This window comes from Chenopodium album, chromosome 6 (genome assembly GCF_948465745.1).
Source record: "Chenopodium album chromosome 6, dcCheAlbu1.1, whole genome shotgun sequence".
NCBI classification, from domain to species: Eukaryota; Viridiplantae; Streptophyta; class Magnoliopsida; order Caryophyllales; family Amaranthaceae; genus Chenopodium; species Chenopodium album.
Window position 1 is genome coordinate 16,773,119 of NC_137839.1, and position 144,179 is coordinate 16,917,297.

Here is a 144,179-nt window from a genome sequence, read left to right on the forward strand (position 1 = left end):
ACAAAATTCAACAAAAGTTAAACTAATATTTCTATTGTTTAACCTGAAAAATAAATTAGGTCCATTTCTACTACTAACAACATGAAAAGTGGACAAAAATTCACATGTAAGTTCTCGGTATGTAGGATAATGCATGTCAACGAATTTTCTCATGCCAATATCATTCAAAAATCTTTAACATAATCAAACAAACCATATGATTCTAAAGTAGGGCGGTGTAACCACCGAGAAGGGATTACCTCACGACTGACCAAATGCTCCAATCGTTCCTTCTGTTCCCGGCTCACGATCCGGATCGTCGGCCAATACGGGAGCTATAAGTCTGGGTCGTACTCCTCCCTCGAGCTGGAGTTCCTACCAAAAATTGATCTTGCCCTCTTTGAAGCCATGTAGAGAAATGGGTCGAAATTATTTTGAATTAAAACTGAAAAAATTTTATATGAGAGTGAAGAGGATGAAGAGAGGATTACAAATATATAAAAAGTTTTGAATTTGGATTGGTAATGGAGGAGAAATCTTAGAGAGAAGTCAGAGAAAATTTGAGTTTTAGAGAGAGAAAGTAATGGAGGAAAGAAGAAATGAAGAAAGAAAGAAGAAAGAAAGAAGAAGAGACGCGTATATAGCTCGCGCCCGGTCGGGCGGTGGCTCGCCCGATCGGGCGATCTGATCAAATTTCCAGCTATTTCTCGCGCCCGGTCGGGCGATCTGACTATGTAAAATTCCGTAGTGGCTCGCGCCCGGTCGGGCGCCATTCGCCCGATCGGGCGATCTGACTACCTGATTTCCACCTTGCTCTCGCGCCCGATCGGGCGAGGCTTGCCCGATCGGGCGGACAAATTAGTCCGTAAACGTCAAAATTCGCGCCCGGTCGGGCGGCTCTCGCCCGGTCGGGCGAAATTTCCTATTTTTAAAACACTGCTCTCGCGCCCGATCGGGCGAGCTTCGCCCGGTCGGGCCCGAGACTAATTCGGGGAGAGCTAATTTCCCTCTGTTCTCAAAAAGTTGTCTAACTCTTTTCCTTCAAACCTGTACAAATACTCATAAAACTAATTAAATTCCCTCAGCTCTCCTCACCTAAGAAAACGAAAATAAAAAATGGTCTAAAAAACATTAAAAATACGGGTTGCCTCCCGCAAAGCGCTGGTTTATCTAGGTCCCGCACGACCTTCTTACCAAGTACAATTCCTAAGACCCTTGGCCCAACGCTTGATCGGGTGGTTTCTCACCCGGTCTAGCGATGTTTAAGCTGCGATGCGGCTTCCTGACATATCCTGTGGGACGCCAAGTCGCCTTATCTGGTGGATCCTCCATGACTTGGACTGGGGGATCTTCAATGCTACGCACTAAAAACCCTTCGTCGATCGAATGTTGCGTCAAATTGTCATTGTGTTCAACACTTGCAACTCGATTTGGCGGAACACTTACCGTAGGCTCGATTCGCACAACTTGCTCTATCGGTTCCACTTGTTCATCCTCGAAACCAAGACCAACATTGTAGAATGCTCTTTCTATTGCATCGACTTCCTTCTGCCATTTGTCTATCTCATCTGAAAGGGATGCAACACAAGATACCGCCACCAAGGGATCTTTTTCAAGAGCTTGGGGCTTATTAGAATAATTTACAACCACATTAACACTGAAACATTTCTCCTCAGTCATGGAGCTTTTGAGGGTATTATTCAGATTAAAAACCACTTTATCGTCCCTTACAGATAGTGTTAGCTTACCACTTCTAACATCTATGATTGCTCCTGCAGTGTTAAGGAATGGTCTACCCAAAATAATTGGGGTTTGCATATCCTCAGCCATATCAAGAACAACAAAGTCTACAGGTATATAAAATTTACCTACTCTAACGGGGACGTCCTCTAAAACACCTAGGGGGTATTTGAAAGAACGGTCGACCATTTGCAGAGTTATATTTGTAGCTTTTAATTTACCCATATTTAACTTAGAACACACAGATAATGGCATAACGCTAACACTAGCACCCAAATCACATAATGCATTATCAATCAGAAGATAACCAATATGACAAGGGATAGAAAAACTACCCGGATCTTTCAATTTAGGTGGAGACTTATTTTGAAGTACGGCACTACACTCCGCAGTGAAAGCTACTGTCTCTACCTCACTAATAGACCTTTTTCTCGTCAAAATTTCTTTCATAAATTTTGCATATGAGGGGATTTGTGTGATCAATTCAGTAAAGGGAACTGTTACCTTCAAATCCTTAACCACCTCCAGGAACTTACCAAACTGCTTATCCAAGTTTGTCTTCAATTGACGATTGGGGAAAGGAAGTTTGATAATTGGCTTTTGAGCATTCTTCTCTTTGTCTGGAGTAGCCACCTTCTCCGGAGTTTTACCCTGCAATGTAGGATTAGATGTGTTAGTATTATCTTCTAGCACTGTAGGGCTAGCAACTACATTGTTTGGTTTAATGGAATCAAGATTAGCATTATTTAATAAAATAGGTTCATCAACTCTGGGCATAGAGGGCCCTTCATAGTTTGAACCACTCCTTAGAGTAATTGCAAATGCTTGATCCGTAGGCCTAGTCGGCTGTGCCGGCAGGGCTCCCTGTTGGCGTGCTTGTAGAGTGGCGGAGAGTTGCGCAATTTGATTATCTACAATTTTGTTGTGCGCTAGAATTTGATCAATTGTCGCATCTCTGCTCTCCATGTGCTTTTGCATATTGACCAACATTGCTCTAATTTCCCCCAAAGAAGGGTCTGAAGATGAGGGGGGTTGTTGTGGTTGATTCTTCTGGCTAGCATTGGGATGATAGTATTTCTGCTGCTGTTGCTGTGGCACCTGTGGTTCTTGTGGTGGATTTTGAACATTAGTGCTCCGGTAGGAAAGGTATGGATGATTCCGATACCCAGGATTGTAAGTGTTGGAGTATGGGTTATTCTGCCTATAAGCTTGGAAGGCATTAACTTGCTCCACGGAACTCCTGCAATCCTGCTCCCAATGACCTACAATACCACAATTTTCACAGAAAGCCTCATTAGAATTATTATTAATCGCAGAAACATTAGCTACGTTAGCAGTGCTCAGATTATCTAATTTTTGACAAATAGAGGTCAGTTGAGCTTGCAAAAAGGATACAGAGTCGACGCTATGTTTCCCCTTGTTAGCAAATCCTCTGTGATTCCCATATTGGGAATTGTGTATCGCCATATCTTCAATAACCTGACCTGCGTCATCAACATTAAGATTCATAAATCTCCCACTAGCTGCAGAGTCTAAAATTATTCTAGAAGAATTTCCAATGCCGTTATAAAAGGCTTGGATTAACTGCCATTGTGCTAAATTGTGGTGGGGGCATTCTCTTTGTAAGTCCTTGAACCTCTCTCAAGCCTCATATAAAGACTCATCGGCTTCTTGGGCGAAGTTCTGAATCGCACTCCGTAGTACTGCTGTTCTCTCTGCAGGATAATATTTGTTATAAAAATTCAAAACAAGAGTTTCCCAGTCAGTTATACCAAGCGTAGTTCTATTTAAACCATTAACCACAATTTAGCTTTTCCAGTTAAAGAAAAGGGAAAGAGAATCTCCCTGATTTGGTCTTGAGTGACCCCGGCTTGCCTTATGGTGTTGCAATATTGACAATAGTCGGCAATGTGAAGATTCGGGTCTTCACCCTTGGCTCCACTGAATTGCTTCCTCTCTATCATCGTTATAAATTGGGGTTTGATTTCGAATTGAACCCCATCAAGAGCCGGAGTAGGGGTGAGATGTGGAAAATCCGTAAGCTTTGGTTGTGAATAATCACTAAGTTTCTTTGGAACCGCCATCTCTGATTCTGTGTCTGATGATGCCTCTGAATTGCTAGAACCAGTTGGAGAATCTCGGTGATTATTGTTATTATCACCAGAATCCGCCAGGATTTGCTTGTAGAAGTTTTTCAGTCTATGGAAGGAACGTTCGATCTCAGGATCGAATGGGATGTAACCTGATCTGGAACACCTGGGCATAAACAAAAACTAGAAGCAAATATGAGATTTGTCTCAGAGAACTAACGCTCTCTGAGACAAAAAGGGAAATAATCTAGACTACAAAAATAATCAGAAATAAAAATAAAACCGTTTCCCCGGCAACGGCGCCAAATTTTGACAGGGTAAAGTCGTATCCCCTAATCAAAAATAATTACCTAATTCACTAACTAAAGTAGATAGGGAAGTAGGGTCGATCTCCACAGGGAAACAAGTCTTTTTACTCCTAATTAAATATTATAATCTAAATTATTTAAGTAACCAATATTAAAAGTTGAATATGAAACTAAACTAAAAAGAGTAGGAAAAAGGAGAAAATAATATATAAAGGATCTAGGGCATAGGTTCACCAATAAATAATACTCCTGGGTAAAATAGGGTAATCAATCATTGACATTGCATAAATAACATGATTAACAGGCTCTCGCAATTTATTAACCAACATAGACCTAACAGGCTCTCACAATTTACTAGATCTAAGTTCTTATTGAAAATAGCCTTTAATATCAAATTAACATCTGCTCGATTCATCAATTTAATATTGCTATACTTTTACAAGCCGCAATTGTAAAACATTAAAACAATCCAATAAGAAATCATCATGCAATACCAACAATCAATAATAGTCAATCATCAATGCATCAATTAATCAGATTGTAAAGGGCTCTCGCTACTTATTACAATCACACAATTAATTTATCGGTATTAAATCTCATCTCTCGAATCTTGACTTAACCATTTATAAATTAACTTGCCTATTGAAACTAGACTTAAACATTAATTCTCATCTCTCGATTCTTGAATCAATATTGTCAAACTCATGCATAAAAGATAGGCCTAATCTAGTCACAGAACATTAAATCAATCAATAGGAAATCAATCTAGCATTAATAATCAACAACAATAATTTACCCCTTCATATTATTTATTAGATCCCCATAAACCCTAGAAATTAAACTACTCACACATAATTAAATATAAACTAAGCAAAGCAATAAAATAAATCATGATCAAAGGAATAAAATAAATAACTAAGATTAAGGGAAGAGAAATCGTCACCAAAATAAATCTGGAATTAATCAAAGAAATAAGAACAAAAGTTTAGAGAGAGATTAAGAAAGAGAAAACTAAGTAGAGAGAGAAAGTCTAAGAGAAAAGATTAAGAGAAGAAGAAGTGGTTCTAAAATCGTATTACGGAGGAGTATTTATACTCCGTACAAAAAATCCTAAACTAAAACAAATTAATACGACTCTAATTGTCTCCTAAATAAACACGCGCCCGATCGGGTGCGCCTTTTTTCACCTCTCATAACAATCTCGCGCCCGGCCGGGCACGTCACCGGGCGCCTCCCGCCCGGCCGGGCGCGCATCCGGGCGCCAGCCTTTTTGGCCGGGCGGATCATTTGGGCCACTATTTGGACTTCGATTGGGCTCCAATTCTTCGGGCCAATCTGGGTTTCCTCTTTGGGTCTTGAATACTCGGTCCAAACGCCCCGGTATCACCTCTACCGAGCCCTTAATCACCGGTTCGATGTCTCTAACCGGCCCTGGGCTATAAAATCTGGTCATGCTTCTCCAGTGCTCGTGATTGCTCCAAAATATCTCGGGAAAAATACTCCAAAAGCATAAATCCCTGTAAAAGTCAACCAAATCTACGAAAACACTAGAAAACACCAATTAGTAATAAAAGTGGCTCTAAAGAGCCAAAAACACTACTAATTATGACCAAGGGACGGGGGTAAAATATTATATAAAATGGATACATCACCCTGCCAGCCCTAGTCTTGCCCAAATTAGTTCCCTAGTTATGAAAGAAGTTGATACCGAAGGAGAACCAAAACCTGCTCATCTTCCACACGTCTTTGAAATTTACCCTTTCAAGTGTGAGTTCCACATTTTTTTGAGGTGGTGCCTTGGGACTTTTCCTGACTCTGTCGCACCCAGTTGCTTGAGGCCCTCTTTGCATTTACTTGACCCCAAGCCTTACATAAACGTTGATGATCCGGTTTGGGAACTAAACCTAGTCCCCCTTACTCTGTGTATGGGGACATTCACTGATGCTTACCAAGTTGTTAAACTTCCCCCTTACCCACACATCCTTCATGTAGTTGTGTCTTTTGACACGGATGCCCAATTCGTACCCGGCTATCACAAAGTCCGTCTCACTCATTATAAGGGTGAGCGAGCTAAATACCTTGTCAACCCCCCATGTGTCCCTATACCCATTGACACAAATATTGTCTGTTGGAATGTGAGAGGTATTTCTAGGCCATCCCTTATTCAGAACTTTGCTCGGATCTATGAGAAACAACAACCTGGTATAGTTGTGCTACTTGAAACTAGGCATAGCTTAGGAACAACAACACAGCTTATATCCGAGTTACCCGGCGAGTACAAGTTTTACTTTAGTCACCCAGATGAAGGAATTTGTGGTGGGATTGTGGTAATGTGGAAATAACACATGCTAAACGTGGAGGAGCAGCGTATACACTCACATTTTATCAAGGGTGATATGTTTTGTAAGGTGTTGACATAATTAGAGAAGCTATTTATTTAAAGTAATACTAACTGTTTCTTTTGGTAATAGATGTTGTTATGCTTACAAATTTGTTGTTTACAGGGTCATCCGGAAGCAAGGCGTAAACTGTTCGAGGTTTGACAGTCAACGGTGTAAGAGTATGACCCACTTTTGGTTGGTTATCGAGCTGAAGAAGTCATGGTTGTTGTTGTTGTTTTAATTGAAATTAGTTTTCCAAGTTTAGGACTTGATGTTAGTTTCCCTTGTTTGACAGTGGTTATTATTCAACTTAAGTGTAGCCAAGTTAACTTTGTTCTGTAACGTTGCCGTTGTTGTTTGAATAAACAAATGTCTCCTTTTCCTTTAGGTTAAATGTATTGTCACACTCCTTACAACCACCTATGGTAATAAGGGCAAAGAAAAGTACATCTCCACCACACATCACTCATGCAATATGGAATTAGGATAAATTTCACAATAATACAATAAAATGACTAATACCCCTAAATTAAACGTGAGCTTCAGTAGACAAAATAAATGAAAACATCTAAAATATTTTAAGGATCATTACATACCATTTCGACATTGGGTAGAAGCACACATGCTTTGATTATTATTTCGGTAAATTGTTATGAAGTGGAAGATTTGTTTTGAATTTATATAACAAGTGCTAACCTACTGGATCATCATGGTTGTGACACAAGCTTTTGGATGGTACTTGGACAAAATAAAGTAGCATCAAAATTCACTAGAGTTTTAAAACCGCTATTATTTTATCAACCTCTACAGTAATGTACACATATTAGTCTATAACATTTGGTCGATGAAGCAATTATAACAATAATATAGCTTTAAAAACACTATTATTTTATCTTTGTGATAATAGATGATTGTGATAATAGATGACATAATTATTAAATAAAGTGAGAGTTGAAATACCTTATACACTTGTTACGATAATGGTTATTAAAATAAAACACATGGTTTGATTATTATTTCGGTAAATTACTTATCTTAAAAAAATATAAGTACAATCTGGAAAATAAAAAAACTCACCAACATTGTTCCATGCAACAATAACAGTACTTACACTAATTACTCAAATAATGACAAAAATAATAATCATCATAACAAAATTGGTATTGAGCAAATTATACGGTAATAAAAATGAGTAATTAATCATGTAAAAAAATTAATTATAAATATAAATAAAAATGGCCGGTTGATTGAAGTACACAAATTTCAGCACTCTAGTGAGACATGGTGACTTCCAAGCAATATTACAATAAAAATATAAGTTCAAAAGTCAATCAGTCGCAAATCGACTATTAATATATCCTTAAACCTGAAAATGAACTTGAGAATTTGGTTTCAAATTTATTTGACTATCAAAAGAAAAATTAAAGCCATATTTAATTGTCAATCAACGCTTTGTATTATGTAAACTAGATGAAGGGTTGAGAGTTACTCTACTATATTGGGCAAAATTTTTTATCGTAGTCATTTCTAAAGTAAAGTTAATTTCTCATATCGTCAATGCCATTACTCAAGTAGATGTATCTTTATTTTTTTATAAAATCAACATAATTTACGAGAAAATTGTTATAAAAAGGTAATATTCTATTTATTTTAAAAAAAGTATATATATATATATATATATATATATATATATATATAAACTTAAAACAAATTGAATATGAGTACATGTATAAGATTATTATATTTAACACAAGACACGATTTAAATCAAGGACTTTGATTTGTAACAATTTTATTACAGTTGTAGACACCCATTTGTGTCTCCCCAAAATCAAACCAGTGATGAGTACCTTTCGCGTCGAATCATAATCGAATAAAGCGAAAGTGTGGAAAGTCTAGTGTTGCGGATAGTTTTAATTTCTTTTCTCTTCTCTCTGTTTTTGAAAACTTATTTTAAGAAAACATCCAATCCAGTTTGGTTGGTCCATGATATGGGTCCAATAGTAGTGTAGTTGGATGGGGCTTGACAAGAGCTTTCCAACGGTATATTATAAGCCCAATTCTAATGAATATTGAGGAAATTATTGCTCATTTACTAAACTGGGCCCGGTTTGAGCCTTATGTACGGCCAATGATCTAGGGGAGGGCCTAAAATGATTTATCATTCCTAATGCAATTAGGAATGTTTTTAGTCTTCTAAATTCTTCTAGAAGGTTATTTTCAGTCCTAATTCAATTAGCATTGATAAATTGACTTTTGTTGACTTTTCAGAGTTTTAATTAAAATCAAAGAACATTTTTGAGGAAAAGATACGATTTTATCCTCCAGTACGGCCAAATTTATCTGATTTTAGAAAACGCGTCAAAAACAGCATTGGCGCCTGGCGCCAATGGCTGTCGCCAATCTCGTTTTGCGTGCGTCAGACTCTGTTTTGTTTATTTTATCTTTTTGGCTGATTTTCTCTATAAATTACGTATTAAAAACTCCGTTTTGATTCACCAATTCTCATCAACATTCATCTACATTCACCTACAACCAGTTTTCAATTCTCTCATTCTCTTTAATCATTCGCTAATTCTCATCAAAATTCTCTTTAATCATTCATCCTTCTCTCTCTTTTTTCTAACTAGCTTTTTATATACAAAATTCCGCATTCACAAGATCTAGAAACACCTAGCCATATTCGAAGTTGCCTTCGCCCTAGACGTGAAAGGTTTAATTTCTGAGGGTTTGGTCCCAAATCTCTCTTTCAATTATTTAATTTAATTATTTTGTTTATTATTTTCCTTGAAGTTACTAACGTGTGTATTTTGTTATTAGAAAGAGGTACGAAGCATCAAAGTAAGTGCTTTAATGGTTTTAATTGATATTATGATGTAGAAATCATGTTTAAATCGTTATGATATTCCTAGTCATGTCTAGGGTAAATTTAATATTAAATATGATTGTTATGATGCCTTTTATTCTCTTCCTAATATTTATGATTGTTAGTATCATGTTAGGGCTAAAGATTTGATTTTTATTGCATAGTGACATGCTAGGGTTTGTTATTAATCTTGTTAGTATTATGCCTAGGATCTTGCTGTTATTATTACGCTTTAATATTAACATGAACATGATTATGATTATAATTATTATTATGACTATTATAATGATTGATTATGATTATTTATCATGTTGCTTGATGATTTTTTATTGCTTGATCACGCCTTTATTGCATGTTTAAAGGGAATTTGTACTTGTAATCACGCTTAATGAGATAATTAATAATCTTGTTTAGGGTTAATGTGATTATAATTTCAAGTGATCGCCAATAATAGTTTATTTGTGCATTATATTCAACCAACATAGATAAACATGTTTAGGTTAATCAGAAAGCGCACATGAATACGATCAGAATAAAGTAGAGGCCTATTATTAGGGCAAGTTCAATCTCTTTTAGGTTGGATTTGTACCTTCATCCCCGAACCCTTATTTGGTTCAAGACCTTATGGAGTTGACGATCTCTTGGATCATTAAGGGGTGTAACCTTCACCCTGTGAATGGTTTACAAGTTCCTAAAACTTGTTGGCGACTCTTTTGCTTTATCTTCTTCCCTTTTGGACGCCACCGTACTTTAGTGTATGATCACAGTGGGGTTCAAGCTAGGGGTTAACGCTTGAAATTTATTCCCTACAACAGTGGTACGTAATAAGCCTAATAACGAGGAGTATTTATTACATGAGAACCATTTGTAGCATTTTCATGGTGTGGTATACTTATTTACCAATTGAAATTTAAGTCAATTTGAGACCTATGTTAAGATATGTACTGCGCCAAATTTCCAGAAGATCTTTTATGAATTCATAGGCTTCACTGGGACCATCCAGTGCAGGTTATTCAGATCAAATTCAGGGAAATAAGGGGGTTTTGTGGGACTCCATCCTGATTCTAGTTCGTAGGGTATAAGTCATAGTAAAGTCAATATTATTAGTCCTCCACTTGTTCTTAGTTTCTGAATTCTTAGGACAAATTGCAACTACTTTGACTGTGGGTATCTAAAAGATAGATTTAGTTACAGACATTATTTGCCCTCAGGTGAGTAAAGTTTTTCTCTGTCCACACCATGAATTATGTGTGATGTTATTTTTTGTTTTTTACTCTATAATAAGTATTATATATTTACGCATAAGTCGAACAATTTTAATAATGTTGTGGCTGGATTAAGTGTATTATGGAAGATATAATTCGAAAAGTAAATTGCGAAACATACATATATGTTATTAACAGTGGCGGAATAAGACTAAAATTAAACAATACTTTAGATGACCAATAATTTCTTTAACATCCCCTTATATATAAAGGTAAGAAAAATGGGATTTAGTCCTACTTACTTTGGTTTCCAATTAAATTTAAAGTTATTTTTCATTTTCAAAAAGCAATTGAAATTGAATGAAATGCCTAACCAATACGTGGGGTGAAGTCATCTTGATAGGATAATAATCTAAAAATGTTAGGGACGGTGTGAGATATTAGGATTGTCAGCTACTCAAATTTTTAGTCAACTTTGTAGTAGTAGAAATTGATTTCTAATTTGTATGGACATCTTGTGAGAAACAACATCTAAACCATTTATTTTTATTAAGAAATTACCGTATAGAAAAAAATGGTGTCAAAAAGTATCTTATAATTACCATAATTTGTAACATACTACCCTTGGTAGGAAATTAAGAGTCGACTTATTTATTCCAGGACCTAGTCATGTGCCGGTCATGTGACGTATTATTCATCTTTCCTCAATATTTCCTCGCTCCAAGCCTATCCCTACAATACCGAAGATGAATTAAATGTCCTTTTTCCGCCACATGACTTGGACAACACAGTATAAATTTAAGTCAACTCTCACTTTCCAAACAAAGGTAACATCTTACAACATATTGCATTTACAAGGTACTTTATTACAAATTTTAATTTATAAGGTAGGTTCTCGTAAAAAAATTGTTTTAAATTATAGTACGGTGTCTCAGATATTTCGATTTAGAAAAGTTTTAATCTACAAAATGAATAAAGTATTCCCTTAATTATGCTAAGCACATATAATATAATACTCTCATCTCTCAACCCAAATTTAAAAGTGAGTCCCTTTAAAAAGTTACCTAAACTTTGAATTCCTCAAGTAACATAAAATAGCTAAAATTTTGTTATATTAAATCTCATTATTTATCAAATATAACCACAAAGGGGTAATCAATCATTTAAAAACCTCAATTCCACTCACTTTTGGTTTATAACATAAATAGAAATCCTATCATAGCATTTATTAAAAATTTAATATTCCTAATGAACGACATGTCAGTTACTTAAATTTTTTTTTTTAAAGTGCCCCAACTATCCTAAACGTGATTACTCAACTTTAATAATTAATGAAGTAACAAGCATATGAATATTCTTCGTATATAATGTCCTTCTAACTAATTAAAACTTTGTATTGATAGAATAATACGTTATATGTGTGATAAATGTTTTTAATATATTGTACAGGATAACTGTTGTCCACATTTTGAGCCCCTCTAATCTAGTTCCATCTAATAGCCATTTTGAGTCCTTTATTTAATGTTGATATTGCTCAGATTATCTCAATTTATTGAAGATAAATTTAGCTAATATTCAGATAAATTTGGTGAACATATTTTTTGGGTACAACATGTTTTCGGCTATATTTGATTAGTTTCCTAATTCTATCCTGTGGGGGTAATCTTGTATTATAATTTGGCCATGAGAGCCATCACTGACAATCAACTTTCGAGGTACATATAATTTATGACATTTTACTACAATCTTTGAAGCTTACAAAATTTTGAAGAGCATATCAACATCCCAATAAATTAGCTAATGTACTGTACTCCTTGTTGGAGATCCATTTTTTGATAATTAACAATATCATTACTTGTATCAAAATTTTCAACATTAATCATCAAAGTCATTAATAATTGTTATGTAATTACCTGGTAGTCCGTTGATTAGATAGGTTTTTGTCTAAATTAATTCCATAGGGTTAAAAGGAGATTAAATGCTTTGCTTGTAGGAATAGCTTTTGCCACCCCTCATTGATTACTTTTTCTGTCCATTGAGTAATGGTGTACTCAAATTTTCTGAAAAGCTGAATAATTTAGTTGAGTCTTGTTGTACACTCCTTTATAAATGTGCTGCCAGACTACATATAATGAGATGCGAAATCTAATAGCATAATTAAAAATAAAAATGCTTTATCACAAAATTACCTTAAACCAATTGGTTTTTTAGATTTTTCGTTAAGTGCAAGGTAATTCCACCCTTTACCATGATGCAAAGTATATTAAGAGAAGTAAAGAGCATTGACCGTGGTAGAGAATGGTAAATCTTTTTAGATTACATAATCAGTAAAAAAAATTAATTTGGCAAAGGGATTTCACTTATGGTACAATACAGGATGATGATTGATAAGTCCATCACAAACATATTGATTTGCATAACAGATGAGTAGTAGTCCTTACCCAATATACCAAAAAAGTAACCATTCTTGTAACCAAAATGTTAGCATAATAATTATCACTGGAATGAACAATGGGTACAAAGGAATTTTGACATTTATCTATGAACCCAACAAAGAAAAAAGATGATTGTAGTATTAAATGGGCGGCCCTATTTTCAGGTATTATCAGATTGTAGAAATATGTCAATTCATAGCCGTCATTTGTAAAGCTTTCATTCACTGGGTAAAAATTGAATGTTGCCAAAATGGGGGAAAGCATGGAGTGGGACACACAATACTGACTTAGTCCAGGTCTCCCTAGAATGGTCAATGTGCACAAAATTGTTGTGGTAAATTCATGCCCCTGTCACATTCCATAAAACTGTGCAACGACATTCCTAAATAACTAAATCATAAACTGGTAAAATAAGTGATATGAGCCTAGATGAATAGAAAACTAATTGGTTTTATTTTACAAAACCATTTACTCGTGATTACTTTAATCTAACACTTGTGATCAGTGGATGACTTAATACATCACATAATTATAATGGATATAAAATTAAATCTAATAACTGAAACCACAAGTTGGTTATTTTGGGTTAATAACATAATTTTAATATCACTAATCCGTATTCGATAGGAACAATATTCACCAAATATCTATTACTCCACTAATTCTGAATGTACAGGGGTTTACTCTCGAACAATTTGTCCCAAAAATAGGTTCGCACCTAAACCAAACAATACGATACATACCTTATAATATCATTGCACAAGGGTTCGTAATCTAAGTACGATAGGGGAATAGGATTCAAGGGGAACAATAACATGTAATTAATTAATTAATTTTATACGTGGACCTATAGTAAACCTTAAAAATCTATTTAAATTTTTTAAAATATGCATAACCTCTTAATTAGAGACTTCAAATCTATATCCCATGTTACATTAAATTGAACATAAATAAATTGGATAATATAAATTAAATTTTATCCTTAACTATCCACATATTATATACATCATGTACACACCTCAAATTATGGGAATTACTGATATTCAGGGAGTGTTGGCCAGATAAAGGAAGAACAAATAATATGGAGCCAATAGCAACACAAATTAATGGAATTTGTAGTCGATATATACATACATACATACATATATATATATATATATATATATATATATATATACATATATATATATATATATATATATATATATATATATATATATATATATATATATATATATATATATACTTATTGTGTTACTCATAATTAAAGTTATAAGTAAAAAGGTTATATTGCTAAGCAAAATAAAATTCTACTATTTTTAAATATTAAAATGATACAAAAATAAGATTAGTGTTTCTTAATCAATAGTTTACATTCAAGTAGTTCTTGGATGTCAATACCACTAAAGGTATTCTAACTGAAATATTTCCCAATTTGCCTATTTATATATTTGAACTAACCAAAGCAGGATTAAAGTTTGACTTGGAAGATAATTATGAGAGACTGAACTTTATTTTGTATATAGCCTATGACATTTCCACCCAAAAATGCCAAAATGAAATTATAAACCAATAATGGAAAATAAGAAGCGTTGAATAAGAGTAGGAAACCAGTTTTATGGAAAATAAGAAAAAAAAATTTTTGTTAAGGTCATCATTATAGCGATTTTGGGAATAAAATTTTCCATCTTGTCGTTTTAGTAATTTAATTTATCAAATTTGCCATATTGGTAAATAATCCTAATTATTGAAAACCTCTCTCAATAATATTAATTCGGCTAGGGTGTGTTTGTCTTCAGTAACGATTACTCAAAATGACCTTATTTGCTTGAGTTTATACCAAAATTGTCCAAATAAATGTACTACATTATTTGATTGTGTTTATAACAAATGTGACATTGTTAAAAATAAACCAACTACCTTACTCAAGATGACCATTGAATTAAAAATACGTGTGTAATCGCGTAATGTGAACATACTAAGCAATATCAAGAAACCACCTTGTAATGGCCTAATGTCAATAATGATTACTTAATCACATTAAAATGCACATCTCAAGCCTCAAGTCAAGTAGCTTGAGTACGATTGACAGTCAAATAGAATCAATGGTTTGCACCCAAATTAAATGAGAAATTTCAAGTATAATTACCGTGGCCGAAGTAAATGAATAGTTGCTATCGAATAAGGGTAAATTATGGTCGAGCCCATAATAACCCTTCTACCTGCCTATAAATAGCATACATACTAATCAAGAAATTAAAAGTTTCACCTCTCATAATTATCCTATTTATTACCACCGGTCAACCAACCATAATTTAAACATGACCTCACCACCGCCGTCCAGTGATCCGGGTTTCTTACCCGGAGTGTCTTCATCCTTTGTAACTGTCCGCCGTCATCGAATCGGTAGAGGAAATCCCCCGCCACCACGTCAAAGAAGAGGGTTGAATGATATTTTGGACAATTTCCGACAAGTCCCTCGCAGTGCTGCTGCTGGCGGTTCTCCTCCGGATGGAGAGGTGATAACTGTCGAACGCCCTGAAAATTCCGCATCAGCTTCGAAACCGGCCAGGGAAGCCATTCCCGAGCACAAAACACCAGGGACTGGTCCGGTTCAGTCAGTTCCTTTGCCGGTTCAAGCTACATCAATTACGGTTCAAGCTTTATCCACTCCAGGTCCACAAATCCAGGTACCTGTTTGTACTTACATCAATCCGGTTCCACCAAGTAACATACCACCCATGTCACTGAGTCACCAAATTCAGGCTGAATGTCACCAAGTCATCCCCTTATCCCAACTAATTCCTCATCCCATCCTTCAGCACCCTTTTACGACCCCAACTACCCATGAAATACCCCAAATGCCGGAGGGGGGTTATGATTTTTTAGGTGTTTGTCAAACCAAAATGAAAAAGCAACCTTTCATTAGTAACACAATTGTCATTTCGACCAGTAGATCTGACCCACTACGGATAACCTACCTAGGCTGTTGTGGTGGAGAGAGTTCGGATCAGGGTGGTCGTTCGTCTGGCCCTAACCACCCCCCAATCCCGATTCCAAGGCCCCCTTTTGGAGACCAACTAGCAAGGCCTTATTATGGCTACGAAACACTACCCCTGGCACCACCACGCCCATCAAGTGCTGAGGGAGTTGAGCACCCTAGTCCCTTTCGAGTAGTTGTGTTCATAGTCCGTCTTCGAAGCTACAATCATGATGATTCTGGGATCTTGTACAACATTAGGCAAGATGAGTCTTTCGAGCACATGTTCCCAAATAATCATTTTATTAATGCATGTATTTATTGTTAAATGTTGTACAAGATCAACATTTTATTTACCCAACGATCAGCATTTTAATAACAATAAATACAACAATAAATACAACATTAGGCAAGATGAGTCTTTTGAGCACATGTACAACAATTAATAAAATGCATGTATTTATTGTTAAATGTGTAATTTCATATAAGTATGCACTCTAAGCCTAATAACTGGGTGTTAGAATATATGATAATATATTCTGATTTTATTGATAAATATATTGTAAATATATCAGTTGGTCAATGGAGATAATTCTCATAATTATCCTCCTTGTTGTTAGCCCTTATTATACGTGTACTGTATAGTTGGTTTCCTAGATTATAGGCTAGGATTATGCTAAGTAAATATTGTAATCTTTGTATATATATTCGGTGAAGAGGAATAACAAAGTCAAGCAATTACATTCCATTCTGCTTCACTGGGTTACGGTTTTTTTGACATATTATTAGTATAATAACAAAAATTAACTTCCCCTTATTATTGTTTAATTAGTTTGGAAACACGTGGTTGTTTGATTAAATACATTTTCGTAACTGTGCAATTCTATATGTTGTGCACAGTGATAGGCCCACAACAAATGAAACTAGTTTGTTTTTGTAATTCTCGTGATAGTACATTTGCACCAGTGAATGAGGATACTTCTTGGAATTTAAAATGGTTAACCTTGAAATTTTGGTAAATAATGAAGTGCACAAAGTCAACTGTTGACCTTTGTTCAAGTTACTTTCATAAAAGAATATTCTAAGTTAAGTGTGCTAACCCACACCCATTGTGATCATTTTGTGCACCTGAGCAGAACCCTGACCACAATGTTGATGCTCGATTCAAGCGCTTCTTCCTCCGTGATTGCGTGACTTTCCCAGTCAAGGTGCCTGTAGTAGGTCGTCCTGATCAGCGTCTATGGGAAATATAAGAGGACTGGGCTAGCAAGCGCAACCTTAGTCGGTACCAGATTGTGCCAATTTATGAGAACAAATGGTTGACTTCGTTGGACACCGTTAAGGCGGCTGGCATTAGGAACCATTACGAACTTCTGTTAATGCCAAACCGTTATGGGTTTTGCCTTGAGTATAATTTAAGGGTGGTGGAAGGTGTTAATGGTATGGTTATGATATAAATAATCAGTGGGTAATGTATGCTCTACCTAAGTGTGCTGTTTGTAATATAAGGTTATGCCACTTCGCTTTTTATGTCGTCACCTAGATTAAGGTAACCATACAACTTGGTTAATATTTTGTATTTTAAATATGGGGGTATGCCCTAAGTGACGATGGTGTTTCTGGGAAATTTACACACACTTGTGTGTGTCAGTAAGATGTGGTAGGTGTATCTAAATTAGGGACTAGTAAGACTATATATGATTAGAGGTGGCCAGTGGGCCGGGTTGGACCCAGCCCACCCTGACCCGCACGACTTGTGGGTCAAATGGGCCCAACCCGGATCCGACCCGGCACAACCCGGCACACCCCGTCTGCAAAGGGGGTTGTGTCGTGGGTCTAAAAATTGTAGCCCAACCCACTTTGACCCAGCCCATTTCGACCCACGTGATTCGGCCCAACTCGTTCAACCCACTTCGACCCACATGATTCGACCCACCCAACCCACGAACCCACCCAATTCGACCCATCAAACACGACCCACCCAACCCACCAACCCGCACAACCCACAAGCCCACCCAACCCACCAACCCGCATAACCCACCAGCCCACCCGACCCACCAACCCGCATAACCCGCCCAACCTGCCAACCCAACCCACCTAATTTGTTTCTAACGGCTAATTTGTTTTTTTGTGTAAGAATTCAAATATGGCAAGTTGGCAACTTTTATAAATCTAACGGTAACTTATATATATGTACTGGCTAGTTTTTTGGTTTTTTTGTTTTTGTTTTTTTTTTTTTTTAAAAAAAAGGCTAGTATTTTTTCCTATAAATACCAATTCCTTTTCACTCAATTTTCCACACAACTCAAGCTTTCTTTCTCTCTTACTTAAAATTAATTGTTTTCAAAATCTCAAGTGTTATATAGTGTTTATTTTTGTTAAAAAAAAATCTCCTTAATATTATTATTATATTCTTAAAAAAAATTTCTTAAAAAAAAAAAAAAAAAAAAAAAAAAAAAATCTTCTCCATATTATAGTTAGTAATCATATAAAAAAAAAATGGGTTCAAGAGGAGGAATGGGAAGGAATCAAAGTGGTGGTAGAAGTGGTGGCCAAAGGAGTGGTGGTGCAAATTTTTCGTATGAAATTAATACGGAAAATTTAAACCAATTTGTCAATGAATATGGAGATTATGGTTTAGGAGATGGGCAAAATATTCAAACATCTCCACCACAACATTTCTCCCACCAATCATCAAGTTCAACTATGCCACCTCCATCGCAACCAACATCTCAACCTTCATCCCAAGGTAATTTCTAATTTAATTTTTATTGTTATGATTATAAACTACTATTAATTTTTATTAGTCTAATTTAGTTTAATTTAATAGTAGTTTAATTATAGTTTAGTGTCCTAAAAAAAAAATTTATTTTAGTTTCCAATTTTCTATAATTTACAATCACCATGAAAAATGCATTTAAATTACTATAATTAAAATATTTTAAATTTAAAAGTGTATTTTCATAAATAGCGTTAAAAATTAATTTCAATAATTTGATTTATGAAAGGTGGTGGCGGTGAAAGTAAAGGTCGAGGACAAACTTCTTGGGTGTGGAAACATTTTGAACGAGTGGAAGTTACACCCTCGGGATGGCAACCCGGTCAACCAAAGAGGTTCACGTGTACATGCCTAGTTTGCAAGGCGCTAGGTGCAAATGTCAAGTCATATAATTGGAAAACGGGAGATGGAACCGGAACCTTGACTCGGCATTTGCAAAATAAACACGAGTTGTTCGAAAATGGCCCCCGTACTTCGGGGGGTGGAATGCCCGTCCAAACACAATTGGGTGGATACATGAGCCATCTACCAGGCGGAGGTACACCTTTCCATTATAATAAAGATAGAATGATTGATGAAATGAGTACTTTAGTTATTGCTAATGAATACCCTTTTAGTTATGGTGAAAATGCAAATGTTGAGCATTTTAATAAAGTTGCATTACAACCTGCATTTACTCGTGTCCCCCGAAACACCCTAAGACGTTATACACAAACTTCTTATTATAAATATAGGAGTGGTTTGATTGAATTATTTCGTACTTTTGATGGTCGTGTTAGTTTTACAAGTGATACATGGACTTCTAGTATGGGCGAACCTTTTCTTTGCATTACTGCTCATTGGGTGGATGATGATTGGTTTATTCAAAAACGTATACTATGTTTTCAAGCTATGGAAGAAAGGCATACCGGTTTTAACATCAAAGTTCGTATTTTGGATTGTTTAGAAGAATTTCACTTGAATAATAAAGTTTTTTCTTTGTCTCTTGATAATGCAACTGCAAACACAAAGTGTATTGACTATTTGAAAAATGACTCCGAGTTGCATTTGTTGTTGGGTGGTAGTCTCTTGCATGTTAGATGTTGTGCTCATATTTTGAATTTGTCTGTTCAAGAGGGTCTCGCTGAGTTGCAACCATTGCTAAACCCAATTAGAACAGTTATAAAATGGATTAGGATAACTCAGTCAGTTAGACGAAAGTACATAGCTATGTGTAAAGAAAGAGGTCTTAAGAAAAGACAATGGTCTATTGATACCCCTACCCGTTGGAATTCTACTTTCAATTTGTTGAATGATGCTATAAAGTATCGTGATATTTTGACCCAACTTTACAACGAGACTCGTGTTGATCCTACTGAGTTATTAACCGAAAGTCAATGGACTAATGCTTCTTTTGTTCGTGATGTTTTAAATGCTTTTGATAGTGCAACTCATATTTTCTCTTATATCTATGAGCATAACATTCATTTAGTCGTAATTGAGTGTGTTAAAGTTGTTCACACCATCGAAGAGCATATGAAGATTGATGAACTTCGTCCCGTTCTTGATAGCATGAAACGTAAGTGGCATACTTATTTTAGTGAATTTCCAATTATTTATGGAATTGCTGCTATTCTTGACCCCGGTGTCAAAGCTGAAGGTTTGGAAAATCTTTTAGAATTTTATTATACAAGTTTAGGAATCGATTATGATGTTAGTGAATATATTAACAAATGCAAATCTGTTTTGGGAGACCTTTATGATCATTATGCATCTATTTATGGTTTTGATTTAGCTACACCAACTAATACTAGTACTTCCGATTCTAGATTTGGTTTTCTTGATAAAGTTATGAAAAAAAAAACACAAAGCATCTACATCATTCTCATCATCATCTTCTTCAACACTTGCTATTAATGATTATTTGTCATATCAACATGAGATCAACAACAGCTTTCAAATTATAAAATGGTGGCAAGAACATCAAAAAAGTTTTCCTATATTAGCGAGAATTGCAAAAGATATACTTGCAGTTCCCGCTTCATCAGTTGCTTCCGAGTCTGCTTTTAGTGCAGGTAGAAGAGTGTTAGATGAAAAAAGATCTCGCTTAACTCCGGAAAGCATTCAAATTTGTGTTTGTAAGAAAGATTGGGATCAAGCTGAAAGAAGAACTCAAGGTTTAAAGCAAGACGAAGACGATGAAGATGATCCTGTGATGATATTGGAGTCGTCAACGGATGATGCAGCTTCCGGGGATGATGATGCAACAAACATGGGTGGCTAGAAAAGTCTTAATCAGGTACGCTAAGAACTACGTGGGCTTTGATTCTTTCGGGATACGTAGGCAACTTATTTTTCGAAAATTAGAATTTAATTGCAAAATTAAATTTTAATTTTCTAAAGATAGGTCCAAGCCCCCCCTCCTCCCCCAAATTCCAAAATAAGTACAATATAAGAACTACGTTGGCTTTGATTCCTTATTTTGTGATATAAGGATACGTAGGCATCTTAATTAAGAGCAAGCCATCAAATTGTTAATTTTGTAAAAATTAAAACATCACACACCCCATTTAGCCGTTTCACCCACCCGACCCTAACACACGAACCCACCCGACCCTAACACACTAACCCAACTCAACCCAAACCCACCCTTTGACCCACCCTAACCCATGAACCCACCTCGACCCACCCTAACCCACCTCGACCCACCCTTTGACCCACCCTAACCCACGAACCCACCTCGACCCACCCACGACCCGTCTAACCCACGAACCCAGCTCGACCCACCCACGACCCATCTAACCCACGAACCTAACCCTGGTGTGTCCAACTTCTCCGACCCAACCCACGACCCGGCCCACCCTACCTAACGTGTGTCGTGTCGTGTGTCATGAAACCCCAACCCGCGACCCACCTAACCCTAACCCAGCTCGCACGACTCGCACGGTGGACACCTCTGTATATGATCATGTAAGGACTCATTGGTGTGTATAATATATATGAATTAAGTATTTTTAAATATTGTGCTTCAATTGATAAGACTCGTCACATTTTGGCGATTTAAATTTATTTTCTCAAGAAGAAGCTTACATCACTAATGCTACTAGCTTGAACTCATTTGGAACTCATTTGGACCCATGAACAAGAGTACTAACTGTTGAGTAATATCCATACATTTATCTTAACTATAGTTTGGAGGTGCAATTCATTACTTGCTATAGAAGTGATGTATAACAAACTCATTTAATTAAACTTGTACGGTACTTAGTAGTATAGCTCCCTCATGAAACTCATCAAAAACTTCATCTCTCCTACGTAGTATTAACCCTTTTTTATTTCCTTAAGTTATAGCTCAAACACAAATTCACCATAGCCTCAAACCATTTGATGGATAGGTTGCTTATCACCAACCTGAGGCGATATGACCCCCTTATCCCTTGTTGTTCATTAGGACCAGCCAGAGGTCCTAATCCCACTTTAGGTGCAATTCTTGAGTTGGAATGTGGTTATGAAAGTGAAGATGAAAGTGAAAGTGTTTATCCAGATGGTGAACGGCTAATCACCAACTTTGAGGTTGAGCTAGGTTCACCACTTAGCTACTTGATGAATTTCTCACCCCTTTTTACTACTAATCCCTTCAGAAATCCACAAGACCCAATTAGTCCGTGGTCATCCATCAACGACTCACCTAAGAAAGATGCTGGTCGTATATCTATTAAGGAGGTGTTCGAAAATTTCTTAGGCTTGCAAAGCCAAGTAAGTGGGTGTACAAGTACTTTAGAATCTGCTTCAAACCAAAGTGCACAACAACTGCTTAATCTGTGAGGGCACATTTCTGAATATATGGTCCAGGCTTTCGTTTGGTATTTTAGAGTCTCTAGCTTGGATCAGGTACTAGTCAGTAATATTATGGGCATATAAGTCGTTTAGGTTGTAGGCGTAGTATGGTGTGATATGTTACATTTATCTCGATGTTAACATGGTCTAGGGTTGTTTATCTATGTTATAAAGTATGTAAGCATGGTCTTCTTAAGTCTAATGATTATATTGTGTTTTTATTGTTGTCAGTTTTAGTATATTGATCTTAAGAAAGTAGGCATAATATTATATTTTGATGCATGTTTAGTTTGCTTTAAAAGGCCCAAATAATGCAAATATATTTTCATTTTCAAATTGGGTCATTGATACAACTCATTTGAACTAATCCAGAGTAGATCTAATTTAATTACCAATAAAATTTTAAAAATATTAAAGAATTTTTCCAAATTACTACCTTTTTTTTATTAATTTTTTTAAGACACATAAATATATTACTTCTTATTCATGCACTAAAGGTTTAATAATGCTGCTAATGCAGCTACAACAGAGGCACCAAATAAAAAGATTTAACCACCTTACAGACATAGTATCAAAGCTACTGGCAAAATTATTACAATATTATCCATTGTTGGGTGATACGTAAGTGATGTATAAAAAGATAGAGGAAAAAAAATACTTCAACTACGTATTTAAATACTAGACTACATACTTACTCGACTACTAGAGTATTCTCTTTAATTTTTTTTATTTTTTTTATTTTTTTTTTTTAAAAAGAAGAGTATTCTCAATTTTGTAAATTCTAGAAAGACTAGAATCTACGGAGTAGAAAAATAAAAAGCAAAGTATAGCTACTACGTACGAGTACTTTATTTCCCAAATAAATTAAAGGATGTGTCTGACAAATAAATGAGAAATTCGCCAATACTCAGTTCTTTTAGTTATACGTGGGGTCAACAATTTTTTTTTTTGTTTTGTGGGAAACGTGAGATCTTACGGGAGAAAAGCTCTTAACTGTACGGAGTAGTAGTTAACTTAATCCACTTTCTTATACTCCCGTTTTATTGGGTGGGGCTAGCTTTAAGGCTTAAAGACTATTTTTTTGGGCTTTAACACGGACCAAGCCCTACTGGGCCCTTACTGAAGGTCCGGCCCAGTTGTTGGCATTGATGTGCTGAAGATCTCTTTCGTAAGCTAATTTTGCACATATTGGAATATCTTCGTGACTTATATTGCGTTCCTCCAAATGAAGAGCCAATCTTGCCAACTAATAGGCAGCTTCATTAGCTTCCTTTGGAGTATAGATGAATTCAAACTAGCACGCTACCTTCAGTAGATCGCTTATATAAATTATTACCTTATATCTCTTAATTGTTCCTATATAATGTGATTACCAAACCAAGAACTTGAATTTACATTATTTATTATAACTTTGACGTCGCTAAGTAATTAAGGTTAACATTTTAATAGTATAAAAGACCATAGTATTTATGTATACCTTAAATAGCTAAAGATAAATTTTTTGGGAAATATGCTACCCAATAGAAATATTTCATCAATCCCACAAGGAACATATTTACCATATCCAAATGTTGGGCTAACACTGAATGGACATTTTTTGGTTCAAGTTTAAAAAGCCCAACCCATCTAAGTTTTGGGCAAGTTTAGTTTTAAGTTCTGTGATTGGAAATATGTGACTTAATGGACCCACCAAATTTTACTAGTTCACAGTAGTCGAACATTGTGAAAGGGTCTATATATATTGGGTAACTGATTCAAAATGTAAAATGCCATTGCAAGTCCACACACAATGATTACACAATTTAGTTTTAAGTGCCATTGTTAAGTTATTGCAAGTCTCTAAGTTACATGTAAAAAAATAAAAAGTTGATTGTGGCGAATAACAAATAAATAACCATATAAAAGTTGTTCAATAGTATGGCTGGAACTGTTACTTGAAGCGGTTCAAAAAATCATTATAATACATTCGAGGAAATACAAACATGGTATTCGTAAATCAAGCCATGTTCAAAATAAGATTCATTCACTAAGTGTAGATTTTGAACCTGATCAACAGATGTGCCATATCAGTTCAATACCCCATTCAACATTCATCAGCAGTACAACCCACACCTACAGCACTAACAATCAAGATAACATGACTTGCGGCGCAAAGTCAATGGTCACAAAAGAGGTAACTCACATATTGATGTCCTTGTACATAATTCAAATAACAGCTGACAACCAAAGCTAAATTTGTTTTTTAAAATGGCCACAACACACAATTAAACCATCATTATAGTACGCAATCAATGTAAAGGGAATGCGTCAGAAACTTTGTGAGAAGATCGACTGAGAGTCCCACGTGCGGTTAAGAAGTATATCATCTTCAGGTATATGGTCCAAACCAACCCATGTGGAGGCAGCAGCAGCAACAGTCTTTTTCTTCCTTGAAGGCTTGCTCCGAGTCACCTGTCATACCATATGATTTTCGGATTAATGATAGCTAACATCAACAACATATATAAGGCAACAAAACACCCACACAGTTCGTGGTAGGAATACCCATTACTTACAGGTAGTTTATTATTTAGGTCCACCATTGACTCCATTGGAAAATCTGAAACATAATCCGCCGTTCCCTGCCAAGATCAGTTTCCAACAACATCCAAAGGAGTTATTATAAACATCAATACCACCTAATATTCTTGCAAAATGAAGCATCCAATCACATTACAAACTACAGCAAATACCTTTGATTTTCCCTTTTTCTTAGCCGGTATCTTATACCTAATTTCTTACAAAGTTTTATTGTGACTACCTTTTGGTCTTCCCTGACCCCTTTTTTTGGTCACTGGATCATCAATCCTTGCCTGGGGGGTTGTGTTTACCACATCATCACTCTCAATCTGTTCTGTATTTTGCTGTACTGATCCAGACGTACCTCCACCGTCAGAAACAATCTGCACCGTGGGGTTAGCCTCACCGGGGTAATTCATGCCAAAGGTCTGGTCTAACTTGAGCTGCCTCCGCTTCAATACTTTGGTTTCCAAGTCATGTAAACCCTTAACAACTACATCTACAGTGTCATCATCAACCATGGCAGCAACATCACATATGGGTTCAAAGACAGACATCAGCTTCTTGTGTCTTTTGACCTCCTCAGTCTCGGCCGGGTCATGGTATGCCACCTTAACTAGAATGTGTTTCCTTAGTATGTCCTTCCGCCACCTATTTAATATGTAGCGCAATGGTATATCATGAACATGATTGAGGTCTAACACCCTCATCATATGTTTACACATAATCCCATGGGTCTCAAATTTCCTACATTCACACAACACCTCGTTTTTTTCCCTGTTGAACGTAGCACAATAGTACCTCCTCCTATCGGTAATGATCTCTTCATTGGAACGCTCAGGCACAATCCATACACGATCCTCTAGAACTTATATACCTTTGTTTCTTCACGGGGGCAACAGTAATTCATCCTAATACACTCGGTCTGTACTTCTTAAAATTTCCGGTCCGCATACAGCTTCCGGAAGACCCTTTCAGCCTTGTATCCAGTTGCAAGCCGACGAAGATACTTTGAACAATTTGCCTCTGCATCCATCTCATCACTTACCCTTATTTTCATGGCCTTCGAATACTTCTCAGGAAACTCAAATAGCTTCGTATTACGGTTCAAAAAACCATCAAAAAAACTATTAATACTCTCCACCCTTTGTGTTGTCTTCATTCCAGCCCAAAAGTATTCCCTCATGAATGCAGGTACCCACATGTGAAGTTCCGCGTACAAGTCATTAAGCCTGTCATTTGATTCAAGTTTATAATGTCCAATAAAGGCAATCCAACGCTTCTCGAATTCAGGAACATTAAGGCTTTCATACACTATCGCCTTCAGCTCCTGCTTCAAATCTGCATACCTGTGGACCAACAACTCATAAGCATTTCACAACTTTAAGTGTAAAATATGTGAAAATCCAACAACAATATTAAAAAATATGAAATTACTTCACATAAAGTAAGTCACAAATAATGCAGCATAATTTGAATATCGTAAAAATGGGGAACATTAACAACCATTCTAAAACTCACATACCGCGCATATTTCCCAAGCTTCTCTGGTATTTTTTTTCATAATATGCCAAATGCACCATCGATGCCGAGTTGCAAGCATGATTTCCTCGAGAGGCTTCCTCATTGCAGCCGCCTGATCAGTAAGAATTGCTTGTGGTGCCCGGTTGTTCATGCAACACAACCATTCTTGGAATATCCAGGTTAACGTATCTGAATCCTCACGTAAAACAAGGCCGCATCCTAACAGAATTGAATGACCATGATGGTTCACCCCAACAAAGTTAACAAATGGAAGATCATACTAATTAGTGAGGTAAGTTGCGTCGAAGCACACCACATCACCAAACTCCTCAAAAGCAGCCCGACTACGAGCATCAACCCAAAATACATCCTTTAATCGTCCTAAATCGTTCAGACGCTGGACATGATAGAAGTTTTGGTTTTCAGCCTGCATTTTTTCAAAGTAAGCCATCATTGTTGTCGAGTCGCCCCCCACCATCCTAAGCTTCCTTGCCTTATAGACTTCATGTTGAAGGTCTTTCAACGTTAGTTTCAGGACATTTTCTCCATTATTATCCAGCCCCAAACAACCAATGATTTGGGTCACGGGTACCCCCTCATCAAAGTAATGCAATAATTTTCTCCTTACGTTTGATGTTAATTTCTTCATTCGGTACTCCTTAACAAGTTGTGCATCCTCAGGTTTTGGGGGATGGTTCAAATGTTTAAATACAACTTTCTTAATTACCCACTCACCTTCACAACTACGCCCGACATATATCATAGCCGTACACTCACACTTCTTAGACTTTCTCTTCCGCCTACTTAACTCATTTTCACACATTACTTCTCCAACTTTCCCAACTGAACCAGAAACTTCCATATCTTTAGCCCTCTTTTTGGCTTCCCTGACAACCCTCATATCGGGCCTCCCCCAACACTTACACCTCCAAGTACTCTGTAATACCCCCAAAATTCGAGTCTTTAAAAACAATAAGAGTCACCTTTAACTTTCAAAAACCCAACCATCGAACTCTGGAAGTGTTACTGCTACACTTATTTTCCGTAGAAAATAAATGCAAAGCAATATAACATAATATTTAAATAAACTAAGTGGTCTAAGTTGTGGCAAAATAAAATACTCATTACATCAAAACTGCAATTATTTGAAACCAATAATTGAGAGGAAATAATTAAATTCGGGAATTAACTAAATTGTCTTAGCTACGTGATTATTCTAACGTCTCCTCACACGTAACCGAGTACCCTTTTACCAACCTGCAAAATAAATCAGAACAAGAAAAGAGAGAAAACTCCCAAAAATCAGATAAACTGAGTAATTCCAACTCCATCCCGTAAAATAAATAATTTTAGTTCAAAACATTTTATACATAATATAGTCTCATAAATATTTTAATACTCAACCAAGTTCAATTAGTCACATAACATATTATTACTTTATTTAAGAAAGGGAAAGAGAACGCCAGTAAGCCGGGACTAGTCCCTGTCACCACCTACTTTACAGAGGATCGCGCGTAACCCCAATTGGCCATAAAATAAACAGAATGTCTCTAGTGTGAACACCCCTCACTAATACCCAGTGATTAGGAGGAAGACTAACAGCAATATACAATAATTTAAACCAACTAGTAACAACCATAACTACTAGTGGGCAACCTGTTCTTCACCCTTTCGGGTTTCATTTCCCTTCTTAAATTAAATTTCACTGTACATTTTATTATATTATATCATGCAATTAAACTGTACACAAGTATTGCACAAATCTATTTAATTTCAAGTAACAATACTTCAATTTCAATATTATTAGACCATAGTCATCCTACATGACATATAGACCATCAATCACGTATAATCAATCATCCAATACCCAAGATTATATTTTTAAAAAAACTCATACGATAACAAATAATCATATTTTTCGAAATTACATATACTAATACACAAAATAGAAAACTCATATATATATATGATTCCATAATATCATACGATAGCACACTCATCACATATGATTACATAAGCACGTATTTGACACATAATATTTCAAAACAATTTCCTAACGGGATTCTAAAGATGATGGACATTGAAAATTACCTTGATCGTGCGTATAATCTCAAGGTAAATAACCTCCGAGCGTTCACCTACAAGCCTTCGTCTACCAATAAACCAATAAACAGGTCCAAGTTAGTCTTACTATATTATTGATCGAAATAGTTAGTCATCAATTAGTAGTTCATAATACCAAGTGCTAGAATCCACTAAGTAACATTGTCAATAGACTACAATATAGGTGTATGCATGAATTTATTTAACTAATTAAAACAAAATTATTTTTTTCTATAAAATTCATTTGACTAAAAGCCTGCAACTCCATGACATTATTAGATAAAAAGGGTAGGCGGCATGGGCATGGAGAATACAACGAAATTGACGATCGGTTGCAATTCATGTTGGTGAACATAATTCTGCCAACTCGTATTGCAATTCTTTGAGTTTGTATACAATGGGTTGAGAAGGTAATATATATTGTAGAAGATTTCCTTTAGAATCATGGAAGGAAAGAGGAGAAGAAACATGATTTACCTTTATACCAAGACAACTGTGGTGATGGGTTTTAGCGAACAACGCAAGATAGAGTAGGAAAATGGCTTCTTGAGGGTTCAATAGTTTTCTCACGGCAATTGGGATGGAGTGGTGTATTTATACATAAGGTTTGGTTAGGTATTAATTATCTAGAAGACTCTTATGTAGGATAAGATTAAATTTAAGATGGATTTGTTTTCTTGTTTCAATCCGAAACAACAAGCTGATAAAAACAGTTTTTTATTATTATTTATTTTTTTTATTTTTTTTTTAAATCCAAAAGTGAAAATAAAAATAATAGTCATACAATTTGAAAATAATAATAATTAGTTTAAAAGTTTATTTTTGAAAAGAAATTGTTGACTAAAAAAAATACTCCAAAATTAATACTCTAAAATTTGGGGTATTACATACTCGTTGTCCTCTCTCTAACTCCACACTTTGAATACACTCCTGCAACCCTACTTACCCTAAACCCTTGTTGTTCTGCATACTCTTTGTAATAGTTCTCGACCTCTATCCAAGTCTTGAACACCATTCCCACCCTAGGTGCCTCCACTATCACTTCTTATCCAACATGATTACTACCAACTACAGTGTTCACAGGTTCCACTATTCTATCTGCATCCGGCATGCAAAATACATCGTCATTGCCATGTCCCTCTTCGTCACATAAATTTGGGCAATTTACATCAACCGAGGACTGCTCGTCCCCACTAAGCTCAACCCCTCTGCCATTATCAAGATTCCCTACAACACCATCAACTACTTCTAAACAACCTCTCTCCATAACCTATCAAAATAATCACAATACCTGCAAAAAACAATCATCACAATTTATTACCCACTTTTGAGCAGTCACAAAGATGATCACATATACCTTGTACACAACAACCGTGCTCTACACCAACAAACCCCTTAAAATCTTTCAAAAATTTAAGTAAATACTAGCCTATAAGATACAAATTACATATTCATTTGCTTTAGACTCAATACAGTACTTTAATATACCATACAAGCATAGCCAGATCGTCACACCAATAACACCATTTCCTTAGCAATATCAACATCTAATCATCTGCAAAGTCCGTTTAACTAATTAATTACACATTGCATACCGTTGACAAGGTCAAATAACTCTCATTTACTACCAATACGAATTATAATAAACGGAATTGTGTAAGATCCGATTAATTACTAGTCAATTACGCAGAATACAGCTACTTATTTGCCCTTATATTAAATAACCGTTTTTTAAATCCACAAATACTGTTAAATCAATTAATAAATCACAATTTTATGCCTACTAATACTACTTACACTACAACGATCATAACAAAATCCCATCCATTTATAAAGCATTAACATAATACTTTTTAAATAAATTACTCACATCATTATACATGTTACCAACCGTGAGGATTGCACTCACTAACAACAGAGCTGCAATTGGACATGCGCGCCTAAGATGAATCGAACCTCTCGCCTCAGCTCGCATTCCTTCACTTCGAGTTGGAGAATATCACCAACGACTTCAAATGGTGCCGACAAATTTTCCTTAACAACCAACTGCTACATTAATTCCAATAAAGTGTTAGTCAACGTTAGTTGACGGTGTTCAAAATTCCCGTTATAGTTCCAACCGACAAAGCCATCTGCTGTTTCTCTACGTGGAATCCACCGCACAACTAGTCTTACTAAGCCTCCTATGTCAGACAAATGCCATCTGCCATGTACACAATATAAACGGTAGTTGTTTATCAAAAATATAAACAGGGGTTTTCTCAATTAGTTTGTTCTTGTCAAAAAAAAAAAAAAAAAGTTTGTTTACCAATTACTCATCATTAAATTTTTTTATTCACAATATTATGAAAATTTTCAAACACAAAGTTTCATATGCGGCTGGCCGCACCGGACGGCCGCAATATAAATTTTTTTTTAATATTTTTTTTTCTCTCTCTTCATTATCTCCTATTCTCTTTCCTGTTTTCTTCTTCCCACCTAAACACACCCTTTCCCGAACACTCTTCTATCTCTGCTCTCTCCTCCCTCCTCTTTCTCTCTCCTCTTTCTCTCTCCTATTTTCATCTTCTGTAGTTAGCCCACTCAAATTAAACAAGTTAAATGGAGCAGCGATGGTAGGGAGTAAGGAGGCTCCTCGTACTTCGTCGCCGAAAAACAAGCTAGAGGTTTTAAGGCCAAATTCAGCTATGAAAACTCTAGATCTAGAGTTTTTATGGCTGAATTGACATTTTTAGCCATAATTCAAGTGGAATTTGAAGCCAATATTAATTTTGAGGTATTTGTTCGATTTAATTTTTTTTTTAACAATTTTAATTTATTTTATGGTTGTGGGTTCGGTTGAGAAAGGTTGGTGTTGGTGGTGGTTACGCTGGGTTTGGGTGTGGGTTAATGGTTACTAGGTCGGGGGTTACTAGGGGTTACTAAGTTGGTCAGGGGTTACTAGGGATTACTAGGTCGGTTAGGGGTTACTAGGTCTGTTAGGGATTACTTGGGGTTACTAGGGATTACTAGGTTAGGGGTTACTAGGTCGGTCAGGGGTTACTAGGTCGGGGGTTACTAGGTCAGTCAGGGAATACTTGGTCAGTCAGGAGTTACTTGATCAGGGGTTACTAAGTCAGCCAAGGGTTACTTGGTCAGGGGTTACTAAGTCAGCCAGGGGTTACTTTGTCTAGGGTTAACTAGCTGGGTTACTTAAGTGGGGTTACTTGAGGGGTTAATAGAGGGGTTACTGATATGGCACCTTGTCGTACCGTACGGCCAGAAACGCGCTGATTTTCAAATTCATTCTATGCAATAAGTCAATAAGAATGGAAAATTTTCATAAAGGTTTTTTCACAAGCAGCATATAAACCTCTTACACAATGTATCTATTAGTTTCTTTGTTTTTTGATACTTGGAACATAATCTTTTCACTCTTGCCGATGCATTATTTCAATCGTTAATATATTTAATTACCAATATGTAAAAAAAAAATATAAACCTATGATATTTAAATAGTATAAATCGAGAACAAATCTAACCAGATTCACATCACTATATTTTTATTTAACTATAAATCATCAAAGCTAGTCAAAATAGAGCTTATAAATAGTGTGAAAGTCAAATTGCTTTTAGTATAAAAAAACGAAGGAAGTATGAGTTAAGCATATTAATGGAATAATGGGAGTTAAGTACAAAACTGGGGTCTATCTTTTTCCTTTTTCCGCCTTTTGGGACCTTTATGTTTTTTTTTTTCACATTTTGGGACCTCAAGTTAGGAAACTGATGACTTAACCCAACGTAAGCCAACTGGAATAAAACACAGTCCCTTAGCTAATTAAATGAAGAAAAAACCCTTCATTGAATTTTCTGTAAAAAAAAACACAGTCCCTTCTTTATTACATGCATAACCAGCAAAAAAAAAGGTCCTTTAATATTTCCTTGCAAATACAGAGTACATAATTAAATCCAAAAACTAGTTGTTGCAATCAAAATGTTAAATAGAGTATCACCCATTCACAACAACTTCATATCTAAAAAAAAATAATTAACAACAACTTCAGTGATTCCCATTTCCATATCCAACCCCTGCAAGGAAAAAAATTGGCTATATTAAATAATTTTTCGCAGATGTAATAGGAGGGTGGCTAGAAGAATATCAAGAACAAGCAAGAATCCTTTTAGGGGATTCATTACATGCCAAAATTACAAGAACTATGATGGATGTGATTTCTGGGAATGGGTTAATGAAGATTATGAATGGGAGGTGAAGTATGAAATGATCAAAGTCATTCAAATTAATGAGATGCTGCATAAAATGGAAGAAAACAGGAAGATTACGGTTTCGTCTTATAAGATTGTTATCTTATGTCTACTTATAATTATATGTGTAATGTTTTTTTTACAAGTGAAAGGAGTTATGTAAAAATTTACCTTGTTAGTACATTTAAACTGTTGTAATAGTTGAACCAATGTTGAATTGTGACTAAGATGCTTGGGTTATATTAACATGCTGCAAAAATGATCAATAAAGATGAAATTTATTTAAAATTAATGTTGTTGTTTCAATATATAAAGCAAGTTAGGTAGGATTTCTTACCTAAGTTGTTCTCATGTAGCCCTTGGGGTAAGTGTACACTCCCACACCCCTCTGATGCATAGGCAGATTCACCCGACGTTGTTGGTTGCTTGGAGTGGCCTGATTAGGGGGTGTTCTGTTTGTTTCTTCTTGTTTGCCTCTGCCTGTGATGACTTTGGATTATGTGAGGGTTCTTTGGTTGACTTAGGTGGGGAAGACTCCTTCAATGACATAGGGCATTTCAGTTTGTTATGCCCTTGTTGTCCACAGTTGCTGCACTTGTGAGCTTGTCCTTTTTTGGACAATTTAGTTCCCTCAACCTCACCAAGTGAGGGTTTTCTTTTTGTAGTAGGCATATTCTGTATTTTCTTCACTGGTGATGCTTGAATTGAGTCATATGGTGACTCTGGCCACTATTGAGGACCTTTTAAGAGCTCTAATGGGAAGTCATAAACTTTTAGATAGGTTTCCTTGTTGAACCAGACACATAATGCTCATGATTCTCTACTGCCTTTCATATGGCTACAACAGCATGGTGGCATGGCACACCACTCAATTGCCATGCATTGGAGCTGCAAAGTCTTCTCTAACATGCTAACAACATACCTAGTTTGTGTTGCTCCCTCCCTAACTCCATAGCAGTAGTGTCCATCCCAAAATGCATACCACCCCCTTGCATCTATTTTGGATTTCTCTAATCTGGCCTTGATCCTAGGGCAGATGGTGATCTCTTTGTTGCCAATGTAGTCCTTTTTCTTGAGAAGCCTCTTCATTACGTTCTCTCTTATGTCCTCTAACATTGTGATAATAGGCTTATGCCTACTTGACAGAATGTAAGCATTGAACACTTCATTCATGTTATTGTCAATGCTGTCACATGTTGACTGTGATGTGAAGTATGCCCTCGCCCATTTCTTGTAGTTCCTCTTAAGAAAATCTTTCCCTACTTTAGCTGATTCCTTTGAAAATCTTTCCCATTTCTTGTAATTCCTAATTCCTTTGGAATCCGTTTTTCAGTTGTTAATTTTGCAATTCTCCAAAATCCAATTATGTACTCCAAACTTCCCCCAAAAACTTGTCTGAAATTGCAATACACATGCCTTGCACAGACCCTAGTCTCAGCACTATGCCATATGTCTGAGACAATCCTCAACAATCCTTTTTGTTGATCAAACATAATGGTGTATCCTTGGCCATTTGTAGTTCCCAAATCATCCCCCAAAATATCCAAAAACCAAGTATAAGTTTATGTGTTTTCTATCTTAACACAAGCCCAAGCTATTGGAAACATTTGGTTGTTTTCACCTACCAACAGCCATAAGAAATTGACCAACAAATGGGCCCTTCAAGAAGCATCCATCCATGCAAAAATAATGGCCTACACCCAGCTAAAAAACCTTTCTTCAAAGCAGCAAAGCACACATACACTCTCTTAAAGACATTGTTGTTCCGTTTGAACTTGATGGTGTTGTCTGGGTTAGATCTAAGGATTTCCTGAGCATACCTATGTAAGAGAGAGTATTGTTCCCCATAGTCACCCAAATCAGTTTTTTTTTCTAATCTCCTTGCTTTTAGAGCCATCCACAAAGTTATTTTAACACCCCACTCAGCCCACACAGTGTCAACAATTTCTTGGCACTTCAAATAAGGGTTTGCATTAAACTTAGGATGGTAATACTTAGCAACCTAGGAAGCTCTTATCTTTCTCATGTTAGCTACCCTCCCACATTTATGATCAGCATATAGTGTGTTTTAACAATCATAATCCCTTTACCCCCTTCAATTGATGCCCACAAATACCATTTGCAATCTTTACCTTTGCATCTTTCCCCGATTCGTTTTTTAATCATTTTTTTATGTAATGCACATCCCTGCCTATGCTAAACCCAATATAAATTAATTGCTGACCTAAGTGCGACTGCATTTTCAAATTCATATTCCAAGTAGAAAGGTGATTGAATTTCTACCCTTCCCCTAAGTGGCATATAATTATTCAAGTTGAATTTAAATCTAACTGGTTTACTTTTCTTAGACTCAGGTAATAAGTAACCACACTGTCATCCTCTATGTCAAATGGGGGTGGTGAATTTAGGTTACAATTTGACTCATCCTCCTCGTCACTATTTATTTCAAAAGGGCAATCACCTGACCTTACAACTAGCCTATTCAGGGACTCTATTTCTTGAGTAAATTGATGCTCATTATCTGCATCTTCCTTCAGTTTAGCCCTAGCATCCTTCAGTTCAACATCATCATTATCACTCCCCTCCTCACTATAGTTTATGTCATCCCTTAAACCCATATTCTCACCATTTAAAGTTAGAGGTGATTGTAGGGAATATTTCAAGCATTACCCCAAACTTGAACCCCACTGTGATCATACACTTAAGCATAGTGGCGTCCAAAGGGAAAGAAGATAGAGCAAAAGAGTCACCAACAAGTTTTAGGAACTTGTAAACCGTTCACGAGGTGAATGTTACACCCCTTAACGATCCAAGAGATCGTCAACCCACTAGGTCTAGAACCATGACTGGTAGTTCGGGGATAAAGGTGCAAATCCAACCTAAAAGAGATTGAACCTGCCCTAATAATAGGCCTCTACTTTATTCTGCTCGTATTCATGTGCGCTTTCTAACTAACATGCAATCAATAGGATTAACCCTAAACCTGTTTATCTATGTTGGTTGAATATTAATGCACAAATAAATCTATTATTGGCGATCACTTGAATTATAATCATATTAACCCTAAACAAGATTATTAATTATCTTATTAAGCGTGATTACAAGTACAAATTCCCTTTAAACATGCATAAAATGTGTGATCAAGCAATAACAATAAATATCAAGCAACATAATAATAATCAAAATAATCATCATATCATAATAATAATAATAATAATAATAATAATAATAATAATAATAATAATAATAATAATAATAATAATAATAATAATAATAATAATAATAATAATAATAATAATAATAATAATAATAATAATAATAATAATAATAATAATAATAATAATAATAATAATAATAATAATAATAAAAAAAAAAATCATAATCATGTTAAAGCATAATAATAATAGTAAGATCCTAGACATGATACTAACAGGATTAATAACAAACCTTAGCATGTCACTAAACAATAAAGATCAAAGCTTTAACCCTAACATGATACTAACATGAATATTAGGAAGAAAATAGGAAGCATCGCAGGAATCATAATTGATATAAGCAAATCACCCTAAATACGATACTAGGAAGATCAAAACACCCTAACATGACATTAGGAATCATAATAACAACCTAGACATGATTTCTAAATCATTATATCAATTAAACAATTAAAGCACTTACTTGGATGCCTCGTACCTCTTTCTAATAACAAAATACACGCGTTAGTAACTTCAAGGAAAATATAATCAAACAATTAAATCAAATAATTGAAAGAGAGATTTGGGACCAAACCCCCATAAATTAAAACCTTTCACGCCTAGGGCGAAGGCAACTTCGAACTTGGCTAGGTGTATCTAGTGCTAATGTATGAGGAATTGTGTTTGTAAAAGGGCTAAGCTTAGAAAGAGGGAGAGAATCAAGAAATTATTGGTGAGAGTTGGTGATTGAAAAAGGGGATATATGACCTCTATTTATAGAGAAAAAAAAAGAGAGTCGAAAAATAAAGAAAAGAATCCGAATTTGAATCGAAATAAAACTCGATGGACAGCAGTTTTTGTGGATTTTGTTTTTATAATATCTTTTTATCCAAAAGTCCAAATAAGGCATATAATATGTCGTTGGAAAGCTCTTGAAGTCTAATTTCCAACCCAATTATAATCATATTAAAATAATTTTTAGATAAAAAGATATGGCCGAAATAGTAGGACGGTGTCAGTTTTGGATAGAGTTTTGTATCTCATTCATATCTTTTTCGTTAGAGCTCGGATTTAATATTATAATATATCATTGGAAAGATAATTTCAAGATCTATCCAAACATATAAGATTTGGATAAAGAGAAAATAAAATATGACTGTCTTTGAAAATCTTTAAATTCGAATAGAATTAGAATTTAAGAAAAAGGAAAGTTTTAAAAAAGGAAAGTTTTTATTTAACTCAAATTCTTTAATCTTATCTTTTCAAAAAGGATAATTAAAATCTTTTATAAACTTATAGAAGCTTTTAATTAATCCTAATTAGTTTAGAAATAGGATTAAATCTTTGGACCCTCCACATGATCATTGGGTCGTAGGTAAAATCCGGTTTGGGCCCAGTTTAGTATTTTGGCCATAACTTCCTCATTATTCATCGGAATCGGGCTTATAATATATCGTTGGAAAGGTATTTTCAAGCCCCATCCAACTACACTATTATTGGACCCATATAATGGACTAAACTAAACTGGAATGCACGTTTTTCAAAAATAGGGTAAGAAAAGAAATATTTTCAAAAACAGAAAGAAGAGATATTTTAATAAAAACATCCTCATCACTAGACTTTTCACACTTTCGCTTTGTTCGATAATCAAATGACATGAAAGATATTCATCACTAGGTTTGGTTTTGGGGAGACACAAATGGGTGTCTACAGTGATTAATGGGCGGGTCGGAACGAGGTTAAAAAAATTTGGCCATTTCTCAGGTCGGGCCGGGTCGGGCCAAGCCCAAACTAGTCGGGCCATACGGGCTTTCGGGTCAGGCCAAAAAAATAACTAAAAATGCAAAAAATCCATTTCCCAAACCCGTCCAAACTTTTTTAAAAATCAGGCCAGGCCGGGCCCGACCCGATTTCGGGCCGGAAAATTCCGCCCAAAACCCGCCCAAAATTGGGTCGGGTCGGGTCGGGCTCAGTGTGATCAGCTCTATTTAAAGTGTAATTAGATTCACCAAAATTGACCAATAAGGGTTCAATATGTTCAACATGCTCTACTTCAGTGCCTTGCCTACTAGACACATAACCACTCCTCGACCCTATATATGTTAAACCTTGGCCTGATCTCATTATCATGTTCAATGAAAACATCAACAATTTTATATTCAAACAAGAGACTCTTGAACTTAGTGAATGTGCTATCACCATATGATAGGAACCTAACACCATTTGACAATTTTTTCAAAGGATCACAATAGTGCAATTTGATAACATTTGTATAACCTAATGAGTTGATTAAGGTTTTTAGACGTGTACCGTCAAAATCATCACCCAATTCATTGAAAACTTTCACTTAACCACCCCACATATGATGAAGTACTCTGCCATTGCCCATCATGATGAAGTATTATGCAAGGTGCAATATCACTAGCCATATCTACAAAGCATTGATTTGATTCATGTTATGAGCTACAATTCCAAAGATCAATACCAGTATACATCCAAGCCATTTTAAATATATTGAAAACAATTCAAGCAAATGTAGATGAACAATTGAGCATTGACAATATGTGCAACAACTGAATAATCAAACAAACTTAACCAATTTTCATTCCATTGATAATCATTGTTTGAACAAGTTGTCAATGATGTAGCAAGGTGTTACAAAAAGGAACAATCTCACGATGTCACCAAGCATTGACAACAAAAACATACAAATTCATCAGAAACAACTAAAAGCTTCAAGCAAAAAGAGGTACGACCCCATCTAAGTTAGCTTTACAAACCCAAAATGCTACTACTACCACCCCATCTACCCAAACCTACAACTTATCCTCCCTAAACAACCAAGGGAAGCCATCACATGAAGTAGGCTATCTAGTCACCAATCACGTGAGCCCAAAAGTCATGACCTCCATTGTTAACAAGGTCACCAGCAACCCAGTTAATGTAGGAGGTGAAGTTGTTATAATAATGGTATGCCACATTCCTATGCCTATGCACCATCCTATTCCATTCCATACAAACCCTCCCCGCAACAACTTGCTCTCCCCAAGTTAGTTTGGGAAACACATGGAGAACCATTATCTGCTCCATCCCAAGAACAGGGTTCGCCTCCTCCAGACCATAACGTATCATCTCCCTCCACCTCCTACATGTGTTCGAGGCCGCAGCTGTTGAAGTAGAGTCCAGTGTAACACCCTAGAAATTCCTTTCTTTTGAAATACCTGTTTTTCCCTGTATAAAACTTTAAATAGGAATATCTAAGACATTACCGCCACCGTGATAACAGCTAACACAATTATCAAAGACACAAAGCAAAAGACTAATTTCAAAACCTTTCAAAACAAGTCAACTTGAAAAGTCAATCAACGAAAATAAAGTCAAACGAAGTAAAATAAAATCAACCTACAACTTGGAACCATTATAGGCCCTTATTAAAACAAAACCAAACTCAAAACCCTTTTCGTTAGTCACACACAGTAATATTATCATAAATAGTTAAAGCGATAAACACATCATATACTTATGGAAACTAGCATAATACGCTCTTCACTCATGTCCATTCATGAATATGCTTCAACATCTGAAAAGCTTATCTCTACCTATTTCCACTACTCTCCATTAAAATTTGGTCATCATAGGGCTAAGATAAAGACAAGGTCAACAAACACGCAAAACACTCAATCAGCAAAGCTGAGTACATAAGTGCAATTAACACACTAGCATACAATCCTCTATCAACACACTACTTACCTTATTGCACCTGTTTTTCAAGCATACCACATTTGATAAAAATTCTCACTAGACACTAAATAATTTATTTAGCGTTGATTACACATCGAACGGGTTTCCCACTAACCTCCCCTAATAAATTAAGGTTATTGACACGGGAGCTAACCGTGCCAGCATAAAAAACCACAAATAGGTGGCGGAATTCTTGCGCATAATAATAATAAAAGGAATGTACATCGTCCTGTACTCCATTAGAAGTTATGGTTAAATATAAAACCCCATAACTCCCTCTATATGTTCATACTCGAGGTATATACGTTCCAAGAGTTTTGGTGCGTAATCTCTTTCACTTTACGTTATTTACAGATTATTAAACTCATTGATGACCCTCAAACCATAATCATTCAATCAACAATAATTATTCAAACAATCAAACACACCAATTTAATTCTTGAATAATTAGTGACCACATAATATTTAATGTTGAATCCTTTTTAATTCTACCTGCCACAAATCCTATCCCTCGGTGTTAAATACACCTTAAGTGCACTAAGGCACCAACATACAATTTATTCCTCATGTACATAGACACATATATAGCTCTTTCCTCATGCTTATAACATCAATAAAAATTATATTAACCATAATAAAATTCCTTTTCAATATTCCAAACCAAATTAAACATTTAGTTTAATTAAACATGCTCTCTAACATGCCATAAATAAATATGTGGCTCATAAATAATATTCCAAACTATTATTTTCCATTCAATAATCCATCACAGCTAAATCATGCTTCATAATCCAATCACCAATAACATCCAAATCATAATTTCCAAACCAAACCTAGCATGATACTACTTGTAATCAATCAAACACATTTAGCATGCTACTACATCAACATAATTATGCTAAGTACGCGAACGTACCTTGATTACGATCTTAATATCACCACAATTAATAGAAATCACTCACTTCAAAGTCTCCTACAATTTAAAATCATAAAAGAATATTAAAATCCACTCTACACAAATTTCCAGCAATATATACTATTATAAAACCCCTCATAATTTATTTAAAATAAGCTGAAATTATATTTAAAACATCATAATTCAATCCCAATTAATGGGTAATTAAAATTCCTTAAAAAACTTGATTTTTAATGCTTTACCAAAAATTCCAGCACTATATTTTAATTAAATCTTGCTGTAATTTAGTCTTAAAACACTTTAATCAAAGGTTTACACCATTATATATCATAATCCTTCAATAATTTATAAATCAAGAACCTAGGGTTTCAAAAATTGGGGCTTTTTAATTAAAAACATAATCTGAAAATTAATTAACATAATACTTATAATCAAACATCAAAAATCAAATCACAAAACCCATAATTAATATTTAGATCTATGATTAAATTGAATTTTAAAACAAAGATTAATTTTTTTTATTCAAAAAAGAGGGAGGAAGGGCAGCGGCAGCCACCACGCCGGCTGCCAGCGCCGGTGGCCGCCTACTGGCGGCGGCTGACGCTGCTGGCGGTGGCAGCCACCTGCTGCCGGTGGCTGGCAGTGGTGGTGGTGGTGGGTAGCCGAAAAAAGAGAAGGGGAAGGGGAAGAAGGAGAAAGAAAAAAAAGAAAGAAAATAAGGAAAAAGGAGAGAGAAGTTTACCTTGGGTTTTCTCCACTCTGGGCAAAGTTTGATTTGCCTCATATGTGGGATCCCTTCTCTAAAACCCTTCTCCCTAAACTTTCCCTTTTTAATTTTCCTAATCCCATTCCTAATAAAACTTTACTAAAATAAACTTTCCTAAATTAAACCCCAACTTAATTAAAATAATAAATTAAATAAACTTTCCTTTTATAAAATATTTCCAACTTATTAAAATAAATAACTAAAATACTTTAAACAAGACATTTCAATTCAATTAAATACTTCTTAAAATACTTATTTTAAATAAAATACGTATAAAAATACGAGGTATTTGATATGTCTATTTTATATAGTGTTTTACCCCCGTCCCGTGGTCATTATTAGTAGTGTTTTTGGCTCTTTCGGGCCACTTTAATTACTAATATGTGTTTTCTAGTGTTTTCGTAGTTTTGGTTGAGTTTTGCAGAGAATTGCACCTTTGGAGCAATTTCCCGGGATTTTTATGAAGCAACTACGAGCATTGGAAGAACACGACCACTTTTGGAGCCCAAGGCCGGTTAGAGCCATCGAGCCGGTGATTAAGGGCTCGGTTATTTGGATCACGAGGCAATTGGACCATGTATTCGAGACCCGAGAGGAAATATGGATTGGGCCGAGAAATCTAGCCCAATCGAAGTCCAAGCCTTGAAGATGAAGACCGGGCCCGATCGGGCAAGCATACGCCCGATCGGGCGGCTGCGCGCATGGGTGCTATAAAGGAAAGGCGCGCCCGATCGGGTGAGCGTAGGCTCGATCGGGCGCGGCAACTTAGAAGAAGCATTGGAGAAAAGGCGCGCCCGATCGGGCGGCCTCTAGCCCGATCGGGCGCGTGTTTCTGGAGAAGCATTTTTGTCGAGCAATTAGTTTCTAATTAGGAGTTGTTTTAGTTTTGTTTTAAATACGTTTTGTACGGAATAATTAACTACCTCTTCTCTTAGATCTTCTTCTACTACTTCTTCTCTTAATCTTCTTCCTTAGTCTCTCTCTCTACTTAGACTTCTCTCTCTAAACTCTCTCTCTAAACCTTTGTTCTTATTTCTTTGATTAATTCCAGATTATTTTGGTAACGATTTCTCTTCCTTTAATCTTATTTATCTTATTTCTTTGATCATGATTTATTCTATTGCTTTGTTTAGTTTATATTTAATTATGTGTGAGTAGTTTAATTTCTAGGGTTTATGGGGATCTAATAAATAATATGAAGGGGTAAATTATTGTTGTTGATTATCAATGCTAGATTAATTTCCTATTGATTGATTTAATGCTCTGTGACTAGATTAGGCCTATCTTTTATGCATGAGTTTGACAATATTGATTCAAGAATCGAGAGATGAGAATTAATGTTTAGGTCTAGTTTCAATAGGCAAGTTAATTTATAAATGGTTAAGTCAAGATTCGAGAGATGAGATTTAATACCGGTAAATTAATTGTGTGATTGTAATAAGTAGCGAGAGCCCTTTACAATCTGGTTAATTGATGCATTGATGATTGACTATTATTGATTGTTGGTATTGCATGATAATTTCTTATTGGATTGTTTTAATGTTTTACAATTGCGGCTTGTAAAAGTATAGCAATATTAAATTGATGAATCGAGCAGATGTTAATTTGATATTAAAGGCTATTTTCAATAAGAACTTAGATCTAGTAAATTGCGAGAGCCTGTTAGATCTATGTTGATTAATAAATTGCGAGAGCATGTTAATCATGTTATCTATGCCTTATCAATGATTGATTACCCTGTTTTACCCTGGAGTATTATTTATTGGTGAACCTATGCCCTAGATCCTTCATATATTATTTTCCCCCTATTCCTACTCTCTTTTAGTTTAGTTTCTTATTCGACTTTAAATATTGGTTACTTAAATAGTTTAGATTATATTAATAAGTTAGGAGTAAAAAGACTAGTTTCCCTGTGGAGATCGACCCTACGTCCCTATCTACCTTAGTTAGTGATTTAGGTAATTATTTTTTATTAGGGGATACGACTTTACCCTGTCAGTATTACATCCAGCCTTGTGAAAACATGAAACGAAGGACATCGAGGTGTAGCACAAGGTGAGCATACTTAAGTCCATCCATTTTACTCCTACAATCACCAAACCTAACAAATTTTTAATGTCTTACACTAACGCTTTGTTTTCTACAAAATCCTAACCACAACATATCTAATCAGCTAATGCGCCATAAATCAAACATTCACCAAACATATAAAACATTTTCTAACACACCCAACATCTAGTTTCAAGACATAGTCGCATAATTGAAGCAGACAGTTGAAACAAAAAAAAAAAAAATTGAAACCCTAAAACCTAAATATACCTATTCGAAAAAACTAAGAATTTCAAAAAAAAAAAAAAAAAAAAAAACTACAAGTTAAGGATGCATACCTCAGTAATCTTCAACAATGGCGTGCAAATTACCACTATTGGAAGCTCCTAAATGAGAAGAATATTCAAGGAAGCTGAGAGAATTTCAGAAGATGAACAGAGGAATAAATGAGAAAATGACGCCTAAATTAGAATAAATAAACCTCAGATATTCCAAACGCTGCGTTTCATTATTAGCCACTCATTTACGTAGCCTATAGAACAAGAAGCCACTCCCAAAGGAACACGTGTAACGATCCAGTGCGCCGCAATCAAATCAACAGTAGACGTCATTATGAGGGGATTGAGTTTTTTCGTTTCCAGAGTCTTTTTTTTTAAGGTCCCACATGTTAACTAAGGGACTCAATTTTTAACTGATCTTTGGTTACCTTTTGGGGAAAATGCCTTTGAGGTCCCAAAAGGTGAAAAAAAAAAAAACATAGAGGTCCCAAATAGTGAAAAATGGAAAAAGATGGACCCTACTTTTGTACTTAACTCGAATAATGGGGTTAACTTTTTTTTTGTTTTCACTTATTTTCACCACCTTTTGGGCCCTCGACCAATTTTTCCAGTCAACTAACCATATAATTCCCTTAAAAGTCTCCATATTCAAGACTAACATTACTGTTATTGTTATAAACGTCGTATCATTGGTTTACTGTCCGAATCCTATATTTGTTTAGATTGAAAGGTATCATCGTGAATTATGAATCACATGTGTTTGATGGAGGTGATGATGAATCTTTGAGGTATGTTTAGCTAGAAGTGTCAAACCCTACACTTTAAGGTTAACCATGTCCTTATCTCTCCCTTTGTAAGGCATTGTATGATGTGCTGGTGAAAGAAAAAGAAGGATCCACAATTATCGTTGAGGAGGATCTGCCATTATCATTGAAGAAAGAAGATAAGAAAGACGGGGCGAAAAAGAATGAAGAAGGACAACACGAACGAAGGTTAATTTTTTTAACGACTTGCTACAATTACTTGCATTCATAGTAATTAAGCAGAGTGACCATTTACAATTATGAGCTGAAAATTGAATATTGTTTTTCTTATTTACAATATGACCAATCGATTGACAACACTTTATCGATCTAATACATGAATCGAAGCTTGCTCACTTCGTATACTTCACCCACAAAAGCCACAATGAACATCGATTATTATGTTGACTAGATACACCACCAACACTCCACACCAAATGCACCATTTTATTTGCGCATTTCCAATCCTTATGGTTTATACACATATGAACCATTTTCAAAACTCACTCTAAAAACGAGGAGAAAGAAAACTCATATACACACCACCGTATATATATAGAATTATAGAGTCGTGTATCGCTTGCAACCGAAGCAGTAAACGAATATTGGGGGATTTGATTTGGTAGGCGTCAAAAAATGACAATGTGGAGGTCCTCTTCCACTCTACGTGCTTACGTCACTCGCAAACTTACATCTCCGGTCATACGCCGGCGCAATTCTCCGGCGCATTTTTCCGGCGTCGGTTTTCACTCTTATTCTCCTTTGATGTCGCCGGCTTTCTTCTCTCCAACTGCCGTGTTGTCGTCATCTAATAGCATTTTCCGACCCAACAATGGACTCAATTCTGATAAGGTTACCTCTTTCTCTTTCATTTGACTTCAATTTGAACTGGGGTTGTTTGAATTTGTTTATGTTTTGTTGAATTCTGGTTTTTTGAATAATGGGTGTTTCATGTTTGTTGAATTGATCAAAGTTGTGTTATTAGTGTTTGATGTTATGATTGGATGTGTTTAATCAAATTGATTAATTGTGTGTTGTGATTGTGGTTCTTTTGGAGTTGTTTGAGCTAAATTATACTGGGTTTGTTGAAAATCCTGGGTTTTGAAGAGAATCAAACAAAATCGGTGCAATTCGAAACGTTTAGTTCATGGGCTTTGATATTGTCTATTGAATGGTTTTAATCATGTGATGCAGAACCATAATGCTGACATTTTTGAATTGTAAGCTTCGACATTAGGTGTAGTATTTGGTTTCAGTTGAATGTAGACATGTTGTGTGAGGGTGGTACATAGCTGCTCTTTATTTATTTAACTTTGTCAAAAATTGGAATGTAGTGGGTTTTTTTTAAACCCTTCATTTGTGGTTGGAGACTTGGAGCAACCCTTTTTGGTTCAATATTAGTTAAGGAAAGGAAAAGAAAGAGAAGGGATTGTAAACCATAAAAATTCAAATCTGTAATACATAATTGAAGAGGTAGAAAAAACACGGAAACAATTATTTTTATTGATAGTTTGTGTGTTGTAACTCTCGTAGATCTCTTGATTCCTCTCTCCAAAGGGTTAGGGTTTTGTATTTGTTTGTAGTTTGGGGCCTTGTCGCCTTAATCTATACTATGTACCTACAATGTTTGGTAGTAGGTAGGAGATGGAATCTTTGTGACTTGTTCCATCTAAGCCTCCTTAAACCCTATAAACAACCCTCTTTATATAGAGATTCGTATAGTAGTTAACAAGATAATAATCAAATATTCTACGAGATCTTGAAGATAAATATCTTATACTTATTGATATATCTGACGCCTAATAATTAACAAAATTTCGGTGTCAACAAATGGCCCCCCATGTTGTGGAAATTTGACATCGGATGCAACTTGGTCTTGAAATTTTTCTGTAGAATTTGAAAGCAAATTTGGCATGCCCCTTTAAGTCTACGAGTTTTGAAATTTGGAGAGCTGAGATGAAGAGCGAAAATTGTCCCACCGAGCGTGCCAATTTGTAAACCATAAAAATTCAAACCTGCAATACATAATAAAAGAGGTAGAAAAAATACAGAAATAATTATTTATTGATAGTTTGTGTGTTGCAACTCTTTTAGATCTCTTGATTCCTCTCTCCAAAGGGTTAGGGTTTTGTATTTGTTTGTAGTATGGGGCCTTGTCAGCTTAATCCATACTATGTACCTACAATGTTTGGTAGTAGGGAGGAGATGGAGTCTTTGTGACTTGTTCCATCTGAGCGTCCTTAAACCCTATAAACGACCCTCTTTATATAGAGATTCGTATAGTAGTTAGCAAGATAATAATCAAATATTCTACGAGATCTTAAGATAAATATCTTTTATTTATTGATATTATCTCCTAATTTAGATATATCTGACACCTAATAATTAACAAAATTTCGGTGTTAACATGGATAGAGAAGATACTTTATTTTCCAGTATTTAGGCTCACCCACAAAGGAAATCGAAGGGAAGACAAAGAAATTAAGAAGCTTTTTTTATTTTTCTTTGTCCTCTCAAATTCCTCCAATTTGGGAGGAAAGAAAAGTGAAAGAAAATTATGTAGAGAGGCTTTCCTTCCACTTTTTTTCCTTTCATACCAATTTCCATATCTTATGTCATACCAAACATGGGTTACTAATAAGGATCATTTTCTTTTCTTGCCAAATCCCTTCAACCACTTGGGGATGGGTGGGGGGAGTGTTTGGAATAGTGGTAATAATCAGGATATATTAGGGATTTAGGGACAAATGATAGTTTTCTGCTACTGTGATTTGTAACTCTCTGTCTTATTCCTGTATTTATTTCATGTCTGGAATGTGTTCAGTGACATTGCAACTATATCCATTAAGCTATTTAGGAAAGCAAAACATCGGTATTACTTTATTTAGGAATAGTAACCACCATCATTATGTGTGAATTGGAGGCCAGGGTTGACAATGTGTTATGGTTATGGATACTTATTGTTGATTCAATTTCGTATCTTGCTTGCTTGTCTTTGATGTTTAAAAAGACACCAAAAGAGGAGTTGTGGTGCATTTTAATGTTTTTATGTATCTTAAGAGCTTTTTGTACGATAATTGTCCTTTTGTAGACTATTGGAGACTTTTACACCCCCCCCCCCCCCAAATAACACCACGTTTCTCAATTGATGGTTCTATCTCTGTTTGTGAGGCTTTAGCTAAAGTTAAATCAACGAAGAAAAGGAAATTATATGTCAATGTTGACTGTTTCTTCTTCTTTTTTTATTTTATTTTTATTTTTTTTAATTTTTTTTTAACAGTTTTTAGTTTCTAATTCAGAGTTTCATTGCAGAGGATAAACCTTAAGGGGTATGCATTATTGTCGACTTCACCCGGTGATGTAAATGGAGCTAAGCAGGTCATCAAGCAAAACATTAGCCGGGAAGCAAAAGTTGATCAAGTTCCAGATATGAAAATGTTAACCACCTTGGCTAAGTACTTATGGTCAAAGGATAACCTTGAATTTCGTTTCAGGGTCATAGCAGCCTTAGGATTTCTAGTTGGTGCTAAGGTGTGCTTCTATTTATTACTTTCTGTTCCAGCACCCAATCTCTTGTTATTTTACACTTAAGTGTGTTGGGCATATCAAGGCTAGAAAATCAGTGGGCTTGACAATTGTTTTTAATGGATGGCATGTGATACTTGAAATCTATAAAATATAATAGTTGGGCATGTCGCATGTGCCTTTTTTTTTTTTATAATTATTTTTTCCCTTTTTTAAATAAAGAAGCATCACCTGATATTTGTGTCGTCTATAAGGTATTCCTGGAATCGTGGGTGTTTTCACCAAAAAAAAAAAAGAAAAAAAAATTGTCATCCATGCTAAGGAAATGTACAATGAATCAAAGCCTTTCTAGTGAAAATTAAATTGACATTCGCTATAAGAGATTTTGGTTGCTTCTGTTTCTATTTCAGGTTTTGATGTTCAGGTGCCTTTCTTGTTTAAACTTGCGGTTGATTGGCTTACAACTGCTACTGGAAATGCCAACACTCTTGCTTCCTTCACAGCTGGCAATTCATATATGCTTGCTTTTTTTGTTAGTCCAGCTGCTGTTTTAATTGGTTATGGGATTGCACGTACTGGTGCTTCGGCATTTAATGGTACTTAATCATGCAATATTTTTGAGGCCTGTCAATTTCATAGCATATTAACATGTATCTTGGTCTAATGGTTTTTATTTTTCAATACAACTTAATCTTGAGGGTATATCTTAATACTTATAACTTGCATACGCAGAATTACGCACTGCTGTTTTTTCCAAGGTAGCTCTGCGGACTATTCGTTCCTTATCACGGAAGGTAACTTCTTTTTTCTTCACTTTACTACTTGGGCATTATTTGTGTTTGCTGTTAAGCTAATTGGAAAAGACATGTTTGCTAGTCCATTTCATTTTGGATCTGGCACAGTTACGGGATGAGTATGGCAATTTACACTTGGACTTAGTCACCCATTTTCACCGACATCTAAAGAGGGAAGAGGGGAGGTGGGGGAGGGAGATTAAGGTGATTATTGTTCTTTAAGATTTATGTAAAGTGCAAAAACTTGGAGGTTTTATAAACCTAGTGCACTAGGGTTTGGTGAGAATTTTTAAAGATTTGTCAGTTGAATATAAAATCCTCCATAAGTAACATGTAGACATTGGTGCTTTTGTCCGACGAGGAGCGATTAGTGGTGCATCTTTTCTGGTTCCAATATCCTGTTGTGGATTTTGATTGACAAGAATTATCAGATATTTGTCGTTACAATTGTGGTATGATTTTCCAGTTATTTCATTAGTAGAAAATAGAAATATTGTAGTTTATGGTGTTATACCTAATAGAATATAGTTAGCAAATGGTGAAAAGAGAAAGAAAAGATCACATAACAAAGTGTTGAACAATGCAAATCTATGTTACTCCGACATACATCTGAGCACTGTTACTCCGAGGTCTCTGACACCTTCCTTAGCCTCGTGTGGGACGCGCGACACAACCCTTGACACGGCTCTGGGAAAGTGTCGACTCAGGGATCAAAAAAGTGTCTGAAATAGGTGTCGATACGGCCGTGAGTCGGTAGAATTTTAGTGGTAAACTCCATTGTTTCTGGCGTGTAGCAGCTACATAATAGGGAAATAGAGAGAGAAAGAGGCAAATAAGCCAGAAAATGAAAGAGCATGTAGAATTATTAAGGGAAAAGATATTTCATTATTTGCATAAAAAAGGAGTACATAAAAGGCCTTTAAATATGCTTAATAAAAAACTAACTGAACATAAAAATAGGAGTACTGAAAGGAAGTGGGATACACCATGACTCCTTAACAAATGTACCTAGACAAAATATACTAATTTATTCATAAGACTAAGTAAACTACTTAGGTACTGCATCTAAGAAATTGGAATAAAACGTAACTACTTTGACTTAGTACTAGCTACTTTGAAGGACTGATTTCAACACTTTCCCTTCCTTCAAAGTTTGTCACTCCCATTTGTAACCTGAAATAGTCATGCTTAGCTTGCGGAAGCGGTTTTGTAAAGACATCGGCAACCTGCTTGTTTGTCCCACAATGCTTCAAGACAATAGTATCAGCAACAACCAAGTCTCGAATGAAATGATAACGAATATCGATATGCTTTGTTCTGTTGTGAAACGCTGGATTTTTTGTAGGGGTGAAAGTTCGGTTTTCGGTTTGATTTTTTGCCCAAATCGGAACCGAACCACTATATTTCGGTTTTTTGATTTTGCAAACCACACCGCACCACTTTAGGTTTGAAACCGAACCAAACCAAACAACCTAGGGTTCGTTTGACATTGCTGTGGTTTTCTGTTTTTTGGTTTTTTGTTTTCAAAAAGTAAATAATATGAGTCCCATAATGAATCAAAAATTATATAAACTTATTAAAATTATGATAATTTTGAAAACTGACAACAGAAAAGTGAAAACACCTTTTTCTTGTTTCCTGTTTTTGGTTTTGGTTTTCAAAAAAACAGGAAACTGAAAACCAAAACTGGTGCCAAACTAGCCCCTAAATTTCGGTTTTCTTAAAAAATCTAAACCGCACCGAATTTTCCTAAAGAGTAACATAAACATCAAAATTGGCAAAAAAAAAAAAAAAAAAAAAACGGAACAAAACCACACCAATCAAAACTGAACCAAACCACACCAATCAAAACCGAACCAAACAAAACCAAACCAAATAAATCCATAAAAACATAATTAAGCAAGTTTTAATCTTATTTCACCACCCCTAACCCAGATCCGCACCCACCACAACCCACCTTATTTCACCACCCTTCATCCCTTCCACCCAAACCCCAACCTTCTAATTATTACCAAAAATCGTTTCTACTTAGTGCTGCAATTATGCTATTTCAGCCACAAAAACTTACAGTTCCCTTTTTACAAGAATAATTTTAATCGAAGCCAAAAAGAAGAAAAGAGAAGATGACGGAAACTTACTACTCCAAGCACTATAGTTGGGCAATTAGTGATTAATAATGGGCAAGCTTTATATTTAGCCAAAACTACCAAATGAAAAGAAAGAAAAAAAGGACATACCTGACGTCCTCACATTCCACCAAAAAAACGTTGGCTTTGGGTTTAAAGGTCGAATTCGACCATAAAAATTGTAGATCTAGAGTTTTCATGTTCAAATTTGACATGAAAAACCTTTAGTTAATGGTGTTCGAAATTAAAACCTCAAAAAGGCGTTCGTTAACGGTGAAGCGGGCTAGTGGCGAGGAGAAAGACGAGAAAGAGGAAAAGAAAGAGGGGGTGGAACGAAGAAGAGATCGACGAGGAGAGAAAAAGGGCAAAGGAGAGAAGAGGAAAGGAGAGAAAGGGCGGAAAGAGAAGAGGAGAGAGAAAGCGGCTGAGAGGTGATTAGGGTTTATTTGCTTTATATACTATGTAGTGTTGGGCTAGGGTTTTTTGGGGTTGGGCTTAAAATTCGGTTCGGTTTCGGTTTTTTGGTTTTTCATTTTTCGAAACCGAACTATATAATTTCGGTTTCTTGATTTTGCAAACCGAAACTGAACCACTTAAGAAAAAACCGAACCATATTCCAAATTCGGTTTGGTTCGGTTTTAAACCAAATTTGTTTCACCCCTAATTTTTTGTCATGGCGATTGTTGCCTTGTTATCACAAAAAATTTCAGTTGCACCTTCTTGAATGTGGAAGAAATCAGTTAATAACCTCCGTAACCAAACACACTGACATGCTGTTGCAGTTACAGCCACATGTGATGATGACAAGGCTACCACATCTTGCTTCTTTGAACTCTATGACACAGGATATGTAATGTGCACAAATTCGTCCGTGGATTAATAATAAAACAATAATGAATACATATGAAATTACTCATAATAATACTGCATAATTAACGTAACAAAGTACAAAGCATTATGCGACTTAAATAAGCTAACCTTAACCATAACTAATCCCTACTATTAAGCCCCACTAACTAACATGATTCTCAAAGTGGAGAAACAAACTCCACGTACCACTACTATGACCATCAACATTGACTAAAACATTAAGCAACTAGTGGTAACTAACTAACTAAAAGATAGGAAACCATAATATCCCTAATAATTTGAAGCAATACACCAACACACCCCCTTGCTTCAAAGCCACCAACACCAATGACCATATTGCGACGACGGACTTCGACATGCATTAACTCACGACACTGAAGACACCACGACATAACCATGACACACGACTTTAAAAGAGCCTATTCTCTTCTTCTTCGACATTTTGAGCAAAATTGGTATGCATTTTCTTTTGCTCATCCCTTTGCTTATCCCAACACCTATCTTCCTTGTGACCATACCTCTTGCAATAGTAGCATTGGACTCTACTCATAGATGAACTTTGACCTTCAAATTGATCACCACTGCCATTTTCTTCACGACCACGACCACCTCAACCATAACCATAACCACGACCACGACTACCCTCATAATACCTTCCATTTGACATTTGTCCTTTAACTTGAAAGGCTTTTTCATCTCCTTCATTCTCATGAGACTTTGAAATTCTATCTTCATGAGCTAAAAGGGAACCCATTAAATCATGAAAATTATAATTAGACGTGTTTTTAGACTCTTCAATTGCCACAACAACATGATTGAAATTAAGTTTTAAACTCCTTAACACCTTACTCACAACAGTTTGATCACTAATATTTTCACCAAATGATTTCATTTGGTTAACAATATTTGATACTCTAGACAAATATTCTTGCACCGACTCTTTTTCTTCATTAATAGTGACTCAAAACTACGACGAAAGTTTTGTAACTTAACACATATTACCTTACTATCACCCTATAGTCTGTTTTTAGGATATCCCATGCCTGCTTGGATGTCTTTGTAGATGAAATTCTAGGGGAAATATCATCATCTACTCCCGATTGAATAAAAAATAATGCCTTTGCATCCCTTTTGCGATTTTCACGCAACTTTTGATTTGGCTCCGCCGGTGACTCTGTCGGTTCTACATACCCACACTCGACAATATCCCATAACTCTTGTGATCTGAACATTGTTTGCATTTTGATACTCCAAAGGTGATATTTTTCACCTTTGAAAATTGGAATTAAGGGTTGTGATGAATTTGAACCATTGCTTGCCACACTGACTCAAAAAAATACTACGACACACTAATGAATAACACGACGGATATTTTTTGTTTTAATCACAACTTAATATTTTTTTTTTTTTTTTGGTTTCACTCAAAAACAATCTCACGACATTAATTTTGGTTTAGGATTGGAACCTGGATTAGCTCTGAAACAATGTTAGTGCTGTTTGTGTAAATTAGAGAAGGAGAAAACAATAATGAAAACATATGAAGCTACTCATAATAATACTGAATAATTAACGTAACAAAGTACAATGCATTCTACGACTTAAATAAGCTAACCTTAACCACAACTAATCCCTACTATTAAGCCCCACTAACTAACATGATTCTCAAAGTGGAGAAATAAACTCTACGTACCACTACTATGACCATTAACATTGACTAAATAATAACTATTATTATTGACTCCTAACATTAAGCAACTAGTGCTAACTAACTAACTAACTAAAAGATAGGAAACCATAATCTCCCTAATAATTTGAAGCAATACACCAACAAGGTTGACCGATAATAACGAGGGTTTGGTGGAAATATGAGACAACTGTTATCAAATAAAGAAAGGTGGACAGCTGTCATCTTTATGTGGTGGAGTATTTCTTTTACTTTTGACTTCTCATTCTCATTCTCATCCTTTCTTTTCTACTTTATTTTTTATTTTTAATTAAAAGTTGTTTTTGTTAACGGTAACTTCTCCCTATTAACTTACTATACCTTTTTTAAACTTTTTTTTTTTTTAAATCTAATTACTTTATTATTGTTATTGTTATTGTTATTATTATTAAATTTTTTGGATACTTTATACAATAGCCATATCCTAAATATTAGTCAAGACACTCCCTTGACCGTGTCGAAGTGTCGACCAAAATTTAGGACTGAGGTATTGAACACTCCGACACCTTGTCGGACACAACACTTAGAGACAAGTCCGAGTAACATTGCATCTGAGTGTCCGGTGTGGTATCCTCCGACACTATGACGCCACAAGACACCAAATATATAGTGGCCTTTATGAAATTTTATAAAATCTAGAGTGTCGAAGGCGACACTGTGTCGGACATGACACCCAAATCCAAGTCTATGCAACATAGATGCAAATATTTATCAAACTTTAATAGTACTCACTTCATCCTTTAAATATCGTCCCATTGCCAAATTTTACTTTGTTAAGGCTTGGGTGTTAAAAAGGTGATATAAGCTCTAAGTAAATCCCTGCACAAGTCAACAAAGGGTGTTAAAAAGGTGATATAAGCTCTAAGTAAATATTGCTCTTAGATGCAAATTTGTAGCCTCGAAATCAATTGTGATAGATTTAGAATTTTCTCCAAAATAATTGACACCCAACGACTAGTTTATGTTCTTAGATCTAGGGTGTTTTCTCCCAAAGTCCTAAATTGTAGATATTTAACTTTTACCAAAGGATTTGAAAAATATAAGGAACAAAATGCAGTTGAGGAAAATTGAGTTATTATATTTTTACCGACATTCGTAACAATATCAAGTAGGTCTACACTGAATTATAACTCACAAAAATAAATGTGAAAGAGCTAGCTATTTCATTCGCAGGAAAGAAATGTGGAAAGTGGAAGTGTGGAGATAGGGTTTTTTGTTATTTGAAGAAGGAAAACAAGATAGATTGGTGAGAGAGTTAATGACAGTGAAATAATCTATTGAGAGAGATGGATATGAAAGAAGAGAGAAGGAGATCAGTGAATCAGAGGATTGGGTGGGTTCTAAATCAGAAGGCTAATGACAATTAAAGGTGTGATCTCTTTTTATTTTTTAAAAAAATTGGCCAAAGTTGCCTTTAAGTAAGTTGGACCTTCATTTAAAATAGGAATGAGGTAGTTGTTAAGGGACGGAGGGAGTATCATGTTTCTTGGAATCAAATTCTTGAGAAGCTGGAGCCTGGAGGCAAGAATTTATTAATGAAATGGGAATATACTTGAAGTTTTACTTCCCACGTGTGAACATGGTGTTTTGAATATGTCAATCATGCAGTGTAACAATTCTTAAGTTAATTATCTTTAAATGAATTTGTGCCTTTTTCTCAATTTTTTTTGTGTATAGCTCTTGCATTACAGCCAATAGCTGTTCAAATGGTAATTATTTCTTTATAAAAGAAACGATTGCGGCTATTGTTAATTTTTACTATTGTTGGTTTCTGCAGGTTTTCTCACATTTGCACGACCTTGATCTCCGATATCATCTGAGGTTCGTTCTTATATTCTGGTTGGCATGTTCAAACTTGTTTTATACTTTATGTAGGAAGTATGCTAACTTCTACTTTGATAAACACTATTCTGATTACTTGAATTGTTTGATGATGGCGCTTTCAAACAGTATATATACTCGGGTTTGACTGGCTATTATTCTTGACTTAGTTGATAGAGTGTATGTCTCACATTTCTTGTTTGCTGTACTACAGTCGAGAGACTGGTGGTCTGAATCGGATCATTGATCGTGGTAGTCGTGCCATAAACTTCATCCTCTCATCTATGGTGTTCAATATTGTACCCACTATTTTAGAGGTATATCTCTAAAGTTTATCCCATTATCCCCTCTTGAGGCTCATTTTTGTCATCTCCCAAAGAGTCATTGACATTTTTAACCTATACTTTTTTAGATATCTATGGTGTCAGGTATTTTGGCTTACAAATTTGGTGCGCCTTTTGCATGGATTACTTCCTTGTCAGTTGCTGCATACATTGCTTTCACGTTGACCGTGACGCAGGTAGAGTAACTCTGTTTACTATTACCAAAGAGTATAGAATTGGTGTCTAATAGTGGAATTTTTTTGAATGAGTAACAACTACTGGACAACTCAAATGTGCCGATATATTCTCATGCATACCTCTATTCTTGTTTCATCCAATGAACCCTGAATATCTGATGCATGAATATAGATTACAATGGATTATCATTGACACCTTTAAAATATATCTCCCACTAGGCAAAGCCAACTTGCCCACTTGGGTTAGAACTAAGGCAATTCATATGTAAAATTGTCATGGAATGAAGACTGGTACCCTTAAGGCGATAAAGCCTATTGACTTACACACTTAGGTTTCTCAAGCAACTTTGACAATCAGGTTGACTCTAGCGTGAATACTTGGTTTAGATATAAATCATATAATAGCTTTTGGTTAGATATTATTATTAAAAAGGTTATAGTCAACGCTTCAACAAAGTGGAGTCTGGAAATGACAGCATATTTGTTATATTAATGAAAGAGATGGCGAAAACACGTTCTAAGAAAGATTTTGGTTTCAAGAAAGGTAAGGGGAGAGAGCTGGCAATCATTGAGGAGATTAGAAAAAAGGGTTGATTAAATACTTAATGGCGGTGCTGTGGTGGTGGACTGGTTGGTGTGAGTGAGAGTCTGTGAGAGGACAAACAGAAGCATAGGATAAACTATTTAATAAGAAAAGAATGGCATTCATAAGCTTGAGCAGGGGTTAATATGGTCTGCTGATAAAATATCATTGATTGGTAAATAGCTCCCTGCTAAACAGCTTCTGTTTCTCACTCCGAAGAATCTATTTTGGGCTTCTGGAGAAATAGAAACAACCTTTTGTTTTACTTCCCTTTTGGCCTAGTTCTCTTTATCAAATGTCTTGTGAGATCTAAAAAACTTAGGATGTTTGCATCCTCATTTCGTAGACTTGTAGTGAAAGAATGTTCTAATATAGGATGAATGTTCTTAAAATGACCCTGAATCGATGTCTTTTAAGATTTTCTTGTTTGACCCTAAATTAATATATATATATAGGGTTGGAATCCAATAAGTATTCTTAAAAATGAGAAGGATAAATGTGCATTATATATAGGGTTGGAATCCAATAAGTATTCTTAAAAATGAGAAGGATAAATGTGCATTTTTTTTTTTATTGAATATTCATTTTTTTTTTCCTACTAAATGTGCAAATTTGATTTTTGAGCTAGTAAAAAAAAATTTGCACATGTAATTAAAAAATATGCATGTTCAGTTCAAAATTTATGCATATCAAATCATGCTCATTTTAAGGTCATTATTATGTGGAGAATTTCTTAATAAAATTTTAGTGCTTGTTATGGCAGTAAAATTGCTAGTTCTATTGAAAGGATTATATTTTTGAGATATTCTCAATAAGTGCTAAGCAATTAAGCATGGCAGTAAAATGTGTTTTCAGCTCTTCTCTCTTTAAGTTTTTACTTTAGGTGACATAGTTCAACTTATTTGTTTTGCTTTCATTACCTTCTCCCTCCCTTGCAGTCTAGACCCATCAGAATCCTGTTTATGCCTTATTCTGTTCCTCAATCCCATCATAGGAATAGAATTTGCTACCAAAACTGTATATTTTCTACCATTAACATATGCCTTCAATAAGGCTTCTACCTAAGGTAGGAATCAAATGTACATAACCCTACCCTTTCAGTTCCAGAGATGATGTTTCACTGAAACCTTGTTTTGAATGCAATTTTCAGGCATACCACTCAACATATTAAGCAGTTGACAACAATTTGGTGAGACATCTGCTTTAGTTCTTTGTGATCTAGAATCGAGAATATGCCCAATATTGGCATTATAGTTACCAAAATCACCTTTCTCCCACATAATCCAAATTAGGGTTTCATATAAGATTTTAAAGTTACTGCTAGGATTCTGCCTCGTGTGTGAGGCGGGTAATGCGGCATTATGTTGACTGAACACATCTTTTTATTAATTTTTGTTGTGTCTTTTGCAGTGGAGGACAAAGTTCAGGAAGGCCATGAATAAAGCTGATAATGATGCAAGTACAAGGGCTATCGATTCACTAATCAACTATGAGGTGTGTCCTCATATAGTCCACCTTTACACAATACAATGATTCTCAAACTCTAATTCATTATGCTATGTATTATTAGACTGTCAAATACTTCAACAACGAAACTTATGAAGCTGACAAATATGACGAGTTTTTGAAGAGTAAGTTTCCTAGTTAATCTGTTGCATGTTTTTTACTTTCATACTTGTAATAGATCTTTTCATTGTATGGTTGTTAATTTTTGTTGTTTTAGCTCACAAGTTACCCTCAAGTGGGTGTGTGGGTGTGTGGGTGAGATGTAGGATCAAAGATCACTGGTTGGAAATGGCAGAATTATAGTAGAGAGATAGAGAAAGATAGAGAGAAAAGATGAGATTTTATTAACTTTCTGAATGAATCTTACAAAGTGGGCTTAAAGCTCTTTATGTAGTTGTACAAACATTTTAATCACCAAAGCTTTAATGAAAAAGTAACTAACTAAACAACTAGCTGAATTCCTGAATTTCAGCTACTGTAAAACAGAATTCTAACAGAATAATAACATTCTGTTATCAACTACGGAATACTATTATTAACTCCCTTATCATAGAAGGTATTTCTTTTCAAAATCTTAAGCCTTTTCCCACGAAGCTTCACTATCTGAATATCCCACCCATTGAACCAATAGCCGTATTACAACATGATTCTGAAATTTTACTACCCTCCTACCAATTATAGCCTTGGGATGCTGTAATACAGTAGAATCATGTTGGTCATGAAATCTACTAGAAATATGAGTTGCCACTGGAAGTGTCCCTGGAAACTTCATTAATTGGTACACATGGAAAACATCATGTATTAAGGACTCTGATGGCAGCTTTAACTTGTAGTTTACCTTCCCTATTGTTGTTTGTACTTGGAATGGACCAAATTACTTATGTGAAAGGTTTATTTATTTATTTTTTTAATATTTATTATCCCTTATCTGCACTGAGGTTTGTCTATAAGGTTGCAAACCTAATCATTCTTTGCAAAGACAAGTTACAAAATGATGTCACCTTAAAAGTTGCTTATTAACTAAGGAGGTGTTGCCGTGTCTGGGACAAATATTTTTTAAAGTAATCTGATTGGTGCCCAGTGCTATAATCAGTGTGTCACATTTTTTCTTTACTCAATTAACCAAGTGAAAGATATGTTTAGCCTTGAATTTTCATAATTGAGTAAATGAGAAATATGTCAACCTGATCATACTGATGAAGTTTTAGGAAAGAGTTATTGCACCCACAAACTTCTATGAAAGATATTGATACTATCCATTTATCAAAAAGAATAATTTCATGGAGTTATTTTTACATCCAAATTTTTGTAAGTCAACTAATAAAACAAATTATTAACACAAAATTCTTATTTATCACTTAAACCAAATTGTAAAACTCAATAAATTTGTATGTTATTTTTTTATAAATATCAAAGTTAGCTAAATATTCAGCATCAAGAATTTATTGGTTTCTAAACTAATTTGTATTAATGGCTAATTTGTATTAATGGTACGATGAAATTATCCCTATTATATAAGCGTTGTGGTGTCCCCCTATGAAGACTAACATACCCCTCTTCCTTAAATATAGTGAAAAAGAGATAATTGAATAAAGTCAATCCATCAGCACAAAGAATAAGGAAACATCAATCAATCAACAATGAATTAAGGAAAACAAAGTCTTCAAAAAAAAAAAAAAAAAAAGGAAAACAAAAGGCAAAAAAGCAAAAATCAATTACTTGAATTACGTCAAAAAATAAATAAATTATATATTTTTAATTATGTCAATTAGTATAAACAATAAAAAAAACAAAAATATAAATTTTCAATTAATCACGTAATTCATACTCGTATAATCAAGATCGATCATCTTAATTGAATTCAATAGCTATTAATGGAAAGAAGTAAAAATGTCAATTTTCCATAACTTAGAGCAACTCCAATGGCAAGCTAATTGTCAAATTAACTTGTCATGCCACATAAGCTTTCAAGCTAATTATGTTTGTAACTAGTTTTATCCCCAATGGCTAGCTATTAGCTTATTATTTAAATTATCAATTTATTATATTTATCTTAATTACTAATTGACTTTTAACATTTTCTTTTTGGCAAGTTTTTTTCAAGCAAATTAGCTTGGCAAAGCTAATTTGCTTGACTAAGCTAATTACACATTTTTGCTCCAATGGTCAAGCTAGTAGCTAGAGACTATTTAAAATTGCAAGCAAGTTCCTAGCTACAACCATTGGAGTTGCTCTTATTAATTTAAATTATGATTAGTCAATATATTAATATTAATAGCACTGATACATTTTATATTGAGGTTCATAGTGTACGTCGACGTAGAAATTCAATTCTACTCTCTTTATTTGAAATTTAGTTACAAAAAAAGGATGAGATTCAAAACATGACCATTCGCTACCATTGTTAGTTAGGAGTACCATACCTTGGCAACTATATACCTTCACCTTTTCATATTTACGAATTTATTATATTTTATTTTTATTTAATATATTATTTTAAATATTTCTTCCTCATTGTATACAAGTATTAGATAGTTAAGATAAATAACTTATGAAATTATCGCACGCATCGCATGCGTATAATGCTAGTTCAATTAATAAAAGAATCCTATTTATTCATAAACATGGTCAATGAAAGGTTAAATTCCTTGACCCACTAATCAAATTAGAATACACAAATTGAAAGATATCCCTAATAACAGTTCCTCATAAAATTATTTAGAGTATTTATGGCTTCCTTAGTATGCAGTAAAGCGACTTAAGCCTATTCCATGGACCATGGTATCATGCAGTTTGGAGACATTATACACAATATCCTAACTTCTCAAAAATTGATTATATCTATTTCCATTTCATGCCTTTGTTGCAAATATTTGTTAATAAAAAAGCATTAGGTCCAATTTACACCAAATTATGTCTACCCTTGCATCGGTTAAATAGCATAATTCAATGAGCAAGAGAAAATAGTTTATTCTATTTACAAATGTAGGGAAAATAGTACTTTCATCATAATCAAGGTTCAACCTAACTACTCACTCATAATATAACAACAAATTAAATAAAATATAAAAGCCATAATGTGCAATAATATAAGAATAAGGGAAGGCAAAACCAAATACTTGGTTAAATTTAATTAAAGATGAAGTCTTGAACAACGCAAAGTAGAAAGTACGAGTAACGCAATAGAGTTTTGCTCCCAAAAAAACGTGAGAGGAAGAATAATGTGTGACTAACAAAGGCCTATTTATTTCTCAAAACATTAGGGAAATTTTTTTCCTCCTAATTTAAACTCCTAAATTATCTAAAAATAATACTCCCTCCGATTCTATATGATAGTCCCATATGAATCAATCACATAAAATAAGAAAAGAAGAATATTTGGAATCTAACATTATAGTATAAAAATAGTTCATAATTAGTTTGCTTTATTTAAATTTTTTGAATTTTTTTTGGAAAGCATCAACCATAATTGCATAATTCAAGGGAGGAATTTTCTTACATAGAGCTATGTCATTAATCAGCAATTAATAAATTTGACCAAATAGAATTTAATATGTATAAAATAGGAAATAAAAACTAAATTAAATATGAAATATATTCAATATGGGTAAATTTTTTTGAAACGCCTAAAATAGTATATGGGACTAACATTATGAAATATAGGGAGTAGTAGTTAAGGGCTTGTCATGTGTTGGCAACGGGCAGGCCAAGGCCACAGGACCACAAGAGGCAAGTTTGGCCCTGCCTGTGGTGTTTGCTAATATATCTGATGTTTCTCACTTGTACACGGAGACTAACCACTTTTTTGGCAAAGCTAGCTGCGCCAAGCCCTGATAAGGCAAAAGCTGTGAGTAAAGCTCTGAAAAGCTACCGTCAATCTTTTTCAAAGCTTATCACACAAGTTTCTATGCCAAATTTCATGGCCTGTGTACCTTCTTGTATGGAGAAAACACGACAAAACAGGAAAGATATAGCTAATTAAACATATATCATATTGCTCTATTGATTATCACCTTTATTACCTTTTATCATAGACCATTCTTGGGCATCTTTGTTATTCAAATTATCATGATATGGTTCTTTATTTTATTAAACCAGGGTATGAAGATGCTGCACTGAAGACTCAACGCAGTCTTGCTTTTCTCAATTTTGGCCAAAATGTGATATTTAGTACAGCTCTGTCAACTGCTATGGTTTTATGTTCAAACGGTATAATGGCTGGGCAGATGACAGTTGGTGATTTGGTATTACTATCCATCCTTGTTCCGGATTTCTAAATATTTTTGTTATCATAGACCAAAATTTCTGTGGAGTGCTTACTTAAACAATTAAAATGCAGGTTATGGTTAATGGTCTCCTCTTTCAGCTTTCACTTCCATTGAATTTTCTTGGTAGTGTATACCGGGAGACAATCCAGAGTCTTGTTGACATGAAATCAATGTTTCAGTTGCTAGAGGTATGCTTCAAGACCTATTACTTGGATCTCTGCTAAAGATTATAGTCTAACTATTTTTTGTGATGATTTGCCATTCTTTTTACATACGAAGTATATGTATAGTGAATATAGTACTCTGTGGCTTAACTTTTTCCTTTATGATATGAAGGAACTTTTTCACTTAGGCTGATTATTTTTTTTTTTTTTTTTTTTTTTTTTTTTTTTTTTTCAGCTTCTTGTCTGATATGTAGAATTTTTGGGAAATCCTTGGTGGTTTTGTAAAATACAAGATAAAATGAATTAAAAAAGAAAAATAAAATTTGACAGCGCTACACCATCATTCTGCTAAATTGGATTTATTGAATCTGTAATTACAAGATACCCTGTTTCCATGCAAATAATCCTGTCGTAAGTTTGTATGTGTCAATTTCTCCCAGAAAACCTTTTAACTTCATAATTGCTCAGATGTGTGTGAGTGTATTCACCTACTTCATGTGTGCTGTCTAGGCTTGGTTTTTTTTTTTGTTTTTTCCCCCCTCTTAATATTGCATGATTTTACTGTTGAAAAATCTGTGGAATCGTGTAATGTCTATTTGTGTAGTGACTCTTTTAGGGAGTGTTCTTTCTGCAGGTATGCAAGTTTTATTTAGAGGCTTCATTATATATACTTCATTGTTAACATTGCAGGAAAAGGCTGATATCAGTGACAAAGAAACTGCAAAACCTTTGATGTTGAAGGGGGGTAACATTCAATTTGAGAATGTACATTTCAGGTAGGAAGAGTAATTTCATACAGTAGCAGCTTTAGTGCCTTGACACATAGCTCTATCAGACGTGTATATGTAACATAGCCTTTTCATATGCTTCTCCGTTCTTTGCTTCTGTTTGGAAGGTTGGAAAGTTCTCCTTCATGTTAAGTTAATTGGGTCCCTACCTAACTACATGGTAGTGGTACAGGGAGCGTGCCTGAACTCTTTGCTCGCTCTTCTGTCATCTGAATTGCCTAACACAAAGGGGATATTATAGATTTATAGTTCCTTGAGCTTAGCATATGCTACCGCCAGTGTCAGATATTCTTCCATCTCTGAACATCAATTTGCCAAAGTGCAATATTGCTTTCTAATAAGATTAAGGTTAATTTGAATAAGAATTGATGTACCATTGGAAAAAGGGGCACCTGTGGGAACGTCTCTATTGAAGAACCATTTCAATAATACAGCTTCTGTTGTGCTTCCTTGTTGAGGCTCTGTTCACTGGCTGTCCAACAACCTATAACCCTAGTAACTACTCCCTTTGGGGGGTTCCAATGTGAACTTATAGTGACAAATGGGAAAATTATCTTAGCCTTGTGCCCTTAGGTTGACCTGCTCCCTTTTAGTCTTTTCATGTAAGCAGTCAAAGAGTTCACCTCCTAGTCTCCTACCCTAGGGAAGCCCTTTCGGAACAAACTTTGGAGCTTGAAGAGGTAAAAACTACATGCTTCTGTTGAGAACACACTTGAGATAAAAATTCAGCCCCTTCTGAAAGAAATGTGTTTAAGACATGGAGAGATGTCAGCTTTCCTAAAAATGAGTTCTGTGACAGCTTAGAGCCTTTTATTAGTTAAGGACCTTGTGTAGGATGCAGCATAGAGTATTATAATTCTAGCTTTTCTTAGATGTTTATTATTGAGGATGTATGTTCTTTTGGTGCCTCTTATATTTTGATAAGTTAAGTTTGTGCTTCTGGATTACAAGGTGACCTTATTCAATAGAGCTGGTGACAAGGAACAGTTGAGTGTAATTGAGACTTGGCAGTTGGCACACCTAATTAGTTATTGTCAGTTTTTTTTTTTTTTTTTTTTTTAAATATATATATATTTTTTATGGTGGTTGTAACGTTGTACCATGGATGGAGTAAAGAATCACTGCTAGATGAAGAAAAAGCTCACTAACTGATTGCAGGGGGTCTTCTAAAAACTAAGGTTTTGTTTGGTTCAATGGGAATTAGAACTTCCCATGAATTGAAAATTTATGGGAGTTAAATTCCTATAATCAAATTCATGGGAATTTCCTAAAATTGTTTGGTTAACAATGAAGGAAGTAATTTTCCATGGGAATTTCTACTTACCTAGGGGGGATTAGAGTAAATTTCTAAATTTTGTGGGAACTCAAAATTCCTAGGAACTCAAAATACATCCTCCACATCTTCTTGCACTACACATTTTCAGCTAATGTTTTCATTTTAGGGATTAATGTATGTAATGCAAGTTATAATCTTGTAGTCTCTCTACTATGATAGTTGTGCTTATTCTGACAGCTCTGTGGTAGTCAAAAATTATTTAGTATGTGGACTTCTTCAAAGATTTTAAAGTCTGTCTTGTGTATCTTTTTTGTGTATAAAGATTGTTTAAGTTGATATAGTCTCTTATAAATGGTTATGGACAATGACAGTTACCTGACTGAAAGAAAGATACTTGATGGGATATCATTTGTTGTACCAGCTGGACAAAGTGTGGCAATTGTTGGCACTAGTGGAAGTGGTATGCTAAATATGTATCCTCTATTTGATTATGCCTCTTTTCTCTTGTATGTGTTTCCTTCTTTTATTATATTAATGGAGGAAAAATTTGTAGCGAATTGAATAATCATCTTCAATGATATGTGAGTTCACTACTTCACTGTTTGTGTTTTTCTTGGTAGTAGTAATCATCTGGGATTAGATGTAACTTTACTCCCCCCCCCCCCCCCTTCCCCCGATAAGATCTCTATTTTGTTGTTAAATCTTAATTTTTCTTTGAAACATGTGCATCTTTGGCAAAACTGAATTTTGGATGGCTGTATTTTTGTCTTCTGTTGAATTTTAAAGTATGCTAGGCCTTGTTATTAGCTACCCTAAGATGAATCATAGTTAATGTTCTCTCTTTTCTTGACACTTTTAAATTTGAAAACTTTGCGATTAAAATATAATCTTTTATCGCTTGATTAATTTGTTTATTTATGTACGTTTCTGATTTATATTGTAACCTTGTAGGCAAGTCGACCATTCTCAGATTGCTCTTCAGATTCTTTGATCCTCACAGTGGACATGTAAGGAATAATGCTTATCAGTTTGTCTTCTCTGTGATCACTTCCCAATGATGTTTTGTTCTTATGTCAATTGAATTTTAGGCTCTTTTACATTAGGCAGCTATTACTCTGACTCGGCAAAGGGACATCATCCCCTTTAATATTTGCACTTTATTATCAAATCACTATAGGTAGTAAACCATTTAGGATGTCCTTGCCGCTCTGAATCTGTGCCTTATGGTTTGTGTTGAGTAGATCAAAGCAATTATGGGGACTTAAAGAATGTCTGATATCAAAGAGTTGAAACCATTTAATTGGTTAATGGAAATGTGCAGCTGATAAGGAAACATTGAACATGTCTTATGGACCAAAGTTTATAGCATAATTGAGTTCCAAGGATCGGGCCCAAAAAATTGAGATTAGACTATATCAATCTAGGAGACATGGATGCACCTTCTACTTAATGTACCCATAAGACCGTAATCACCGCATATCCGTCAAATAATACTTGGAGGGCACACAATACTTGGAAGATTTATGTGACACATTCAACTAGGGATGGCAATCTAGTCTGAATCCGCCCCTAGTCCGATTCGATCCGAAGAAAAAAAATCCAAACCGAATCCAAGAAATAATTATTCGAATCCGACTCCGAGTCAAAGGAGGGTCGGAGTTAGAGTCTACTTAGAATCCGACTTATCCGATCCGACTCCAACTTTTTCATGTACTTATATATTTTTTATCATTCAATTTATGAATTTATTGGTCTTTAAAGTTGATCATATATTGGTTGCTATTGATAATTGGATCAAAATTACTTTTAAAGTTGGAATCGGAGTCGGATCGGGGATATCTAGTTGCTTGTTGTATAGCTCTAGCCACCTGGTTGTCCAGACCATACTGTTGTCTGTTAAGTCGGAGTCGGAGTCGGATCGGGGCGGAGTCAGAGGATGGAAATTTAAGTCGGATCGGAGTCGGATTCTCGGAGTCGGAGGCGGAGGCAGAGGCAGAAAAAAATCCGACAGCTTATAGGGTCGGAGTCGGATTTTGCATAAATCGATCCGAATTCGACCCATTGTCATCCCTACATTCAGCACTAAAATAATTGATCACTAGCTAACATCATGGTTGTACAACTTGTATGTTGCCTAAAATTATTGATACATGTATAGTGAACTTTTATACTCGCTATGTTTTTTTATTAATCGCAACACTTTCCTTTTTCATCCGTTTCTATTGCAACACTTTTTGATTTGGTAAGGGCCCATGGTTATATTTCTCTCCCACTAAACCCACTTTCACTGCTCATATATCATTTTTCTCTCAACAATTATATCTACCCAATAACTATACTTTACATAATCTAATCCTCACTTTGGTCCCCTTCGTTGCTGTTTCTTAAACTATGGGGCAAGACTAGTATTTAATTCGAAACGGAGGGAGTAGTCTATATGGATTTTTTTTTTAAAAATGTGGCCTAAATAAGTCACTTAAACATTAAATACTCTGGTATTTTAGTAATTGCTGCAATTGGGTTTTCACGTGATTCACACATTATCATGTGACAATCTATTGTTACTTTTACGTAAGGAAAAATATAGTCTTGATATCTTCTTTAATAGCATCAACTTTATATTATTAATTTGTAGATAATTGAAGATTTAAAGGTAAAAGTAGTATGTCGGGATGCGTGAAACTCCAACCTAGTTGAGAATGGAGGAAGTATAATTTAAAATTATCAGATATGCAACCCTTTAATACTTGCAAATAACATAATGTGTTTTCTTGTACCAGCGTTTCTGAAGTTTCATATGCTGTTTCAGTGTTTGTATTGTACTTGTTTCCATGTGATCTAGTTATTGCCAAGCAAACCTTTATTGGCAATATGAAGCATATTATATAGTTCAACTGTGAAAAGCATGTGTAGTTCAGTTATGAAAAGCATGTGAAATATGCAGTGCGCTAGTTATAGAAGGGGTTTGGGGAGTTAGAGAGAATGAAAATATGAAAAATATTACTGATTGTTTATTACCTCTCTCTCTCTCTCTCTCTCATATATATATATATATATATATATATATATATATCCAATGAGAAGTTTCTTATAATGAGAAGGATAAAATGTGCATTTAAATTGAACTAAATGTGCATATATTTTCTACTGAATGTGCACATTTGATTTTTGACCAGATACTTTTTTTCAAGTTTTTGGAAAAATGAAAACTTATGCATATTATGCACAAAAAATATGCACATTAAATTTCGGTCAGAAATTTTTGGCACATTTTGTTCAAAAAATATGCACATTTAGTGGAAAATTTATGCACATAAAATCCTTCTCATTCCTCTCATTTTAAGAACATTCTCATTTGACCCTATGTCATGCTTGAATAATGATGAAGCATTGTTGTTGTACCATGGTGATTAAATTTGTTATATTTATCATTGCTGTTGTGTGCCTTATTGTTACCTTGCTGGAACCCAAGTTATCTTTGTTTTCTAATCTCTAAGATTGAGGAATCATGTTTCTGCTCTTTTAATTTCTCTGTTGTTTGTGACTCACAATTTTGTTATAAAATCATGTCTGACATTGCAGATAAGCATTGATGGGCAAGATATAAGTGAGGTTACTCTTGAAAGTCTCCGGAAAACTATAGGTGTTGTGCCACAGGATACGGTAAAGTTAGGATATCACTTTAAGATCTTTATAATTTCTGACAGAGGTATGTTCACTGAGAAAATTTTAATTTGTCTCAGGTACTCTTTAATGACACAATATTTCACAACATCCATTATGGCTGTCTGACAGCAACGGCGGAGGAGGTCTGTAATGTCACCAATTTCTCAGCTAATTTTACACGTGTAAACTTGCTATCTAATTTTAAATTTGTATCAGGTGTATGAGGCTGCACGACGAGCAGCAATTCATGACACTATTATGAATTTCCCTGAGAAGTATTCAACTGTTGTAGGGGAAAGAGGCCTAAAGGTCAGATTTTTTTTTTTTTTTTTTTTTCATTCAAATTTTGGTTTTTTTGGTGACCAGTACGCTACAGCTGACTAGCTGAGACAATATCTGATTCAAAATGAGGATCTAAGCTCCCTTCTGATGTTTTCCCAAGTCGTAGTATGTTATGGATTTCCACAGAGTATAGTGTTGCAAGCTAACAACAACCTACATCCAAGAGACCTGTTTTGATGCATTTTTTGAGAAACAAAGAATGAAGGGTAGATGTAGAACAAGAGAAAAATTAATAACTTAGGCAGCAATAATTGTAGAAGGGAGGCCTTAAGGTGTTAATGTGTTATAGCTAGAGGGAAGTTATCGCAGCTGGTGCTGCACTTGCCTTAGATTTTGTGGATTAATTGATACTACATACTTGATAGTCTATGATATGGGTGAAATCATGAAACCCTTAAGTATTAATATGTATAAAATGTGTTCATATTATTAGTGATTCAGTTGGCTGTTTAGTGTTTACCAAGTTACAGCCAAACCTTTTACATTGCTTAGAAATGTAAAATTTCTCTGGTAAGCAGTTTCCAAATTAACTTGAAAAAGAGAAATGGAAAATGCAAATCAAACTCCAGTTTCCAATTTTGTGAAACGTTTCCTATATAAGATAACTCAGAAACGCAATGTCATTAGATGATAAAGAACAGAGGATAAGAAATTATAGCCATAGAACAAAATGAGAGTAGGAGATGAGAACAACAATGTGCCCAAAAAATGGAGCAGCAGGCGAAGAGAACAAGAACACAATAGAAAGAAGTGAGGTTGAGAGAATAAAGAAAGGATTGAAAGTTGTATTTTTTAATTAGTTTTGAAAGGAGAAATTTTCTTGCTCATTATTTATTTATGATAGGAGTTTTTTAATATCTTTATTTTATTATTATTTTTTCCTTGGGAAATGTCATGAATAACCTAATATGGCTTGGGTTGAGCAATATATCAGCATGTTTTGTGTGTGGCCGCTTGTAAAAGTACAAAGTAACTCTGTAATACTGACGAAGTAACCCCTATAACTTTGACCTATTAACCTCCTTGTAACAATGACCTTGTAACAAAATAACCCACACATATAAAGATTTGTGTTTTTTTATTTTATTATAATGCTTTTTAATATATATATATATATATATATATATATATATATATATATATATATATATATATATATATAGGGAAGGGATCCGGTGAGAATAGGATCATATGTGAGAATTCTTACTTATATGAGAATTGATTAAAAATTTAGAACATGCGAGTTAAAATTTAGAACATGTGACTCAAATTAAAATTCTGAACATATGAGTAATAATTTAGAACATTTGTGCGAGTAATATGTTTAGAACATCTAATTTAAGAATTTGAACAAGTGATTAAAAATTTATAAAATTTTCTTTATGAACTTTTAAACATATGAGTAAAATTTAGAACATCTGATTTAAGATTATGAACACGTGAATAAAAATTTAGAACAAATTGATATAGAATATAGAAAGTGTGAGTAAAGAATTTTGAACATGCGTGTATAAAAATGGAACGTACGCTTTAAAATCTAGAACATATAATTAAAAATCTTAGAACATATAAGTTAAAATTTTGGAACAAGTTATTTAATTTATGACATCAAACTTAACTAATTTATGGTTTTGAACATGTGAGTACTAAATTAGAACATTTGATTTAATTTAGAACACCTAAGGAAAAGTTTAGAACATCAAATTTAAAATTTAGAACATACGAGTAAAAATTTAGAATATATAGAGTGTTCTCACATAAGAAAAAAATTCTCATATAAGAAAAATTCTCACGATATATTCCGTTTCTATGCTTCCTACCATCTGAAAATTTTTAGGTATCCCATTATTCCTACTTCCTCATTTTAATTTCCATGCAACTTAGCCTATCGTTACTTCAATTTATCTTCTAATGTGGTTAGTTTTTGCAATTAAGTCTTAGCTGGCCATAAGGAAATCAAGCTATATACAATATTCCTGGTGTATTCCTAAAGTTTCTATTCTTGACAACTTTTCCAATTATTACTCTCAAGTTTTTCCAGCAACATTTAGGCCCAAAATTCTCTGACCATGTCAGCAACTTTTAGAAGATTGAGTGGATGGTAGAAGGGGTAGCCAACCCTGTCCTTTGATTTTTATCCATTGTGTATTGATGCGTCATTAGATAAGTATTGATCAGAAAAAAGGAATTTAATTTAGTGTCTAGGTCTTTGTTCAAGAATGATGTTGGAAGATTTCAGGTTGGTCCATGAAAGGTCAAAGTTGGCTTCCCACATTGTTGTAACATATTGTGATATCATTGTTGATTTTAACCAAAAAAAATGTCATTGCTAATACACTGTTCCTTTCTGTGACTAATTTCATCATCACATATGTTCATGTTTTTACTTTCTTTATTCATTATTGCAGCTGAGTGGTGGTGAAAAGCAGCGCGTTGCATTGGCTCGTGCATTTCTCAAATCTCCTCCCATTCTGTAAGTTCTCTTTCTTACTTTGCACATAGTAATACAAGATAAAATGTGCAATGTATAAGATTAGTTTCAAACTTTGCTGGTTCCTACTTGCAAACTTCTACTGTTACAGTTCTGGGTTCTTAAAATTTTGAAAAATTGTTTTATGTACATTTAATTGAATTGCTTGTAATCCGCAGTTAGCCAGTTATGTATTTTCTCGCCTCCCCGTTAATTAACTGTATGAAGGCTATTAGTGTAAGAGTCTTTAATCTGTATGATTGCCAGATTCATGTATAAAGGTTCACTTTATGAAACTCTAAGTGAATAGCTTTTAGACTACGTCAACTATTAATTGATTTATCTATATAGGCTATGTGATGAGGCTACAAGTGCCCTAGACAGCACCACAGAGGCAGAAATTCTAAGTGCTTTGAGGTCACTTGCAACTAATCGCACCTCCATTTTTATTGCTCACCGGCTTACAACTGCTATGCAATGTGACGAGGTAAGTTTTGTAGCTAGTCAATAAATCTTGATCTCTTATTAGTGTCATTATGGAAGAGTACCTCTTGCCCCTGGCCCTGGCCCTGGGAGCAAAAAGTATGGTTCTATTTCGGGTTCATCAATGAACATTCCAAATAATGTTCCAACTATGCTAGATTACTAGATGAATTTCAAATGGAATTCTATTGATAAGTGATGTGTTTACAACCTTGTATGCCGCATATAAATGAGCCTTTACTTGAATAATAACGATTTTTGTTAATTATTGTCTGTGAAGTCTGTTGATAAATCATTATTATAAAGTTACCAATGAACCTTCTATTTAAAGTTAAGAGTCTAATTGAACTTTTGGAATGTATATCCATAAGTTATTATCCAAAGAAACTTGAAATTAATGTCAGTTACAAATTCTAACAAAATTTTTTGTATACATCATATCGAGGTAACTTTTGTTGAATTTAGGGTAACTTTTATTAATAAAACATTAATAACTTTTATTTATATCGGTGTAACTTATATATATTTGGTCGCTTTCATTTGTTACATGGTAACTTTTGATCGTTTTAAGGTAACTTTGTAGCGGATGTACAATATTTTATTTTACATCCGATTTTTTAAAATGTTTATGAACTTCTTAAATGAAATCCCAACCACTGGAATGGTTGTTTCCAATTTTTTAGTTTTTGTTGCTAATATCTCTTCATGCTTCTTTTCCAATGTGAAAAGTAAGGGTAGTGTGGCTGCCACAAGCTTACCAAGCTTAGTTTTACATTTGAGGACGGAAACCTTGACCCCATGTAACAAAGTCATAGATGCTGTCAAATTATCTTGAAGTTCAGCTTTAATTTTCGCAATATTAAAATCTAGTAACTCACAATTATACTAGCGTCTTGTATGTAGTGCACTGCATGTCTTCTTGAAATATGCAATAATGCTTGAAATGGACAATGATCAACTGATTCTACTGAAACACTGATTGAAAGGAATGTACTCTTTTTCTTCCTGTTAAAGTGTTAGTATGTGATATTACGATACTTTCATTGAGTTATTATTAACCTGCTGACTGGTTGGTGTAAAGACTGGAATTTAGTTTGCATGTTATGATTAAGTTGCTTCTAACTTGACTACTTGTTGAAATTTCTGCCTTTAGATTGTGGTTCTGGAAAATGGAGCGGTTGTTGAGCAGGGATCTCATGAGGTTCTTCTGTCAAAGGCTGGTAGATATTCTCAGCTCTGGGCTCAGCAGAACAGCACGGTTGATTTTGTTGATTCAGCTGTCAAGTTGCAAACCTAGGCACAAATGTGGATGCTTTCAGGCAACAGAGAAATACATTGAAATTTTTGTTAGTTGGGGCTCAGTTTAGAACAGTCGGGATTCAGAGTTATCATCTAAATGCAAAAAGAAGTTTACCTAAGCTGCAAGCCACTCCCTTCTCTACTGCTAAACCCTGAAAGAGTGGCAAGATCATAATTATGTGACTAACAACATATATACTTGAAAGGGGAAAAAATCCTTTTGGAGCTTTTGTAACCTTCCCCATCATCTCCTTAATTTTTTTGAAATGTGTATAAAAGATCTTTTATAGTGTGCTTCAATGTCTAGTTTAATTTGATTAATTAGATCTCTAGTTTTGCTTCAACCTTTCAACTCTTATAATCAGAATCAGCGTTTATCTTCTTTTTCTCACACTAGATAGGCTACTTGAGTTTTCCCACAAGTTTATTGATGTTCAATTCTACTCTTGAGGAAGTAGAACATGATAAAAATGACAGAGGGAATTCATTAACATGAATCCATTAATTGAATGTTTTTATGTTATATAAGTGAGGATAAACGAGATTGCTCATCCATGTTTCACTCTAAGAGTTTTAAGTAGTGCTATCAAATTTCAAACCGAAACCGTTTAACTGCATGAAACAAACTTGCCCAAATGAGAATTGAACCGATTAAAAACCGTTTTTTTGAAATCGAAAATCGACCCGAATCGTATATGAATGAACTCGAAACCGAATTGATCCGAATAACGTTATACCATATATGAACCAAACTGAAATCAAACTGAAGCGAAAAAAAACCGAACTGTTTCTAACCCGAAACCGTTTTCAACCTGAAATCGTTTGAACCGAGATAAAAATCATTTACACCGAACTGTTAACAACCCGCGACCTGTTTGCACCAAACTGTATATAAACCGAACCATTTATTAACCGAATCGTTTTATGAACCGAACCGCTTATAACCGAATCGGCTACAAACTAGTAAGATTAGTATGGCTAAACAAGAAACAGAACATGATATGTATTTATAAAATCAATGAGAATTTGTATATAATATGATGCCTATTTAAGAAATGATGAAGTCTCGACTTAATATAAAACTTGTTAACCAACAAAAGGTTAGCCACTACCATCAAATTTCAACCAAAACTATTTAACTGCCCGAATCTAAACGACTCGATAAACAATCGTTTTTTTTTAAACCGAAAACCGACTCGAACCATAATTTAGTAAACTCTGAATGGAACCGATCCGAATAACGTTAAACCGTAGAAGAACCGAACTAGTTATAAACTGAACCGAAAAAGAACCGAACTAGTTATAAACTGAACCGAAAAAGAACCAAAGTAGTTATAAACTGAACCGAAAAAGAACCGAACTGTTTCTAACCTGAAACCGTTTCCAACCCGAAATTATTTGAACCGGAATTAAAAAATCGTTTACACCGAACCATTAACAAACCGCGACCCGTCTGCACTGAACCGTTTACAACCCGAACCGAATTAAATCCGCTCAAAAATAAACCAAAATCGAATCGAACCTATAATTATTTAAACTGAACCAAAACCGACCCGCGAGACACTTAAATCGATTTCAAACCGACCCGATTTAATACCAAACCGATTTCAAACCGAACCGAACCCGAACTGTCAAACCGTTTTGATAGTAATTGACTCATATCATATATCCATATATATCATACGAGGGACACCATCTATTGCCTTCTTGGCTTGGCTTATTGCAATAGCTAGAGAATAATGGTCCTCACCAATGTACTAAAGATCATACCTTTCCATGTAACAAAATACCCTCAAGGACCTCAACTAAACTTCCCACCCCAAAAATATGTAATAAAATCCAATTATTACAAGCAAAGTAATACTTCAAAAATAATTACATCTTCATTTATACTACAAAATCACAAACTACAAACAATTACATCATCAGCATCTGAAACTAAGAGCTTAACCTCGACACCACCGCCAACAATGGAGGGAGAAATCATGCGCCGCCGTAGCATCGCCGTCATTCTGTTGCTTTCTGTCGTCCTCGCGGCGTCGCCGGCTTCTGCTTCGTCTTCTCAGGCTGATTTCATCAAGAAAACTATCTCTTCTCATACCATTGTTATCTTCTCCAAATCTTATTGCCCGTAATTCTCTCTCCTTTTTGAATTTTGATTTTGTTGCTTGATTTTTGAATGATTGAGCTTGTTTTTTGTATTGTTGTAAATGACTGGAGTTTTGGAATGATGGGTTAGGGTTTAATTGGATCAGATTGAAGTGCATTTCTGTTTGGAGTAGTTTAGCTAAATTGGGGGATTAGGGTTGAAGTTTGTAATTTTTTCGTATTTATTTTGAATGATGTTCATTTTATTAGTTGAGGAAATGATTTTTTGTTTTAAATTTTACTCCTGATGTTTAGTCACATAGCGGATTGAACAGTAACTATTTAAGCTATCAACATTACGAATTCGAGGCGAAAAGTAGTTAGGAGCTGTTTCGTCTTTGATCCATTTGTTGTACATGAGCAAATGATAGAATCAGGATATAATCAATGCTATTTATGCTCTCTGCATATTTTGATCTTAAATAGCTAGCACATTTCAATGGTATACTATCGTTTATTGGAGCCCTTTAAATGCCGTTGTTCAGGATGAGGTTATTGCTAAACAAAAATTGATTCCCGGTTGTGACAGAACGAAGTCAAGGCCCAACAATATAGAGCTTAAGATCTTTATATAACAATTTGTGGGTTTTGCTTCTGGCGAGTGAAGTGTTGGTGCATTGTGCAGCTCTTCAGCTTGAGTTATGACCTATTCTCTAGTATCAGTAGTATAAGTGTTGCTGATTTACTGATTCTGTCCAATGAGTTTCTTTTCCTTTGATTTCTCTCTATGTTTCTCTATCTTGCTGACTTACATATAAGCATCATATCTTTCTGTATCACTGCATGCCATATGTGACAAATTGCAGAATTTGGCTTCATTACCTTGAGGTATATGAGCTTAAAGATGATTAAGTTCTCCGTATCTGCATCAAGGTCATTAACACTATGTTTGGGTAGCAATTATAGATGGAAAGGTTAGGGAGGGAAGTATAATGATGGGGAAGGAAAAGGAGGGCAGGGGGAGAGTGTGCTTCCATTGTCTTTCCAAATCTTTCCAATGTCGGGAAATTTTGGTTTATTAAGGCTCTATTTGTTTTGATGCAAAACATTTTCCATGAAAATAATTTTCTAATTTTCCATTGTTTGGTTTGAAAATGGTGGAAAACAATTTTCCCAAATGTGGAAAATATTTCTCCCAAAAGGTATGCCACTTTTTCCACCGCACTCCTTACACCCTTCTCATCTCCTCTCAAACATCTTCTCCCTTTCACTCTCATTTTTCTCTTCGTCTATAATTTTTCTTGTAAAGAAACAAAGGAAAACTAGTATTACTATTGTGTTTTCCCATTAAAATTATTTCCCTGAAAAATGTTTTTTGTCAAAACAAACGGAGCCTAAATAAAGGAGAAGGAAAATGGATCCTACCAGTTCCCTCCACTTTTCTCTGTCCATATTATATCCACAGAAGGGATGCCAATTCCGCCCCTTTCTCTTCTCTTTCTTTCCCTCTATTTCTCATTACCTAATCAGTGTAACTCATGATAACCTAGTCTAATTTGATATTGAGGGACTCCAGTCTGCAGAGAGCAATGTTGTTGAAGTGGCAGTTAAGAGATCAAGCTGCATGACTTCTCGAAAGCATAAAAGCAATATAGCCTTCAATTAGCACAGAACCAACTACAAAGTATAATTATTGGCCTGGAGTTGAAGTAATAAAAAAAAAAAAAGGCTGCACTGACTCTTGATTGAACCATATGATTATTTAACCTAGTTTTCCTGTGCACGTTGTTGCCTAGTAAGAACATGAAACATGTATCATCAAGGCATCAAAGTCTGTTTTATAAGGTGGTTGATTTTTTATTTTTATTATTTCTTGTGCATAAATCTTAATTTGGAATTAATAATTCATGAAGAGATGAATCAAGTTTAGGAAAGATACGGTATCTTGCTCTCTTATATACTGTAGAATTTGTTTTATATCCTTTAACATTTCTCACACCTCAAGATAATGTTGTGGAATCTGCTTCTTTACAGGTATTGCAGAAGGGCGAAAGAGGTTTTTAGAGAGTTAGACCAAGCACCACATGTTATTGAGTTGGATGAGAGAGGTATATTTAAAAGTCCTATTGGGACAGTCATATTGATTGATAGATATTTGAACTTTTAGACTTATTTTGTATTAAATGATAATTTATTTATTTTCCCCATTTGTGTTCACTGTGGCAAAACATCATATTTTGTATTAAATGATAATTTATTTATTTTCCCCATTTGTGTTCACTGTGGCGAAACATCATGAAGTAGATGATTCTCCTCTTGCCCGTTTGAAGTGATTGAATAATAATTCCAGGACTTTTGTTTAGATAAATGTCTTGGTTATGTTTCTTTGTGTAGTAATTGATCAGGGCATGTAGGAAGAAGGTTTGTTGGAACTGAGACAAATGTGGAAGGATAGATAAAAGAGGCAAAACCATGGGATAAGTGTAATGGACTGATGTTTACTGCTTACTAACTCATGCAAATAACAGTAAAATTATATAGAAAGATTGATTCTTTGAATAATGTAGATAATCTGATTTTTTTGTAAGTTCCAAGAATTAATAAAGATGGAAGCTTTAAGTTTGATTGATGATGGAGAAAGGGTTATAAGGGATAAGGAAATAGCTTAAGGCTATCAATCTTCGATAGTGAGTTTAGCTCACAACTCTCCAATAATGGTTTTAGGCCATAACTCTCTAAAAGGTTCTCACCAAATTTCTGCCTGCCTATTCCCTTCCCTTCCCTCTGTATTTATACTAAGGACTCTTAACCTAGTGAGCTAATATTTGTAGAATACCTATACTACCCCTCCTTAGGTTGATCTATTACAATAAGGTGGAAATATGTGAGGGAGGAGAAGTCTTTGGGCTGTTATGTTTATTCCTCCCAATTAGAAGATATGAGCAATGGAATACTGGTATCACATCCTAGGTATGTAAATTTGAATATCAATTTGTCTACTCTAAAAATCTTAAACCTAACCTAAAACTTGTAAGCATTATTATCTTGATATAAGAGGCAAAACATGGGATAAGGTGGAATATGCAATGGAATACTGGTATCAGTGTATCACATCGTAGGTCTGTAACCTTTAAAACCATCTAGTGGTCTCTTCAAATTGCTAATTCAAAGGTCTTATGAAGATCCATGCTTTACATTGCATTGGCTCTTAGCTGTTTGAAAATCTGGTTGATGGAGGGGAGTCAATAGAATAGAATGCACTATTCCTAAGTGACTTTGATCTTCTATTGCATGCAATATTATTATATCGTATTCTATTTTCTTCTTTTTGTAATTAAAACACTTTAAAAATTGTCTTTTCATTTGTATTCATGTAATTTGTGCTTGATAAGATCTTAAACCTCTTGATGGATGACTTTTTTGTTTTTCTTATATGCAATTCTTTGTTGTGTAAAGAAAAGAGGAGGGGGGGTGTTGCTTATTTTTACCTAGGGCAATATTTAGGGTTGGAATTGGCCGAGCTGCCTCATCTGAAATGATCTGTATGGAGGTTTGAGTTTTGGGTGTTAATTATGATGCAAAATTGCTTGATGTATGATTTCTTTTTCTTTCTGACATGATGTGTCCTATGAATATTAATGGATGTGTTGCCACTTACATTTGTATATGCTATAGAATATCTCTGAATTGGTAAGTGAAATCATTGATTTTTTTTACTTACAATTTTTTTTTTTATTTAAATAAAAAAAAATATTAAAAAAAAAAAAAAAAAAAAAACCTTATTGTGAATACCTATATTTTTGCAGATGATGGTTATAGCATTCAGGATGCACTTGGTGGTATTGTTGGGAGACGTACAGTGCCCCAGGTGTTCATCAATGGAAAACACATTGGTGGATCAGATGGTGAGTTGCTTAGTTTGTAACAAACTTAAGACCATCCTCGTCTCAAAATTGTGAAAATGACTTAGAGGATGACCTGTACATCTTTCAGATACTGTTGAAGCCTATCAAAATGGGGAGCTGGCCAAACTTCTGGGTATTGATTCAACCGATCATGATGATCTGTGATTCTGTGAAGTCAGACTGTAGTCATAATTTTAGAACAAAGGTGAGCATTTTAATCATATTCCATTTCAATGGTTTTTTCAGCCATGTCTGACTTTTTCTTTTATCATTTAGATCAAGTTTTGATGTTCCCATTGTGAGCTGAGAATGGATTTTTTAGCTAAGAAGGAATGTTGCCTTGTTAGTCAGAATGGACAGACTTAATGGGTTTAGAGTATCTGGGTATGATAACCTAATAATTTTGGGAAAGAAAGTACTCCCTCCGTTTTCTTTTGATGTATCCATTTGCTATCAACTCTTGTTTTTAGAAAAGTTAAGTGAGTGTAAGAAAAGGTGGATAAAGTGAGAGAGAGGGTAAAAAGATGAGTGGTTATAAGATAAATGAGTATATAGTAATTGAATGGAAAGGTTTAAATATTGTGGGGTAAGATAGTGAAATTTGCTTACTCAAAATAGAATGAAATAGAAATGGTTGCATCAATTAAGACACCTCAAAATGGAGTGTGTACATCTTCGAGAACAGATGGAGTAGTGGGGGGAAAATTTTAGTTTTATATTCACTTGTGTTTAGTTTTGTCTCACACTTCTCTTTGCATTTTTCCTGCTCGTTTATTGGTTGACTAACAAGACAACCCTTTTGTGAGTGATTAGGGGAGTAGTTTAATGACCTTTCTTAGGATGTACCAATTAATGATGAGATAGGATTCGAGGCTCTCATGGCTATGGTGTCAACTTCTACCCCCTGGTATGTGGATATAGCCAACTATCTTGCTTGCGGGGTCGTTCCCCCGGAATTCTCCTTTCAACAAAAGAAACGGTTCTTCAAAGAAGTGAGAAGATATTTTTGGAATGATCCGTACCTATTCAAGCAATGTGGAGATGGTCTCTTTAGGAAGTGTGTCCCCGATCACGAGATTGAGGGTGTCCTTGAGCATTGTCACTCACTACCATGTGGGGGACATGGTGGTGTTGACAAAACAGTGGCAAAAATCTCTCAATCTTTACTTTGGTGGCCTTCAATGCATGAGACGCTCACAAATTCGTTATGCAATGTGATCGATGCCAAAGGAGCGGCGGCATTACCAAAAGGGACGAAATGCCCTAACAAAGTATTCTAGAAGTGGAACTCTTTGATGTTTGGGGGGTGGATTTCATGGGACCTTTCGTCTCTTCATGTGGGAACCTATAAATCTTGGTGGAGGTTGATTATGTGACGAAATGGATCGAAGCTATACCCTCTCCTACCAATGATCATAAGGTGGTGCTCAAGCTTCTCAAGAAAATCATTTTTCCTAGATTTGGGGTGCCAAGAGTCCTAATTAGTGATGGAGGTTCTTATTTTGCCAAGAAGCAATTGGAAGCTCTTCTCAAGAAGTACGACGTTCATCACAATGTTGGTCTACCTTACCATCCTCAAACTCAAGGTCAAGTGGAGGTCTCGAATCGTGAAATCAAGAATATACTTGAGAGGATGGTGAACAAATCGAGGATGGATTGGTTTCTCAAGCTCGATGACACACTTTGGGCTCTTAGGACGGCGTACAAGACTCCAATCGGCACAACCCCTTATAGGTTGGTCTATGGCAAGGCTTGTCACTTGCCGGTTGAATTGGAATACAAGGCTTGGTGGGCTATCAAGGAGCTTAATATGGATTTGTCTTTGGCGGCGAGAAGAGATTGTTGAAGCTCAATGAACTTGAAGAGCTTAGGGATGATGCTTATGAGAGCTCAAGAATGTATAAGGAGAAGACTAAGAAATGGCATGACCAACATATTCGAAACAAGAGCTTTAAGGTTGGAGATAAGGTCTTGCTTTTCAACTCAAGGCTTCGCTTGTTTCCGGGTAAACTCAAGTCTAAGTGGTCGAGGCCTTTTGTGGTATCGAAGACTACTCCTTATGGTTCTTTTGAGTTAGATGCGGATGGGAACAAGTTCATGGTCAATGGTTCTCGTTTGAAGCATTACTTTTGCAAAGAAGAAGTTGGTGTGATCGAGTGTCTAAGGCTTGACCCTTTGGGTCCTAAGCCACCCTCTTGAATGAATTTTCCTCATGGTCAAGCTAATAACCTTATAAAGAAGCGCTTCCGGGAGGCAACCTGAGTCTCTAACCCTTTTCTACTTTCTTCTTTTCTTGTTGCTTTTATTTTTCTATCTACAATTTTAGATTGTTGGAATTTATGAGTTTTGATTGTGTTTGGATTTTTGATATGCTTTGCATCTAGCGTGATGGTATGGTGTTTAGATGTGTGTTAAGGACAATTTTTACTTGTACGATTTTTTTAAGAGAGTTTGGTCGAACCACTTTATGTTCGGCCACTGCAGCATTTTCAAGGAATTATGGCAGCATTCTGCTAAAAAGTTCAAACTTGCATTTTGACCGAAGGTTCGACCGAACCTAGGGATGGTTTGACCGAACTTGTACTGTAGTTCGGCCGAACTGTCCTTGGTTCGGTCACTCCTCAATTTTTGAAAAATTTCAGCCCCATTCTGCCAAAATTTGCAAAAACCATGTTGCAGTATAGGTTCGACCGAACCCTGGGATGGTTCGACCGAACATGCCCTGTAGTTCGACCGAACTGTCCCTTGGTTCTGTCACTCCTCCATTTTTGCAAAATTGGGAATGCTTTCTATCAGAATTTAAGAAAAATGAATTTCAGTTGAGGTTCGACCGAACCTGGAGTAAGTTCGACCGAACTTTCATTGTAGTTCAGTCGAACATACCCTGGTTCGGCCGAACCATGTATCAGTTTTGAAATAAAAAACACTGCTGCTTTTTTTTATCTTGCTGCTGATTTTCATGGCTTGATACTCCCATTTTCGTATCTCGCTTCCCCATTCTCCTCCTTCTCACTCTAAACCTCCATTACAACCCCTCTTACAACCTCAAATCTCCATCAAAATCATTCCAATCTTCACTTTTTCTCACTTATTTTCCATCCTCTACTCAATTTCTATAATCTCTACCAAAATTTCCTCACAAAAATCCCATCTTTTCATTTTCCCCAATTTCAAGGGTTTGAGTGCTTTGGTGTTTTTTGGGTTTCTACTTGATTCCAATCAATTGTGGTATGGTTTTCTTAGCTTTTGTAAGTTTATTTCTTCAATTTCTCATAGTTTTACCATGTTTTACATGTTTAAGTATGAATTTTGGTATTCTTGAAATTGTTAGTAATAATTTGATTGATTTATGTGGTTATTTGGATTTACTTGTTGCAAATGATTGGTTGTTGATAGGAGAACATGTTGTTATGATGGTTATGCATGTTTACCTTTGTTTTATTTTGATCTCAATATCTTTGCTTAAGAATGTTGATTTCATACTAGGGTGTTCATGTTACTATTTTATGATTGAGAAATTCATAAGTTGGATGTTGTAGGAGATTGTTGTTCATTGTTTTGGTTTGTTTTTGATGGATTGATGAATGATTATCATGAAAATTAGGGGACATCATGTCAAATTTCACCTAGACTTTGTTAGGACTCATATAGGAATGACATAGGATTTCTTATTCAAGCCTTGGTTCAAATGTATTCATGCATGCCTTGAATTGTATACTCTCATGCATACACTTTTACCTTGGCTAGCTTCTTATGTCATTTCTTATCAATTTGTTTAAATGATATGCTCTTGGTGAATTTCTAGAATCAATATGCTCGGCAAAGGCAAAGGAAAATCAAAGAGGAAGAGAGTGGGAGAATCTTCATGACCACAATTCCCACCTCCTCCCGGCATCTATGATCATGGCATTGTTGCTTCGGACGAGCAATTTTGGCCCATCTATGAGTCACTCATCAAGCGTCCAATCAGTTCTACCAGATTCTTTTGCCCCCAAACTTTGAGGAAGCTAGGTATTTTGGATGAGGTGGTCAAGTTGGCTCAAAACTTTGGATGGGGTGACTTCATTCACCTTCATGCTTACACTTGTGAGCGTGTAACTTTGGAATTCCTTACCTCTATTCGCAAGGAAGTCATTGAGCCAGAGGATGATGAGGATCCTCAACTTATGATCCACTTTAGAATGTTCAATGAGGATCACTCTTTAACGGAAAGTGAGCTAAATGAGATATTCTTTTGGCATGCCACCGGACTTGATCAACCATCCGAAATGACCTCCACTCATCGCATACCCTATAACAAGCAAGAGTGGTGGAGGAGTATCACCAACAAGGATAGGTTTCAAACCAACTCCTCAAAGGTCAACAATATCATTCACATAGCCTTGAGGTATTTTGTACGGCTTCTCCAATATGCCGTGTTCTTCAAAGCAAACCTCGGCTCAATGGTAAAGGATGAGGTTGCTTGCCTATTCTTGGCCGATAACCCTTAGCGGCTCAAATTTCAATGCTCTTCCACCTTCATCCAACGGCTCTTGGATACTAGAGATAACCGTTTCGGTGATGAGATCTTCATGGGTGGCATGATTACTATTATTGCTCTTTCTTTGAAGAATGGAGCATACAAAGATCAAATTGAATTGCTCCCACCCGTGCACTAATCCCGAGAGGAGCTCACCGACGAGCCCCCTCCCCATGCTCTTTCCATAAGCGCCCTCCGTCACAACCGCTTCATCAACTACACCACTAGCAAGTGCCGGTTCATCCTCTTGGTCGATAGGGAGATAGAGTGGTGTATCCTCCCGGACCCCACCCTCACTACGGTGGACCACTCCGCTCCTCTCAAATGGAAGATCCGTCAGCAAAACATCCCCAATGAGCTGAGACGACCTAGAGCCCGGGGTGGAGTTCCTCAACCTCCACCGGTCCCCCAATTGGAGCAATTCGTTCCCCCCTTTCACGGGGGAGGTGAGGCATCTTCCTCTTCTTCCATCCCTCCTTTTGATCTAAATGCCCTTCGTAGTACCCTCGATGATATCCGTCGAGACAATCAAGCTTCCATTTAAAAGTGAGGGTACTACGCGGGGGCAAATTATGAAAATCTTGTGCAAGCGGGCATTCAAGCGCCCTGTGTTAACTACCTCTACCACTAGGGTTGTACACAGTTTGGTTTGGACCGTAACCAAAACCAGTTAGCGGTTTGGTTTGGTTTACGGTTTGGAAAAATATGGTTTGGTTTCGATTTTTTGGGAAATACGGTTTGCGGTTTGGTTTAGTTTTTCAAAAATTATAAATCAAACCAAACCGTAAACCAGTAAACCGCATTTTAATATTTATATAATTTTAAATAAATTATAATAGTTATTACGTACATATTATAAAAAAAATTAAAAAAATAAAAAAAACATGAAAAATCATTAGAAGACTATGCGGTGAATATACTACTATACTCTATACTCAATCTCAAATATCAATAATTAAAATTCAATAGGACATATAATTATAATGTAGTATGAATTATTTTTTTGGACAAATGTATTATGTTTTTTTCCACTGTTAATTTGTTATGTATTATTTTTATTATGTGTTATTGTGTTAGCACTTAGCAATTGATTAGTTGGTTGTTATTTTTATTAAAAATTTGTAGTAGAATTTAATCCCTTTGGGCTAATTATTTGAACTTTATTATAAATTTATTAATATTTGACAATTTTTAGGAAAAAATGTCGTCTCATCATAAACCGCAAACCATACCGCACCAAACCGCATTATTACGGTTTGGTTTGGATGCGGTTTGGTTTGGTTTAGACTCAAACCACACCAAACAAGACCATATTCACCCCTACTTACCACCCTCCTCAAGAGGGTCCGGTCAATCATTGGGGGCCCTATGACCCTCAAAACCCCACCCCCCCTTGCTACGCCTATTGGGAAGGTCCTATCGACCCTACCCAACGCGTTGGCACCCCACTATACGACCCCTATCGTCCGAGTGGGTGTGATCCGGCTTATGACCCGGCATCCACATCTACCCCTACTCCTTTTGATGGCGGTTGGGGCGACCAAGGGTGACCCTATGAGCACTTCAACCAACCCTTCCACCCTTTCATGGACACTCCCGGGTTTGATCCTGATAACCCCCCTCAACCTAGGGGGCGCGGAGATGATAACCCGTGATGAGGGTGGGGTCCGGGAGGATACACTACTCTAACTCCCTATCGACCAAGAGGATGAATCGGCGCTTGCTAGTGGTATAGTTGATGAAGCGGTTGTGACGGAAGGCGCTTATGGAAAGAGCATAGGGAAGGGACTCGTCGGTGAGCTCCTCTCGGGATTGGTGCACGGGTGGGAGCAATTCAATTTGATCTGTGTATGCTCCATTCTTCAAAGAAAGAGCAATAATAGTAATCATGCCACTCATGAAGATCTCATCACCGAGACGGTTATCCCTATTATCCAAGAGCCGTTGGATGAAGGTGGAAGAGCATTGAAATTTGAGCCGCTGAGGGTTATCGGCCAAGAATAGGCAAGCAACCTCATCCTTTACCATTGAACCGAGGTTTGCTTTGAAGAGTTGGTTTGAAACCGTACAAAATACCTCAAGGCTATATGAATGATATTGTTGACCTTTGAGGAGTTGGTTTGAAACCTATCCTTGTTGGTGATACTCCTCCACCACTCTTGCTCGTTATAGGGTATGCGATGAGTGGAGGTCATTTCGGATGGGTGATCAAGTCCGGTGGCATGCCAAAAGAATATCTCATTTAGCTCACTTTCCGTTAAAGAGTGATCCTCGTTGAACATTCTAAAGTGGATCATAAGTTGAGGATGATCCTCTGGCTCAATGACTTCCTTGCGAAGAGAGGCAAGGAATTCCAAAGTTACACGCTCATAAGTGTAAGCGTGAAGGTGAATGAAGTCACCCCATCCAAAGTTTTGAGCCAACCTTACCACCTCATCCAAAATACCTAGCTTCCTCAAAGTTTGGGGGCAAAAGAATCTGGTAGAACGGATTGGACGCTTGATGAGTGACTCATAGATGGGCCAAAATTGCTCGTCCGAAGCAACAATGCCGTGATCATTGATGCCGGGAGGAGGTGGGAATTGTGGTCCCGAAGATTCTCCCACTCTCTTTCTCTTTGATTTTCCTTTGCCTTTGCCGGGCATTTTAATTCTCCGAATTCACCAAGAGCATATCATTAGAACAAATTGATAAGAAATTACATAAGAAGCTAGCCAAGGTAAAAGTGTATGCATGAGAGTATACAATTCAAGGCATGCATGAATACATTTGAACCAAGGCTTGAATAAGAAATCCTATGTCATTCCTATATAAGTCCTAACAAAGTCTAGGTGAAATTTGGCATGATTTCCCCTAATTTTCATGATAATCATTTATCAATCCATCAAAAGCAAACCAAAACAATGAACAACAATCTCCAACAACATCCAACTCATGAATTTCTCAATCATAAAATAGTAACATGAACACCCTAGTATGAAATCAACATTCTTAAGCAAAGATATTGAGATCAAAATAAAACCAAGGCAAACATGCATAATCATCATAACAACATGTTCTACTATCAGCAACCAATCATTTGCAACAAGTAAATCCAAAGAACCACATGAATCAATCAAGTTATTACTAACAATTTCAAGAATACCAAAATTCATACTTAAACATGTAAAACTATGAGAAATTAAAGAAATAAACTTGCAAAAGCTAGGAAAACCATACCACAATTGATTGAAAGCAAGTAGAAACCCAAAAAACACCAAAGCACTCAAACCCTTGAAATTGGGGAAAATAAAAAGATGGGATTTTTGTGAGGAATTTTTGGTGGAGATTGTAGAAATTGAGCAGAGGATGGAAAATTAGTGAGAAAAAGTGAAGATTGGAGTGATTTTGATGGAGATTTAAGGTTGTAAGAGAGGTTGTAATGGAGGTTTAGAGTGAGGAGGAGAATGGGGAAGTGAGATACGAAAATGGGAGTATCAAGCCACGAAAAGCAGCAGCAAGATAAAAAAAAAGCAACAGCGTTTTTTTTTTCAAAACTGATACATGGTTCGGCCGAACTAGGGGTATGTTCAGCTGAAATTCATTTTTCTTAAATTCTGGCAGAATGCGTTCCCAATTTTGCAAAAATGGAGGAGTGACCGAACCAAGGGACAGTTCGGTCGAACTACAGGGCATGTTCGGTCGAATCATCCCAGGGTTCGGTAGAACCTATACTGCAACATGGTTTTTGCAAATTTTGGCAGAATGGGGCTGAAATTTTTCAAAAATTGAGGAGTGATCGAACCAATGACAGTTCGGCCGAACTACAGTACAAGTTCGGTCGAACCATCCCTAGGTTCGGTCGAACCTTCAGTCAAAATGCAAGTTTGAACTTTTTGGCAGAATGATGCCATAATTCCTTGAAAATGCTGCAGTGGCCGAACATAAAGTGGTTCGGCCAAACTCCCTTAAAAAAAATCGCACAAGTAAAAATTGTCCTTAACACACATCTAAACACCATACCATCACGCTAGATGCAAAGCATATCAAAAATCCAAACACAATCAAAACTCATAAAGCCCAACAATGCAAGATTGTAGATAGAAAAATAAAAGCAACGAGAAAAGAAGAAAGTAGAAAAGGGTTAGAAATTCGGGTTGCCTCCCGGAAGCGCTTCTTTATAAGGTTATTAGCTTGACCATGAGGAAAATTCATTCAAGAGGGTGGCTTAGGACCCAAAGGGTCAAGCCTTAGACACTCGATCACACCAATTTTTTCTTTGCAAAAGTAATGCTTCAAACGAGAACCATTGACCATGAACTTGTTCCCATCCGCATCTAACTCAAAAGAACCATAAGGAGTAGTCTTCGATACCACAAAAGGCCTCGACCACTTAGACTTGAGTTTACCCGAAAACAAGCGAAGCCTTGAGTTCAAGAGCAAGACCTTATCTCCAACCTTAAAGCTCTTGTTTCGAATATGTTGGTCATGCCATTTCTTAGTCTTGTCCTTATACATTCTTGAGCTCTCATAAGCATCATCCCTAAGCTCTTCAAGTTCATTGAGTTTCAACAATCTCTTCTCGCCGCCAAAGACAAATCCATATTAAGCTCCTTGATAGCCCACCAAGCCTTGTATTCCAATTCAACCGGCAAGTGACAAGCCTTGCCATAGACCAACCTATAAGGGGTTGTGCCGATTGGAGTCTTGTACGCCGTCCTAAGAGCCCAAAGTGTGTCATCGAGCTTGAGAAACCAATCCATCCTCGATTTGTTCACCATCTTCTCAAGTATATTCTTGATTTCACGATTCGAGACCTCCACTTGACCTTGAGTTTGAGGATGGTAAGGTAGACCAACCTTGTGATGAACGTCGTACTTCTTGAGAAGAGCTTCCAATTGCTTCTTGGCAAAATAAGAACCTCCATCACTAATTAGGACTCTTGGCACCCCAAATCTAGGAAAAATGATTTTCTTGAGAAGCTTGAGCACCACCTTATGATCATTTGGTAGGAGAGGGTATAGCTTCGATCCATTTCGTCACATAATCAACCGCCACCAAGATGTATAGGTTCCCACATGAAGAGACGAAAGGTCCCATGAAATCCACCCCCCAAACATCAAAGGGTTCCACTTCTAGAATACTTTGTTGGGGCATTTCGTCCCTTTTGGTAATGTCGCCGCTCCTTTGGCATCGATCACATTGCATAACGAATTTGTGAGCGTCTCATGCATTGAAGGCCACCAAAGTAAAGATTGAGAGATTTTTGCCACTGCTTTGTCAACACCACCATGTTCCCCACATGGTAGTGAGTGACAATGCTCAAGGACACCCTCAATCTCGTGATCGGGGACACACTTCCTAAAGAGACCATCTCCACATTGCTTGAATAGGTACGGATCATTCCGGGGGAACGACCCCGCAAGCAAGATAGTTGGCTATATTTGCAAACCAGGGGTAGAAGTTGACACCATAGCCATGAGAGCCTCGAATCCTATCTCATCATTAATTGGTACATCCTCCTTGTTCTCAAAAGGAAGCCTAGACAAGTGATCCGCCACATAGTTCTCCGCTCCCTTTTTGTCCTTCATTTCCATGTGAAAGTCTTGAAGAGAGAGAACCCAACGAATCAAGCGAGGCTTTGCTTCTTTCTTGGTCATGAGGTATCGCACCGCGATGTGATCCGTGTACACGATAACTTTTGAGCATATATGATAGGACCGGAACTTATCAAATGCAAACACCACCGCTAGCATCTCTTTCTCCATTGTTGTATAATTCTTTTAAGCCTCATCGAGAGTCCTACTTGCATAGTAGACGACACATGATTTCCCTTCTTTCTTTTGACCAAGAACGGCACCTACTACAAAGTCACTAGCATCGCACATTAGCTCAAAAGGCAAGCTCCAATCCGGAGCTTGCACAACGGGAGAAGAAATGAGAGCTTCCTTGAGCTTACGAAATGCCTTAAGGCAAGCCTCATTGAAGCTAAAAACAACATCCTTCTTGAGTAATTCGGTCAAAGGTTTGGCGATTGATGAAAAATCTTTAATAAACCTCCGGTAAAAACCGGCATGCCCAAGAAAAGCTCGTACTCCCGTGATGGAAGTAGGAGGGGGCAACCTCTCAATCACCGAAACTTTGGCCGGATCAACCTCAATGCCATTTTTTGAAACTTTATGGCCGAGGACAATGCCCTCCTCGACCATAAAATGACACTTTTCCCAATTCAAAACCAAACTCGTTTCTTGACACCTTTTCAAAACTTTTTCAAGGTTAAAAAGACAAGTGTCAAAAGACGAGCCACCAACACTAAAGTCATCCATGAAAACCTCAATTTCTTTTTCAAGCATTTCGGAGAAAATGGAAGTCATGCATCTTTGAAAAGTAGAGGGAGCATTGCATAATCCAAATGGCATTCTTCGGTATGCAAATGTCCCATGTGGACATGTGAAAGTGGTTTTCTCTTGATCACTTGGATGGATAGGGATTTGGAAAAATCCGGAGTACCCATCCAAGAAACAAAAGAAAGCATGGTGAGAAAGCCTTTCAAGCATTTGGTCCATGAAAGGGAGAGAAAAATGATCTTTCTTTGTATTCTTGTTCAATCTCCTATAATCAATACACATTCTCCACCCGGTCACCGTCCGGGTGGAGGTTTCCTCTCCCTTTTCATCCTTGACTATGGTCATTCCACCCTTTTTTGGAACTACATGAACCGGGCTTACCCACTTGCTATCGGAGATAGCATAGATGATACCCGGCTCACGTAGTTTCAAAATTTCTTTCTTGACAACCTCTTGGAGGTTGGGGTTCAACCTCCTTTGAGGTTCAATGGAGGTGGAATGATCATCCTCAAGATGAATACGATGCATGCATAGAGAAGGGCTAATACCCTTGATGTCATCAATGCTTTACCCTATCATATCTTTGTATTTTCTCAAAACCTCAAGCAATTTTTTCAAATTAAATTCATCAAGGGTAGCATTGACAATAATAGGGTATTTTTCCTCCTCATCAAGATAAGCATATTTCAAAGAAGGGGGGAGGGGCTTGAGTTCTACCTTGGGAGGAGGCTTGGAACTCTCCTCTGATTTTTCCTCCATTGATTCAAGCTCAATCTCGCCTTGTTGTTCAACTTCCTCCTTTGAGGATTCCTCCATTGCCATGATAAATTCTTTGGCTTCTTGAGAGTGAAACTCCTCTTTGCATGTGAGAGCTTCTACTATTGGATCTTGAGGCTTCATCATGACCTTTCCCAAACGGTCCAACTCCTCACTTACAACATCAACTCTATAGCACTTTATGGGGGTCTTTAGCAACTTAGAAAATTCAAAGACTATCTTCTCATCGGCCACTTCACATGTGATGGTGTTGTTTTTGCAATTGATGACCGCCTCCAAAGTTTTAAGAGCTTCACGACCCAAGATCAAGGGAGTGTCCACATCTTCCTCCATGTCCATCACTACAAAGTCACAAGGCACATAAATGTGTCCCACTTGAATCGAAACATCCTCAAGTTCTCCACAAGGCAATTTGACCGAGCGGTCGGCTAATTGAATTGTCTTCCTTGTAGGGATCATCTCAATATTGAGCTTTTGAGCAATGGATAAAGGGATTAGGCTAACACTTGCTCCAAGATCGGCCAATGCACCCCTAGCTTCCATATTTCCAATTTTCACCGGCAAAGTAAAACTCCCCGGATCTTTTTCCTTCTTGGGCATTTTATGTTGAACAAGAGCACTCACTTGATGTGGAAGGGTGATAAGCTCATCATTGAGCTTCCTTTTGTTGGTGAGGATGTCCCTGAGGAATTTGGAGTAAGATGGCATTTGTGTCACAACTTCAAGAAAAGGGAGATTGATGTGCAAGTTTTCATCACACTTAGGAACTTTGCAAACTTGTCATTCAACTTCCTCTCCGCAAGTCTACTTGGAAAAGGAACCGGTCCATCAAGGTTCCTAGTCTCACTAGGAATCGAAGTTGTCTTCTCGTTGTCAAGCTTCTTCTTCTCCGAACTTCCTTCTACCTCATCAACTTTTTCTTCCTCAACTCTCTTGTCTTCATTCACACTCTCTTCTCCTCCCTTCTTTCCCCCACTATCCCCCTCATTTGGACCATCATAGGAAGTTCCCGACCTCAATGTGATTGCCTTGCATGTATCAGGCTTTTGGTTATGAGAAGGGTTAGGTTGTGGTTATTCGGGTAGAGTAGATGGTGAATTGAAGGGAGCTCTCTCGGCCAATTGAGCTAGTTGCGAATCAACCATCTTGTTGTGAGCTCTTATTTCTTGCATTTGTTGCCCAAAGGTTTGCATTTGTGAATGCATGACTTGAAGGAGTTGAGTTTGAGTTAGCTCCGCTTGAGGTGCTTGTTCTTGATGGTTTCTTTGAGGTGCTTGGGTTTGATTGTTGTATTGGTTGTTCCTTGGATAGCTTCCTCTTGAGTTTTGGGGTTGAGATGGAGGTGGATTTTGATATTGAGGATTGGAGTTATAGGAAGGTTGAGCTTGTTGGTTCCATTGTTGAGGTTAAGGTACAAACCCGGGTGGTGGTTGTCTCCAAGCTACTCCACCGCCGCATCCTCTAAATCCCTCTTGCCTTGTGTTGTATGCCGCTACATGTTCGGGGCTTAAACCTCCACAATATGATGTATCATGGTTCGTTCCTCCACAGTTTTGTCAAGAGAAAGAGTTAACTTGAGAAGAGTTTGCTCCACCACTTGAACTTGCATTCACACTCGTGTTCAATTAGAAAGCCCTTTTGTTATTTGATCAATTTGATGTTGTAATTGATCAACTTTCTCCAATTCGTAAATACCACCTCTCTTTGGAGCGTTTCTTCTTTGGCCCCCCCAAGAGTAATTCTTTGCTACCTCTTCTATTGTGGCTTCAACTTGATTTTGAGGGATCTTGATTAATTGACCACCCGCCCCCGCATCCAAATTGGCTCTTGACATGGGCTCCAATCCATCGTAGAAAAACCGCATGAGCAACCCTTTATTGTACTCATGGTGGGGACATGCTTGCACCAACTCTTTGAATCTCTCCCATGCTTCACCAAGACTTTCATCGGCCTCTTGCTAAAATGATGCAATTTTCCTTCTCATTTCGGCGGTCTTCTCTTCGGAGATAAAGCGCTTCAAGAACGCTTTTACAACCTCCCTCCATGTTGTGAGAGAGTTAGGCTTTACTTGCTTTAGCCATTTCTTTGCTCGTCCGGTGAGAGATTGCCGGAAAAGGTGCATACGAATGTAGTCTTGACTCACTTCATTGGTTTGCATCATTGCGCACAATTCAAGGAATCGGTCCAAATGTTCAATATGGTCCTCACTTGCACTTCCGGAAAATTGCTCCGATTGGACCATTTGAGTATATTGTGGATGAATTGAGAAGTTGGTTTCCGTGACAGGTAGCAAAATCCCTCCCGTGAGCTCATAATCCTCCGGATTTCTGAACTCACGAAACAAGAAATCATTCTCTTGTCCCGCCATTGATTCGCGTGGTGAACTTGAAGAGTAAGTATCACTCTCACTATCAACTATATCACCAAAACCTCTTCCCTCGTCTTGATAAAGCCTACGGACTTGTCTCAAGGTTCGGTTGATTTCGTGGTCAATTTGATGTGAGGGTGCTCCTAAAGCATTCACCAAAGCTAAGCAAACAATTAGCAATGACAAGGATGATAAAACAAAAAAAAAAAAAAAACAAAAAAAAAAAAAAGCAAAATGACTCTAACAAAAGCAATAATAGACGCTAACCAAGCCGCCTCCCCGGTAACGGCGCCAAAATTTGATAGGGATAAGATAGGTCATTAAACTACTCCCCTAATCAAATTAACAATTTATAAAGCCTAAACTTTCACTAAACTAGTTAGTGGCAAGTAAATGGTCGATCCACTGAGGAAGCACACTCATTCAACATCACAATTACTAAGCAAGAGTAAGAAAGGGTGTATTTTTGTTGGTTTTTTGGATTGTAAACACTAGAACTATAAACAAACAAGATAAAGATGATTAAAATCAAGAGAGAACGACGCTAGGGGTTCGGGGGTGTCAAACATGATTAGAAAGAGGGGAACAATGATAGTTATCATGATGAACATGCCAAAGAACACAAGATTCTACCTAAACAATTCATTCTCATGCAATAGTCTAGGCAAATCAATGAAAGAAGTCTATGCTAATTAGGATCATTCTCATGCATCCTATTAGACACAAGCAAATCAAGAGAATAAAGAAGCACAATACATGAAACTCCATTTTAACAACTCATTCTCATGCAATCATTAAAATAGAGGTGATCTTAATCTAGTTCAAATCATTTTCATGCATTTAAACTAGAAGGCAATCAAATAAAGTGCAACAATAATCTAAAGCCATTAAAAATCATGTCTTTCATCAATTTAAGGCATGTAATTAATTCAACTATCATTATTCATCCATCATTCAATGCATATTTCACACCCCCTTCCCCTAGCTAAGAGATTAGCCTAGAAAAGGGGGAATCAACATGATAGCAAAACTAAGAGTAAACACAAGAAGCATGAAATCAAACATGATCAAAAACAATGAAAATAACAAAGATAGATTAATCCGCAAAAAATAAATAAAAATAAGCAACTAGGAGGTAAATAAACAAAACTAAGAGAAAGGATTAGAGATTACTAAAGAGGCAATAAATGAAAGATGAAAACTTGCAAAGTTGCTTGATTGATTTATTGAAGGGAAAGCTTGAACCAAAGTTGCATACAATGAGATAACTTAAGCAATACTACACTACCTCTCTCTAAGATTAGGGTTAATTGTCTAGGATCATGAGATAATCCAATACCATTACATAAAAACGCTCTAAATAACCGCCTAAAATAAACCGTACAAAGCAGCTGGAATAAAAGAGATGGTCCGACCGAACAGTGGGAAGGTTCGGCCGGACCACAGGGTAGGTTCGGCCGAACCCTGGGTAGGTTCGATCGAACCTTTGGTCTGGTCGAACTTCTGAGGTTTGGTCACTCCTGCAAAACGGCCATTTTCCAGCTTGAAACTGCCAAGGTGGTTCGGCCGCACCACAAAGTAAGTTCGGCCACACCTAGGTTCGGCCACACCTTCAGGGGGGTTCGGCCGAACCTATTTGATTCCTCCTTCCTTCAGCTTCTCTTGAGCTTCATGCTCCTTCTCCACGGCACGTCATGCATTCCAAAGTTCATCCAAGAAGGCCAAGAACCTACAAAACGACATAGAAACGCTAGAAAAACCAACAAAAAGAGAAAAAGGGAAAGGAAACACGCGAAAAGAAAGGGAAAGACAAAACTAAGGGAAAAATGCTTAAAAAGGCTCAAACAAGTGCAAATGAGGGGAGAATCCTTAGAGAAAAAGGATGGAAAAGTGGCATAAATGCCACTCATCAGTGAGTTGTGACCCAACCTGCAATTGGGGCACCGACCCTGACCTTACTTACCCAATAACCAGATCTAGTAGAGAATGCTAATTTATATGTCCAGCATTAGAAAAAGGTTATAGATGAGCATCTCCAATTGGTGACTATAGGTGTCAGCTTTCAGAGTTACAAATATCTTCAATGGTATAAATCTCTTAGAGGTCTATACCCATATCTTATCACCCTCTATATCCATCTTCTGTAAACCTCTTTCCCTGTCATAAAGTGGATAAGCAAAGAGAAAATAACTTTAATGCATATTTTATTTCAATAATTTATGGTCAATTACAAGCAAGTATTAATTGAACCTTTTAAAGATAGTTAAGTTATTCATGTACTCATGTAGATAAGCTCATAAGTACAGAGTATGCAAGATTGAGACAAAGACCTTACCTTAATTGCAATTCTCTAATTAGAAAACAAAACGTGATGTGAAGAAAACAATGATAATTGACGAGATTGAAACTAGGTGTCAAAAGCTTACTATTTTTACTTGTTTATATTTCTCTGCTTCAAACCTAATATCGCTTGTATTTCTAATTGTTTTGATAACATCTTACAGAACTGGTTTGAAAATGGTTTAGGTACTAGTTAAGCAGGCTTCAAAATGTGGTTGCTAGAAGTTTGAGCTCCTCGTGATCTATGCTATGATTTCTACAAACATTGTGGTTATGGTCCATGGCATTAGTCGACAATGCAAATGTAATCTTTTCTTGCTTAGCACACACCCTGAAACTAAGAGTAGGGAATGATTTCTGTAACCTTTTTCTTTCTTTCAATGTTAAATTTTGGACTTGAATCTTAAGTTGTGGTTTTGTCATTTTTGAGTATTTATAGACAGTTCTATAAGCATCACCTGGCCTTGATCAGAAAGTGCATCAAGTAGCAATCAGGTTCCGCACTTTACGTTGGATTCCTGTGTTACATCAATTGCATCCAATGCTAGTCTTTTACAAGCAGGGTATCTATAATGTGTGTCCCGCGACAGATATCTAAAATGCCAGTGGCCCAACCTGTACGGTATGGATGCTTTCTTGTTGGGTGAAAGAGTGGATGTCTTTGATGCTGCAATGTTCCTGCACTCCCTTTTCCACTTGTTTTTTTTCTTTTCACTTGTACCGCCTTATACTGTTCGTAGCTGATTATTACTAATCTATTGATTCTCTATCTGAGCTGTGATCTGCATCCTGTCCTTGAGGAACAATCTGTATACTGTCATAATTTATTGGTTAACAGCAAGGCTTTAGCTGCGTCCTCTACTGCTGCCATAATGGTTGCTGATGAGTTTTTGGTGGTGGGAAATGCTGTCATGACCAACAACGGTTGTGTGGCTATGGCTTTATATCTGGTGGTGGGTCGGAAGTGGGGGAGGAAAAGGAAGGGTGTGTATTCAATCTAGGAAGAACCTAAAGCAATCTAACTCCATATGAATAGATATTTTTAGGTGTCTGCACCATATACGCCACATGTATTGTACATTGCATCATAAATCGGTGGAAATGGGAAGTTAACAATTTAAAGGTGGGTCCTTGGATAATTAATTCTGTTCTAAACTTATAATTAGTTCATACTCATTTAAGGAGGAAAGGAAGAGAGGACTCAGAGGAGGCTTCTATAGAACTATAGAGTACAAGACGTCTAGACACATGAGTTTCACCTAAAGATCTAATTGACGTTGAGAATGTATTCATATTAACCTATTGTTGGATTTTAGAGTCATTTTCTTTATACGAACACAGCAAAATTTATCTTTACAATGTATGTAGATACTCCGTAGTAATTGATAATTTAGTTTCAACTTGACATCGAGTATGATCAAAAAACCAATTTAAGTTTGTATACAAATCAATTTCTAATAAAAGGGAATTATTTTATCATGGGCATATAAAATAAGAGGTGAGATTGAAATTCTCACGATATTATATACTTGTGGGGAGGGAACACAGATTAATAAATTATGCAACAAAAAGGATCACTAAATTAGGGGTGGAAATCAGATTTGATGATAAAATGTTCATTTTGCACACCACCGAAAGTAAACTAAGGCAAAGGTATTTAATAATTTTATTATTTCAAATGTTTAAAAAAACCCGGTGTACACTATTAATTGTATGGCATTATGAAAGAAGAAAGTTTTCCCTCCTTCATTCCAGCAAAAAAATTTTCACCCACAATTATAACATTACTTTTCTCTCTCCTCTCTTCCGTTCCATTTTCCAGAGATTCAAGCTAAGCTTTCTCACTCTTAATTTGCTTTCTTCCTTCTTTATCCTAGTATGCTAGTGCATAATATCCTTCATCTGCAAGTCCTGAATGGTTATTACCTCCAAAACTAAGTTTTTTTTAAATCTTTCAAGAACATTTTTCATCATCAAACGGCGTTTGTTTACTCAATTGCCCATAATGCTAATCACATCAGTAGAAAATGCTTATCAATCATCTCAATTCAATTACTACGAGCTCCCGATCTTCACTAATCCAATTTCTGATGAAGTTGATCTAAATGCATGTACATTTTTTATTTTATTTTATTTTATTTTTTATTGATTTTGTTGTTATGTGATGTTGATCTTTATTATTTCGATTTGTTTAAGTGATTGTACTATTTTTTTTCATGACTATTGTTAATTTTGTGTTTATTTTTGTTTATGAATAAAAAGGTCACTTTTATGAATAAAAAAGGTCACTTTTGTAAATAAAAAGGGTCACTTTTGTGAAAAATGGTCACTTTGTAAAGAAAAAAAAAGGGTCATTTTTGTGGAAAAAAAAAAGGGGTCACTTTTGTGAAAAAAAAAATAGTCACTTTTACAAGTAAAAAGGATCACTTTTGTAAGAAAAAAATGTCACTTTTCGTAAAATGTTCGATGTACAATAAAATTATTGTAAACCGGGGGCATATGCAAAAGTTTTTGCTTTATTATTATTTGATTTCAATCTAATAATTTATTGCCATCGCAAACCACGCAAAGAAGTGACACTACTGCTAATTTAACAGATAATTCTCTATAATCTAATGGCTCCTTTGATTAGTGGTAATAATTGGACTTTATGTTACTAAAATTCTTTATTTTTTTATTCTAAAATTGTGACGTTCTATTCTTTGGCATGAACAAATTAAAGTAATATTGAGAGTGAGAGCGATAGCTCAAGTGGTTAGAGCTCCTCTTTCGATTTTTTTGTGGTAAAATAAAATTTTTAAAATTTTTGGTATTTAAAAACAATTTTGTGTTTTTTTTTTTGTTGGTAAAAGTAAAAAAAAAATCCTATATATTATTAAAAAAAATATATAAAACTTTATCTAATGAAAATTCATAAGTATTTTACATGGCAAAATATATATATATATATATATATATATATATATATATATATATATATATATATATATATATATATATATATATATATATATATATATATATATATATATATATATATATTAAAAAAAAATGTCAAAGTAAGCATATCAAGAGTGCAAAAGTAATAGTGTTGGATTATTACGAAACATAAGAGAGTATTGTATTTAAGTACCATAGTAACATGTAAAATTACATTATCTGTTCTCTTCAGCTTATTTTCACTTTCTAATTTTCTTCTCTCATAAAATAATCAGTTCAGCTCCAATCAATTAAGTTCAGTTCAGTAAATCAGAACAGCTCATAGTACTCCTGTTTCACATATTTTTTTTAGAATGTAGAATCATTTAGAACGGTCTTTCCATTTGCACTTCTACGTGGTATATTTTCAAGTAATCACACGTATAGTATCAATTTATTATACTCGTTCCGTTTCTTATTATGTACAATAAAAAAAATATCTTATACGGAGTATTTCACAAATAATAACCTTTATTGCACATAATAAGAAACACATCTAGTATTATTTTTTTCGTAATATATTTTGGTGCATATCTACCATAAATGAGAAGAACTTTGTTAATTCCACAATGTACCGTAACTCTGCTCTCGTCTTCACTAATCAAACCCCTCGTCGGCAACATTGGGATACGGACTTCCAAAATAAGGAAAGTTATTAACAATATAATTATGTTAGAGTAACGTTATTCGATTTTTCTACGTGCCAACGTATCTTATATTACTAGTAAATATACATTGATAATTATTATTTTCCATTCTTATGACTTGTATAGAATTGAAGAATATAAAAATGAGCACGAAAAAGAAGAAGATAGTAGAAAATGCCAATAATAACGTGGCTAAAATTGATTGGAAAACCTCACGTTTAAGAGATTCTTCAAACTAAAAGATGTCACTTTGCTTAAAGACAAGTCATACCTTCCAATTTGGTCTATATGAAGCAATCATCAAGATGCTAGTTCATTTTCTCTAGTTGTTATTCTTTAATTAGAATATTATTTTCTAATGACTTAATATATACAATATGACTTTTTTAACTTTGAAGCAAACATGTATAAGTAGTTTATGATGGATTTTATGGTTTATTTTTCAACACATTCATATTTGAGTTGCATGTAACACATGATCACAAAACTATTGTTGGTCAATGGTTTAGTAGCTAAGTCACTTATGAGAGGGAGATAACTGAGATAGGGAAAGAGATAAATGTATGTTAGAGTACGTACCATATAGTATATGTTTATAAGTGCGTTATATGTGAAACATAGATATATTATGCGTGTTAAACTATTGGGCACTTTACTATTCGGTATAATAAGAATGTAAAAATTATAGAAGTGATATTCTATTATAGATTTTATGTATAAGAATACGATCTCCGTTTTTTATTAGTTGACATGTTTGAAGTTTAGCACTATTCATACACCTTCTTTTGACCACATTTTGTGATTTATATATGAAAAAAAAATATAGTCAAGTGAGATCTTGTTAAATTCATCACAATGTATACATTTAAAATATCAAATTTTTATACCTTTTGCTTATCGATAATTAAAGATATGGGGTTTTCTACATAGTACCCCTGAGATATTCACTTTTCTAAGCTGTGCCCACCCATTTTCAAAATTCCACACTGTAACCCCAAACTACCTTTAGTGTCTGCGATGTAACCCCCCACTAATCCTAAGGTTAACACCGTTAACTTTTGTTAAAAAATCTGTTTTTTTTAAAAAAAAAAAAAAAAAAAAAAAAAAAAAAAACCTTCCCTCCTGCAAAACCACCCACGCACCACCAACCATTCCCTCCTCCAAACCCACCCACCCAGCGAACCACCCACCGGACTTCACCCAAGCCACCGAACTTCACCCAAGCCACCGAACTTCACCCAAGCTACCGCACCCACCCTGCGAACCGCACCCATCACAACGCACCGCCGAAAGAACAGCAGCAATTCGTCGTCGATTCGACCACCAAAAATCTGATGAAGGAGGAAAAACTCCAATCCTTTACCCTTTCACCCTCAAAATGGCTGGAATCGACCATTGAAACCCCGAATGGTCGATTTGGCCGTTTATAGGTGAGTAAAAAGGGGAGTGCGTGGTTTTGCGCGGCAGTGGTTGGGGCTGAGGTGTTTGGGTTGGGCTAGGGTGGTGCGTCAGTCGCGGAGTTTGGGGTTGGGCTAAGGTGGTGCATCGGCTGGAGTAGGTGGGGATGGGAGTGCCGATAGCTGCTGCCGGCAGTGGCTGTGGTGGGGTTGGTTAGGGTTAGGTTCAATTTTCTTCATGGTTGTTGGTGTGTGGCGGTTGTGCTAGGTGTGGTGGTTGTTGGGTGTGGCGGTGGTTGGGTGCGTTAGTTAGGGTGGTTAAGGCTGGGTCGTGAGGGTGTGAGGGAGGCAACATAAAACTAACGGTAATAGCTAACGACAACTTAATGGCAGGGTTACATCATAGACACTAAAGGTAGTTTGGGGTTACAGTGTGGAATTTTGAAAATGGGTGGGCACAGCTTAGAAAAGTGAATACCTCAGGGGTACTATGTAGAAAACCCTAAAGATATTAATAATTGAATTTGTGCATTGACAAATATGACAAAAGAAACGTGTCAACTAAAAAGAAAAAGAGAAAATATACTTCCTTCGTTCTTTTTTACTTGACCCGCTTTGATTTTTACACTATTCACCACCCCTCCTTTGACCGTGTTTTGTGAATAATATGTAAGGAAAAACATATTTATGTTGGATCATTTTGAATTTGTCTCAATAAATACTATCATAATACTACGTATATAACTTTTATAGTTTTTAATTATGGAGAATTAAAGTTATTAACCGTTAAAGTTTTGTATTGGCAAGCGTGATAAAAGAAACGGGTCAAGTAAAAAAGAACAAATTTATTAAAAAATTTGTTTATGTAATAACTCGACCGTACCCCATGCATTACCCATATAAATTTGTTCGCAAGGAAAATAATTAAATCGAACATTAATTGTAAAATCACACAAATGCATTAATATAACTAGAGTTCTTATATTTTTCAAATATTTGAGTTGCATGTAACAAATCACCACAAAACTATTGCTGGCCAATGGTTTAGTAGCTAATGTCTTGTTCACATTTACTGAACTGAGCTGAACCGATTGGAACTTAACTGAGCTGAAATGAATATTTTACGACAGAAGGAAATTAAGAGCTAAATTGAAGATTGGAGCTGAACTGAACTTAATTGAAATTAAGCTGAAGTGAACAGGTCCTAATTAAGTGAGAGGGAGTGACGACTGAGATTGATAATGTTAGAGTGCATACTACATGGCTACATGCCATAAAGCATAGGAAAAATTGAAAGGAATAATCCCAACTTTCCATCATTCGCTCAAAATAATCCAATAATCCCAACTTTGAATTATTTTTTAATAATCCGAACTTTAATATGAAATTTCTTCTAATGTTCCCAAGTGACCTGTAATCAGTTGAATAGGTAATTTTTTAAATAAAATAAAAACTTACACATGCCACTACGTAATTGGTTAAAAACACTAATTAACACTTAAAAATTTTTAGTTACTATTAATTAAATAAATATAACTATTTATTTAAAACTAATAAAAACCACCACCACCACCACCACCACCACCACCACCCAGACCACCCTCCCTGCCCCCACATACCCAGCCCTCTGTCGCCGCCCCCATACCCGGCCGAGACCTACCCCTTGCCCCGACAGCCACCCTGAAACCCCATTGCATTTCCTTTAAACCACCATAACTCCACCACAAAACCCTTCTCCATCCTTTCCCCAAAAAATCCCTAAAACCCCTGCCTCATCGCTTAATTGCCTCCAATCGCCTTGTAACAACTTAATCGGAGTCTTTGGAAAATTGCTTGCTCTTTTTATTTATCAGATCAGATATGAATTATTATTTTTTTTCAAACAAGCAGATCAGATGAGTTATGTAGGTGAATTAGGGAGTTTCATGGGGTGTTTTGGTGGTTTAGGGTGTAGGGGGGAAGGAAAACGCCGGCAAGGGGAAGGGGATGGGTCTAAAGGCGGCGGTGGGCTGAAACTGAGGCGGGAGAGTTCGGCGGGGGTGGGGGAAGGCAAGTGGTTGGGCTGGTGGTTTTTTTTCGGTTAATTATTAGTGTTTTTTTAAAATTTATTTTAATTTTTTTTGGCCATTTACACGCTGACACATGTTAGCCAACTTGTTATTACAAGTAAATTGACCGGTTGAGATTATTAAAAAATAAATCAAAGTTGGAATTATTTTGAGAGAATGAGACAAAGTTGAGATTATTTCTGCCAATTTTTCCTATGGTGTATGAAACTGTATGTTTCAAAGAGCGCCATGTGATGTGAGATTGTGAGACATAGATATATAATATATGTTAGACAATTGGACTTTTTTCTACTCCATATAATAAGAATATAAAAAATATAGAAGAGATGTTTTAATATGAATTTTATTTATAAAAATATAACATAATCTACTCATATAATAACTCGCCCCGTGCATCACCCGTGTGCCATGTGATGTGAGACATATATTTATAATGTATTAATGTATGTTAGATAATGATTTCTTGTGCTAAAAATTCATGTGATATGGCTTAAACCTAAATGTTCAAAAATAATTTATAGTGACCACATCAATATGTAGAAAAGTCATGGAAAAAACCGATAGAAACACTTGGTCATTACCTATACTCGTACATAGTAGGAGTATTATTATGTTTGTAAATTGTCTTGATAGAATCAAGAATTTTTATTTTGTCTTAAATGACAAAAATATTAAGAGAGAGACATTCGACTATGAATTTAAAATTTTTGGCATTTTTCTCAAATCAATTAAAAAAATGTGTTAATAAATAAAACCTTCCAAAAGCTACTCAACTGTTAACAGTTCATCCAGCCTAAATTACTTGGATTCTCATACCATTACTTGGTATGGACCATAACATGTCATTTTCACTTCATGTTTTTTTTTAATTAATTAATTTTATTTGGGGTTGAAAAAGTCATTTTTTCTTTTTAAACAACAAAATGGACACATTGATGCCTCCAACTCAACGGTCAACAATTTTATCAAGCCGACCCAAACGCCGTCGTTTAACCTTTTTTTAAACAAAAAAAAAAAAAAAATGTTTTTCTTTGTTTATTTATCTATTTTTAATTTTTCTTAGAATATAATATTCCATGAGTTTAATTCATCAAGTTTTATTGGATTTGTATCTAAAATTATTAGAATTTACTACTCTCTCTCTCTCTCTCTCTTTTTTTTCTTTTTTTTTTTTATTACATTCTGACCATTGTCTCACACAAAATGATTCATAATGTAATCAACAAATAGAAATGGAGAGAGTAGTAGTGAATTGAATTTAGGTAACTTTAAAATTCCCGACTTAAACTTAACTTAGGGTCTGTTCAATTCAACTTAATTTCTGTTCAGTTAAGCTCCAATCAGTACAATTTAGTTCAGTTCAATTCAACTCCTAATTTTCTTCTCTTATAAAATATTCATTTCAGATCAATTCATCTCCAATCAGTTCAGTTCAGTTCAATTCAATTTAGCTCAAATCAGTTCATTTCAGTAAATGTGAACATGCCTTTAATGGAATAATTTTATAAAATGAAATGAACAAAACAATTAATTTCAAAAGTACTCCACTATAGCAAATCAGCGACTTTGCTTTATACAAGTTAATAAGTTCAGATACTCAATAATATCTCAATTAAGTTAAAAATAAAACAATGAAGGTATGCTAATGATTCATTTAATTTTCATTTATCTGACCTTATTATTCAATTTGAATCGCACTAGTACAATGTTAATAGATCTTACATTAGTAGTGAATTGAATTGAGAAAACTGAAATTATTTCTAAATTAAACTTATAAAAACACACTTTAGCTTAGCTTATTTTAATAACAAGATTAAAATAGTGCCTTGATAATAATTTTTTTTTCTAGGAAATTATTATAAGACATACGTATCTAAAATGACCAATCAAATCTATAAAATAAAACTACTACATAATCAAAATATTAATAATTAATTTTATATATACTTGAATATAACTCCAAAGCTACAACTTCAATCTATACAATTTAAGGTTATGTTTAATTCACCTTTTTTTTAAAACCTAAATAATGTTTTAAATGTGATCTAATTATTGTCTAATTTGACTAAATTTTTAATGTATATTAATAGAAAATAAATATCATATAAGTTCTAATCAGATTTTGTATTGATGTGTATTTTTTTTACCCCCTCTGTTTTTTATATACCACTTGGGATTTCACATTATTTAATTATTACCTTTGATTTGATTTTTATTTTATTTTTTCTTTTACTAATGTATAAAAAAAATGTTATTGTGGATGGAAATATATGGTTGGAATGGTTACAATGTCTATTTTTATAATTTATTTAATTTTTTACCTAATATATAATTAAATTATTAATGATTAAAGTGAACCTCGGCAAATGTGCAAAACCAAGTGATGCATTAAAAAAAAAAGGGAGTAAGAACTTGTTCACTTTACCTTAAAAAATACTTCACAGAATATTACGATTAAGTAAAAAAGGGAGTAATAACTTGTTCACTTTACCTTAAAAAAAAAAACCATTTGAACAAAAAAAATTTCATTTCAATAAAAAAACAGTAATTTAGAAGAAGAAATACAATAGAGAACCACTAAAATAATTTCATTTCATTAAGAACAAGTTAATTACTTAGTAGATTATCTTCCGTTTAGTAAAAAATAATTTAAGTTCAGCAAAAGTAATTCATTTTCAGTTATAATATATACTTTCTGTTTAGCAAAAATAAGATAAAGTGAAGTTAGTTTACAAGGCTTAATATGCAATTTTCCTAATTTTTTTTTTATCATGAAATTAAAGCTACAAAAAATCGCAAATAAAATGATAAATTAGATATAAACTTATTTTTCTTAATGTGATATGAAATAAGTAATATGGTCTTTAAATAAGGTGAATTAAAAAAATAGCTAAAGTGAGATACTTAAATTAAATAAATATAATAAATTTTGTAATAAATAAACAAGGTATTACAAATTGGATCTTGCTAACGAATGCCCCCGGGGCGTTCGTTAAGCATTTAAAACATTACCTAAAGTGATATTAATTTGGGAAAGCATGACAAAATCACGCGTCAATCGGGGTAATTAATGTTTATTTTCATTTAAGACCTGTTCAAATTTACTGATTTGAAGTGAACTGAATTGAGCTGAACTGATTGGAGCTGATTTGAACTTAACTGAGCTAAACTGAATATTTTATGAGAGAGGGAAATAAGGAGTTGACTGAACTGAATTGAACTGAACTGATTGGAGCTAAACTAAACTGAATTGATTGGAGCTGAACTAAGCTGAACTGAAATTAAGTAAATGTGAACATGCCCTTAATCTTTCCATTTTTAGCTAGCTTATCCAACTCCCCGGGGCGTTCGTTAGCTTTTGCCTTACAAATTTACAATTAAAAATTTGAAATGTTTCAAAATAAAATAAATTAAAATAAGGCTAATGCTATTTGTAGTAATTAATGTGTTTTTGTCATAATTTCCTTATTTAAATAATTTTGTAGAGTGTTTTTAATTAATTAAATTTATTATTATTATTATTATTATTTTTTTTTTTTTTTTTTTTGTGTTTCACCCAATTCACTCTTTAAATTACTAGGTTCAAGTTCCCTCTCAGTTGTTGTTGCGGGGGATTGAACACGAGTCATCCCTACCAAGCGCAGTCTCAATCATCACTACATCAATAATCAATTGATTTTAGAATGTATTTAATCAATGTTTACATATAAGTTCGTATAACATTTTTCATAAAATAAAAATAAATCGAGGTCTAGTATTTAATAAGGTTGGATGAAATGAAGAGAGAAAATCACTTTGTCATAACGAGGGAGAACTATTGAGAGAAAAAATTACAAAAGGGCGTCGGTGGGAGATTAATCCGCAGGGATCTTCGGAGCTTTTAGAGAGAGAAAGTTGAACACACACAAAATTTTAGAGAGAGAAAGTTTGAAACTTTGTACATGATTTAATCAATCTAAAAGCTTTTGAGGTCTGAATTTCTTCAAGCTCATCAAAAAATACAGGAGAGAGAAACTGGGCAAAGTTTTGGGGTGTCACCATTAGAAGCGGCTTTCAGAGCCCCCTTCTAAACTAATTCAATTGTAATTAAAAATGGGGGAATTTTGCGGCAGTGATTCAGTTTCTGTTGATATGGAAACTATTTATCTTGGTGGAAAGGTTTTAATTCTTTCTTTAATTTATTGATTTTTTGAGTAAATGTGTAATCTTGATTGTTTGTTTTCTGGGAATTTTTTTTTTTTTTTTTTTTTTTTTTGAGTGGTATTGTTCTTGCATTTCTGGATTTATGTCTTTTCTGGTTTTTAAATTTGTTTTAGGAACTGGGTTTTTTTGGATCTTGTGGAATTTTTCTGGGTATATTGAATTTCCCATTTCTAGGTTGGTTTTTATCCCCAAAATGCATTGAATTTCTTGATTGAAAAACCCGTAATTTGGAATTTGTACAACGATTGGCAATATGCTAGTTTAGGAGTTTTAATTTTGTGATTCCTTCCCACCATTTTTGGAATTTTAATGTCTGATAATTTGTTCTTTGAAATTCTTAATTTAGTCATGTGTTTGTAATTTTATACCATTTGTGTTGTTTTACTAGAATTCTACTTGAATTTTGCTAGGATAGCTCTTTTCCCTGAATTGCTGACTTTTCTTGTTTTATGTTATGTTGGGAAATTCAATGAGGTTGGTAATTATTGAAATTTATTAGTTTTGTTGCTGTAATTGTCACTCTAATTACATTTGGAAATATCATTATCGGGTTTCGATTTTTGGGTTTTGATTACCTTTTGTCATATGTAATATGCACGCTTAAGCCTAACAGGACGATTAATTGAGGACGAGGGAGTAATTGTATTGCTTGATGATACTCTGACTACATAAGACAATAAACAGCTAATGCTCTTGAATTTACATTATTCTATAATCTATGCTATATGCTTTTGACTTTATAAACAATTATTCATATCAGTAAATGTTTTTTCCCTTATAATATAATGTCAGCTTTTTATAGAATCTGTCATCATCACTTTTATTCTCTTCTTTTACTTTTAATTTCCCCAGCAAAGTAGCAACTTTATAATGCAATAGTTTGGTTAAAATTTGAAGTAAAGCACAATGTTTCTGAGTTTGATTCTTAGCCTCTTATAGAAGTGATTGAAAGAGTAGGGTGACATTATTCTGTAGTATAAGACTGAAGTTGTATGTATAGATCTAGTTTTGTTTCTGGAAGTAGTCAGAGAATTAGTTGCATTGTTGCACATGGTAAGCCACTTTTGAGTGAAATTCTATCTGTTATTCCTGCTTTTGTTTTCTATCACATAACAAGAAGTTATGGATATTGCTATAATTTTATTTTTTTAATCAAAGTAATATCATGACAAATTATTTCTTTTGACTGTATCTAAGTGTCCATTCTTTTCCTTTAATTTAGGTTGTGCATTATCTTATAGTGATTTTCTGGCAATTAGCACTAATTTTCAAACTGAGATACCCATTTCTCATAATTCATCCCTGTTTTGTGAGTCCTCTGTTGCTTTTAATGATGCAGTATGGTAAATTTCGATTGCAGGAATACCACGTACAAACAGGATGCGGCCCTGTGTCTGTCATTGTGTACGGAGACAGAGATAAGCCAGCGTTGGTTACATATCCTGATTTGGCTTTGAATCGTAAGTATTGTAATGTGTTGTTTATTTCTTACTTGCAAATCTTTGTAATGGAAGGATCATTGTCATGACGTGATTTGCGATCCCTTTCTTCATCTCCTCCTCATCTTAATTTTTTAATATTGGTCTGTAACCTTACTGCCTTTGTTCTTATATGTGTAATGTCTTGTGACTATTGAACAGACATGTCTTGTTTCCAAGGATTATTCTTTTTTCCTGAGGCCGCTTCTTTGCTGCTCCACAACTTTTGCATTTATCATATCAGCCCTCCTGGACACGAGGTCTGTAAATCTTCATATATACTGTCTTCTGCTTTTATCCGTCTTTTTTCTTCCTGTAATCGTGAGACGTTCTTCTTTAGATGACTTTGGTTATTCTATTATTCACATTTACCTTATGAAACTCTTGTCAAGAGTTCTTGCAGTTGGGAGCTGCTGCTTTATGTCCAGATAAACCTGTGCCATCAGCTGAAGATTTAGCTGATCAAATTCTTGAGGTTCTCAACTTTTTTGGGTAAGCTAGGACTATGTGTGTGTCAGCTGATTTTTGTTCTCTGGTGCTGTTGCTTGTAGTTGTTTTCTTTGCTCCAATTAAGTTAATTCTGACAACAGTTGTTCTTGTCTAGGCTTGGTGCAGTGATGTGTATGGGCGTGACAGCAGGAGCTTACATACTTACCCTATTTGCTGTATGTTGTTTGCATATACTTTTAAGGTTTTTGAATAATTTCTTAAGCTAATCTGTCTGGTTAACAAGGGTTATTGGTGTTGCAGCTGAAGTACAAAGATCGTGTTCTTGGTTTGATACTTGTTTCACCTTTGTGCAAAGGACCTTCATGGACTGAATGGTTGTATAATAAGGTTCTTTTCCTCCTCTTGTCATAAGTTATATCTTTCACAATATGATTCATGTTCTATACTGTATTAATCTGATTCAATTTAATAATTTACAGGTTTTGTCAAACTTGCTTTACTTCTATGGGATATGTGGCTTGGTGAAGGAATGTCTGCTGAAGCGCTACTTCAGTAAGGTAGTAATTAATTGTTTCTAGTCCACACTATTATTTACCTTGCAGTAGCTAATTTTATACTTTTCCATATGCAGGAAGTTCGTGGAAATGCAGAACTCCCGGAATCAGACATAGTTCAAGCATGCCGAAGGGTCAGTATTCTCTCTGGTGCTTTTTTCTTTTTCCTTTCTACTTTGTATTTTCTTAGACCATGACATGTTTACTGGCTCCTTGTCTTTTCAGTTGCTAGATGAGAGGCAGAGCATTAATGTTTTACGGTTTCTTGAAACAATGAATGGGTAAGTTCTATAGCAAACGTTGCTTGTCAAGCTTCCACCGTATTATGAATTACTCTCAACATTTCTAATCCTTTGTTTTTTCCCTTTTTGTTTAAATAAGCAGGAGACCTGACATCAGTGAAGGATTGAAAAAACTAAAATGTCGGACACTGATTTTTGTTGGGGATGAATCATCTTTTCACGCGGAGGCTCTTCACATGATTTCAAAACTAGACAAAAGATGCAGTGCATTGGTTGAGGTATGTACATGGAACCTAGCTCACTTGAAACTCATCTGTCTTGTGGTTAACTGAGGTCGAGAAATTTTTTTCCAAGATTATCTCATTTTGGTAGATTGCATAGAGAACGTCCAACTTTCAATTTAGAAACCAGTTTAAGCCAAGTTAGTCTGACATTTGGGACAATAGATTTTATGAACCTTTAAATTTCAAGTTCACTAGGGCCAAGGGGGGAGAGGGTGCAAGACATGCAGCTTTAGGAATCTAAGTTGGGTGTATGGTGATACACTGAAACTTGTGTCGCTTTTAGAGGGACATAGGTGCTTTTTGATCAAGAACTTACGCAAAGGGATGACTTTTTTGACCATCTTATCATGTGAACAAATCATAAAGGAATTATTTTATCCTGTTAGTAAAATGAAGTACACAATGGTAGAGTTGCTTACACAGGGTTGATCTTTGTAGGTACAAGCTTGTGGATCAATGGTAACAGAGGAGCAGCCTCATGCAATGCTGATACCATTGGAGTACTTCCTCATGGGATACGGATTCTACCGGCCATCTCAGCTAAGTGGAAGCCCGAGAAGTCCTCTCAGCCCATCGTGCATCTCTCCAGAGTTGCTTTCTCCCGAAAGCATGGGATTGAAGCTGAAACCAATAAAGACTCGCATTTCTTTGCAGTCATAGCAATGGGTGATATTCAGGGTGTATGTCCCTGCATTTCCCACTCTTTCTGTTGTAATTTTTTCATTATTTTTTGGATCACGAATGAGGGTCGTAGTTGGAAGGTTGTAGATATGTAGGATTGTTTTTGATAGAAAGGAACATAAATATATATAAATAGGGAGGGATTATTCATTCATTTGTAGTCATTCATAAACGAACGGACAATGGTTATTTGCTTGTAAATCTATAGAACTCCATTTATGATGGCGAGAAATTAATAATGAAAGAGCATATTTATGAGTTTTTACTGCCTCTGGTGGGACTGTTAATACTTTTCTTCATTCACAAAATACTTGTATTTCTTTCCAACACATTCAAATCCATCACTTTGAGTCTTCAATCAAACAAATTACTTCATATATCAAATCAAAGAAGCTCCTTTAATTTCTTTCAGTTTTAATCTGCATAAATAGTTTGTTACTTTTGGGTTTACATAAAAAAACACAGGAAGAATTCCTCGAGCGGAGTATTGCATAAATCATGGAGTAATTTGCTTAACAAATCACCCCAATAGAAAGTTGCTCGGCCAATCACCTTCAACATACCTCCTATGTTCAATCAAACGATAACAAGCTGATAATTCGGCGAACAAAATGGTTAAGCTTATCTGGAACTGTAGATGAAGTATAATGAAAGTAAAACTAAGGTATGCATGAATATTTTGGGCAACAGTTCACATGGAAGGCAATAAGCAGTGTATATGTGCGGTGTCATTGTTGTCTGTTTTTGGGAAAGCCGTGATTGGTGCTTAAGCAACATTTCTTTTGTGGCCGAATTATATTTGGTGGGCACCAATCATTGTTGTCTTTTGGTGGGTCCATTTTTTGTCTGAGCTGGCATCATGTTTGTATTTGCTGTTCTTTTCTTCCTTATCTTTAACTTCATTCCCCTACATTTTTTTTGTAATCTAAGAATTTGAAAAAAAATTAATTTATAATAATGTCCAAATAAATTGTTAGGCTGTTCGAATTGAGTAGGATATACTTTGCAACTCTGTCAAAGTTTATTCTACGTTTATCCTAGCATGAATTTATGAGTGGTTACCAAATGTGTATATATATATTAGTATAAGCGGTTACAGCTTCTCTCCCGATTTCAGGATATCATGGGATCGATTCTCACCCCGCCCTTATTATTATAGATTAGAATAGTTTAATGTACTTCAATTCCTACTTGATATTTACATAATCATTTGGCTGGTAAAAAAGGAAGTGGCTGTAGTGTGACCGTTGAATACTCAAAGCTGGCGGGAATTCTGTGTCTATTATGAAATTATGCATGATTACATGAATTTAATCATTTAATTATTATAGCTTTTCTAAGCTAGGTTTTGGATGTTTTATGTAAATTCAGTGTTCATTGAGAAATACATCATCCATCAAATGAGCCCCATAACATTTGATACCGGCTTATACCAAATGAATTCAAGTTGAGGAGTGATATCACTACTTCACCACCTCAATCTCGAGATATAAGTTTTGATAAGTAAGCACACAAATTTAGAGTCTACAATTTGAAATCAGTTGCTATAATCTTAAAGTTGACATACATGTGAATGAAAATATCCTTTATGGGAATAATAAGTTGTATAACATGTGTTTTCTTTCCAGTTTCTATGTGATGCAAAGTTTATCAGTTCAATGATGATTCAGCAAATACTTGACATTTGATGACTTACATAAAAATGCTTGTCAAAAATCCAAGGAGGGTCATAGACTATGACATAATTCAATGGTTGCTGCAGGTTTACTCCGGACCTTGCTCGTTAAATCGAACTCAGTAGAAGCGCATAAGGAAGGGTTTCCATCAACTGTACTTATAAGATGGAGTAAGGTAGATTCAAGCTCTTCTCCATTGCTCCAGTCATGGACACTGGCCTTGACGAGGGAAGGGTTGCTGTTGATACGCTTCCACAAAGGAAAATTCTTCCGCGGCATGACATGATCATTTCCTCTGAGTTTCAAACTTGGGCAGTAATCACCTCCACCATCACCAATATAGATGGTAGTACCTTTCCCGTTTTCTTCAGCAGAAGTTTGTATACGCTCAAGAATCAGTCCCTGATAGAAGTTGCAAAAATTGATTAAATGAGTAAGCATATATGGTGGCCGAGAATTAACAGTAAGTTAAGGGAATTCCAATTAAACTCGCCATTGATAAAACAACAGATATGCTTTAATCTCCTCAAATAGGTCATCATCAGCTATTGCAGGTCTAAAGAAGCTACCAGATATCAAAAATCTGTCTTCACTTATACCAATGAAATACAATGTTTGCAAGCACCAATTGCATACATGTATTTGAGATCTCTATTTAATATAAACTCTTGGGATTTCTATACGGTAACTGCAAGTTGGATATTAAATTATTAATCTATTGCAGATCTAAAGACAAATCATATAAAGCATTTTCCTACAAATCAAAACATGCTTTAATGTTTTTAGTAGGCTGCTTAGTAGTGATAAAGATTGATAGCCTTGGACAACGAGAATTTGGAAGATCACCCCAATAATATAGCTGAAATTTGGCTCTTATGATGAATAAGATACTAGTTTGGCTAAAATCAGAAAATCCGGAATGCTCCAGACTCCAGTTAACGTAGGAAGATTGGAAAGGAATAGACCACCTGGGAAAATTTACGGGAGATATTACTACTCTCTGGCAGCAGTGGATCCCATATGTTAATAAAAGAAGCCCTTAATACTTAATCTTAGATGGTGAGTTCCCTAGAATAGACAAACGGTACTTATATTCCTAACCTCAAGATTTAGAAGATATTTGAACTGAAAATTTATACAGCAAGTTAAAGCTGAAGGATGCCTTACAATAACTTCAGGAAGAAAACTTGATGTTGCTCAACAGTGTTAAAGGAAGAAAATTAAGGTTGATTGTTTTGGGAGAGGGATTAAAGAAAGGGAAAGGCTATGCAAACCCCTATTTCCTAATTTTTTTGGTTTCCCTAATTAGACATCATGTTCAATTCTCCTTCAATGTTTAGTCAAAACTCGTTTGGACAATGATTTTTCACTTGGATAAAAAGCCAGCATTTTCGCCAAAAATGAAAAGATGCTCTTATATTTTGTAAATTTTTCCTACTAGTTACCTTTCTATCCCTACTTTTAAAAAGATAATAAAATATTTCAATGTCTTTAAAGGTCATTTTGTACAGTCAACAACCAATCAATCGATTGTACCAAACATAGTTAGAAACAACCAATAACAACACTTAGTCATACTAGCTAAGTGAAATAACAGTGGATTATTAAATAAGGCCAATATGTTATGCATTGGAGGCTAAACATGAAAAAAAAAAAAAGGGGGGGGGGGGGGGGGGGTGAGTGTGTTGAAATTAATTATTTGAGTTTTGGCAAGCATTTGTTTATGGACCCATGAGGCCATGATGGCGTAAATTTGATGTCTTATCTTTAAAGTTTAATGAGAGTAGTAGTTCTTTGGCATCGAAATCCTCAACATTCCTATTATCTTACTTAAACTACAACCATCATAGGATGAGGGGCTTGAAGCATCATGCCTTTTTAGGGTGTTTTTGTTTTCTTCTAGAGTAACTACTTTAGCATGTTTACAACTCTGGAGCTGAAGCTATGATAATTGGCAAAACTTCACTTGGTTATAACTAATTTGGAAACAAAGGTACTATTATGTCCATAGCCAAAACCTCAATGTGACAAAATCCCAGAATCCTTTGGAGGCTGAAAAAAACATCCTTTTAAAGGAGGAATAAGAAAAAACACTCTCCTCCATCCTACCACAAACTAACTGCTATGTGGTGCTTCTAGTGACTCCCTTACAAGCACCTCTAAACAGGGATGGAGGGGCTAGCAACGGCCATTTTGTAGTGAGTAATTTCAGATCCTGTTAGATAGCATCTGCTCACCACAAATTCAAATAGAAGCTTTCATTCACCTCCCTTTTTTTGTTTTCTTTCATTCTTTCATTCTTTCTTCTTTTCAATTTTCTTTTCCTTTTATTACTTCTTACCCACATAAAAGGTTCATCCAGAATTTCATATTATATTTTTGTAAGCAATACATCGTGACTTGCCATTCCCAAATCATCACACTCAAAACCTTATTCTACCTTTTCCCTGCTCTTCCACTCTGCACCATTATTCTGATTAGTCACTTCTCATAGCATCATCACACTCTAGCTCTTACCCCTTCCTTTTCCCATATCACAATTTTTTCACCAAAGCTTATAAACAGAAGCATATTTAACTTTTCTACGGATTCAGAAATCTTTCTTATGGTTACATGGGCATATGGCTTAACTCATTCTTATGAAACCTCTCCATATAAATACTTCTCACCATCATCACACTCCTTCCATTCTTCTGCTCTTGTCACCCTCTGATAAGTGGGTTTTTAACCTGTTTAAGGTATTAAATTGAGCATAGCTTAGTTTTTATTTTTTACCCTCTTTCTACTTATTGTTGGTAAAACTCAATTTTGTCAAAATTTTTGTAAAGCTGAGAACTTTCCCTTGTTTTGGTGACAGTTTGGTTTCTCTTGCGTATGCAAATTCCATACAAAGCGTTGGAGATTGAAAATGAAGATACTGAATCATGCAAGGTAAATAATTGAAGATTTAGAGTTCAATATGATGGTTTGTCATTTGAACAAATAATCCAAAATCATATCTTTATCAAACCTTTTAGGTTGAAAGTAATGGGCTAATGGCATTGATTAGTGATGGGACAATACTATCGGAGTAGAGACGGTACCTGTTGGTTTGGCATTTCAATAGTATCATGAAGCACAAACTACAACTTGAGAAATATAAAACCAATCAAGAGCAAAGAGACACAACCAAACTTTAAGCATAATTATACCCTCTTCATATCTAAAATATTGGAAGTGGAATTCCTAAGTCCAGTAACTACTCAATTGTCTACCAATGTTCCTAGTACAGTAACACAGTGAAACATAAGTATTAAGTTACTCTCTCCATCCCTATATTAGATTCCTATTTCTAACATTTAATCCTCACATAACAGAGAGAAGTAGGAATCTAATTAAGGGACGGAGGAAGTATAAATAGTAGAGCATTGTTAAAATGTTCGGAAATAGGAAACATATTTGTTTTGCAATAAATATTCAATAATTTCCCTTAGCAACTACCTTCAGTTTGTGGGAAAAAAAATAGTCCAGAACATCCAATGATGATTAAAATCATATGCTTTGTAATGTGATCATACTCATATTTAGCATTCCTACAAAATCTACAATCTATCAACTAAAGTCACATAAGCAACACATACCTTGCACATGTGGGGAGGGCAAAGATTACATCCATGAGGAAGCAACTTGGAATCATGATACGGCATAATCCGAAACCTCCCTTCATCATCAACAAACGTTGGATTCGTTATTACTTCTTTGAAGAACCCTAACAAGTGATATTGTTCCAATATCGTCTTGATATAAAATTGATTCGCATCACTTACAATCCACAATTCACACCTAAAGCCACAAATATTACAACCATAAGCTTCACATTATACCTTAATAATTCAATAATTGTTGGTCAAATTCAAAAAACTGAAAACCCCAATTACAGGGAAAACCCTATTTTATTTATATGAGCATAATTGATAATTCTACCCCATAGAATGAGCAGATTTAATTGCTGATATTATCTTCGGATGTAATGGCATTTGCTTTAAACAGTCTCCAATATCTTCAACTGTTTTCCCTTGAATATGAAGCTCCTCCATCATCCTATTCTGTATAAATTTCGATGCTACAAACCTCAATCAATTGTAAACTAATGAAATCAACTGTAAACCTCACATATATTCTTATTGTTTTTTATAAAATTACACAAGCCACAAAAGGTCAATGATGTAGACGGGATTCGATCATAAATCGATCAAAGACTATCAATATACAATTGGTGGTACCTATATACTTAATAATATGAATTTATATGAATGAAGAGAAGATATTGTGAAAAGGGGACTGACCATGAGAGAGTTCCATGGCAAAGTGGAATAGAGCTGATTGAATAGAGGAGTGAGACCCATGTTGGTAATCACCCAACGATCGCTATCTTCATCGATTATTGATCGATCGAAGTCGAAAATCACCACTATTTTTGACATTTTTGTAGTGAGATTAGATGAATCGCCGATGATTGGAATTGAACTTCTGACAGGATGTTTGTCTGCTTGGTGGGTGCAATTTGAATCCGATGATGTTTTTTTATTACTTTATTTTTTTTAGGTTAATTTTTAAATTACCACTAAAAAATATAACCATTTTCGAACTAACCACCCGTTTAATTTTTTATTTTAAATTACCACCCCTTAAATTAAATAAATGCTCAGATTACCACCCATTTCAAAAATTCGGTGGATTTTTCGTCTGTAGGCCCCACCTAACACTTATTTAAACCATTTTGACTTATTTTTTCCCCGATTTTTCTCCTTAAAAACGCTCTCTATATTTTAATTCACATTTTCATCCCCAAATTCAACCAAATTTAAAAGAGAAAAAACGTGAATTGGAGTTAGGAGAGTGCTTTAAAGAGAAAAAATGTGGAAAAAAAAAATAAGTCAAAAGGGTCAAAATAAGTGTTAGGCGGGGCCCACATACGAAAAATCCACCGATTTTTTGAAATGGGTGGTAATCTAAGCATTTATTTAATTTAAGGGATGATAATTTAAAATAAAATATTTAATGGGTGGTTACTTAGAAAATGGTTACATTTTTAGGTGGTAATTTAAAAAATTTCCTTTTTTTTATTATTGCAGTTTTCACCACATGTATTTTTAGGAAGTTTCACAAATATTGCATCATTTTCTTTTTAGGAAAAAAATTATTTGGGTTCATATTATAAATACCCAACATACCCTTGTTTTTTCACACATACTCCCTCCGTTCCAAAATGTTTTTTATGTTTTCATTTAGAGTTTTCCTTTTTAATCTTTACATTTAGTATCTTTCCTATTTTGGTCATAAATTTTGGACAAAATTACCCTTATTTTACAATTTTTATACTCAAAAGTAGAGCTGTCAAAAGCTGACCCGACCCGAAATACCGACCCTAACCCAACCCTAACCCTAACCCGTCTGAACCCGAAAAAAATGGTGACCCGAACCCGACCTAACCCGACCTGAAACCAACCCTAGACCCGAGTTGACCCGAGTATTTGAGACCAGACCATAACCCGACCTAGAGAGGACCCGACCCGAATGTGACCCATAAATTATTGACCTGAACCGAACCCGAGAATGACCCAAACCCGATTTAACCCGTCAAAACCCGAATTTAACCCGACCTGTTACTAACCCGACTCGTTCCTAACCCGACTCGAATTTAAACCCGACCTGTTACAAACCCGACCCGAAATCAACCCGACTTGTTATTGATCCGACCCAAATTCAACCCGGACTTGTTATTGTCCCGACCCGAATTTAAACTCGACCTATTACTAATCTGAATTTAAACTCGACCTATTACTAACCCGAATTTAAACGCATTTGAGGCTATATGAGGTGAATCGATGATAGTGATTTTGTCTAATTAAATCAGCCAAATGTTTTTTTTTTTTTTTTTCTAAATTTATCTTCAAAATGAACTTCCATATAACTACTTATAATCCTTTTATTGATCCGTTTTTTCAAATTTTAGTATTCACTTGTTTATTTTAATATATTTTTAAATGTTTTAAATTATGCAATTTGATTTGGAGCTTTAAAAAAAATCAAAAAAAAATTTATTGACTTGAACCGAACCCGACTCGAACCCGAGAATGACCCGACTAGGAAATGACCCGACGTGATTATAACCCGCAAATTATTGACTTGAACCGAACCCGATAATGACCCGACCTGATTATAACCCGCAAATAATTTACTTGAACCGAACCCGACTCGAACCCGAACAGGACCCTAACTCGTTTAAACCCGTAAAAACCCGAATGTTACCCGACCTGTTTTTCACCCGACCCGAATGTAACCCGACCTTTTATTGACCCGACCTAAACCCGACCCAAACCCGATAAGATGTATGACCCAACGTGACCCGACTCAAGCATGACCCAACCCGAACCCGACCCGCATAGGTCCCGACATTAACCCGTACTGACCCGACCCGAGATGACCCGACCCACACTAACCCGACTCAAACCCGACCCATTTACCCGAATTGACAGCTCTACTCAAAAGTCCTTGTTTTTCCATGTGCTAATGTACTTTTTGTACAATTTTGTACTCCCTCCGTCCCTAAATTAAATTACATTCCTCCTTTCTATTTTGGGTATTCCAAAATTACATTCCACCTTTCTATTTTTAGTAAGTTTTTTTCTAAATATCCCAAATACACTCTCTTTTTCAGTTGTACTTTTAATGTATAACTAATGTATTTACATTCCACTATTAATGTTTGGTTGGCTAATGTTTTCAGAATCCTTGTGCCAAAATTACAATGAATATGATTGGTTAAAAATTTTCAATTAGGAGCATGTGATTGGTCCTTTTTTTTTTTTTTTTTTTGCATAGCATTGATGACATGTCATGAGTAATCACTAATCTATCTTTGTTTTACTCAAAACCATTATTTAATATTTTGTACTTCCCATTGCATTATCTAATTATTGTTATTTGTCTTATTCTTTCCTCCTTAATTCCCATGTAAATTTCCAAAGAGGAATGCAATTTAGGGACGGAGGGAGTAGTTTTTCAACACTTGAATGAATTCAGCAATGACGGTAAGTTCAGAGTCAATACAAACAATGAAAATCAATTACATCGATATTTCGCCATTGCCGATAATCAACACTAATCTTGAGGTTGACAGTACTTACCCTCCAATCGTTGAAGCTTTTAGCCGGAAAATTCTCAAAGCTGATTGTGTTCTCTTCGCTTCTCCTTGTATGCCTTCTTTTCTCTTTTTTCAATTTTCTTGATTCTTGCAATTTTACCATTTGTTTCATTTGTGTCATATCAGTAATTGGCACTTGATTTATCTGTTTATTTGTTTGAAGAATTCTTTGGTTATTTATGAGTTATTGATTAAGGAATTATGGGTTAATTATGCTGAAATTTTATTAATGGCATTTAGCAGAGTTGAATTTAATTTGAGTATGGAAGCCATTGATTAACGCTTACCCAACATAAATTATTTTCTTAGGAATTATTTTGTGGGTATTACATTTTTTTTTTTTTTTTTTTGTATTTTGTATTTCTCAGTGTTGGTTTCTAGCTATGCTTAGGAATTATTTTTATTTCACGTATAGTTGTTCTAATTGCATGCTATTATAATAATTTTTGAAACATATACATGTTTAATTTTTCGAGGCTTATATATGAGGAAATTTTGTTAAATAACACCTTTTAAGTGTGATTTGTTGTGAGAAAACACCTTATATATATATATATATATATATATATATATATATATATATATATATATATATATATATATATATATTTGTGAAAACACGCCTAATACCAAAAATTATTTGTAAAATAACACCTAAGGATGGTTTCAGGCGTGTTGACTTGGTTTCATGGCGTTGACCACCATGTGTGAGTCACGTGCGCTGATTTACCCCCTTCCCTTCTAATTTTTTACCATTTCTTTCCCTCCAACTCTATTTTCTCTCTCCACTCAATTTCTTTCTCTCTCCTCTCAATTATTTCGCTCTGTGTTGCTGCTCACATCACCATTAAAAGCTTCTAGAAGTTGCTCGGCCATGGCAGTGACGAATTGAATGCTTCAATTCGTGGTTTAAATTTGGCCAAGGAATTGGGTAAGTTTAAAAAATTTTCTCTCCTCTCATTTGTTACTCAATTTTTGTTTGATTACTTGCCTAAATTTCTCCGTCCTTCCTTTTCTTTGTGTCTGCCATGGGTAAGAAAGGGAAGCCTCGACATTACTGCTATCTCCAGCATCCCCAAATAAAAACCCTAATTCCAATTTAAAACCCTAACTTATGATAATTCACAAAATCAACAAAATTAATGGAAGGAAATTTTGTCTGAAACCACCCATTAAAAACACATTTTTGTCAAAAACCACCCCAAAAAAAATTTGTTGTCTAGGACCACCCATTTTCAAAAAAATGTTGTTAAACGCCACTAGAGTCTATTTTCCGGCATTGACCTAGACTCCGGCGTTGACCCTTCCCCGGTCCCCCCTTCTATTTCCCCCTCTTTTTTTTTCTCTTCTTCTCATTTGTATTTGCCGTTGTTGTTCTTCTTTTCTCTTCTCCTTTCTCTTTCCTCTTCTTCTTTGCTATATGCTGCTCTTCTCCTTCTTCTTTCTCTCTTTTCTTTCATCTTCTCTTTCTCTCTTCTCTTTCCTCTTCTCCTTCCCTTTCTTTTTTCTATTTTCTTTTTCGCTGGCGAAGGGTTGGGTCACGACGCCATTTTGATCTTCTTGCCGGGATCGGGTGGAGGTGCGGTCAACACGAAATTGATGGTTTTCTGGTCAAATTCGACCATGAAAACTCAAGATTTAGAAGTTTCATGGTCGAATTTGACCATATAAAACCAAATTCGAGGTGACATTCAAAGCAAAATTCGATGAAAGGTATGTTTTCTTGTTTTTAATGTTTTAAAAAAAATTATTTCGTTAAGTTTTGGGTTGTTTATGTGGTTTTGGGCGGTTGTGGTGGATGGTTTTTGGTGGGTAGTTGGCCGAAATAGGTAGGGTTAGGGTGGTAGTTCTGGGTTTTGTTTGTGTGGGTTTAGGTGATAGATCTAGTTTAGGGTATGGTGGGTGGGTTCGGATTAGGTGGGTTTAAGATCTGGGTTAGTTGGGTGGGTTAGGGTTAGGTTGGTAAGGTGGTGACCTGGTTCTGGTTGGTGGGTTCGGGTTAGGTTGGTAAAGGTGGTGGGTGGGTTCCGGTAAGGTGGGTTAAGGTGGTAGTTAGGGTTAGGTGAGTGGTGGGTGGGTTAAGGTGGTGCGATTGGTGGGTTAAGGCAAGTAAATTGGTTAAGCGTAGTGGCCGTGGTGGCTAGAAGTGGTGGTGCGGGGGTTTTTTTTTTTTATGGTTGGAGTCAACGCCGGAGTTTTGGGTCAATGCCGGAAAATAGACTCTAGTGGCGTTTAACAACAATTTTTTGAAAATGGGTGGTACTAGACAACAAATTTTTTTTTTGGTGGTTTTTGACAAAAAAGTGTTTTTAACGGGTGGTTTCTGACAAAATTTCCTTAATGGAATACGTTTTTTATTAATGCTACTTACCTGCCTCGTAATTATGCCAATTGAGTATATTTGCAGAAATTGGAGCTCAAATTTGGAGTTCACCTTCTTCAAAGGGGAGCTATGGAGTTTTGGTGGTGGAAGAGCAGGGGGTTTAATTGGGGAAGAAATTGAGAAGAGAGAGAAAATAAAGTTGGAGGGAAAGAAAGGGTAAAAAATTAGAAGGGAGGGGGGGTAAGTCGGTGCACATGACTCCCACGTGGTAGTCAACACCGTAAAACCAAGTCAACACATCGGAAACCACCTTAAGGTGTTATTTGACAAATAATTTCTGGTATTAGGTGTGTTTTCACAAAAAAAAAAAAAATAATAATTATAAGGTGTTTTCTCACAACAAAACACACTTAAAAGGTGTTATATCTGACAAAATTTCCTGTATATGATTTCTATTTAAAGTTAATGCAATTGAGTTAGTCTTGGCATTGAACCTTAATTTTATGAGCTTGGAGAATTTCAGCACTGTTTAGCTTCTGTGCAAGAATCATGATGATTGATGTCACGTATTGCTTCTTACACTTTCAAAGTACTAAATCATAAGACTTATATGCTCTACGCCTTAAAGGCTTGAATCTTCTGAAATTGTCTAATGGCAGGGGATAAAAGGAATGATGTGGCTCCAAACCATGCTGCTTCTTCAGAGAAAATTCCTCCTATCCTTGCTGTGATAATCCTTCTTGACTCGCAACTATACTTGTTATGATGTGTGCTACTTGGTTCTGCAGGAAAAAAATCGTCTTTAAAAACATAACGTTGAACATAGTGTAGAAAACTACGAGATTCACACAAAGTATTCGTTAGAACTGCAGCTCATGACTACCCTTCAGGTTGGATCCCCCTTAAGGTATTATCATGTTGAATGTGGACGCTAATAATTTGGTATCTAGATCACATGTTGGGTTGGGGGTGGTTGCAAAAAATGAGCTTGCAATTGGGCAATGTTGCTTGCTTCAGTTAAGAGGTATGAAGGGCCGTGGGAAGAAGAACAAACAACATACTTTTCCTTAAACCACTTTTAATGGTTTTCTCTTACATATCAACTTTAAATTTATAAAGTTTGCCTTTGAATTATTTTTCCAACAGAACAAACGTGAGGAGTTTTTTCAAGGTCTTTTTTTCCATTCGTGTTATGGTAGTGTGTGGGATCGTTGTGCGGTGCTTGTGAGTTAGTTGTTGTGGTGTGATCGTTATTGTGTTCTTCTTGAGTATCGTTTTTCCGTGCTTGTTGCTGCTACAAGGGTTGTTTGTTTTGTTTGGGGCTGCTGTTCTTCCTTCCTAAATTGAGTACTTGTGTGTGTGTGTGTGTGTTGTTGATGTATGGATAACTAATGCAATGGCTCTAGTTTACTTACCAGCTTGCTACTAAGGTATATATTCATTCCCATGGTTTCCTTTATTCAGTTCACTTTATAATTGAGAACTTCTCAATTCAATTGGATAAAAATATTAGGGGTTTCTAATTTAGTTGAGTTTGTTTAAAATTGAAGGGTTTTCTTGATTCAATTTAATTCGTTTTAAAATTGAATTTTTCCGGTTTAATTCAATTATTAGTTCATAATTTTGGGGTGGTTTTGATGCAATTTGGTAAAAGAAAAATATAGAGATCTGATTTCTCATCATTCTAAAATTAGGGCCTTATTTATTTATTTGTTTAAGATCGTTAAATGTCTAAGTGATTATTTTCTTAATGAAGGTTACTAGATAATTAGCTCTGACAAGCAAAGGAGTCAAGAACCCTCGGGTTACCATCTTGGAACTGTTGCTCTTCGGTAAATTTTCATTTAAAAAAAGATGACTGTAATATTTTTTTATTAAAAGATTGTATGATTTCAAAATTGAGCTAATTGTTTTAAATTATCTTTAATGATTAAACCTTTATAACACAATCTTGATCCAAATGGACAGCCATGTATTACTTTACGATCCATATAATTTCTTCTGTAGTTTATGTAATTGTGAACTTGAAATCCTATATTATACTAATATTACACTTTATGCTTTTGATTAGGGATCAGTAAATGTCTGTTAACATATAAAGCAATGAGGTAGGCCTGCAAAAATAATAAAACTATCTCAGTATTGATCTAAGCTTGTGACATACTATTCCGTATTAACTTTGTGGTAGAAGTAATATGATGACACTACAAGTGTGATATCAAGAATTCCTTTTCAACTAAAATATTTGGTTTTCATTAATTGGAGTTTTGGTCTGACTCTTTCAGTTTAATACTCTAAGGTAGCAACTGTAGCTCATTGCATCAAGCATATAGCGATGACAAGTATGACTTTAAATGCAACAGGTTGCTTTTCTTTATCTTGTCGTTCAGGAAAAACAAAATGTTTGCTTCAAAAGAGTTTAAAGATATATAGTACATACAGCGTAATAATATTGAGCTTCGTAGCTGATATATAGTACGAAGTAGTAATTTTACACATTTTGAGATTCGTTTTTTATGTCGAGAATTTTCTAGACCCAGAATTCTATATCCTTTGTAAATTATCTTCTGATTGTGTGCTTTATATAGCTTGGTTTGATTCTTGTCAAACTGGCTGAGTTAATATGTTCTTTTGGATACACGTATAATCTATGAATATGATTAATTTGTTTTGTTCTGGATAATTTGGAGTGGAAGTTGTTGCATGTTAAATTATTGTTAACTAGTTGTACATTATGCTCTGTTTTTTTTTTTTTTTCAATAGTTGTACATTAAGCTTTTAAAGGTGAAAAAAAGAGAGATGAGACAGGAGGAGAGAGAGAGAGAGAGAGCGAGGCTGGGAGAAAAAGAGAGAGATAAGGGTCGGAAGAGAAAGAAATAGAGCAATTAAGAGAAAGAGGGGCAGGGAGCTGATAAGTGACTTTTATGCCACTTTTTAGGGTGTTTATTGAGTCGTTTTTCGGCTTATTTTTCCAATAATTTAACCCTTTTTGTCCTTTATTTCTTTATTTACTTATTCTCGTCTTTTATCTTGTTTTTGAGTATTTAAGTGGTTTTTAATAGTTTTTAGCTTATTTTCTTAATTTATTTAATTTATCTTCTTTGTTTTTATTTTGATCTCCATGCTTTGGTTTTGTAGGAATTATGCGCCGAAAGAAAGAGGATATCAAGAAGCCAAGTTATCTGTTGTGCGCGGGGTGCTGTGCGGCTTATGCGCGGGCGCACATGTGAGGCTGTGCGGGCGCGCAGCCCTGTCAGAACCCGCACAACCAGACTGAAGAAACAGAGCAAAACCAGAGAGTTTGCGCGACCCTATGCATGACTCATGTGCGGGCGCGCTTATTTTCCCCGTACCCACAAAGTTGCGGCCGCACACTACGATGAGAGGGCGCACACACATTGTGTGCGGGCGCACAGGACTCATGTGCGGGCGCGCACGACTGGGTTTACGATTTATTTGCGCCTTGTTGTCCAAGTCTCTTTCTTTTGTGTGGAGCCACATATATATAGACGGGACTCTTTGTAAAAAGGGGGGATCTATTATGCTATTTTCTTAGTTAGTTTAGGAGAGCTTCTCTCTCTTAGGGTTAGATTAGGAGTTTCTCTCTCTAGTTTAGGAGTAGTTTAGAGAGAGAAAGCTTGGATTTTTCATGGAGTTTTTGGGATTTTGAAGAAGCAAATTTGTGGATTTTCCCTCTCATAAATTCAATGAGTCTTCCTAACTTTCTCTCACCTTTATTGCTTTCATTTATTATTGTTTTTGCTTATTTATTTGTTTATTTGAGTAGATTAATTAGTTTAGTTGTTGATTCTTGCTTTTATTATTATTTTACCTTGTTTTCCATATTTTTGTTCACCATGTTAGTTTAGGTTTTGTTCTAGGGAAATGGATGGAGGTTATGTTAATTAATTTAATGATTGATTGTGGTTAGTATGAAATTGTTTCTTGATTATTGTGTATGGATGATGCTTTTATGGATTAGAATCTTTCTAGCTAATTGATTCTATGCTTTTAATTGTGTTTTCAATCAATTGTGCGAAAGTGAGTTGTTTGAGAACCCTAAATTCCTCCATATCTTTGCTAGGCTAGTTGCACGAGAGTGAATTAGTCTAGTAGGATTATTAACATGTTTAATTGCGCGAGAGTGAGTTAAATGTGTAAATCGTCCTAATTGAGGTCATTTTCATCTAATTGTTTGATGTTGTTGAATGCATTAATTTAATTGGATTCCACTTTCCCTAGTTTTAGTTATTTGCTCTTAGTAGTGTTTAATTGAACCTCTCTTACCTCACAAGCTTTCCTAGTAGTCTAATTAGCATAGATTGATACACTTAGTCCTTTTGGGTTCGACCCTTTACTTACCCCTATACTCGTATTAGGGTAGTTTAGGTATTATAAATTGTTAATTTGATTAGGGTTAGTAGACTAACGACACTATTCTAATCCCTCGATCAAATTTTGGCGCCGCTGCCGGGGACTAAGGCGTTCATTAGTTTGTGTTGATTAGATTAGCTAGGTTCTTGTTTATAATTTGATTTGTGTTTGCTTTTCTTTGTTCTTTGTATAAAAATGGCATGCTTATCTTTTCCTCAATTTGATGGTGAACCCTTTTATGCTTACTTTGAAAGACTAGATGGTTTTCTTAGTTACCATGGGTGTTCTCTTAGTGATGCTTGTGATATAGCTTATTGGGGCATGAATGAGTATACTAGGGGAATGGTTGAGGACATGAATAATGGTAGATTTTGTCATTTGTCTATGCATGATGCGTGGGATTTCTTCACATGGCTTGCTAAGGATTCTTTAGATAGAGAATCTCATGTTTCTTACTTTGATTCTCAATGCCAAGATTCTTTTAATTTTTGCATGAATTCTCTTGATACTTCTTATGTGCCTAGTGATAATCCAAGTATGCAAATTGACACCTTTCCCCCTTATGCTCATTTTGATGAGGTTTGTGCTAATTTTGATGATGTGCAATTTGAATTTGATCATGAACCTCAAACCAATAACATTGAAGCCCAAATTCTTTCTCAAATGCAATATCTCACCCAACAACTCCAAGAGCTTCAAGAGGAACAAAAATTGAGAGAAGTGAGGCTTGCCCAAGTGATGAGTGCTTTGGTTGATGTAAATGGATGTGAGGCACCTCATTTGGAGTGTGAGAGTGTTTTTGAGAATGATGTGGGCCGAGGGTGTGAAGGTGAGGGGAGATTTTCTTGTGATGAGAGGATTTTTGAGGATTTTGATCCTTTTCATTCCCCATTTGAGCTTGAATGTCATCCTTCCCCTTATTCACCCCCTTTGAGAGCTTCCCTTGGTGAGGATGTGAGTGAGCCATCTTCAATTTTGAATGAGGGATTTCATGAGGATGATGATGATGAGTTTGAGCAATCAAGAGAGATTGAAAGTCCCTTGAGTGATGGTGGAAGAGTTTTTAATGAAGAAAATATCGATTTTGAGGTTTTCAACCCCCTTCCCCATCTTGATGAGTCTACCTTGCATGTTTGTGACCCTTCTATCCATGAGTCTTTGGACTTATTTGAGGTTATGGCTAGTATGTTCATTGAAGGTGTAACAAATCATTATAGCCTCTTGAAAGAGTTCATTGGCAATGCTTCATGGGAAAGGGATGAATTTGAGAGAAACCTTTATCCTTTCATGCATGGTTTAGAGACTCTAGGCTTTGAGGATCTTGAGGGAGTTGTTGTTCATCGTTGTGATAGAGAGGAGGATGAGGTTGTTTCTATTGGAGAGTTTTTGTTTGAGGGAGATGAGAGTCAAGAGTATTCTTTTGAGGATTCAATGATTGATTTTCATACCCTCATTAGTGATGTGAGGCTTTGTGAGACCATTGTTTCTCCTCCCCTTCCTCATGTCCCTTTCTCAAGGAAATTTGACCACATCCCCTACTATCCTATTTTCCTCCCCTCTTTTGTCAAAGAGCCTAATGAGGACCCTCTCTTGTTTGATGAGACTTTTCCTTCTCATCCTCCCATTATTGAGGAAATGGATGATTATGCCACCCAAAAAGATTTTGAGGAGGTTTTGCCTTTTTATTCTTTTCCTTATTTTTCTTCTTCTTTCTCTTCTTATTTTTTTGATTTTTCTTTTGATTTTTCTTCTTTCTTTTGGCATCTTCCTCCTCATTTACGTGCAATAATCTTGTTGCACGTCCTCCTCTCGTCATTTGCCTACTTGTTATCATATGAGATGTGTAGTAGTGCATTTGATAAGCTCTTGCGTTCATTGCAATTTTATTTACTAGAGCGGTCTCGCTTGGACGTTAAACAAGCCTTTCTCGGGAAGTAACCCGAGGTTTTTATTGCTTTCATTTTCTTTCCTTTTTAGATTAGATTTTCTCTCATGGAAATGTTTGTGTGCCTTTTGCTAGGTACATGGCTTGATATACTCTTATGCATTGGTTTGGATCAAGAACCAAGGAAGTTTGACGCCTATTTTTGCTAGCATAAGGAAATCGAGATTCAATTCAAGAGGAAATCGGCTTTGAAAGGTTAAATTGGTTCATTTGCGGGTAATTACACCCACCAATATCCGGTAATATCTTTCCTAGATCTTTCTCTAATGGTTGGTGACTCGTTGGACTTGTGTTGGTTTGTTGGATTGATTTCTTTCTTTTCCCCTCCCATGGATTATTTGGTTTATGTTTGAGTATATTGTCTCATTCAAGCTTGGGGGAGGGTATCCTATCATGTTTGGTGGGATGTTGATTCGTTTATGCCATGCACTTGAGTATATGCATTTTCATGTCTTTTCTTATATTTTGAAAATTCTAAAAAGATTTTTGTGTACTTTCAAGGTAATTTTGGCAAAATGTTTTTTGTTTGTTCTTATATTGGACATTTTGTTTTGGGACTTGAATCCTTGAATGTTTTTCTTCCTAAGTGGTAAATGTATGCACGGTTTGAGAGTGTCATTGGTTGACTCTAGGATACTATATGCTAAGGTAGCCGGTTTAAGAACTTTTAGGGGTCCATGAAGCCTTAGTTCACGGGAATGTGGTAAGATGGAGTTGTTCTCTATAGTGGATTTGAAACCCTTGGTTGGTATTTGTTTGGTTATAATCCCTTGTGAGCTTCATTTGTTCTAGCCTTCATCACCCTGTTGAGCGGCTATTTAGGATCCTTGACTATGCATGTCTTAATCCTTGTTTTGACCTCTAGCTCCCAAGATCGCGACCGGGCCTCTCTAGGGGAGGAAAAGGGCACCTTTTCTCATTTTTCTTTATCTTCTTTTTATTTTGTTACAAATTTGATTTTCTATTTTGCATCAACCTACTTATTAACCAATTTGAGCCTAATGTTTCCCGCTCTTGTTTAAACCGCATTACAAACCCAATGGCCTATGTTTACCAACCCTTTTAGTTAGTGAAGCATAGGCATGTGAGGTTTGAGTGTTGAGAGTGTTGATCATGAGCAAGAAAACTTTGTGAATTGGTTTAAGTACGGTATTTGAAAGTTGAGCTTGAAAAGAATATGCAAAAAGTTCGAGAAGAAAGATGCAATTCAAGAAAATCAAATGAAGTTTCAAGAAAAAGCCGTCCATGGTTAGAAAAAGGCAAGGACACATAAAAAAAAATAAAAAGAAACAAATAAACACAAATAATATATTTTAGTTTGGTTTCGTTTTCTTCCCTTGTTTAAGCATTGAGGACAATGCTTCGTTCAAGCTTGGGGGGGAGCGTTCCTTCATTTTTTTTGTATATATTGTGTGTTAGTGTTGAGTAAACTTGTGGGAGATGGCATTATTGGTATTTTTGTTTGATATTTTGCGATTTCTTGAGTTTGTTTTTGAGAGTAGGCCACTCTTTTGCTTCACTTAGGAAATATCACCAAAATTTTCAAATTTTTACCCTGCCTTAACCATTAGCCTTACGTTACAACCTAATAAAAGTCCCTTAGACTTTAGTGGGGTTAGGTCAAAGAACAGTGGAGGGAGATAGATTTCAAACCTATGGAGAGAGTATGCATAGTTGAGATGTCGGGATTACCTTCTCAAAGTTTTTCATTTCTTTATCTTTTTTCGATTCCTTCGTGGAATCATGAGAAGCTAGCTTAAGGGTTGATTTGAAGCTAGTGGAGAGAACGCGGCCCGATTGGTTGGGGCTAGGGTGGATTGAGTCCTCATTAGTTCTCTATGCTTATCATATGTTATGTTTCAATCAACCATTGACATCTTGGAACGTGCATACATTTGTCTATTTAGAAAGGTTTGCATCCATCGGTGTTTGTTCCAATCTCTTGTCCAAATATGAACTTGTGTTTTTCTTTCTCGTTTTATGTTTCTTTTTCTTTTCTTTTTATTGCCTTGCCTTGGTTTTTATTTAGAGTTGTGGGTTAAACTCTTAGGACACCCTCACGAGAGCACACTCGTCCTCTAGGGCAATCTAGGGGTTTAAAGGGCTTGTCATTAGTTGCTAAAAGTGACCGTGATTCCTACGAAAGTGAGTTAGTGTACATTCTTGTCTCCTTAAGTGTTCTAGCTTTGCTTGAATAAATCATTCTCCTTCATTCGTGTTTCATGTTAATTTGCTCGAGGACGAGCAAAAGGTTAGCTTGGGGGAGTTTGATAAGTGACTTTTATGCCACTTTTTAGGGTGTTTATTGAGTCGTTTTTCGGCTTATTTTTCCAATAATTTAACCCTTTTTGTCCTTTATTTCTTTATTTACTTATTCTCGTCTTTTATCTTGTTTTTGAGTATTTAAGTGGTTTTTAATAGTTTTTAGCTTATTTTCTTAATTTATTTAATTTATCTTCTTTGTTTTTATTTTGATCTCCATGCTTTGGTTTTGTAGGAATTATGCGCCGAAAGAAAGAGGATATCAAGAAGCCAAGTTATCTGTTGTGCGCGGGGTGCTGTGCGGCTTATGCGCGGGCGCACATGTGAGGCTGTGCGGGCGCGCAGCCCTGTCAGAACCCGCACAACCAGACTGAAGAAACAGAGCAAAACCAGAGAGTTTGCGCGACCCTATGCGCGACCTCTGTGCGGGCGCACACACCTTTGCGCGGGCGCGCATGACTCATGTGCGGGCGCGCTTATTTTCCCCGTACCCACAAAGTTGCGGCCGCACACTACGATGAGAGGGCGCACACACATTGTGTGCGGGCGCACAGGACTCATGTGCGGGCGCGCACGACTGGGTTTACGATTTATTTGCGCCTTGTTGTCCAAGTCTCTTTCTTTTGTGTGGAGCCACATATATATAGACGGGACTCTTTGTAAAAAGGGGGGATCTATTATGCTATTTTCTTAGTTAGTTTAGGAGAGCTTCTCTCTCTTAGGGTTAGATTAGGAGTTTCTCTCTCTAGTTTAGGAGTAGTTTAGAGAGAGAAAGCTTGGATTTTTCATGGAGTTTTTGGGATTTTGAAGAAGCAAATTTGTGGATTTTCCCTCTCATAAATTCAATGAGTCTTCCTAACTTTCTCTCACCTTTATTGCTTTCATTTATTATTGTTTTTGCTTATTTATTTGTTTATTTGAGTAGATTAATTAGTTTAGTTGTTGATTCTTGCTTTTATTATTATTTTACCTTGTTTTCCATATTTTTGTTCACCATGTTAGTTTAGGTTTTGTTCTAGGGAAATGGATGGAGGTTATGTTAATTAATTTAATGATTGATTGTGGTTAGTATGAAATTGTTTCTTGATTATTGTGTATGGATGATGCTTTTATGGATTAGAATCTTTCTAGCTAATTGATTCTATGCTTTTAATTGTGTTTTCAATCAATTGTGCGAAAGTGAGTTGTTTGAGAACCCTAAATTCCTCCATATCTTTGCTAGGCTAGTTGCACGAGAGTGAATTAGTCTAGTAGGATTATTAACATGTTTAATTGCGCGAGAGTGAGTTAAATGTGTAAATCGTCCTAATTGAGGTCATTTTCATCTAATTGTTTGATGTTGTTGAATGCATTAATTTAATTGGATTCCACTTTCCCTAGTTTTAGTTATTTGCTCTTAGTAGTGTTTAATTGAACCTCTCTTACCTCACAAGCTTTCCTAGTAGTCTAATTAGCATAGATTGATACACTTAGTCCTTTTGGGTTCGACCCTTTACTTACCCCTATACTCGTATTAGGGTAGTTTAGGTATTATAAATTGTTAATTTGATTAGGGTTAGTAGACTAACGACACTATTCTAATCCCTCGATCAGGAGCTGAGAGATAGAGTGATAAAGAGAAGAATGAGTTGGGAAAGAGAGAAGGGTCGGGAGAGAATAAGAGAGAGAGAGAGAGAGAGAGAGAGAGAGAGAGAGGGATGCTTACTAAACCGTTCAAACTACACAAGAAAAGTGGATAGGTTGGAGAAAAAAGGAACAAGAAAGTGAAAGAAAGTAAGGATGAATAGAAAAGAGAAATGAGATAGAGTGATAAAGAGAGATGAGTCGGAAAAGTGAGAATGGTCGGGGAGAGAGAGAGAGAGAGAGAGAGAGAGAGGATTACTAAACCGTTCAAACGATACAAGAAGAATGGATAAGGTTGGAGAAAAAAGAACAAGAAGGTGAAAGAAAGTAAGGATGAATAGAAAAGGAAAATGAGATAAGACAAGACAGAAATATAAGAGAAGGTATATATGAAGGAAGAAGCGATAGGAAGAATTTATAATCAAGTTAGTGACTACCACACAAATAAGAACCCGTAATCATCATGTTAATAACACCCCAAACTGTGAAACACAATCACAACCACGAATCTTACATATCATACCATTGGGGAGGCACTCGCGTAGTGTGTGTTCCAACGACTATAATCTTTAATGTAAAAAGTGTAAAGTTATTCCCTCCAACTATATTATCAAAAAATCGTACATAAAATAATTTATAAATAAATGACCAGCAAATAAACTTAAATACATACACAAATGATATTTCTCATTCATTTTATACATTCCATATTGATTACAAACTCTAACTACTACTTCCTCCGTTCTTTATTACTTGACCCGCTTTGACTTTTACACTATCCACAACCCCTCCTTTGGCTGTCTTTTGTGAATAATATGTAAGGAAAAATATATTTATGTATGATCTTTTTGGATTCGTCTCAATAAGTACTATCATATGAATAACTTTTATGATTTTTACTTATGGAGAATTTACGTTATTGATCGTTAAAGTTTTGCATTGGCAAGCGTGATAAAAGAAATAGGTCAAGTAAAAAAGAACAGAGGAAGTAATTTGTATAATTTTCAATAGAAGAACCAAAGTCTAACAAACTTATATACAATTCTATCATATATTTTACATTTAATCCATTTTACATAACTTTAACCTTTAATATTGCATTTTCTTTTTATTACTCCTTATTATCAAAATCATTTTACAACGAAGCTATTTGAAAATTATTTAGGTACTCAATAAGAAAACGATTGCGTTCTAAAATAATATTTAAAACAGTAGTATAAATTTTTAAAAATCTTTAAAGTATATCAAATTCTAGACAACTTCACTTGTAATAATTGTTTTTCCATAGATATTTCCCAATAAAAACTTTATCACTACTCCTTGTTAGTACTTAATTCATGTATCTTTGCTATTACAAAACCCGAACAACAACCACGAATATCACAAAAATGAAGACAACCACAAATTCTACTTATCTTACCGTCAGGGGAGCAAGCGCGGACTAGTAGTACATCTTTAAAAATTAAAACTACTCATAATATCGCAAATGTTTGTCTAGTACTATCCATACACGGTTTTCATCCAATTGAGCGGTTTGTGGCATATATTTCTACGGTTTCCACTCAATTCTCCCCTCCTTCATTACTTTCCCTCTAAACCCATCCAAAAATCTAAACCAAATTAACACAATTTATCATTAAATTAGGAAATGGTTTAAGCTATTATTTCAATTCTTGGTATATTTAATTGGTTAGAGTTCTTAATTCTCTTAAATTAACATAATTAGGAATTCAATTTAGGGTTTAGGGCTTCAATTCAAATTGGGATTTTGATTTCTAGGGTTTATGGCTTGAATTGAACTAGGGGTTTTGTTTTTTTCGTCAATTAAAAATTTAAGGCTCTAATTTGAGCAATAAAAAATCAGGGTTTACCACATGTTCAACAATTTATAATTTAAAGGCCACGAGTTTCATAGTAATTACTACATTATTTTATCTCATTCATCCTTGTTTTCGTTTAGTATTTTTTAGCACTTACTTTGCCCTTTTCTTTAACCATTGATAGTTTCATCCTCTGACATGTAATTACCCAAAGCAACAATAAGATGTAGATGAAAAAGAGAGACGACAAAGAAAAGGGTTTTAGGCCTTGTTAATTTTCCAAAAAGGGTATGAATTTGGAGATTTACTTAGGTTAGTTTAAGACGGTGAATAGTGGAAGGTAAAGAAGAGGAGTGAAAATGGAGGGAAAATATAAGGAAGACAGAGATAGTTGAGGAGGGGAGTTGTTTGGGTGGGAATCCGTAGAAGTGGGCCCCACAAACGGCTCAATTGGACATAAAGCATTAATGGGTACTGTTAGACAAACTTTTGCGATCTTACGAGTAATTCTAAAAAATATTTTTGAAAATGGGTAGTTATTCACAAAATAGTCTATCTTTAGGGTATATGCACACAAAATTTCATATTCTGGGTACATTGGTTTCACAAAAAAAAAAAAAAAATACTTCCTTTGTTTTTTTTTGTTGACATGTTTCTTTATTCACACTTGCCAAGTCATTAATATTTTTAATTACCGATAAGCAAAAAATAATAAAAAGTTGATATTTTAACAATACACATTGTGACGAATCTAAGAAGATCTCACTTGACCATATTTTTCTTCACATATAAATCACAAAACACGGTCAAAGCGAGGTGTGTGAATAGTACTAAAGTCAAAACGTGGAGTGAAGTATATGAATGGGTACTTAACTTTAATGTTTGTTGCAAATAGGGTACTCAACTTTCAAAAGTGACAACTTGGGTACCTAACTTTGGGAGAGTACCCACCGGAGGGAATATTCTGGTCAAGTGACTTGTAGTAACCTGTATTAACCGGTTTAAGGCAATTTTTTTTTAATTTAGAAAAACAGATTAATCATGAGGCTGCTTTGGTTAGTGGGATTAGATGCTTTCTCTTCTCTCTATGCTCAGCAACTTGTGGCGGGAAATGCTTCTTCACGAAGCTTCTGTTGCAAGGATTCCAAGAATACCCCTTATTACTCCCTCCTCATTTGAGACTACCTTTTCTCTGCCTTTTCCCTATAAAAGCAAGTAGAAAGGAGGGGGGGACCTTCATAGATTATCTCCATTAAAAAAACTCCAAAAGAAGAAAGTTGCAGTTGAATATTCATGAGTTGGGCAGCCACTGATCTAGCCGAAGAAAAAGACAAGATACTAGCCAGACGTACTTCAAGAGAAGGTATATTCTCATTTTTTGTCTTTATATTCATGAATTATGTGTTGGGTGATTGTTGTGTTCTACATAAAAGTGTTGGTTTGTCTTTTTCGCATGAGTAAAATAAAATATAGTTTTTTTTCCTTTATTTTGTTGCTAAAGTGTTTGACTTAGATTAAACTAAGCTTTTGATCTTGATTGTTGCAGCAGGTTTAGGCTTTTTTTGGGGGGATGTTGCTGGTTTAAGCTTAAGTTGATTTTTTTTTTCTAATGTAAAAATGAAATATTTTTAAGTGTTTCTACTGTCATGGAATATGTAGGTTTTTGTGGATGGAGTATGTTGTTTTTGTGACAAGTTTTATGATTTTTACTTGCCCCTATGCCATGATAGTGTTAGGTAGTGGTGATTGTAGGTTGTAGTTGAGCCTACCTTTTGAATGGATGTAATGGAATTAACTTATAATCATGAATGAAATTATTAAATATTTATGAAATTGTGTCAATGTTTACAGATTTATTTAGTTTTGATTATATATATATATATATATATATATATATATATATATATATATATATATATATATATATATATATATATATATATATATATATATATATATACTGAAATGACAACTTTGGATAATCAACTATGAATAATATTCTCATGTTTGAATAATAGATATGATGCATTTGAAACCTTGCACAATAGTTCATCATGGTGGGGAATGGGTTGAAGATGGAGGTCAAATGACATACAATGGGGGGAGGGTCAATACATTTGATGATATACTAGAAGATGTTAACTCTAGCTATGTGAAACAAGTAGTTGACAACTTAGGGTATACAGACATAGTAAACCTGCATTTCTTGGACCCTAGAAAGGATTTTCAATTTGGTATAAGATACTTGGGGTTTGATAATAGTTCTTGTGATCCCTTTCTTACAGTGTTATTGGAGTTTAAGGTTATTGACATCTATACAGAACATGAACTTGCACATGTACCTACAGACATAGGGACTGGACTAGGTGGACATGGCTCCTTTGTTAAACTTCTAAATAGTGATGTGCCTAGGTGTACTGATCCATTTATAGATTATAACACTGAGGGATCAGATAGATGATGATGATGATGTTGAGATTGTGAATGCCAGTTTAAGGGTGACTGAGGAGAAACCGAAGGAGAAGTCCTATAAGGATGAATTGGTGATGTTAAGAAGGCTAGCAGAAGAAAAGGGTAAAGACTTATTAGGATATGCAAGTGATTTTGATGGACTTAGTGGGGCAGACAGCCCTTGTGAATCATCTGGTGAGGATGACTGTGGGTATCTGGTACAACTTGAAGTTAAGAAATTAAATTTTAGGAAAGGAGGTTGTGAAGGGAGCGATAAGAAGTTTTTTGTTGGTAAGTCATTTGAGAATTACATTACATTCAAGAAGTTTGTGAGACTATTGTATTGAGACTAGAAGAGACATACAGTTTAGTAGGAATGACAAAATAGGGTTGGTGAGCATTGCAAGAGTAAAGAAAAAGGTTGTCCTTGGAAGATATGGGCTTCTTGGGAGAAGGGAAAAAGGAATTTCATGATTAAAACTCATGTTGGTGAGCATACTTGTGGTAGGGCACTAAGCAACAAGAAAATAACAACTTCATGGGTTGCTAGGAATTTTCAAACCAAATCCATACATGAAGGTCGTCCATGACATCATTGAGACTGTATGGGTTGAAAGTCATCAGGTACTTAGCATATAGAGCAAGAAAAATTGGACAAAAACTTATTGTTAGTGAGTATGAAGAACGATTTGGTCTGCTACCTAGATATGCAGCTGAAATTCTAAGAAGTAACCGGGAAAACATAGTGAAACTAAAGATGAAGGCCAATGTGTTTGAAAAGATTTACTTATGTTTTGAAGCTTTGAAGAAAGGGTTCCTTGATGGTTGTAGAAGGTTCATTTCCTTGGATGGATGCTTTGTGAAGGGGCCTTTTGGTGGTCAGCTTTTAGTGGCTTTAAGGAGGGATGAGAACAACCAGATGTTCACAATAGCATGGTTAGTAGTGGAGGTAGAGAGCACAGATACCTAGACTTGGTTCTTAGAGCTTTTAAGATCTGATTTAGGTACTTCTTATAGGGCAGGATACATCTTCATGTTAGACCAACAAAAGGGGTTGCTTGTTGTTGCTGCTAGCACATTCCCTGAAGCCGAGACAAGGGTTTATGCAAGACATGTGTATTGTAATTTCATATCAGTATTTAGAGGGGGTATGAAATTTAGAAAGCAGATTTGGAAGATTGCCAAAAGCACAACTGAGAATGAATTCCTTGCAAACATTGATCTTATGAGAACTATTTAACAGATGTAGTTGAGGATCTCATGTAGTGAAACTACAAAAAATGGTGTAGGACTTTTTACACCCCACTTTCATGTTGTGATAGTGTTGATAACAACATTGGTGTGGTGTTTAACGCATATATTCTTAATTCAAGGCATAAACCCATTATCACCATGTTTGAAGACATAAGGGAAGGTGTAATGGAGAGGCTACATAAGAAAAGGGACCGGATTGCCAACAAAGACATGGTTCTGTGCTCTAGCTAGGATCCAACAAAAGTTGAAAAGATGTAAGGTTTGGGCTAGGGGTTGGAATGCATACTAGGATGGAGGGTTTTTTTATGGGGTCAAAGAAGGTGCTACTCAAGACAAATTTGTTCTTAACCTTGCTAACATATTATGTAGTTGTAGAGCTTGGAAAATAAGTGGCATCCCTTGCAAACATGTTGTAGTTGTAGTGTGGAATAAGTCAGACCATCTCGAGCCATATGTGAATGAGTATTTCACAAAATTCACTTACTTAAAGGCTTATAAGCACTTATTTTAGCATCTAAATGGCCCTCAGGATTGGCCATTCAGTAATGAACTTGTGTTGGCACCTAAACTAAAGAAAATTAATCATAAGCCAAAAGCAAAAAGAAGAATGCATGTAGCAAAAGTTACTGCAGCAGGGAAACTCAGGAGTAAAGGAGTTGGCATCACCTGCATGCAGAATGTGTTGTGTCCAAGGTCATAAAGTAAGAGGATGCAAAAAATGTCGCTGCAAAAGGCAAAAGCAACCGAACAAACAATGGCAAGTCCACTTCAGCAACTACAACAACTTGTTAAGCTTAACTATCCATGCATATGAGGGGGTGGGGATCTACACTTACCAAAATGGGTTTCAAAGAGTTTCCACAGTAAGAACAAATATATTTATAGATGTTTTTATTAATTCATAATATTTTAAATGTCATGTATTAACCCATCTTTGCTAATGTAGGGTAGGTTTAACCCCTAAAATCATATTCCTCCCCCCGCCCTAACACCACAACATGTTCAAAGGGCATTTTACTTTGATTATGATGGGGAGCAGACTGTGTATTCTTTTAGTCAAGAATACCCCCTTTCATCACAAAAAACCCAGTAAGAAGCAACAACTATGACATCACAAGCACTGCAGGTAGGGTAATAGAACATATTTTATTAATTTTCTTTGCCAAATTGCATCATCTCACTACATTTTCAACTTATAGAACCTAGCAAAGAAGATAAAAACTACAATAACTAAGGTACCACACTAACTACCTACTGCTTACATTGTTATTTGTCTAAAATAAAAGTATAGTACAACAGCTGTTGCAACAATAATAATGCTCCACAATTGCAAGCTGAAATTCACTCTTACACCCCTATTGAACTTCATCAATGTGTTTTCTATCTTCCGCTTCCTTGCATATTGATTAGCTTCACAAAGCTGCTTTCTCATGGCCACCATCTCATGTTTCAACCTCTCCTTTTCCTCCATCAAACCCAATATAACTTAAGTCTGCCAATCTGGTGCTTTAACATCTGTCCACTTGAAAAAACTTACATCCTCTTCTCTTAGTGTCTGCATCATAATCTAGACATGCAAGGAATCTCCTCCTAGGGTTGTCCTTAGTCCAAGCCCTTGTCCTTGACACAAGCAAACCACAATGACAGCTCCTTGGGCTTGAGCTAACACTTGAGCTTAATCTTGACATGGTGAATGTGTAATTGATCCTATTACTATTTCTTGCAGATTTACTCACTCAGCAGAAGCACTTATTTTTTTGGGGAAATATTTAGACACCAAGCTATAGAGTAACAAAATATTAGAAGACTCTTATATATTGTTCATAGCTTATGTCCTTTATTTGTAACAGATATATTGTTTAAAATACAATTGCAATGCCCATTTTGTTGTTTACATGTATTTTTACAATTATTGCTTTTCATAGACTTCAAGGCAATTAAAAAAAAATAATAAAATTTGCTCTTAATAGCTCTTAATAACCTGCTACAGTAAGTTAAACAGGTTGAAATTTAAGTACCCAATCTGCAACATTTGCCAAAGTTTAGTACCTACATATACTTCACTTAATAAAAAAAACGGATGTAGTATAAAAATGTACCCCTTCTGTATTTTAATAAATGTTACACTTACCAAATATGGTCGTATTTTAAATACTGTAAGTGTTACTTTTTTAAAAAAAAGCTACTCTCTCTGTCCCATAGTATAGTTGTTGTTTGTGTTTTTTCACGGTATTTAAGAAATAGGAGAAAAAAATGGATAAAGTATATTACTAAAAGTGAAAAGTACAATCACATACAAAAGTTAGAGAGGAAAAGTGGAAAAAAGTACAATGCATGTGCAAAATTCAAAGGTAAATTAGGAAGTACAATAAAAAAAAAAAAAGGTTTTAAATAATGATGGTATAATAGTCTTTACATACTATCCAAAAATAGAAACAAGAACAACATTTTGGTTCTCCAAAATACGAAAACAGAAACTGCATTATGGGACGGTGGGTGTACAATACTGCATCCGATATCATATGTTTCTCTTTTAATGGTTTCCGTCCAAATCTACTACTACATTTTTTTCCCACTACTGTCTTTCACAATTTTTAATATTCTAAGTATCCCACTTACGAGTACCTCTTATTTTATTTAAGTCAATTAACTTGTCTTATTTATGTGTGGGTCGAAGAGTAACACTTATTAAAACATGAAAGGAGTAATGAACATATAGCTATAGACTATAATGAAAAGAACATATTGTTAAAATGTAATTTAAAAATTATGTTTAATAACTTTCATTCAATGGTCCCAATCCAAAAAAGAGTAGTCCAATAATAATAGGATCAAGACCAAACTTATAGGGTTCTTAATGGACAGGATTATAATTGGACAAATATATAGGGCCTTTATTGAGTTGGGTCAATATAAGGCTAATATGTTTGTTCAATCTAATACACAAACAAAATAGATAATGTACAAAAAAAAAAAAAAAAATACTAACTACATATTTTCGTATTCATATGTACATATTTATGACTTTGTTCAATATTTACTTTAATTTATAGTTTGTTGGCTAGCCCATGACATGTTATTGGCCCGCAATCCGCATTGGTCCGACCTTCTATTCTCCCTTAATTTATAGTCGATCTCACGTGGAAATCACACTTTAGAGGTATAAATTATGTGAATCTCACTAGTAGAAAAATACAAAAAGGCAACCCCCTAATGGCACCGGTTCAAGCCATACCGGGCCAAAAACCGGCCCTAAATTGGACGGGTTTTAATACAATGATAAAAGGCACCGGTTCAACTCAAACCGGTGCCAAAAACAGTTAAAGGCACCAGTTTGAACCGGTGCCTATGTGAACCAGTGGAAATTTTTTTTAAAAAAGGCCGCCCTTTTCTCCTTTCTTCCTCCTCTTTCCTTAACATTTCATTTCCTTTTCCCTCCACCACTGTTTCATTCGACCAAACCCAGAAAACCCGAACCTTGCCCCCCTCCTTTTCCCTCCACCACTGCTACCACCTTGAACACCACTGACGCCGCGCTACCTCTCTTCTCCCCTGTTCGAAGACCACACCTCGGCTCCTCTTCTCTGCTGTTCGAAGAAGCCGTGCCTCTGCTGTTCTTCTCTTCTCTTCTTTGCTCGTGTCCTCTGCTGTTTTAAGACGCCGCGCCGCCGCCCTGAACGTTGCCGCCGCGCCACCGCACCACGTTCCACGGCTACTCCTCCATCTCTCCTTCCCTTCAAGCTACATTAAACCACAATTTGAGTGTTCTAGGTTTAATTTTTTTTCTTTATTCACAATTATTTTATCAATTATGTACCTTTATTAATTTCTTTTTCTTGTTGAAGAATTGTTAGGCAAATTAAAATTTAGGTTTAAATATAATTTTACTTCAATTTATAACAATTTTTGGTTTTTTTTTATTGGGAAATTGTGAAATTATTACAAATTAGTTAAGTTTGAAACTCAATCAGTTGGATTTTATTATGTTTTAATGGTTAATTTAATGTGTTTTGGTGGATAATTGTGAAATAATTATAGAATATATATTAACCTTGGTACTTAAATAGGTAAATTTTGGTATGTTACTTTTAATGGTTAATTTGAAGTTGTTTTGATGGATTATTTTGAATAAGTTAGAGATTAGTGAACTTTGTTATTAAATTAGTTGAATTTTGGAATGTTTAAATGGTTAATATTAAGTTGTTTTGATGGGTATATTTGAATAAATTTGAGATTAGTAACCTTGCTTGTTACTAAAGTAGATGAATTTTGGAATGGATGAATGGTTACTTTTAAGTTGTTTTGATGGGTAATTTTGAAAAAATTAGAGATTAGTAACCTTGTTAGTTTAGCAATTTTGAATAAATTAGATGAATTAAGTAGTGAATACATTGTTTAGCAATTGTTATGAATGATGTGTTTTAGCTTATAAATAAATTAGTGAATTGACATGTTATGAGAAAGATATAGTACATACCTAATATTTAACCTAATTTTTGTTTATTGTTTTTTTTAATAGATTTGTGAATTGAAGCACGAGTTTAGCTTGAGGAATTCATATTGAGCTCAAGTGGGTAGTTGCTATATTGGTATGACTTATAAACTTTACTTAGCTATATTTCTTTCTATTTATCCATTTAATAAAAGTTTATTCATGAAATTGAAACTTGTGTATTGTTTAATTGCAAATAAATACAACCTAACAATATATAGAATACCTGCATCATCATATGCCTAGATACCCGTTCAAGGCTTTCTCATTAGGAGAAAGTCTTGAATAGTCCCCGGTTGGGACTGTTCTTGAATGTGTACTCTCACTTAGGTGGTGAATGTATGTTTTCTTTTCGATTTTAAGGAGCATCGTGGCTTACCATTTCCTCACTATGTTCTCTGGGTACATATGTGGGTAATTAATTATCTACATCGTGTACTTGGAGAACTAGGGGGAAATGCTGCCGGATTTTCCTTAAAATTGGAAAGTTGACATACATTCACTAGTGAGAGTAGACATTCAAGGATGGGTTAGGTTGGAGTGATAAGGACCCTTTGGAAACATGCATTTTTTCACTATATGAATGGTATATTCACGTTTTGTACTTGAATTTGATTTACATAAAATATGTAGCAATTACACATTATTCATTAGGAAAATTTGCCAAAAATAATACAACCTTTCAGTGGTCTTCTAAAAATGGAACGACCTATAATTTATTTCAAAATGGAACGACCTTTGACACAAATTTGCCAAGAATGGAACAAAAAACCGGTAACTAATTTTGTAGATTGCCTTGGACACGTGTCACATTGTAATTAGCTAATTTTTTTTTTTTAATAATTTTCTTTAAAAATCATGAATTTTTTTTTTTAAAAAAAAAACTTAAACAAAAAAAAAATCTCGTCCCTTTCCTAGCCGGCCAGCCCCAATGTCGATGCTATCATCCCTCCCCCTCTCCCAATGTCTAGCGACTCCGGCCTAGGTGGCTAGGTACAACCCCCTCCCAACCGGAGTGTCCGAGTCCGCCGGCCCATACCCTTTCCTCGCGCCACCAACAAACCAACCTGACCACCCCAGCCCACATTCCCATCTTGTGACCACCACCCCCTCCCTTCCCCTTTGAACGAACAACCCCCCCTTCCTCCACCGATTCCCGCACCCCCACGAACCTAAAACCCACACCCAAACCCAAATTCGAAACCAAACCCATGATGGGGTCGAAAACGGGTACGAGAAGGGGAGGGGAGGGAAGGGGAGCGGGGGCCGGAAACGGGGACGTAAAGGGAGTAAGGGTCGGATTCTGGGATGGTGGCTGGGAAAGGGGTAGTTCCCGGTGGGGGCAGTGCTTAGGTGGGTTGTGGACCTGTTAAGGGGTGTTTTCCAGCGGGTTTGGTTGGATTTATTTTTATTTAAAAGTTTTTTTTTTAGTTTATTTTAACTTTTTAGTTTTAAATTTAAGGTTTTTACAAAAAAAAAAAAAACAAAATTGTTAAAAACAAGCTGACCAACGACATTGTGACACGTGTCACAGTTAACCAGTTAAACAGGTAACCGACAAGTTACGTTCCATTCTTGGAAAATTTGTGTCAAAGGTCATTCCATTTTGAAATAAATCAAAGGTCGTTCCATTTTTAGAAGACCATTGAAAGGTCGTATTATTCTTGGCAAATTTTTCTATTCATTATATATTGCTATATATATGTTTAGAGACAATTTACTAAATGGAGAAGGATCGTGGTTGGATTTATGGTAGACGTGATACATTGGAATTTTGGAATGGGGTTCAAGAGGTTTTGCGAGAGGGATTTAGCTTATCAACACAAACTGGGTGGCAAAGGCCTTTATTGTCCTTGTGTTGATTGTAATAATGTTAATGTGGTCGATAGTGTTGAAATCATTAGAGATCATGTATTATGTCATGGGTTTAGGCAATTATACCATGTGTGGATTTGGCACGGAGAAAGTGGAGAGTACAATGGGGATCTTGATCGGAATGATGTGTGTGTTAGAAGTAATGAGATTCATGTGGACGAGGAATATGAGAAAGATGACTATATTGTTGATAATGGTGAGGATGGAGCCGATGATGATCAGGCGGATGAGGTCGAGGATGAACAAGTAGATGAGATGTTGCATGGTGTTGAAGGTGGAGTGTTTGAGTTATTATCGGAGGCTTTCAAAAAGCCTTTGTATCCCGGGTGCAAAAAATACTCCAAACTATCGGCCGTGCTAACACTTTTCAACAGTATGTCGAAGCATGGGTGGACGGACATTAGTTTTACTTCTTTGTTGACCGCATTAAGTGATATGTTGCCTGATGGGAATGAAATTCCTAAGTCTTACTATTACGCAAAGAAGCTCATGTGTCCCTTTGGTTTGGAGTATAAGACGATACATGCTTGCCTAATGACTGTATTCTGTATCGAAATGAGTATGAACAACTGCAGGAGTGTCCACGATGCAAGCGTTCGCGCTACAAGCGCATG

General features: G+C 35.4%; 4 protein-coding genes, 2 long non-coding RNA genes and 2 other non-coding genes across 12 annotated transcripts; 6 read left to right on the top strand and 2 right to left on the bottom strand.

Annotated features, from left to right (window-relative positions):
- The first annotated feature begins 3,316 nt into the window (after positions 1–3,316).
- On the top strand, positions 3,317–3,423 carry LOC145637661 (small nucleolar RNA R71). Its single transcript, XR_014114405.1, has one exon. It is a non-coding gene; the product is annotated as a small nucleolar RNA R71 (small nucleolar RNA).
- Positions 3,424–24,585: 21,162 nt separating this feature from the next.
- LOC145634667 (uncharacterized) lies at positions 24,586–30,823 on the bottom strand. Of its 2 annotated transcripts, none has more exons than XR_014113470.1 (7): positions 30,635–30,823; positions 29,711–30,055; positions 28,753–28,813; positions 26,663–27,918; positions 25,311–26,486; positions 25,134–25,199; positions 24,586–25,029 (listed from the first exon to the last, which is right to left on the bottom strand). It is a non-coding gene; the product is annotated as an uncharacterized LOC145634667 (long non-coding RNA). The 2 variants fall into 2 exon arrangements; XR_014113469.1 differs by having other exon boundaries at positions 29,656–30,055.
- A 14,509-nt stretch (positions 30,824–45,332) lies between these two features.
- Positions 45,333–73,368, top strand: LOC145635920 (ABC transporter B family member 25, mitochondrial-like). Its single transcript, XM_081687291.1, has 20 exons — positions 45,333–45,605; positions 48,066–48,284; positions 48,661–48,874; positions 49,011–49,072; positions 55,569–55,612; positions 55,827–55,929; positions 56,025–56,132; positions 58,126–58,209; positions 58,286–58,346; positions 62,320–62,465; positions 62,561–62,677; positions 63,344–63,429; positions 65,089–65,177; positions 65,669–65,724; positions 68,300–68,380; positions 68,461–68,526; positions 68,600–68,692; positions 71,134–71,198; positions 71,547–71,682; positions 72,832–73,368. The coding sequence occupies exons 1-20, from the start codon at positions 45,390–45,392 to the stop codon at positions 72,973–72,975; spliced, it is 2,190 nt and encodes a 729-aa protein (XP_081543417.1). The 5' UTR covers positions 45,333–45,389; the 3' UTR covers positions 72,976–73,368.
- A 1,398-nt stretch (positions 73,369–74,766) lies between these two features.
- On the top strand, positions 74,767–95,754 carry LOC145635921 (glutaredoxin-C4-like). 3 transcript variants are annotated; one of them, XR_014113945.1, is made up of 6 exons: positions 74,767–75,108; positions 77,100–77,173; positions 78,872–78,970; positions 79,059–79,175; positions 79,247–79,354; positions 95,487–95,754. XR_014113945.1 is itself a non-coding variant. In XM_081687293.1 (5 exons), exons 1-4 carry the CDS (start codon positions 74,948–74,950, stop codon positions 79,133–79,135), a joined length of 411 nt encoding a protein of 136 aa, XP_081543419.1. In that variant the 5' UTR covers positions 74,767–74,947; the 3' UTR covers positions 79,136–79,175; positions 95,465–95,754. The 3 variants fall into 3 exon arrangements, 2 of the variants coding, with proteins under 2 accessions (XP_081543419.1, XP_081543418.1); XM_081687293.1 differs by lacking the exon at positions 79,247–79,354 and having other exon boundaries at positions 95,465–95,754; XM_081687292.1 differs by lacking the exon at positions 79,247–79,354 and having other exon boundaries at positions 74,770–75,108.
- LOC145637753 (small nucleolar RNA R71) lies at positions 92,472–92,579 on the top strand. The gene has a single exon (XR_014114475.1). It is a non-coding gene; the product is annotated as a small nucleolar RNA R71 (small nucleolar RNA).
- A 10,385-nt stretch (positions 95,755–106,139) lies between the features above and the next one.
- On the top strand, positions 106,140–110,554 carry LOC145635922 (protein NDL1-like). 2 transcript variants are annotated; one of them, XM_081687295.1, is made up of 11 exons: positions 106,140–106,550; positions 107,956–108,055; positions 108,236–108,333; positions 108,477–108,565; positions 108,678–108,738; positions 108,824–108,910; positions 109,003–109,080; positions 109,155–109,211; positions 109,303–109,358; positions 109,462–109,597; positions 110,042–110,554. In XM_081687295.1, the coding sequence occupies exons 1-11, from the start codon at positions 106,485–106,487 to the stop codon at positions 110,261–110,263; spliced, it is 1,050 nt and encodes a 349-aa protein (XP_081543421.1). In that variant the 5' UTR covers positions 106,140–106,484; the 3' UTR covers positions 110,264–110,554. The 2 variants fall into 2 exon arrangements, with proteins under 2 accessions (XP_081543421.1, XP_081543422.1); XM_081687296.1 differs by lacking the exon at positions 106,140–106,550 and adding an exon at positions 107,475–107,648.
- Positions 110,555–112,010: 1,456 nt separating this feature from the next.
- Positions 112,011–116,535, bottom strand: LOC145634668 (thiamine phosphate phosphatase-like protein). Its single transcript, XM_081686071.1, has 4 exons — positions 116,286–116,535; positions 115,924–116,045; positions 115,581–115,782; positions 112,011–112,362 (listed from the first exon to the last, which is right to left on the bottom strand). The coding sequence occupies exons 1-4, from the start codon at positions 116,421–116,423 to the stop codon at positions 112,012–112,014; spliced, it is 813 nt and encodes a 270-aa protein (XP_081542197.1). The 5' UTR covers positions 116,424–116,535; the 3' UTR covers position 112,011.
- A 3,400-nt stretch (positions 116,536–119,935) lies between these two features.
- LOC145634669 (uncharacterized) lies at positions 119,936–123,367 on the top strand. Its single transcript, XR_014113471.1, has 2 exons — positions 119,936–120,077; positions 123,226–123,367. It is a non-coding gene; the product is annotated as an uncharacterized LOC145634669 (long non-coding RNA).
- The last annotated feature ends 20,812 nt before the right edge of the window (positions 123,368–144,179 follow it).

Excerpts from the sequence above, each read along its gene's own strand:
- LOC145635921 (XM_081687293.1), top strand. The coding sequence starts at position 74,948 with ATGGAGGGAGAAATCATGCGCCGCCGTAGCATCGCCGTCATTCTGTTG. Across the intron at positions 75,109-77,099 it reads TTCTCCAAATCTTATTGCCC|GTATTGCAGAAGGGCGAAAG; the intron begins GTAATTCTCTCT and ends GCTTCTTTACAG. Across the intron at positions 77,174-78,871 it reads TATTGAGTTGGATGAGAGAG|ATGATGGTTATAGCATTCAG; the intron begins GTATATTTAAAA and ends ATATTTTTGCAG.
- LOC145635922 (XM_081687295.1), top strand. The coding sequence starts at position 106,485 with ATGGGGGAATTTTGCGGCAGTGATTCAGTTTCTGTTGATATGGAAACT. Across the intron at positions 108,334-108,476 it reads TCAGCCCTCCTGGACACGAG|TTGGGAGCTGCTGCTTTATG; the intron begins GTCTGTAAATCT and ends GAGTTCTTGCAG. Across the intron at positions 109,212-109,302 it reads TAGTTCAAGCATGCCGAAGG|TTGCTAGATGAGAGGCAGAG; the intron begins GTCAGTATTCTC and ends TTGTCTTTTCAG.
- LOC145634668 (XM_081686071.1), bottom strand. The coding sequence starts at position 116,423 with ATGTCAAAAATAGTGGTGATTTTCGACTTCGATCGATCAATAATCGAT. Across the intron at positions 116,046-116,285 it reads TGCCATGGAACTCTCTCATG|AATAGGATGATGGAGGAGCT; the intron begins GTCAGTCCCCTT and ends AAATTTATACAG. Across the intron at positions 112,363-115,580 it reads GCCCTCCCCACATGTGCAAG|GGACTGATTCTTGAGCGTAT; the intron begins GTATGTGTTGCT and ends AACTTCTATCAG.
- LOC145635920 (XM_081687291.1), top strand. The coding sequence starts at position 45,390 with ATGACAATGTGGAGGTCCTCTTCCACTCTACGTGCTTACGTCACTCGC. Across the intron at positions 48,875-49,010 it reads TGGTGCTTCGGCATTTAATG|AATTACGCACTGCTGTTTTT; the intron begins GTACTTAATCAT and ends TTGCATACGCAG. Across the intron at positions 62,678-63,343 it reads CAATGTTTCAGTTGCTAGAG|GAAAAGGCTGATATCAGTGA; the intron begins GTATGCTTCAAG and ends TTAACATTGCAG.